This window comes from Macaca nemestrina, chromosome 1 (genome assembly GCF_043159975.1).
Source record: "Macaca nemestrina isolate mMacNem1 chromosome 1, mMacNem.hap1, whole genome shotgun sequence".
Classification (NCBI taxonomy): domain Eukaryota; kingdom Metazoa; phylum Chordata; class Mammalia; order Primates; family Cercopithecidae; genus Macaca; species Macaca nemestrina.
This window is the reverse complement of record NC_092125.1, coordinates 149610669-149754847: the sequence shown is the minus strand read 5'-3', so window position 1 is coordinate 149754847 and position 144179 is coordinate 149610669. Positions and strand designations below refer to the sequence as shown.

The 144179-nt window shown below is 36.6% G+C and overlaps 1 protein-coding gene across 2 annotated transcripts; it reads right to left on the bottom strand.

Annotated features, from left to right (window-relative positions):
• Positions 1 to 40340: 40340 nt before the first annotated feature.
• Positions 40341 to 141892, bottom strand: LOC105482740 (tubulin tyrosine ligase like 7). Of its 2 annotated transcripts, none has more exons than XM_011743002.3 (21): positions 141831 to 141853; positions 126891 to 127091; positions 126546 to 126677; positions 124570 to 124691; positions 123352 to 123419; positions 121829 to 121987; positions 117304 to 117520; positions 112649 to 112813; positions 108333 to 108491; positions 103769 to 103863; positions 89151 to 89298; positions 88991 to 89064; positions 87608 to 87743; positions 85535 to 85621; positions 80617 to 80815; positions 76918 to 77123; positions 75796 to 75930; positions 73549 to 73629; positions 60146 to 60306; positions 53067 to 53240; positions 40341 to 42724 (listed from the first exon to the last, which is right to left on the bottom strand). In XM_011743002.3, exons 2-21 carry the CDS (start codon positions 126913 to 126915, stop codon positions 42604 to 42606), a joined length of 2664 nt encoding a protein of 887 aa, XP_011741304.1. In that variant the 5' UTR covers positions 126916 to 127091; positions 141831 to 141853; the 3' UTR covers positions 40341 to 42603. The 2 variants fall into 2 exon arrangements, with proteins under 2 accessions (XP_011741304.1, XP_070946606.1); XM_071090505.1 differs by lacking the exon at positions 40341 to 42724 and adding an exon at positions 42755 to 44210 and having other exon boundaries at positions 141831 to 141892.
• Positions 141893 to 144179: the final 2287 nt, after the last annotated feature.

The window sequence follows — 144179 nt, the reverse complement described above, 5'->3', positions numbered from 1 at the left end:
AGGTCTTACTTGCAAGAAGACTCAAGGATTCAAAAAAGCTTTCGAACTGCTGAAACTGACATCTGACTGCCAGGGCTAAGATCCCTAAAATGTCCAGGAAGGAGGCCTCCCACAGGTTCCAAGCACAGTGCTTGGGTGGACACTGTACAAGATGGAGATGATGCTGATGGTCTGATGAGGGAAATAGGCCATCCTAAGAAGATGAGGTCAAACACTTAACCCAGGGACACAGTTGGTGGGGGAGGGGGGCAATTACAGGAGACAATGACTTTGAGTACCTCTCAGTTGGGTGATACTCAGATTACCTTCAAAGGAAAATGCCTATAAAAAATATTAAGTCACAGGGAAGAGTCAAGCTACTAGAGATGAGAAAGGAAGAAAGCAAGAGACAAAAGAGAGTATTTTCCCACTTTCATGTGGAGACCACTGGAACAAGACTGAAGAACAACTAGAACGAAGCCACTTGGAAGTAGCAACAGATAATACCACAGATACCTGGGAGCAGCATGGTTTTGCTGAAAGTGACAGAGCAGAAATGCAAGGTGAGATATGTGGAAAGCTGCTAAACCGAAGGCCTTGATGAGAGATCACAGGATAAGTCTTTACTTGATAGCAAGCGTTTTGGGGTATTAGGAATCCATTGATTTCGCTAAGCCAAAGATTATTGCTTTTCACCAATGTCATGATCCTGTCGTGGCTGCAGATAAGAATCCCAAAAGAAAGCAAGTGTAATGAAATACTAAATAATCTAAGCACTACAAGGTTTGGTCCCGGCTGCATACCTTCTTGTCAAGGGAGGTGCCCTCTGACCTGATTTCTCCCACCCTTCTCTTTATCTGCCCCTGACAAGAATCCCCACAGCCTCCCTGCTGTTGATGTCCCTTCATACAGCACTGGGGCACCATCCTGGCCAGATGGTTCAAGCCTAGTTGGCTCCCACAGCAGCCTAGAGATCCAAAAGAAACTCAGAACCCTGCTAGACCAAACAGTGCTATGACCACTGGCAATATTTCCATCCCTGCTCTTCCTTCCATTTCATGCCAATTCCTGTTTCCCTTACTCAAATTAGCAAGTCAGCTTCATATGCAGATGTCTACCTGTACAGAAGAAGCCAGTCTTTCTTTTTATTAGCCACCCTTACACACTTAAAAGGCTGTCTTAGCTCTCTCTCACTTGATCTGGTGTGTGGGGATAGGTAGGCGTCGCAAGAATGTACTGTCCACTAAGCCAACAACTTCCCTAAATTCCCCTTGACTTCCTCATGTAAATGGAGAGGATAATAGCAGGGATAGTTCTCCCACCTCTTAAGTAGGTCCTGCAAGGATTTTTGGAGGTTCTGTTCAGAAGAGAAGGATTACTCTCTTCATTTTGAAAGATTTATTTGCAAATCTGAGACAAAGAAACAGTTCAATTCAATATCCTGTTACATCCAGTAAGCACCTTACTAGAAGGGATGTTAAATGGGGCAGCAAAAATGCTTGCTAATCAAAGAAGCAGTGTCAGAATCTTTCTTAAGACATTATCACTGCCATTCTATTGGTATAAAATATAATAGCAATATTATTTTTATTCTCATTCTATAGGCAACAAAAATGAGGCTACAAAAGGTTAAGAAGCCTGCCCAAGATCACACAACTAATAAGGGATGACAACAAAATTCTAACCCAGTTTCTCTTGAACATACTGTAATAACATTACATGGTGGTCAAAGGTGTTGTGATAGTTGTGATTTGACAGACTGTCACAAGTATCTCCTATTGTTTTCCCTTAAAGTGAATATTTTATCTAATTAAATCAATATCCATGTGTTGACCCGCCTGAATATTTTATGTCCCTAAAAACTAAACTTTAGAGTTGTAGCATCTCAAATAGATATTAAATGGACATTGACCTAAACATATGGCTAAACCCTCTATATCTACAAGATCAATTATTTGTAAGTTGACTCTTCATATTCTAATTCTCTAATAGATTTTGTAAAATTGAGAATCCATTCTCTGTTGTGTGAGGACAGCAGAGTCTGTAAGTATGATAGTCTTATATCAATATCTACTACTTGAGACTGTCTCATATTGTACATCCTCTAATAAACAGCAGGCCAATTACAGGCCAATTAGGTAATGTGGAAAAGTCATTAGTGAAACTAAATCTAGCATATCTGGATTTTCAAGCAAGCACCATGCAAGGGAAACAAAAAAATCAATCTGATCCAGCTTCACTCTAAAGATATTACAATTCCAGTTATGCATTGCATCATGTCCAGTACAACACATCATTCTAAATACTAGTGAATTTTAACGTTCTGTCTAGGAATATCCCTGAATAATGACACATAGATTTGATAAACCTTTATAGGGCAGCCAACTTTTAATTTTGTCCTAAGTATATTCCAATTAAAAGTCAAATGCCAACTGGATGCACCCAGAGAAAATCCTGTGTTCAACAACAAAAGCTTCAGCTGTGAGCTAAGGCAGTGAAGATTATATGGTTTTCAAAGGTGCTGAGTTAGTTGCTATTTCATGCCAAAATGAAGACAAAATCCCTGCGCTTAGGTGACCTAGGAAGTTCGGGTACAGGTGGGGAAATACAAAGAAGAATAAAGGACACTTTGGGAGTACTCAGGATGGAATAAATTTACCCTTCTCAAAGCAGAGGAATGAATACATAGTTTACTTAAATGAATAGGATTTGAGGCTTGTATGGATTGTCAGTAACTTGACTGAAAGAATTAATTAGCACATCTAAATTGGATCAATCATTTCAAAGCAAAGAAAGAGAAGAGTCACAGAAGGAATGCACAGGTGGTGCTCATCAAACATTGTTGGAAGACAGGATACCCTGCCAGGCCAACATGCATATACTAATTTTGACAGGTTATATAGTAAGGAGAACACAGCAACTGTAAGGTCCTACAATTAAACATCTGAATCATATATAAATTTCCTTGTTCTGATTTTATTCTTATCAATAAATATTCTAATATTTAGCTTCTTATGGAATTTTTCTATAGGAAGAAACTTCACTTGTCCAGTACTTGTTCAGTATTTTTGTAAATTAATAAATTAAATTTTCAGGTTTTATGAATAAGTTTTATATCACTTAGGGCTTTCTGGAAGAAAGTGATTAAAATTACCTTTGACTAATGTAATCAAAGGAGAACTTATTAGAAAGACAAATAGTTGGAAGACTAGAGAGTCCAGTCCTAGAAACAGGCAGGAACCAAAGGAGCTCCAGAGACCAGAAGCTGGAAATACTAAAGTTGTCTTAGAGCTGGAGCAACCTGGACAGGGAACAGCTTCTAGGCTGCTTGACTTCCATACCTCTCACCTGTCATTATGCCATATGTACAAAATCTAAATCCCAGAAGAGAATATCTGCTCGGCCAAGCTTACTCACATAACTGCTCCTGGCCATAGCAGAGTAATGAAAGTATATGGAAGGAGGAGCCTCTTCATCTGCAGTAGAAGAACAGGTACCAGAATTCACTGTGCCACCAAGACAACACAAAAGAAGAAATAACCTCCTCTCAAAAAAATCAGTGCTGGTGGGAAGGAAGAAAAGATGTTTGATGGCCAGAACCCAAATGGCTACCACACATTCCCATGAGTTTTTTAATGGGACTCAAGAGTCCCAAGTCTGGTTACATTTGGGGCAAAGACAAATTTAAATTCTTAAGGCTCCAAGGGTGAGGGCCAGAGTCTGAACCAAGGCAAATTCACAAAAACAAATGTCACTTTATGAGTTTTGGGGTGAAGAGCTTTTATAGAATATACAGTCTTACTCCATCTCAACCTCCCCTTCAATTACTGGTATTCTATTACACATTGTGTCTGAAAAAGATTGCTTGACCCGACAGTTTCCAAATTTATTTCATATCAGAATCACCTAAGAAGGTCAAACAATACAACTCCCAGATTTCCAGTGCTGCAAGGAGTTCTGGGGTGGGTTTTAGGGATCTATACATTTATACAACCCCCCCCCCCCACCAAGTCACTCTGATACAGCCCACTCTACCTTATGACTATTCTGAATACTAGAAATTTCTTCCTTCTATTGACCCCAAAAGATACAAAACCATAGATTAATACAGATTAGCACATATTTTAATTATTGGGACTAAAATGAATAATGACTCTTCCTTATTCTCCCAGCAGCTTTCAGAAATTTGAAAGCGACTATTCTGTCCCATTACACACTTCCTCATTTTCAAGACACCTCCAGGCCAGTCATTCCAAGCTTTTCCTATCTCTCCCATCATGACAAGATTTTAAGTCTTTTTACCTACCAGGTTACCCTTCTCTAATGCTCAATTTCACTCTATTACTCTTAGATATTTCAAGTGATCTGTGATCAGTTCACATATTATAATTTCTCTTTTGTAAACTAAGATCACACTAGCTTGTGGGTGGCTATATCTCACATGGCCCATTGACAATGATCTCTATTATTTTTGGTAAACAAGCATTATGACCAAGCTAGTCCCCTGCCCCAGTCCCCTTTCTCTAATTCTGTATTGTTACAGCTTGTTCAATTTTAATTTGGACTCACACACATGACCTTACAGTCAACTCAAAAAACTCATTTACTTAGGTTCTGCTTATCCTTCCTGTTTGTCAGTCTTTATCTATACTACTAATTTTGTCCTCTAAATCAAAGTGACTGCAGAATTTCTACCCATGAGGGTCTATGACAGTGGGCAGGAATCTAGCTGGAGACAGGTTCTTAAAGAAGCATTTGCCAAACATATTAACAAGACTGAGAAAATTTCTCATGGAGGCTATTGAAATGCGGGGCATAGTTCTGCCAGTTCATCTCTTGATGTCACCACGCATCAAATATTTGATATTCATCCCAGTCTCATCAGCAAATTTGAAAATCACACCTTTCATATTTTCAAGCAAACTATTGACAGAATGTTACACAGAACATTTTGAAGATAGAAATATGTTTATATTCTGATATGCAACCAGATTAATACTGATTAATTCATCAGAAATGCTTGGTTATTGTTGTTCAACTTATTATTACACTACCAAATTTTACCTCCATACAGCCTTTGTATTTCTTCAATTCAAGGTTATCACGACACAGCTGGTTAAAGTAAAAATAAAAATAATACAGTTCTAAGATCTTCCTGTAAAATAGCTTTGGCAAAGAAAAAAAAAGATTAATATGTCTTGTTTTCAGTAAATCCATCCAGTCATTCAATGGCTATCCTACAATTTTGCCTGGAATTGACATCAATTTCCAGAGTTTACCTTTGAGTTTAGTATATTGAAAACTCCATGACAGCAGGGAACCATAATTGTCTTGTGTCCTGAGAGTCCTGCAACAGTGCCTGGCACCCTGAGGGCACTCAATAAATGTTACAATGAGTGAATCTTTGGTTCAATAAACCGACTTGTTTCCATTTTTGAAAAATCAAAGTGGCATTTATCTCAGTGTTTTGATTCCTCTACTATTTCTCAAGAAGTTCTCTGCCTAAGATGTGGCAAAATGGTATCCAGTTATGGGAAGGATCAGCCTTGAATAGACCCTGGGGCAATAATAGTCGAGTCCTATCCCTCCCAACCAGTGAGTTCATAGCTCCCATATCATGTGATCTGGAACAAATTTTGTGTCCTGAATATCTAAAGGAGTTCTTACCTTTAGACCCTTATTCTAACACTGACCATATATGTCAGAATATGCACTAGTATACACCTGACTACCCTTGTATCTAATTTCTTTTAACCTGAGTGATGAATAATCTAGGCATATAATTTTTCACTGGAACTAAGCCCTGGCACGAATCCCTGCTGCTAATGGTAGTGAACTCTTTTTTTAATTGCCAGCCAGAGATGAAATCTTGCTTCTAATATTTCTGTTACTAACTTTATGCAGCAATATGACCTATCAGTTACACGCTGTTGCCATGCCCTGCTCTACCAATTCACAGGGCCCCTTGGTACCACCAGAGTCTGAATGGAATTAGAATTTGCTATCTCCTTTGTACTGGGGGGCCTTCAATGTCCATCTGATTTCTCCACATGTGGGAGTAGATCTCTGGTAAGCTCTAATGTATTGTGCTTAGTTTCCTTAGCTCCCATTTTGCCAGTCTCTCTCTGGATTCCTAGCATGTCTCCTGTTCATGGGAAGAGTGGCCTCCAGAGTGTAAGCCATCTGTGCTAGGAGACTCAACATCATTTCAACCGTCTAGGTCTTCTCAGAATCTCTGTCATCCTGGGCTCTATTTTCCTTGTATAATTTCAGTTCTAGTCTATGTGGTTTGAAGATTAGTTTCCTTGACAGTTAACAGAAGCAAAAACAATTGAGGAATTCTGGTTCTTTTTCTTTTCTATTGATATACAACACCAGTTCTTAACATGTAAAATACACTTCCATATTTTGTGTTTTAATCTGGTTGTTGGCATTATTTTTATAGGCATTATTATTATGTCACTCTTTTAATCACCCATGATTAAATGTCCTTCTTTTGATGTTTTGTACACATTATTTTCATTCACTTATTCCAAAAATATTTCTAGGTGTCTGCTCTTCACCAGATCCTATTCTAAGTGCTGGTGATACAACCATGAACAAAACAAAGGTCTGTTCTTAGGAGCCTACATCCTAGTCTGAGAAGAAGGAAAATCAGCAAACAAGTGTAAATACAATGTCAGGTGGTAAAAAGTGCTATAATGAAAAGTAAGGCAGTATAAAAGGGATAGTACATAAAAGTGAAAAAGGAAGGTGTGTGAAGGTCATATTTGATCAGACAGCAGGTAAGGGAGTGGTTAAAAGAATATCTGGGGGAAGAATACAGGAGGCAGAAAGGAGACAAAGGCAAAGACTTGAGGTGGGAATGTGTTTGGCTCGTTCATGACAGTGGATGAAGTAGAACGAGCAAGCAGGGGTGGCGAGTGAAATAAAATGGAATACTAAAAAATAGAAAAAGAGTAAGGAAGAAATAGAAGAAAAGTAAACAGATGGGACAAACTGAAAACAAATAGCAAGATGGTAGCTGTAAACCAACCATATCAATAAATACAATAAATACATATGATATAAACCAATTAAAAGTCACAGATTGTCAACTGGGTTAAGGAAGCAAGATTTCTATGAGAAACATACTTTAAATATAAGGATTCAGAGAGGCTTAAAGTAATAGAATGGTAAAAGATGTATCACATAATCACTAATCATAAGAAACTATATAATGGTATGGCTATATAATGCTAACAAAAGTGAGTTCAAGACAAGAAGTATTACCAGGCATAAAGAGGGATATTTTATAATAGTAAAATGGTAAATTCTTCAGAAAGATACGATACTCTTTTATTTTTACTGTGGAAAAATATACATAATGTAAAAATTACTGTTTTAACCACTTCTAGGTATACAGTTCTGTGGCATCAAGTACATTTACAGCACTGTGTAACGGTCACAACTATCCATCTCTAGAACTTTTTCATCTTCCCAAACTAAAACTCTACACCCACTAAACAATAACTTCCTATTCCCCTGTGTCCCCCCATCCACTGATGACCACCATTCTGTTTTTTTCCCTATGAAGATGACTACTCTATATAACTCATATAAGTGTAATCACAAAATATCTGTCCTTTGGTCTGGCTTATTACATTCAGCATATATTTTCAAGGTTTATCCATGTTGTAACACACTTCAGAATTTCATTCTTTTCAAAGAGTGAATACTATGTCACTGTATGTACATGCCACATTTTGTTTATACATTCATCTGTCAGTGGACATTTGGTTGTTTCCACCTTTTGGCTATTGTGAATAATGCTGCTTATACGGTTAGGCTTTGTGTCTCCACCCAAATCTCATCTTGAATTGTAATCCCCATAATCCCCACATGTCAAGGGAGAGAACAGGTGGAGGTAACTGGATTATGGGGCCGGTTTCCCCCATGCTGTTCTCATGATAGTGACTGAGTTCTCACAAGATCTGACGGTTTTATAAGGGGCTCTTCCCCCTTTGCTCGGCACTTCTTCCTGCCTCCTTGTGAAGAATATGCCTTGATTCCCTTTCACCTTCTGCTATGATTGTAAGTTTCCTGAGGCTTCCCCAGTCATGCTGAACTGTGAGCCAATTAAACTTCTTTCCTTTATAAATTACCCAGTCTTGGGCAGTTCTTTATAGCAGTATGAAAACAGACTAATACAGCTGCTATGAATATGGGTGTACAAATATCTGTTCGATTCCCTGCTTTCAATTCTTTGGAGTGAAATTGTTGGATTATATGGTAATCCTCTGTTTAATCGTTTTGCAGAACAGCTGTACTATTCGCACAGGGGCTTCATAATTTTACAGTCCTGCCAGCAATGCACAAGGGTTCCAATTTCTCTGCATCTTCACTAATACTTCTTAGTTCCTGCTTTTCTGCTGATAGTCTAATGGATGTAAAGTCGAATCTCCTTGTGGCCAATAACTAGTGCTGTTAAACATCTTTTCATGTGCTTATTGGCCATCTGCAGATCTTCTTTGCTGAAGCTTTTATTCCTTTGCCTATTTTTATATTGGGTTGTTTTTTGTTGTTCAGTTGTAAGAGTTCTTTATACATTCCTGATATTAATTTCTTACCTAATATATGATTTGCAAATATTTTCTCCCATCCAGTTGGTTGTCTTTTCATTCTGTTGATCATGTCCTTATATGTATATATAACACTCTTAATGAACTCCGAAAAATATGATGCAAAACCTGACAAAACCAAAAAGATAAATGGACAAATTCACAATCACAACTAGTTCTTTTAACATCCTCTCTCACAATTGGTTCTAGTTGATGGAACAACTAAAAAAGACACCTGTAAGAATAATGAAGACTTGAGTAAGCAACTTGAAGTAATTGACATTTATAAAATCATATAGTTAATAACTACAAAAGTAATTAGAAAATAATAACAGAAAGAGATCTAAAAATGTCAAAATATTTTTAAATGTAACACAGTTTTAAGTAACCCAAGAATAAATCATAAAGGAAAATGAAACAGATTTTAACTAAATATTTAATTGGCAATATAAATACAACATATCAAAATTTGTGTTATTCAACTAAAGCAGTGCTAGAGGGAAATTTATAGCTTTAAATGCATATACAAGGGAAAAATTATAAAAGTAGTGATTTTTCTACCTTAAACTAGAAATAGAAACACAAATGAAAGCCAAGGTAAGTAAATGGAAGGAAATAATAGATACCAGAACATAAATTAATGAAATGACAGACAAACAGCAGAGGAAATGAACAAACACAAAAGATGATTGTTTGAAAAGAATTTAAAAACTGATAAACTTACAAAAGACTGATCAAGAAATCAACACAGAAAACACAAATTAGTAAAAGGAGATATCACTCCAGATCCTACAGACATTAAAACTATGTTAAGGGCTATTCCACTTCTGGAATGGTCCTTACAGAAAGATGCAAGAGACCATCACTCTTTATTTATTTATTTATTTATTTTGAGACGGAGTCTAGCTCTGTTGCCCAGACTGGAGTGCAGTGGCATGATCTCAGCTCACCGCAAGCTCTGCTTCCCAGGTTCACGCCATTCTCCTGCCTCAGCCTCCCAAGTAGTTGGGACTACAGGCGCCCGCCACCACACCCAGCTAATTTTTTGTATTTTTAGTAGAGACGGGGTTTCATCGTGTTAGCCAGGGTGGTCTCGATCTCCTGACCTCATGATCCGCCTGCCTCGGCCTCCCAAAGTGCTGGGATTACAGGCATGAGCCACCGCGCCTGGCTGAGACCATCACTCTTATCCTAACAACTAAAACAAGGCAGATCAGATAAACTAAAAAATCATAATATTTTAAAAGGAATCAAAATACTAAAGATCTCAAATGAACTAAACATCAGAAATTGAGAAGCCATAATATGTAAGTAAGGGAAGCCTTCCCGGTGCTCTCATCTCAGGCAGAAATGTGGAGGATGATGAATCTACCACAAGTGGAATTCGTATACAAGGTAATAAAAGCAATTATACTTTTATCTCCGAGCAGTGAACAACTGGAAAATAAAACAAGTTTTCTATTTAAAAAGCACAAAAGAATATACAATACTTAGGAATACATTTAACAAAAGAAGTGCAAGACCTGTCAAACCATTTCTGAGAAATATTAAAGTAGTCCTAAATAAATAGAGATAAAAATATTCACAGATTAGAAGAGTTCACAATGTTAACGTGTTAATTTTATCCAAATGGTTGTGAAAATTCAATGCAACCCCAATCAAAACCCATAATTTTGTAAAGATTGACATGTGTATTCTAAAATTTATATAATAATATCCTAAAACAGTCCAAAACAGCCATACACATACACGTGAAGAAGCAAAACAGAGCTGCATAGATAATACTACAGGTACTTTGCTTCAAGTCTTTAACATAAAGCCACAGTAATTAAGTTGTATGCATGTGTTATTAGTCTAAAGATAAGCCAAAAAAATCTATGAAACAAAACACATGAGGGTGTATATATTAGGATTTTTTTTTTTTTTTTGCCAAAGTGGTAAGACAATTTAATGAGGAAAGGAAAATTTTTTCAAGAAATGGTTCTGAAACAAGACATTCTTGTGGAAAAATAAATGAACTTCAGCTCTCATTTCACTCACACGAAAGCTAATTTGAGAAGGATAACAGACCTAAATGTAAGAGCTAAACTTATAAAACTTGGAGAAGAAAATACGAGTATCTTCATCACCTTGTGGTATGCAAAGTTTTCTTAAAGAGGATACAAAGCACTAACTATGAAAGTACATACTGATAATATAGACACTACCAATATTAATGACTTCTTAACAAAATGCACATTGAAACAAATGAAAAAGCAGCAACACACTGCAAGAACTATTGCATATACATACATCTAACAAAGGATTTGTGTTCAGAATCCAAAAAGAACTACTAAAATCAATAATAAAAAGACAACCCCATTTATTTAAACGGGTAAAAGACTTGAACAGACAATTTATACAAAAAGATAAACAAATGGACAACAAATGCATGAAAAGTGCTCATCATGGAAATGCATATTCAAGCTAGACTGTGGTACCATGTCACACACACACTGGAATGACTCAAACTAAAATACTGCCACCATATGTTGGTGAAAATGTGCGGCAGCTAGAACTCATACACTGCTGGCAGGAGTATAATAATGGTACAACCACTTTTGAAAACTGGCGGTTTCTTACAAACATGTGTCTATCCTGTTACCTAGAAATTCGTCTTCTAAATAGTTACCCAAAATAAATAAAATCATATGCCAACAAGAACGTTCGTAGTAGCCGTACTCATAATAGCCAAAACAGGGAAAAAATGGAATGTCTATCAGCAGGAGAATAGATTAAAAACAATAAAACAACTGTGGAATAATCATACAATAGATTGTTATTTAGCAATAACATAAAGAATGAATTATTGATATAAGCAACAACTGGATAAATCTTAAAAACATGTTGAGCAAAAATCCCCATATAGTTTATTATTCCATTCATATAAAGTCCAGAAAAAGGCAGAACAAATCTAGGTGTTAAAAATCAGAACAGTAATCGCCATGGGGTTGGAGATCGCCTGCAAAGGGGCACAAGGGAACTCTCTAAACCTGGAGTGAGTTGTGTTACATGGGTGTTCCCATTGTCCACATTCATTGAATTGCACACTGGCAATTTATGAATGAATGGTGGCTGCGAATTACAAAACAATAAACTGAGTTGAATAAAGATTCCAGGAGAATCCATGGTCAGTGTTTAGCACCTGTCAAAATATTTAGATATTTTGCATATATTTATACATGCATACAAACCCCAGTGACCAAGATGGGGCAGAGGAGAGAGGGAGACAGAGAATAGGAAAAGGGGAAGCAGAAAGTGGAGTGCTGTGGCTTGAATATGTCCCCTCCAGAATTCAGGTAGAAACCTAATCCCCATTGTGATGGTATTAAAATGTGTTACTTTTGCGAGATGGTTAAGTCATGAGGGCTTTCCGTTCGTCATGAATGGATTAGTGCCTTATAAAAGGGCTAGGGGCAACCAGCCTAGGCCTCTTTTTGTTTTTTTCCTCTCCATCTCCTCCCAAGGATGCAGCAACAAGGTGCCATCTTGGAAGCAGAGAGCAGCCGTCATGAGACACCAAACTTGCTGGTGTGTTGATTTTAGGCCTCCGCTTCCAGATCTGTCAAAAATAGTTCTTTACAATTTACCCAGTATATGGTATTTTGTTTTAGCAGCACGAACAAGCTAAAACATGAAACTGGAAAGTAGGGATAACTCTTTGGGGAAGTTCTGCTATAAAGAGATTCCAAAAAATGGAGCATGAAGGAAATGCAGACGCAAAATTGGCTCAAGTTTTTATAAAGTCATGAGATATTTAAGCATTTTTGTACCATGAGGATTATTCAGAAAAGAAGGAATGTATGAAGATGCAGGAAAAAGAGGGCACACATGTGGAAGTGATGGCTTTGAGAAGGTGAGAAGGGGAGAATCCAGTGTACAAAAAAGGGCTCTTCTGAGCCCTTGTTTCTTTAAAACACTGTTTAAAGAAGTGTTTAAATCACTCTGTTTCTTTAAAACACCCCAAATTCAAAGAGATGGTGTGCTTAAAATATTTATTGCGGTATATATTCAGTTAAGAAACTAATTATTATTGGCAGCTGCTCTTCCTTTCTCTTTCCCTTGATTACACAAATTACATGCCATGGGTGATTGCACAACAACTTACACTGCTTCATGCATGCACAGAAAGCAAACTTTGTACTAGGGAAGGATGATGAATGTGCATTAAGGGATTGTCACAAAAGGTTTTAGAAACTGATAACTTTAATAGTTATTCTCAAAAGAAAAGCACAGCAAAAAGTGGAAACGTAAAAAAACTTCTTGGTCCAATCCAGGTTTAAGGGCTGAGTAAAAGTTACAGTAGAATAACTGTTCATCATCCTTTCCTCATTTTGAACTGATTGAAAGCTCCAACTCTTACATAAGTGCTACAAATATCCTAAACTGCCTGTGATTTTCCTAAGCCTCACTGGTTTAGAATTAATATCACTAAAGCTCCATTCTTACCACATACAGGACTATCTCACAAAAAAAAATCCTGTGCTCACCATCGACAAATACCCACAGCTTGAGATTAATAGTCAGGATTTAGGAGGGCAGGAACCTTCTACAAAAACCACATGTGAAGGCCAAAGTGGATTTTTAATATTGGGGACAACAAGCATTAACTAATTTTTCCTACTGGAGTGCACTGTCCTTTAGTCTCTATTTTTGCTCCTAATTGTTCCTGCAGGTAGTAGGTTAACATGTAATGTACTTAGAGAAGGAAGCAATTGAACATGGCATAGATACTGAAAGAAAGGGCTCAATAAAAGAGCAGCATGTGCTCTAATCTGGCCTTTTACAACATCCACTATCAAAGAGCTTTGGGGGTTTAAGGGGATTAGATACCATAACCCATCTGTCAGGTCATTATGGAAGGAAACACTCCTGTTGTTTTCAAGGGAAGATGCCCTACTGTATATTATTATCATTAAGCATTTACAGAGTACTGTAGGCTTGCAAAGCACTTTGAAAGCATTTTTATTTGTTGTTCCTCATAAAATGCTGTCAACTCTAAGAATTATCTACAGATGAAGAAACTGAGGTTCAGGAAGATGGTGACAAATGTTTCAGTCACCCAGGGAGTGGCAGGAGCTATGAGGAGACTTGGAGCCTTCAGAAGAGGGAATACCTTCTATCTCCTCCTACCTAAAAACATGCCAAAGGTGTGTGTGTGTGTGTGTGTGTGTGTGTGTGTGTGTAAGGCCCAAACCAATTCTCTTGGGTTTTCCTGCAATCTTATACATTATTCCATAACGAGTACTTATGAGTTATTTTCTGTAGATACAGGATGTATCTTAACAGCAGTTGTACGTCATGATTGACACTGTTCCATATGGGAGGAGAAGCAGGATGCATTCAAGCATGAACATGTGTAAAGATGGACTGATATATCGCAGCTATCATTTACAAAACTGGAGATCCCAAATCTAAAGCATAATGAGGCAAAAATGAAACACTACATGCGCATTCATCCGTGTTGCTTGTAATTTGCTAGAAATAATTTAGCATTCCAGTAAATTCTAAGCAAGTGACTTAGTATACAGGGCAAAAGATAAAGACATCTACTGGAAAACAGCAAAGCTATCTAATACATGCTCCCAGGAGAGGAGCTCTGACACTCACAATAACATGGGTGCAGTTACCTGATATCATTTCTTTTGCTGAGATTCACCCTTCTATTTAGAACAGAATTATGGGACTTATTTTTGTGAGTCTTACAATGAGGGGATTATCATTTTCCTTTGAAAGGGAATTAATCTCCATTAAAATAAGGAACAAATAGCACTGATATATTTAGACATTAAAGGGAGAAATTGCCTCAATTGTTTAAATATACTGATCAAACTGGATTACTTAATTAATGGCTATGTTTTGTGTCTTTTAAAGTTGTTGTGTCTTGAAGAAAATGGAGAAAAACCATTTTTCATACTATTTTTTAATCATGAGTTGGTAAAAATGATTACTGATATTCACTTATTTATTCTATACTGAGCATCATCTATATGCTAGACACGATCTCTTTCCCAAGGAGTTCACAGCCTGATAAAAGAGATAAGGTATATTCACATATAACTACATTACAATGTATGGGGTGATGGTTCCACAGCAAATTATAGGTAAATTACCCTGGAGCTTGAGGGAAGGGCCAGGGCTTGAGAGGATTATCATCTCATTCATGGAAGCAGGGGTCAGATTAGAAAGGAGGGGGAATATGGGAAGGCTTTACAGGACAGATTTCAACCAAGGTGCTTCTCCAAGGTTGTATAGGGATTGGGCAAACAGAAAAGGGAGAAAATGAGATATTCCAGGTAAAGGCACAGGGGCAAAGAAGGAGCTGGTAGGGGAGCTCTAACAGTAGCTGGTAGTAGTTCACAGTTACTACATGCTTAAGCTAAGTCATACATAAGTAGATGTAAAAGGAAGGAGGGGAGAAGGCGAAAGCAGACCAATTCGTGCCATGGTTCCCAAATCTGGCTAATCCAAGAGATCCTGAATCCTGGAGATTCTGGTTTTGGCTTCATAGATTCAAAGCCCTTCTACCCTAGCCTTTGAATCTATGTAGCTATAATTATCCAGCTACTTGCAATCCTCTCTCATTCATTTATCCCTTCATTTCATACCCAGTGCCCTACCTCTGGTCCTTCTTATCTCTCACCTGGATTATTGTAGTAGCTTCCTGCCTTGCTTTCTCATTACTGCTAGAATCATGTTTCTATAATAAAATGTATGTACTTCCTCACTGCCCTACTTCAAAGCCATTAATGGCTCCATACTGCGTAACAAAGGACATGGTATACTAGTTTAGTCAAAATCTAGGCAAAACCTACCATTTCCCCAGGACAAAAGCACACTTACAAACACACTCTCTAAACATTCCCTAAAACCCATTCAGCCTCTGTCAGAATGCTTTGTGCTCCTCCTGTCTTCCAGCAGAAATATTAATAACATTTAGCATTTCATTCCTGGGAATCCATCCTAAAGAAATAATCTAAAATGTTAAAATATCTCTCTTTAGCCTCATCTCTTGTGATTTCCCACCTCACTCTAGCTGCAGCTGTAAGAAAGTACTGGGAGTTCTCATTGCCTCTGGGTCCCTTTGCAAAGGGTGTTCCCTCTGTCTGATGGTTTCCTGCTGGTAGATTTTTTCCTTCTTGCTTTTTATTTTTCTGTATTTCAGCCTTAAAGGATCAGTTAAAACGTCCATACTCTGTTGCATCTTCTCCATTCTGCTAAGCATTTAGCTATTCCCTTCACCAGTTTTCCACAGCACCTTGAACACATCTCCACTATCACGCTAATCACATTGAAATATAATGGCTTAGAGGTCCATCCCTCTATAAACCACAAGAGCCAAGAGAGCAAGAAGCATTTCTTGTCGATCTGCATGCTTTATCACAACATTTGTGAACAGTTCAAATGAAAATTATGAAAGCTTCACCCAGGAGTGTTTGGAAGTCTATAGCAGAGGTAGAATTTATAGGGATTGTTAAATGTGTGTGGAATAACTAACAGAGGTGTCAAAGGCAAGGTCAAGCCCAGGTGATGGTGAGGATGATCTTGACAAAAGAAATCAGACAACGCAGGATGAGAAAGTGGTTTAAAAAAGAACATTGACAAATTCAGCCTTGAAAAAACAAGGCAGAAAAGACCTCTGAGTTCTAGGTATGGAAGAACCATGGTCTGTTCATTCACTCTCTCTATATCTCCTTTATCGTCTCCCTCTGGCTTTCCTAGAGTCAGAGGAGTGGGAAAGGAGTGTCTAGAGAAAGAGATGAAATATTTTCACACAGACAGTGCTCCTTATAGCTATTGACTATTCCTGGCCTCTTACACGCCATCTGTAGGTCCAAATGTTAACTTTTGTGCAGGATCTATTTGTGGGTATTTCACTGCCCCCTCAGCTCCCAAGAGATGTATGGATCGGCTCATTCATCCCTCCTATAGGCTAGGAAGTCTGGATATTTCCAGCTCTACCTATGATTCTTCTTCCTTTAGCTCTTATGCTATTGAGATGCAGTGTGGGTAGCTGTTAGTCACTTGTATGACTACATAAGAATCAATAGAAGTGTAGCCAGTTTATTGAAAGGGCTGAACGTAATGAGTACAAACAGGAAGCAGCTGTATTTCCCTCCTACCACTGCCTTTCAATATGTCAGATTCCCCTTGCCTATAACTTAATGACATTTCAGGCAGCTCCCATAGCTTTCCAATCATTTTAAACAACAACAACAACAACAAAAAGCAGTCTCATTTCAGTAACTATGAGTCACTTCTAGGTAGTAAAAGGCTCTGGTAAATTTTAAGATTCTAATTGCTTATCTCATTCAAAGCTTCTCCCCTCTCCCTAAGACAAACTCAGTCCCCACCTGATTCCAAGCTCCTGCAGTGGAGAAGCTGGGCATGGTCTGTTCTTTCACTCTCTCTCTGTCTCCTTTACCATCTCCCTCTGGCTTTCCTAGTCAGACCAGAAGGGAAGAAGATTCTAGAGAAAGAGACAAAATATTTTCACTTAGACAGTGCTCCTTATATTTCTCTATTGACTATTTTTGGCCTCTTACACGGCATCTGTAAATCCAAATGTTAACTTTTTGCAGGGATTTGTGGGTACTTCACAGCCCCCTAACTCCCTGATGTGGGCACTCTCTGGCTAACCTCTTGTGATCCGCATATTCTCTCTCTCTCTCACTTTTACATGCGCGCACGTGCACACACACACACACACACACACACACACACACACACACAGAGTCCCATCAAGGCAGCTGGAGCCTGGTTACTTCCAACACTTGCTCCGTGGAAACTGTACATCTGTGTGACACTACATGATGGGAGGATGGGCTTGTCTAACTGCTGCCCCTTCTCCCAGCACAGGTGGCTCCATAAGCCCCACAAAAAAAATCTTCATGAGTTTCCCAACGCTCAATAATGAACGGCCTTTTCTGTGTCTCGGAAGATCAGCCTTGTTAAAATAGAATGAAAAGAAAGAAAAAAGAAACAGTCAGTGCTCAGTTCTGAGTTTTAAAGTAGATTTATGAAAACTGATAGCAGAGACAAAAGTGTGAAAGCAAAAGCTTTTACTTGCAAGAACTAGGTTATTTTGCAATAAAGAATTGTTTTGTTGTTGTTGTTGTTTTAATTTTAAAAGTGTGGTTTGGAGAATTAAGCAAGGAATAAAAAGGCAGAGCACTGAAGGAGCTCAGGGCATAAGGTTTATGCCATAAACACTAATGAGAAAGCCCAAAAGAGAGCCAGGCTACTGCACTCCAGCAGAGATAAAGATTAAGAGGACTGGAAGAGGGAAAAGACAGTAATGAAGGAGAATGTGATGAGGGTAGAAGTCAGTGAGGCCCTTGCTGGGGACCCACGCCTGGGAGAGAAACATGGTATACCCAGAAACTGCCCAGCCTTTGCCAGAGCAAAAGCCATATGTCACCATCAAGCACCAGAGAGGCTCAGGGAATTATCTCATCGTCCAAAGTCCATTCTGAGAGCAGCCAATGAACCACTGCATATGACTTGTGCTGAGAAATTACATCAGCTGTACTTTTCATCACCATCCAGGGAGAACTTACTATCTACTGAAGTCTACTTACCACTTGGCATAAGCTCCAATTGAATCACCATTTGTGAACAATCCACCCTTTCTCCCTGACCCTTTAGTGGCTCAGAACATGTGAAAGTTCTCAACACAGTGCCCTGGGATCTTAGCATGGTGGTATTACTGTGGGAAGAGAAGTCCCCAGCCCCGAGCTCCTACACATGTGTTGCACTACATAGATTGCTCTCACCCAATACCTTTAGCAGCCCCCATGCCAGAACACTGCCGTTATATACTGGTTTTCTTAGGATAAGGTCTAAACACACCATAAAACAACCCAAGACTTACCTAGAAGACAAGCATGACAACAACAATAGAAATAAAACCTGGCAATTTGAAAAGTGCAGAATAAGGCAAGGCAAGTTTCCATTCTACTTACAAGTAGATACAAGTTAATCATACCAGTCACCTAACCCTTTCTTCAACTTGAATATGTGGGAAAATGGACTTTCCAGGGTAGCTGGGCATCAAACCAATTTCTTCCTTAGTGTCATATATTAAAAGCAGTATAACAATAATACTTTGTTCTCTTCCAGAAACTAAATTATGTAAAATAGGTTCCTTGCCTTATCAAAAGAAAACCTAGGAGAATATGTGGAAGAGATATGGCTATGAGGAATACCAAAGTCAAATAAACACAAGTATTTAGAGATCTTATATATCGAATCTGGTAGCACTGAATTTTCAAAATTAAATACCTAAAATTTACCAGGTCACAGAAAACATCCATAGTGCATTTTCCATTTCTCTAGATATTCACAGGCAAGCATTTCAGTCAGCCTTAGAGAAATTTTCCAGAAAGTCCTAAAATGTGTTTGTGTTGACCATTTCAGAACCTTTCAGTGCTGACCTCAACAATTCCAAGTCGCAACTCCTCCCTCCTATTGCTTTCCATATCAAGAGGCAGCATGGCTAGAAAACCTTCAATGTTCAGTTAATTTATTACAGTCCTTGGAGGAGTGACTACAAATAGTTTATATACTCTATTCACACCTGTAGTCACAAAGTACCTTTGTCGGCTACAAGGTATTACTCAATAAAGCACTGTTTTCTCTGATTTTCAACATTTTAATAAATATTTACTCAAAATCTACTTTGGTGTGCTAGGAGTTGAAGATACAAAGATGAGAAACAATCCTTGCCTTTAGGGAGTTCATAATCTCTTTTATTTAGTGTGTTTATATGGTGGCTTATTCTTTTTCTTCTATTCAATTTATCTAGATAAATGGGGCGTGTATGTTGAACTTTGTATTCATACTCTATGTCGCTGTGTTGCTGTGTTTGAGGGCAAATCCCATTCTCTCTTCCTCTCTTTGTAGCTCTCCATATGAATGCCCGAAGTCTTTCTTTTTCTGATTATCTCCCTCCCTTTACTTCAAGCTTCCTCCCTTCATTCTCTCTTCTTTAAAGAGTTAAGTGGGAATATATTTTATTTGTTAGAGTTGTTAGATTTTTGTGTTCTGATCTTAAATTTTTGCACTTTAAATTTTTCCATATTATTTACTTAACTAGCCCTTATGTAATTTTTTTCCATGTACATGTCAGTAGAACTTGACAGAAAAACCAAGTTCTCAATCTCCTGAACTAACTGGTCCCAGGTAAGATATATAAGATACATATACATAAACTCATACATAATGGAAGGATAATTATATTCATCACTCATTTTTACTCATTGATATCAAAAGTCTCATTATGATTTTCATTAGGATTTGGCTTGATTTCTTTTATGCTCATAGTATGTGGGCCAGGAAAATACAATTTAAGAGCAATAAGAAACAGATAAATACGAATGCTGGGCACAGTGGCTCATGTCTGTAATCCCAGCACTTCGAGAGGCCAAGGAGGGCAAATCATGAGGTCAGGAGATTGAGACCATCCTGGCTAACACGGTGAAACCCCATCTCTACTAAAAATACAAAAAAAATTAGCCAGGTGTGGTGGCACGCACCTATAATCCTAGCTACTCTGGAGGCTGAAGTAGCAGAATTGCTTAAACCCAGGAGGCAGAGGTTGCAGTGAGCTGAAATCGTGCCACTGCACTCCAACCTGGGCAACATAGCGAGACTCTGTCTCAAAAACAAAACAAACAAACAAACAAAAAAAAACAAAAGAAGGAAGGAAGGAAGGAAGACAGAAATAGGAAATACCCCTAAAAGAAATCATGAAATGGACAGATTATAAGCAAGAAGAAAAATTCTGTGATACCTAGAATATCATGTCAACAAACGTGGCTCAATCACCATTTAACTTTATTTCATACTCCCATATAATTAACTCCCCAGTATAAAATAAAAATCAAGTTTTACAAATATATTAATCACAATCTATTTTCTAAAGCACTACTATTCTAAAATCAGTCGGATTATTTACTTTATTCATTCTTATTTTGGGGCTTATTATTATTATTATTATTTTTTTTTAATTTATTTATTATTATTATACTTTAAGTTGTAGGGTACATGTGCATAACGTGCAGGTTTGTTACATATGTATACTTGTGCCATGGTGGTGTGCTGCACCCATCAACTCGTCATTTACATCAGGTATAACTCCCAATGCAATCCCTCCCCCCTCCCCCCTCCCCATGATAGGCCCCTGTGTGTGATGTTCCCCTTCCTGAGTCCAAGTGATCTCATTGTTCAGTTCCCACCTATGAGTGAGAACATGCGGTGTTTGGTTTTCTGTTCTTGTGATAGTTTGCTAAGAATGATGGTTTCCAGCTGCATCCATGTCCCTACAAAGGACACAAACTCATCCTTTTTGATGGCTGCATAGTATTCCATGGTGTATATGTGCCACATTTTCTTAATCCAATCTGTCACTGATGGACATTTGGGTTGATTCCAAGTCTTTGCTATTGTGAATAGTGCTGCAATAAACATACGTGTGCATGTGTCTTTAGAGCAGCATAATTTATAATCCTTTGGGTATATACCCAGTAATGGGATGGCTGGGTCATATGGTACATCTAGTTCTAGATCCTTGAGGAATCGCCATACTGTTTTCCATAATGGTTGAACTAGTTTACAATCCCACCAACAGTGTAAAAGTGTTCCTATTTCTCCACATCCTCTCCAGCACCTGTTGTTTCCTGACTTTTTAATGATCGCCATTCTAACTGGTGTGAGATGGTATCTCATTGTGGTTTTGATTTGCATTTCTCTGATGGCCAGTGATGATGAGCATTTTTTCATGTGTCTGTTGTCTGTATGAATGTCTTCTTTTGAGAAATGTCTGTTCATATCCTTTGCCCACTTTTTGATGGGGTTGTTTCTTTTTTTCTTGTAAATTTGTTTGAGTTCTTTGTAGGTTCTGGATATTAGCCCTTTGTCAGATGAGTAGATTGCAAAAATTTTCTCCCATTCTGTAGGTTGCCTGTTCACTCTGATGGTAGTTTCTTTTGCTGTGCAGAAGCTCTTTAGTTTAATGAGATCCCATTTGTCAATTTTGGCTTTTGCTGCCGTTGCTTTTGGTGTTTTAGACATGAAGTCTTTGCCCATGCCTATGTCCTGAATGGTACTACCTAGGTTTTCCTCTAGGATTTTTATGGTATTAGGTCTAACGTTTAAGTCTCTAATCCATCTTGAATTAATTTTCGTATAAGGAGTAAGGAAGGGATCCAGTTTCAGCTTTCTACTTATGGCTAGCCAATTTTCCCAGCACCATTTATTAAATAGGGAATCCTTTCCCCATTTCTTGTTTCTCTCAGGTTTGTCAAAGATCAGATGGCTGTAGATGTGTGGTATTATTTCTGAGGACTCTGTTCTGTTCCATTGGTCTATATCTCTGTTTTGGTACCAGTACCATGCTGTTTTGGTTACTGTAGCCTTGTAGTATAGTTTGAAGTCAGGTAGCGTGATGCCTCCAGCTTTGTTCTTTTGACTTAGGATTGTCTTGGAGATGCGGGCTCTTTTTTGGTTCCATATGAACTTTAAAGCAGTTTTTTCCAATTCTGTGAAGAAACTTGATGGAGACGGCATTGAATCTATAAATTACCTTGGGCAGTATGGCCATTTTCACGATATTGATTCTTCCTATCCATGAGCATGGTATGTTCTTCCATTTGTTTGTGTCCTCTTTGATTTCACTGAGCAGTGGTTTGTAGTTCTCCTTGAAGAGGTCCTTTACATCCCTTGTAAGTTGGATTCCTAGGTATTTGATTCTCTTTGAAGCAATTGTGAATGGAAGTTCATTCCTGATTTGGCTCTCTGTTTGTCTGTTACTGGTGTATAAGAATGCTTGTGATTTTTGCACATTAATTTTGTATCCTGAGACTTTGCTGAAGTTGCTTATCAGCTTAAGGAGATTTTGGGCTGAGACAATGGGGTTTTCTAAATATACAATCATGTCATCTGCAAACAGGGACAATTTGACTTCTTCTTTTCCTAACTGAATACCCTTGATTTCTTTCTCTTGCCTAATTGCCCTAGCCAGAACTTCCAACACTATGTTGAATAGGAGTGGTGAGAGAGGGCATCCCTGTCTTGTGCCAGTTTTCAAAGGGAATTTTTCCAGTTTTTGCCCATTCAGTATGATATTGGCTGTGGGTTTGTCATAAATAGCTCTTATTATTTTGAGGTACGTTCCATCAATACCGAATTTATTGAGCGTTTTTAGCATGAAGGGCTGTTGAATTTTGTCAAAAGCCTTTTCTGCATCTATTGAGATAATCATGTGGTTCTTGTCTTTGGTTCTGTTTATATGCTGGATTATGTTTATTGATTTGCGAATGTTGAACCAGCCTTGCATCCCAGGGATGAAGCCCACTTGATCATGGTGGATAAGCTTTTTGATGTGTTGCTGAATCCGGTTTGCCAGTATTTTATTGAGGATTTTTGCATTGATGTTCATCAGGGATATTGGTCTAAAATTCTCTTTTTTTGTTGTGTCTCTGCCAGGCTTTGGTATCAGGATGATGTTGGCCTCATAAAATGAGTTAGGGAGGATTCCCTCTTTTTCTATTGATTGGAATAGTTTCAGAAGGAATGGTACCAACTCCTCCTTGTACCTCTGGTAGAATTCAGCTGTGAATCCATCTGGTCCTGGACTTTTTTTCGTTGGTAGGCTATTAATTATTGCCTCAATTTCAGAGCCTGCTATTGGTCTATTCAGGGATTCAACTTCTTCCTGGTTTAGTCTTGGAAGAGTGTAAGTGTCCAGGAAATTATCCATTTCTTCTAGATTTTCCAGTTTATTTGCGTAGAGGTGTTTATAGTATTCTCTGATGGTAGTTTGTATTTCTGTGGGGTTGGTGGTGATATCCCCTTTATCATTTTTAATTGCGTCGATTTGATTCCTCTCTCTTTTCTTCTTTATTAGTCTTGCTAGTGGTCTGTCAATTTTGTTGATCTTTTCAAAAAACCAACTCCTGGATTCATTGATTTTTTGGAGAGTTTTTTGTGTCTCTATCTCCTTCAGTTCTGCTCTGATCTTAGTTATTTCTTGCCTTCTGCTAGCTTTCGAATGTGTTTGCTCTTGCTTCTCTAGTTCTTTTAATTGCGATGTTAGAGTGTCAATTTTAGATCTTTCCTGCTTTCTCTTGTGGGCATTTAGTGCTATAAATTTCCCTCTACACACTGCTTTAAATGTGTCCCAGAGATTCTGGTATGTTGTATCTTTGTTCTCATTGGTTTCAAAGAACATCTTTATTTCTGCCTTCATTTTGTTATGTACCCAGTAGTCATTCAGGAGCAGGTTGTTCAGTTTCCATGTAGTTGAGCGGTTTTGATTGAGTTTCTTAGTCCTGAGTTCTAGTTTGATTGCACTGTGGTCTGAGAGACAGTTTGTTATAATTTCTGTTCTTGTACATTTGCTGAGGAGTGCTTTACTTCCAATTACGTGGTCGATCTTGGAGTAAGTACGATGTGGTGCTGAGAAGAATGTATATTCTGTTGATTTGGGGTGGAGAGTTCTATAGATGTCTATTAGGTCTGCTTGCTGCAGAGATGAGTTCAATTCCTGGATATCCTTGTTAACTTTCTGTCTCGTTGATCTGTCTAATGTTGACAGTGGAGTGTTGAAGTCTCCCATTATTATTGTATGGGAGTCTAAGTCTCTTTGTAAGTCTCTAAGGACTTGCTTTATGAATCTGGGTGCTTCTGTATTGGGTGCATATATATTTAGGATAGTTAGCTCTTCCTGTTGAATTGATCCCTTTACCATTATGTAATGGCCTTCTTTGTCTCTTTTGATCTTTGATGGTTTAAAGTCTGTTTTATCAGAGACTAGTATTGCAACCCCCGCTTTTTTTTGTTCTCCATTTGCTTGGTAAATCTTCCTCCATCCCTTTATTTTGAGCCTATGTATGTCTCTGCGTGTGAGATGGGTCTCCTGAATACAGCAGACTGATGGGTCTTGACTCTTTATCCAGTTTGCCAGTCTGTGTCTTTTAATTGGAGCATTTAGTCCATTTACATTTAAGGTTAAGATTGTTATGTGTGAACTTGATCCTGCCATTGTGATATTAGCTGGTTATTTTGCTCGTTAGTTGATGCAGTTTCTTCCTAGCCTCGATGGTCTTTACATTTTGGCATGTTTTTGCAATGGCTGGTACCAGTTGTTCCTTTCCATGTTTAGTGCTTCCTTCAGGGTCTCTTGTAAGGCAGGCCTAGTGGTGACAAAATCTCTAAGCATTTGCTTATCTGTAAAGGATTTTATTTCTCCTTCACTTATGAAACTTAGTTTGGCTGGATATGAAATTCTGGGTTTAAAATTCTTTTCTTTAAGAATGTTGAATATTGGTCCCCACTCTCTTCTGGCTTGGAGAGTTTCTGCCGAGAGATCTGCTGTTAGTCTGATGGGCTTCCCTTTGTGGGTAACCCGACCTTTCTCTCTGGCTGCCCTTAAGATTTTTTCCTTCATTTCAACTTTGGTGAATCTGGCAATTATGTGTCTTGGAGTTGCTCTTCTCGAGGAGTATCTTTGTGGCGTTCTCTGTATTTCCTGGATTTGAATGTTGGCCTGCCCTACGAGGTTGGGGAAGTTCTCCTGGATGATATCCTGAAGAGTGTTTTCCAACTTGGTTCCATTTTCCCCCTCACTTTCAGGCACCCCAATCAGACGTAGATTTGGTCTTTTTACATAATCCCATACTTCTTGCAGGCTTTGTTCATTTCTTTTTCTTCTTTTTTCTTTTGGTTTCTCTTCTCGCTTCATTTCATTCATTTGATCCTCAATCGCAGATACTCTTTCTTCCAGTTGATCGAGTCGGTTACTGAAGCTTGTGCATTTGTCACGTATTTCTCGTGTCATGGTTTTCATCTCTTTCATTTCGTTTATGACCTTCTCTGCATTAATTACTCTAGCCATCAATTCTTCCACTTTTTTTTCAAGATTTTTAGTTTCTTTGCGCTGGGTACATAATTCCTCCTTTAGCTCTGAGAAATTTGATGGACTGAAGCCTTCTTCTCTCATCTCGTCAAAGTCATTCTCCATCCAGCTTTGATCCGTTGCTGGCGATGAGCTGCGCTCCTTTGCCGGGGGAGATGCGCTCTTATTTTTTGAATTTCCAGCTTTTCTGCCCTGCTTTTTCCCCATCTTTGTGGTTTTATCTGCCTCTGGTCTTTGATGATGGTGATGTACTGATGGGGTTTTGGTGTAGGTGTCCTTCCTGTTTGATAGTTTTCCTTCTAACAGTCAGGACCCTCAGCTGTAGGTCTGTTGGAGATTGCTTGAGGTCCATTTGGGGCTTATTATTAAGCCTTAGCCTTTGTCAAACTTAGCTCAGAGTACTGAGTGATGAACATTATCAACTGATTTTTCAGTTGATTTTCCTTCCAATCTACTTCATGAAGTTTATGAATCCACGGCTATAGATTGCTGCAGCTCCCTGTCTCTAACCTGCACAACATGTCTGAGTTCTCTCTTTGGGGACCTATGATCCTTTGTTCTGATGGCTGCCTTCTCTCTATGTTATGTGATCGGAGAAAGTTTTGAAGATCTTTTGGTCGCGTTTCTGCATTTGGAGCTTAAACTGAAAGCAACTGCACCACTTTCACTGCTACCCAGAGCATCTGTGTAGCTCAAACATCCCCTGCCCTCTGCTAATCCCCACAATAGTCCTTACTGACTTCAGGCTCAACTCTCACAGTGGGCCATGAGTAATTTAGTTCAGTTGAAACTTAGGCAATATATACTCTTTGCTAGACAATCTGATAGGTGTCTGGAGACACAAAATGGAAAGACAGGAACCTTGTTATGATTAATTAGTGCACAATTTCATAAGAGGGAAAAACGTGAATAATCACAAGAAAGTTTTAATGCAACATTAGAAATCAGGATTATATAGCCTCAACATAAAAGACTGAGACACTTTTTAATGGGGACGGTAGTGGCAGGTGGGGACTTTTGACAGATTTCAGGTCAGAGGAGTAGTATTTCACAAAAGGAAAAGCAAGGAGATAAACAGTAGAGCTTCTTCTGAGAGTTTGCTTGGGGTATATGGAGTACACGTTATGGATAAGTAAAGAGCGGCTCAAAGAGGTTACGTAAAAGGCTGAAGATGGCAGCACTAGTGTTCAAAGCAGAATTAATACACAGGTCTATCTGACTCCGAATTCATGTTCTCTACATTACTGCCTCAGAACAGATGTCATTTACTGTCTGTGTTATACACATAGAGCAGCGTGCGATGCTTGCTTAATTCCTTGTTTGGTACCTGTGCTTCCCACAGTATGTTCAATCTAATTTAAACTGGCTTCCTTCTCCCCATTGAAACTGCCTTTATGAAGGTGACATACAGCCTCATGTTGACTCATCCACCTCTCTTATCTTACCCAACTTCTACACAGCTTTCAACTCCTTGAAACAATTTCTCCCTTCATCCCTATGACTCCACAAACCCCTGGTTTTCCTCTGACCTCAGTGGCTGTTCTTTTTCAGTCTCCCTACTACCTTCTCACCTCCTTCACCACCTCTAGCGCAGAAATACCTAGTCATGGCTGGGCGTCTTTCTTCTCTCTACCCTTTTTTCCCCAAAAATTAGCTCATTTCGACACCATGGTCTTAAATGTCCCTAACCTTGAACACCCAAATGGCAGAGGAGTGGCTAAAAATGTAAACTCTGGATCCAGGCTTCCTGGATTCTAATCTGCGATCCACTGACTATAAACGCTTAAGTTAGGCGCTTAACCTCTCTGTGCCTCAGTTCTCTTACCTAAAAATGGAGAAGACAATGGTAGCTATCTTTATACACAGCTACCTTCCCTACAACTTCACTTAGATATCAAATTTAATGCGTCCCAACTGAATTCTGTATTCTCCTCCCCTCATAAGCCTGTTCCTCCCCATGTAAATAAATATCATCATAAACTCAGATACTCAAGTCAAAACATTTAAGTACATCTTCTAGTCTTTCCCTTTATTGACTCCCGACAGCAGCAAGTCTCAACTGCTGATATGTATGTACCCTCCAAAATATGTTTTAAACTTCTCCAGTTTTCTTCATCTCCTCTTTCCCACTCTAACCCTAATACCATCATCTCTTACTTAGACAACTTTAGTGGCCAGCAAACTGACCTTATATTCACACTTGCCACCCTACAATCTATTTTCCATACAGAAGTAAGAATTATTTTCTTCAAAGGGTGTAGCAGATCACATCTTTCCTCTGCTGAAAACCTTCCAGTGGCTTCCCACTGAACTTAACATCCAGACTCTACACCATGGCCTAAAACGCCCCATGTAAATAGCTCCTTCTTTTCCAGCCTCTCTGTACCACCCTCCCTGACTCCTCACGCAGCTGTCATAATGGCCAATTTCTGTTCCTTAAATATGCCATCTTGTGTCACTCCAGGACCCTTGAGGTTCCATGGAATGTTCTTCCACTGGCAAAGATCTATTTGCCACTAAACTGCTAGTACTTACAGAAGTGCCTGGCACGTAGTATGTGCTCAGTATGTACCTGTTTAACAAATTTATGGATTTATAGTTCTTTAAAGTTAAGATTTCATTCATTTAATTTCTATTTTAAATTACTAGGAGTGCTCTCTGTGTAAGGGAAACCTGAAGTGAAATATTTTTAAATGTGTAGAATCATTCTTAGGTTACAATTATAAAAATAGGATTTTTGTCATTTTTATATAGGCAATTACAATTGACTTCTTATATAGGAGAGATAGATAGATGATAGATAGATAAGATAGAGACAGAAAGGTATCTATTATACATATATACAAATGATCTAAGAACATGCTTTTTTATGAAAAAAAAGGTGGCTCACTGAATACATAAAACCTGTTATAGTCTGAGATAACAATGTTAAATATAAAATTGGACCAAGGATCTAGAAGTAATTACTACATTTTCAAGCCTAGGTACAAAAAGATAAGAGTAGTACCACACCACAAGGGTTCACAAGGCAAATGCCTTCTTTTGGCATTGACATTCCTAACACATGCCTGTCAACATTCTGAACAGCAAGCTATAGAAATCATACAGATATTTATACAGAATTTGTTAAATCCACATGCTCTTGCCTATAAAGACTTCTAAAAATAAATATTTTAACACTAAATCATTTATGTGCATTTTGTTTTTTTCTGAATTTTTCTTAATTTGCAATCACATAAAAATAACTTTCCTGAAAGCACAGAACTGTTGCATTTATTTGTAGCCATTACCTTTTTTTTTTTTCTTTTTCTTCACCTACCCTGGTAAATGCTTCCCACTCCCGAGGCTGAAAAGTATCTGAAGATCTGTAAATCATGAGTTTAATAAGTATAATAAGTCATTTGTTACAGTTATTTTTAAGACTTGACCTTATCGAGTTTTAACTGATATGTTTTGCAGGTACTCCTGCTGTTATATGGAAGCAATATAAGTTTAATATTTAGTTACCGCAACCTAAGGACACTTTGTTTTACTGAAGTATGAAAACTGTGAGTGGAAACGGTGTCCCTAAAATAATTAAGCCAGGACTTTAAACCACAAAATACAGCAAAGTTTCTAATTAAGGTTAATCTTTGAAAGTTCACAATTTAGTGATGAAATCTTCAGGCTTCCATTTTATGGGCAAATGTCAGTTGTTTATATTCAAACAACTGCCATTACATGTAACAGTAGTAAAATATTAAAGAAAACTTCTAGACATACCAGTTCTCTTAAAGTTGGATATATACTGTCTTAAAACAAAATTTAAAATCCACCATTTACACATTTAAAACTATTGCAATTTTTCCTAACCTTATTAGTGCAGATGCAGAAAAGGTATCCTGTTGAAAGCCATTTCTGACAGGAAAAGCAATGTCAATTTTTAGACATTCATAAATGTGAATCATAAGTGAAATCATAATGAAGTAACATATTGTGCATAGAAAATATCTAAAGACAAAAAGATGATCTCTATAGAATGCATCATCAACTGCCGTAACCCTAACTAATCACTGTGCTTCATCCATCAAGTTCAGAAGCAGGTGAAGTAACAGATTCCTAAGTAACACATGTACATGACCCTACTGCTTACAATGTAAAATGGCCACTTCAACATATTTTGTTACGTGTGCTTATGTTGCTCTCTCTTGGTGGAAAAGCAGTACTGTTCAAATTGTTTACCACTGATTTTTTAAAACTTTTTAAAAGGCTTTCAGGTTAAGAGAACCAGTTTGTTTTGATACAGTATTTTCAATGCCATTTGCACAATTTAAAGTGCTAATTGCTAACCTTAGAACAGCTAGAACTACTTTAAATAATTCTGAGTTTCTAAATTGATGTGAATTAAAAGCCGGTTGGAGCACACACTGAAATGTTTTCATTTATGGACTCCCAGGAGATTTCATCTTATAATAAACAAAGTGCCAAACAAAATGAGAGCAAGAGGGTACTAACTCTGTAAGAATTCAGCTTTGAAAACCTGATTCACTGAAAGAAGATGAAAATATTGGTAGAGTCTCCTGAGTGCTCCATCCATTTATATATTTGCAGAAATAAACTATGATTCAGTTTTTTTAAAGTTACTGGATAAACATAAGTGGTGGTAGAAGTCCACACATGTAACAGAAAAAAATTTTTTTGTGATAACGGATTTTAAGATGAGAACCAGTGGCATGCTGGAGCCGGCTGTTACCAGTTTGTGAGAGCTGACTGTGCACATATGTTCCCAACTCCATGTTCAGTGGCATAATTTTGACAGTTGAAATCTATCATGGTGGGAGTTTTTACAAACTAGAGAAATTTTCAGTCATTGTAAGTAAAGGTTTTGTCTTTCTTTTTGTACTTGTTTCATTTTTTTATTTTTTGGAAGACTGCTTGTTATTTACCAGCATACCACTAGAAATGCCAAAGAACATGCCAAAAAGAAAATCTTTCTCCCTTTGCCTAATGACAATTTAAAATGTTTCTTAATTGCAATGGATATAAATGCCAAATAAAGGACTTCTCAGAGGAAGTCCCTCCTTTTAATATACTTATAAGTCAAACAATATATAGCATTTTATGATCAGAATAGAAATTGTTCACAATGACTACTTCCCCTCTTCCAAATCAAGAGTCTTTTCAGAGAGTGGCACAGCAGTTGTATTTCTAACCAGTTCTCTACAGTAGCCAAAAACAGCTGAGTAACCTTTGGGAAATTGTTCACTTATCAAAATACTACATTCAACCAAGTGAAAAAATGTTTTGTATGCTGATGTATTTTAAATATGAGACTGGTAACATACATGTTCAATAGCATGAATGAAGATGTCAAAGTTGGAAGCAAAAATTTGCAAAGACTTGAAAATGATGCTTCATAAGCCAAGCCCCTCGTGTGCTCACTGGGTTACCCTTACCTTTAGAAGAAGGCAAGACGTGGGAACGTTTTAGGGTCTTCCTTTCACTTGGGAGATTTACCCATAAGTTCAGAGAGACAACTTCAGAAAACAACTGTTATGGCATTTAAAATCTTAGAGAAGGACCTCCTATCTAGAAAACATGAGAGTTTAACTTCTGAAGCATCACAGACTTCTGCAGCTCACATATGTCAATAGCATGGAAATGAACTCATAATGCACGGTCTGGTAGCTTGCGTTTGCATTAGGTACAGCGCACTGTGTGGGGAGGATTATCAAGGGAAGGTTTGATTGATTATTACTCCAGTTCTGCCTATGCCCCCAGGACCCACTTGAAGACATTATACTTCAAGGTGACTATTCTGTTGAAGAGAATATAATATTAATTAATTAATGGTTACATATAAATAATGGAAAGAGACTAATTGAGCGATAGTTCAGCTAAATAGCCCCAACAATGTCACCAGCAGTGACAGTACCGCTGAGCAACTGATAAACAGTACCAGCCATGGAGGGCAGAAACAGAGCCTTTTAAATTCATCTTTTCATGTATTTCCTTATAATGAAAGCCAATAACAAAAGCATGTTTTAGGCGAAAAGATGTTAAAGAAAATATAATCATTGAACAGCAAGAGTTATTTGTTTACACAAACACTAAAGCCTCAGAATAAAAAGATAGCTCATGATATAAGATTGTTTCCAATTATTGGCAGAAGGACAGAAAGATCATCATATCAGTAACATAGAAAGAACAATCATGCTGCAAAGAACAATCAATGGAAATGCAATTTTCAATGTTACAAATCATTAAGCTGAAGATATATGAGAATCAGTTTTAAATATAACATGCAATCAGAATCTGCTGTAAAACCAGATAAAAAATAACTTTGAAAAAAACTGTACTAAATCAATGAGGTATTTATTTAATAAAATAAAAATTCGACCTCTGGATACAGTCATCCTGAAGGCTCTATCATAGGGAATGAAAATGAGACTTCATCTCTTAACTTTAGAAATGCAAAAATCTTCATAACAATCTTATGGGGACTATAGTTATCATCCCCATTTCACATATAAGCAAAATGAGAAACAAAGTATTAAGCAACTTACACAAAGTCAACCCATTAGTAAGTGGTGCAGCTGGGATGTAAACTCTGGCAGTTTAGCTCCTGAGTCCAGCCTCTTAGCAACTACATTACACACCTCTCATCTGGATAAAACATAAAACTGTAGAAAATCCAGGAGCCCTTTCTAAAGAGAGAGGTTTTAGTTGGGTTTTCGAGGTAGATTGTCTTTATTTTTTCTTTTTGCCTCTTTCTACTATATGCCCTTATTTATAACCTAAAATATTAGATATGCAATTCTGCCTTCTGTTAAGCAAGTGACCCATTATACCTGATGTCCATAAGGGCCATTCCATCTGGAAACCAGAGGTAGTCTCTTAATTGTTCCATGCTGATAGTTAATAGAACATTTGATAGAATTCCTTACATATACCTTTGTTATTTAGCCTTATGACATTTCATTAGAATTATTTAGATGACTTTTTCCTGTACTAGAATTTGAACTCATGGAAAGTGAGGATGTTATTAATAATTTGTTTCTCTGTTATCTAGCATAGCAATTGACACACAGCTGGCACTCAACATATATTTGTTAAATAGAAATTACTTGCCACAGCGAAAGAAAGCCTGAAAGAAACAACCTTAGCCTGCATATTAAACGCACAGGTAACTGCCTGTTTTACACTAAATGAACTTTTTAACAACAATGAAAAAAATTTTTAGACAAGTTTCCTGACCTCTATCCTTTATTCCTCATGTAAAATAGGTCACAAAGTCTGAACGATCCTTTCTCAGACACGTCTCCTGAATCTGGATCATCACCATGCCACCCGGGGTAGGCTCTGGTCCTAACAGGCCTGGACTCTGAGCAACGGTGTCCTGACTGCTCTCCTGACACCTGCCACTCCTAGGCCCGGCCACTCGCTGTCTCATCGCCCCCTCGCGGCCCTTCTCTACCCACCTCGGGACCTCTCAGGCCTCCTGGCTCCGCCGCAGACCCTCCCTGTCCTAGATCCCGCCAGGGCCCACTTGGGTTCCAGCCGCTGCCTGGGACAGCCAAAGGCTGGCCCGGGCAGTTCTTCCCCAGGTCCTCCGGGGCGTCCCGGGCCGCGCCGGCCTGGCCCAAGGGCACCGAGGAAGGCGCTGACCCAAGGACCACTGTCCGAGAGACTTCCCCCGGCCCCCCCTGGTGCCGCGTCCCCACCAGCCCAGGGTGGCAGGTTCTACTCGGGAAGCCTGTTTTATGTCATCTTTCACGCCGATTTCACACCGACAGGGGTGAAGCTGTGGAACTTATACCTCGGCTGGGCCCCGCCGCCAACTCCCCTGGCATGGGAACTGCGCACTGGCCGGGGTTCCCCGAGGGGCGGAGCTTCCCGCTCTGCCCTCGGGCTGATGAGCCGAAGCCTGGCACGTGGGCCTGGATGACCTGACAGCCCTGGCCCCCGCCGCCTCTGTATCAGGGAGAGCGCCTGGGAGGCGCTGCTGCCTCTCTCTCCCCACGTGCCCACCTGCCTCTAGGAACTGGTGAGTTACTTCAGTTGTATATGACTCTCCAGTGCCACAATTCAGTGTGTATACCAAACGGTGTTATTGAATAGATGAAGATGATTACCACCTGGTAATGAGTTTCCTTAGTCCCATTCTTACAGAACCTGAAACTCAACGCTAACCTCCCCCAGACTTAGAATCACAAAGTAGATAGAATCTTTCTGACAATCGGGTGAGTTGGTTTTGTTTTTTAATATGCAATGAGAAAATTACACTTTACTCCAAAGACTAGTGCTTGTTATTTTCCTCACAACAAAACTCTCAGATAGACAAAGTTGGCAACCCTATTTCTCTCAGCTAGTCGATAGAAGAACCAGGATGGAACTAAGATGGGAACCCACATCTTCAGCTTCCTGTTGCAGTGTATGTTCTATTACAGATGAAAAAGAGACAATAAAGTAGAGGATAGGTAGGAAGCTAAAGAAGCGAGGAAAGGAGAATCCAGGGTTTGTAAAGAGCTTCGTTTTATTTTCCCAAAGCTTGGAGATTACTTGGCAAAGTGTGATGGTGCTACACAGCCCTTAAGAAATTTGTAATCACCCATCTAACAAGTACCTAGGTTGGATCTGCAAACTGCGTGGAAATTTCTAGCACGGGTAGGAAGAAGCAAGATCAATGTTTCTTAGAACATTTCAGGTCCTGAAGTGGCCCTCTTGCAGTTTACCAGAACATATAATTCTCAAGAGATTCTCAGTAGCCACAGAACTTACAGAAGTTGTCATTATTTACCTACTGCTCAGAAAAACAGGACACTGACTGTGGGCCAATTTTCTAAGAAAAAAAATTATTCCAAGAATGTAAATAATAATGTAGAAGTGCAATCTGCCTTTGCTCTTTCTTACAAATATAAGAAAATGTTTTCATTAAAACAACCAAAAAATAGACAAGATTTACCCAGTACCTTTAGAATGAGAGTAACGTGGCAGTGCTTCACTGGGAAAAGGTGAAGCTGAATGAGATGAAATTTAGAAACTGAGAAATGGTCAGGAAAAAACAAGAATTCAAAAAGCAAATAGAAGTATTATTTGACTGAAAAACCCGAGGCTAAAATATGAAATCAAGCTAATTTCCGAGGTATCTACTTATTCTTTGTTTCAAGACAAGTCTGACTTCAGTTTGGGAAGAGTCAAACACGATGGAATTAGCTAAATTTGCTTATTTTTCAAAGTCCCCTCAATTTCTTCCCCAAATTTGAGTTTCCCTTTGTACTTCTCACATTATGATGTAGAACATTTACTGAGCAAACACCAATTTGGACTAAAATGATATTAGGTTTTGATGATCTACCTATTTTTAGCCTAAGGACTAAGTGGTTTTCTGAATTCACATTTTCATCGTTTTAATGAAAATGAAGCAATATTCTGAAATGGTATTTTCTTAGATTGTATTAAGGTTTATATACCTAGATTTTTCACATACACTATGTCATATACTTTTCCTCTAAATCCAATATATTATGAACACACGGGTAGTTTTTACTGCTAAAAGCATGCTGTAGGTTTAAAAAAATGTTCCTTGACCTTTTACAAGTTATTCTAACACTAACAGCAGCATAGTTGTAACAGGATGGAACTTGACTAGATTTATTAATACAGACTTTTATTATCCTTGATCATTTTTGTCACTGCAGTGCCTAGTTAATACTTAAAGGGTTTTTGTATGTTTGCACCCATTCTTAGAGAGGACAAGAGTTTGAATTTGCATATTCTCATTGTATGTTTCTTTACAATATCAAAGATTGAAGACTGCCTTAATAAAACATTTCAAAAACAATGAGAATCCATTGCTGTGCAAATAGTCAAAACACTACTAAGTCTAAAAAATCTTAGTATTTTTGATAACTGTATAAAATAGTGCAATTTAGGTCACTAAGTGCCATCAGCATATACTCCCTAAATACACCAAATAGTGGTATATTTATTGTATTTTTAAAGAAGGAGATTAATTTAGCAGTATTTCACATGGAACCACACAGAATAGAGTATAAAATTTCTTAAGGCCTAACATGTTACTTAAAGAAAACTTAGAAAAAATATCTGACTTGATAAATGCTGTCTCTCACAAATATGACAAACTCTGAATAAATTCCAGCTTTGAAGGAAGTAAGTCTGCCATAAACAGGCCTTTTTGTTTTGTGTCAGAAGATACTTTCAGATGGCCAGCAAGTGTTTCTAGATATATCCTGTTATTATGCAAAGTTTTCATCTGCTGATGGATGACTTTAGACTCTTATTAAAGATGAACTTTCATCATATATGACCCAATAAATGATTAATATCTATTCATAAAGGTTTGGATGACATTCTGACCACATTCTCAAGCATTTTGCATTACTTCGCATATCGTGATTATGTCGCAAATATCTAATATAACGCATGTTTATCATTAGGGTTATTTACCTCTGGCCATCCTTCCTAGCCTCAAGGCATCCCTCTTGAACCCTGGTTCAAATATTCCCCTGGAAATGACCAAATTCTCAAGTGACAAGTGCAAATAAATTTCTTGCACCAGATTTGTCAGGGTTCATATTTATACCACCAGTCTATATTTGATAAATACATGATTAAATGCTTTGATTACTTTATTAGTGAATGAATTTGTGTATTTTGGTGTTTTCCAAAGTGTGCTCAATAGAAGTCTAGTCCTGGGAGATGCACTGCAATAAAAGATACCATGGTGAAATTAGTTTGGGAACTGATGCAGGTTCCTGTCCCTTTCTGGAAAATCTCAACGCATCTGAGGATATTAAAGACTCTTGAAAGTACTGAAAGTAGAGAAACACCTTCCAATTTTTATACTGTTTCCAAATTTGCCTGACCATGGTGATGGGCATCGTTGTCACTATACTGTATACATACCTGATGAATAACCATTAAAAGATAACTCTCTCCAAGTTAAGGATTATGTTATTCTCTACAAAAGAACCAAATGCTTATTTTGTTTTTAAGGTACTCTATAGTTTTCTAACACTTGAAATTATTCCAAGATTATTTTGTAATTTAAAAAAGTTTTTCATTCAATTAAAGATGAAATTATATATATAATTAAAATTATTTGATAAAACAGGGAGATAGCAAACTACCCACATTGGCCTCATCTTTAGCAGTCATTGAAAGAAATAAATTCAACTTTCAAAGCCTTTATAGAATATTTTAACTTTATAAAAATAACGAATTTTTAAAAATACATGTTTAAGAGTCAACCATTATACCATTTGGTTGTCAGTTCCAAAAAGCAAGGCATACATGCATTAACATTCTGATTTCCTAAATTTTTATCCAAAGTGCATCTTTTTTTAAAGGAAAACTATTCTAGATACGTTATACATAATTATCCTAAAGAACAATGGCATAAATGGCAATATGATATGCTTATTTTTGAGGCTTAGTATTCTAAGTTTTGACAGTAACAAGATTATAAATTACTGAAAAAAATGAACTTCATAGCTGAGATGCTGACATAATTCTAATCAGATTAGTAATACTTTTGCTATAATCCGTGATGCTAGATACAAAAATGTCATTTCTAAGTTTTAGAACAGTTGGCCTTCTAGTTAACTATGAGAGGAGTTGACACAAATTATGTTGACTTGACCTGACTTTAATAGCAGGCAGTTATCCCCATAGTGCGATTGCTGTCTGTAAACAGTAAAAATTACTGTAAAAATATATCTCATCAGTCTGAAACCTTAATTGGGAGCCAATCTCTTCTATTACACAAAGCCATTTGTGTGTGTGTGTGTGTGTGTGTGTAAAACAGAAATAAGCATTTGATGACATATTGTAGCTTTCTTAGGTTAAACTTTTTTTATTGTAGTAACATATCAGAGTAATTGAAATAACTTCACCATACAGATATCACATGCTGGAGCATGACAATGCAACGCTAATTGCACACTGTATTGACATTTCAAGCATATTTTCTGTAACATTTGCATTCATATACAGGTAGTAAAGCACATGGGGATAATTTGAGTCATGATTCATGTTAGCAAATGTATGGCTTTCAAGCTAATCCTCATACCCAGAATCTGCGGCAAAACCATTAATATTCAGATGTTGTAGCATGTACATTAGTTATTGTATGAAATGATTAGCTCAGGACCCAAGAATTGCTGTTAGCCTTTGAAACAGAAATATCAGTGTTATCTCATTACTTTTGTAAGGTAAGCCTTATTACTAATTTAGGAACTATTGGTCCATTGATTATAGCTGTAGATAATACAGCACAGTTAATGTAGAATGTGTAACTTGAGTAATTTTCCCTCAATATACAATACATCCCTTTATGATGAGGCCCCAAAAGCACCAAAAAATGGCAGCAATCTCCAAGTGTGCAGTAAATTTTAATATACCAATTTTGGTTGCAAGACTTATTTGTAGCCATGTAACTTGCTTTATATGGATCCAGACAATAAATGTTTTTTTAGGCATAGAGACTTCAACCTGGTTCTTAAAAATAATCTCAGCAGACAAACTGAACTTGATGCAACAACATATTTTATGTTTTATTATTGCTGAGGCAAAACCACACCACCATAAAATGCAATGAAAACCAATGTTTAAAAGGCAGGATTTCTCTTTTCTTCAGGCTTTGTTAATACAAAGATCAAAATTTCACCTTTGAACTAAAAAAGAAATAAAGAAAGAATAGGCAGTGTAAGTAACAAAATTGTCATCATGAATATATTTCTAAATTTTTATTTATTTGTAAGTCAACATTAGACCAAAATATTTAGATAACTAATATGGCCCTTGAAAACTTAAATTTCTTGAGAGAAAAGCAAATTTTCAAAAAATCATCAGGTCATAAGAACACAATTAATTGTACAGGTATACATTTTATTATTTAACCCCTATGACCATGTAAACTAAGACTCAAAGTTTAAATTAGCATTACAGAAAAGGAAAGTCTTCTGTCACTCTTGAGGTATTTACTATTTTTTAAAGAATATACATTTAAGAATGAATCAATGTTTTATAGAAAATCAAATAATGGCATTTCTGCAGCTATCAATTTTTTGATACTTTTGAAAAAGTCAAGTAATGTATATGTTTAGATCTAAATAAATTTTTTAAACTATTAGTACTTTGGCATGCTAAAGAAGAAAGTATTTGATTATTAAAACATCTGAAATTTCAAGTTAGATACAAAATTCCATACTCATATATTTTACAAATTAAAAAGACAGTTAAAACGAAATCTTTTTATTGATGCCTAGAAGCTACTATTATCTAGTTGGGTGTAACTATTAGATGAAAAGAAGTTTAGGTTTCTTCATTTGGGTTTGCTTTAGTTTTAGTTTTAGGGAGGAAGAAATAGTTGAAACTGTGTATTTAGACATCATTTTGACATATGATAAAATTTGTATAGATCTTTGCAACTTACAGATAACCAAGGACATTCAACCATGTTCTAGGCAGAGTTACCATTGCCATTTCCATATTTGATCCTGTTACAACTTCATTTTTATATATTTAAGGTAAATGCAATGCTACTAAAATAAAAATTTGTTGCTAGTAAAATTAATCAAAATATGAATAACAGTAGTTCCTTCAATAGACTATATAGAGCAAATGGTAACTAATCTACAATGCTGAATTATTCAAGTGAAAACTAATTTGCAGTCTCAGACTACGTTTGTAGGTGATTATTTAAAATAAAAAAGGTTGTTTCTTAGACAATTCTAGAAATTATTCAAATATTGCACAGTTCTAGAAAGCATTCCAATCTTAGATTTACTGAATGAGCAGGGATATGGTTTTCTATAGCAGAATGAAAATATGCTTTCATTGTAAGTAAACCCAGTTCCCCTATTAAAAACCTCTGATAAGATTAAAGTTTTTGGAGTTTTCAGATAAAGCTATTTTCTCTCCTAGAAAAGGGAGTCACACCTGTACTATCACTTATGCTGATATGTTTTAACCTATGAATAAAAATTTATAATAAAAACTGGGGAATATTTTACACCTCTAAATCATTTCCATGGCCTCTCGAGACTTCCATGGTTTATTGTTGTGTCTTCTCTTCTTAGTTGCTCATTAGGGAATAGCACTAGAGCAGACACAGTACATAGCATACCAGGTAGTATATATAAATAATGAACACAAGGCTTTTATTCACAACTTCATCACATCAAAATACATCAGTCTAAATAGGCAAATGAAGGCAATAAAATTGTAATGCTCAAAATAAGTCCAGACATAAGTAGCTAGAGAAATGAAATTTATTTGTTGAAATCAATTTGTGGGGTACTTCCACACATTTAAATTTACTCAGTTTTAAAATTGTGTGTGTATGTGTGTGTGTGTTTTCTGGGAAGAGTATTTCTCCTAGTGATGGGCACTCTTATTTTTTGTTTTAAATAAAAATTTTGCTCTGGTACAAAAGTTGCAAAGCACACACTCCAGCAAATTAAGTAATTATTTGTGATTTAAGATAATGCAAATGAGTGGCCAACAAACTGGGCTGTTATCATATATCAGACACTTAAAGTTATATATATATTTTTTGTGGCCATATGAATTTAAAAGAAAAATGAACTCCATGAAAAGACTTATTACTTGTTGATCATTCTTATGGATCATTCGGTAATATCCCAATTTTTGCATTATTTTTTCTAAAAAAATCCATAACATATTTAATAATTCACAACATGGAGTCATAAACAGTGTAGTCACTGTAATTTCCTTCATTCTGATACCCTTATCCTCTTCTTCCACAATAGCAAATTCTTCTTTGGGACGCATGCAGAGAGGAAAAGTATCTACCAAATGTGGATGTTAGGTAGTCATAAAGAATCAAGTAGCTAGCAGTAATTTAGGAAACAAACAAATTATTTCAGCCTAAAAAAGACTCAGAAGATGGCTTGGAAAGAAAAATACATCTAACTTATAACTTTAGGTTGCCAATTATTCAGGCTATGAATTAAACCAGGCCAATTTGCCCCTCTCAGTTCTCCTGCTTTGGGGCCACTTCCTGAAATAACTTTTAGAATAGTAAAAGGAGGTAAAACATTCATGAATTTCGAAAATAATTAGCAGCTGGGAGAAAATAAAACTGTTGGGGGAAGAAGTTTAAATACATTCTAAGAAGTGACGGCTGCACTGATTATTTCATTGTCTAAGTAGTACGGCTTATATTTTTATGGAAATCTGAAAGCTCATTCTTGGTTTTAAAAACTGTATTCAAGAAAAGGAAGTAAACTGCTATGAAATTTATGCATAACAACTTTGGACAAGAACACTTCATTCTCTGCTTTGATTTTTTTAAAACCCTAAAGGGTACACTGATGACTTGTAATATGTGGTCATTGAAATCCTCTATTCACAGTCCTTTAACTGTTTTCTGTGGTGCAATGAGAAACTACTGTATTAGACTTTGCAATATAAATTGGTTTCAACCTTGAGAGATTTATAAAAATAAGTTTGTCTCATTATCCTATAACACTAAAATGAGTGAAACGTGTCAGCTCTTCTACTTCTGCGAAACAGGAGAAATTGTATTTAACCATGTTAAACCCACCAAAGTTATACTTTCCAAACAAAAATGAGTGGTGTAAGACATAAAAGCCATATAGAAAGATTTTGTTACCATCATTTTCTGTTCCTTTATGTGATTCTCTATGAAAAGTAAAAATGAGCCGGGCGCGGTGGCTCAAGCCTGTAATCCCAGCACTTTGGGAGGCCGAGACGGGCGGATCACAAGGTCAGGAGATCGAGACCATCCTGGCTAACACGGTGAAACCCCGTCTCTACTAAAAACACAAAAAATTAGCCAGGCGAGGTGGCGGCGCCTGCGGTCCCAGCTACTCGGGAGGCTGAGGCAGGAGAATGGCGTGAACCCGGGAGGCGGAGCTTGCAGTGAGCTGAGATCTGGCCACTGCACTCCAGCCTGGGCGACAGAGCGAGACTCCGTCTCAAAAAAAAAAAAAAAAAAGAAAGAAAAGTAAAAATGAAAGCTAGTTTACATTTTATTTTTAACCCATTGGATTGTCTTCCATTTTATTTGTATCTTTTTATTTATTTATTTATTTATTTATTTACGTTTTTGAGACGGAGTTTCACTCTTGTCGCCCAGGCTGGAGTGCAATGGCACGATCTCAGCTCACTGCAACCTCTGCCTCCTGGGTTCAGGTGATTCTCCTGTCTCAGCCTCCCATGTAGGTAGGATCACAGGCGCTTACCACCACACCCAGCTAATTTTTGTATTTTTAGTAGAGATGGGGTTTCGCCATGTTGGCCAGGCTAGTCTCAAACTCCTGACCTCAGGTGATCCACCCACCTCAGCCTCCCAAAGTGCTGGGATTACAGGCATAAGCCACCCTGCCCGGCCTATCTTCCATTTTAGACCATAATATGATCTCACCAGATCCTTACTGAAAATGTACATTATTACAAGTAGCTAAATTTCCACATAGAGGAATAAAAAGGTTAGAGAATCAGGTTATGATTTTTCTAGTACTTTAGTGTGCTATGTTAATGATAAACCCGTTTTAAATTTCTTAATCTTATCATCAAGCAACACCAGGCTTCTAAATCTTTTTGTTTCATTTAAAATGGCTACTATATATGAGAATTTTTAAGGTATTATACTAAACCCTTTTTCAGGTCAAAAGGCATGTTATCTAGAAAATAATTTAACACTGTAATTGGATCCTCAAGATCAATTTGTTTTATATACTCTGCAGCAAAAATAACATTTCTAGTAGGAAGGAATTAATTATAAACCTAGCAAGTTCTAGACATTCACGTATTTGTGTAAACAATTTTAACATGGTTTATTACATTTCCAGAAAGGTTAAGTCTTATATTCCATTTTCTGCTAATTCTTATTTCATATATTATTTAATATAATAAATATATGTTATTTGGGTGCATATGTGCATATATTTTCACACATATATATGTCTTATATACATAAAACAGCACTTAATGGTCATGTTCTTTGCATGTTCAACTTCAGAGGAAAAAATGAATTGCTGTTATGTATAACCAATGGCGATCTTCCTTTCTGTTTCACAAATGGCCATATCTGGATGTAAACAAAACATTGGAGCGAGTCATTCCAGGTGAATTGTACTTCAAGTTGTAGGTTGGTGTTCTCAAGAAGAATTGGGTACTCCCTGGTAGTAAATACCTAAAAACGATAGTTAACAAATTAGATTTTTACAAGCAAATTATAACTAACTCACTAAAGGGTTATGTGGTTAGCAATTTACATATTCTATATGAGAAATGTTACTGTAACAAAAATGCAATTCATATAAAAAGATTTCCTCCCCCAGACTGTAGGAAAGAAGGAGAGAAGAGCTAAATATAGATGCAATATATGACGTTAGCATCCCAAGACATCCCATAAAGAGCCATTGTACTCAAATACTGTGAAACTGTTTATGTGGCTAATGTTAATTTAGAATTCATCATCAGTCCTTGTAATATGTGGAGCCAAATATTTTTTTAAAACATGTGATTTGAGAATTTGACTAGCCACATTAACAATAATTGTTTGTTTTGAGGGAGGCAGAACCACTGATTGTAATTTAATAATAGATCATTGATGTATTATTACTATAGGTAACCTAATAGAAAACGTTAAAGATTAACATTCCTAATTAGAATATAAATTTTATATTCTTTGACCATAGAGTGCTCATGATTACAGAATATCAAAAACAATCAGCTGGACGCAGTGGCTCACACCTGTAATCCCAGCACTTTGGGAGGCTGAGACAGGCGGATCATCTGGGGTTGGGAGTTCAAGACCAGCCTGACCAACATAGAGAAACCCCATCTCTACTAAAAATACAAAATTAGCCAGGCATGGTGGCAGATGCCTGTAATCCCAGCTACTTGGGAGGCTGAGGCCAGGGAATCGCTTTAACCTGGGGCCCGAGGTTGCGGTGAGCTGAGATCATGCCATTGCACTCCAGCCTGGGGGACAAGAGTGAGACTTCGTCTCCAAAAAAAAAAAAAAAATCATGATTACAGGTTGCATGTAACCCTTGCAGCCGAATGTATTTCAAAATATGTGATTTTTTTCAGATTTTAGAAAGATAATATGGTGATTTATATATACTATTTATATTACTATATAACACCTCCATCAGAGCCTTGGAGCAGCATCTTGTAAACAAACCATTACATTTCTGTAGTAAAATGTATTAATATTCACAATAAATCAGATAAAGACTACAAATAACTTCATGTCAATTCAGGTCAGATTTGGCAGCAGAGGGGTTACATTTTTTTTTTTTTTTTTTTTTGAGATGCAGTCTGGTTCTGTCACCCAGGCTGGAGTGCAATGGCGTGATCTCGGCTCACTGCAACTTCTGCCTCCGAGTTCACGCGATTCTCCTGCCTCGGCCTCCCAAGTAGCTGGGATTACAGGCATGTGCCACCATACCTAATTTTTTTCTTTGTATTTTTAATAGAGATGGGTTTCACCGTGTTAGCCAGGATGGTCTCAAATGAGTTATGTTTTGTTTTCGAGTTTTCAAAGTTTTGGAAATTAAATATTGCAAGTAAGAGATTGTGCACCTGTAGAATCTGTTTTCCTGTGAAAAATGTTGACTAGCATTAGGCCAGTCCAATCTATATGTCCAGAGAGAAATGGCCAAGGAAATCTATATAAACAAATGCAAACAACGCTATTCAAAATATAAGTCCTAGTAATGATGATAAGGAAATGCTATAAAATCAAGATAAAGATACTTATGAGGAATGTCTAAGAGCAGAAGCAGCAATATACAGAGATTTGTAATTAGTCGTGGGAAATAAACAGTGGGACGGATTCAAATCATTTATTTTCTTCACTTGACATTAGAATTCTCCAGGGATAGTATCATACTCCCACAGATACATGATAAACAGAGGACTGAGGGCACAATTAGCTGTCTATTCTATGTTAAATAATATTGATAACTATGATAATTCTATGTCAATGGAAAATTGTATTTATAGTTGTGTTAAATGAATTATGTAGAAAGAAATGTATTATAATCAAACTATATGCAGCATTCAGATTAAAATAGCAGAACTTTCTATAATATCCATAAATATCATTTTATCATGAATTATCTAATAATATCTTCTAAACCTATTACCTAATATCACAAACTATAAATAATTACTCAAATCATTAAGTTAATAGAGCAGTAAAATAACATAAAACAAACCAAATTAAATCAAAATTGGATAACAGGTGATGAATAATAAAACAAATGATTTCTCACATCACAGATTATATAAATTACTTTCTTACGATCACTTGGGTAATTTATATGGATTAATTACTATGTCAACAATTGGTGAGGTCATGATGACTGATTCAGTATCTTCTGCCATGAAAAGGCTATCCTTCCTATCTAGGGCAAAGTTGCAAAAGAAAACAAGGTGTTTGATCAAAATCCACTATTTCATAGTAGTTGAGAGTTACTCTACCTTCTACTGAAGATACATTCTGATTATACTGATAATTACACGGTAAACAGTAATGTCTACCAACTTTCTTTCAAAGAATTTCCAAGTAACAGTTACTATTGACATTTCAGTAACATTTACATATTCTTTTGAGATAAAGATCACTATTTTGCACATGAAAAAATAAAAGCACAAAGTCCAGGATCACAACTAACTTACACTCTTTTACTGAACAAATATTTAAATAGTGTTTTCTATGTGCCCAGCACTATTCTAATTGCTTTACAGATATCAACTCATTTAGTTCTCATAACAATTCTATATGGTAGATATTACTGTTAGCTCCATTTTACAGATAAATAAACTTCATGACGCATACAGGGGTCAAATGCCTTGCTCAGGGTCTCCTACCTAGAAAGTGGCAGGGCCAGGATTCAAATCCATACAGGCTAGCTCCAGCAGCAGAGCTCCTAGCAACCATACTATATTGTCATGACAATTCTACATAATTATCATTGTATACTAATTTCAGTTTTAAAACTAATGGGTACAATTATTATACTCATTTTTCCAGAAATGTGAAGTATAAAATAATCTAGAAAATAGAAAGATAATTATATATGCCGCAAACCTAAACTTTTTCATAGAAGAAGAAAAAGATGAAACTTTTTATTCAGACTTGAAAAGAAGTTCGGCATGAACTAAAAAAAGCATATAAAGTTACATTGGAAGAAACACTTTTCTTCCCTAATACAAGTGCTGTGGGATATTTTAAAGTGTTGCAGGGAAATACAATGGATTATTTGCCTTAATATCTCCATTAATATGTCTTGGGAAATCCAACACTAGCTGAACATCGAAGATTGTTTTTGAAATGTTCCTTGCAATGAAGATAAATAATTTGATTTTTTTAAAGCAGAAGACTATCTCAAGGAAGTGGGTTTACGGATTAAAGAATTTGTGTAGGCACTAAAAAATGGGAAAAGTTTAGAGCTTACCTATTTTTCTAGCTTATTATTTACATATGAAAATGGCTAACTCATTGCTAATTCATGCCAAGGAGAAATACCTCAAACTACCCTATTTGTTTCATAGCCTCACTCCTCATCCTCCTCATCCCTAAGGCAGGTGTGCACATCTTTACATAACCATTATATTAAATGCAAACATAGAGCCCGCATTTATGTAATTCCTGATTGATGTAGAATTAGTTTGTCTTTTATATACCAATTTATTGCTGACCGGGAGGATCTCTGGAACATGAAGCATATCAAGACTGGTAGAAATTAACCTTGAAAACATAAGCTACACCCACCTCCTTTTCCTCTTCCTGGAGTTAAGACCAGGACCCCTGATTTCCCCAGAATAATTTTAGGACCTGGTTTGGAAAACCAGGGGTAAATAAAGTCCATCAGAATATTTGTCCTGTCTTTTAAAAATATTTATATTATAGTGAAATATAAAACATGAAATATACTATTAAACAGTGTTTTTCTTACCATTTTTAATTGTATGATTTAGTGCATTAAGTACATTCACAATGTGTGTAACCATCACCATTAATTTCAGAACTTTTCATCACCTCAAACAGAAACTCCTTACCCTTGAAGTACTAACGCCCCATTTTCCCTCCCTTCCTACCCCTAGTAACATCTATTCTATATTCTGTCTCTATGAGGTTGCGTATTATACATGCCTCATATAAATGGAATCACAAGATTTGTCCATTTGTGTCTGGCTGTGTAACTTAGCATGTTTTCAAAGGTCATCTACATTGTAACCTGTATCAGAATTTCAGTCCATACTGTGGCTGAATAATATTCTATTACATGTGTATACCATATTTTATCTCTTCAACTGTTCATGGGCACGGGTTGTTTTCATCTCTTGGCTATTGTCTTATAAATAATGCTTCTGTGAACATTAGTATACAGGTATCTATTTCTTTGTTTTTCATTCTTTTGAGTAAATACCTCAGAGTAGAATTGCTGGGTCATATGGTAATTCTATATTTATTTTTTTTAGAAACTCTCAAACTGCTTTCTACAACTGCCACACAGTTTTACATTTTTACCAGCAATGCATGAGAAATCGAAGTTCTCCACATCCACATCCTTGCCAACACTTATTACTTGGTACTTTTTTGATAATAGCAATTCTAGTGGATGTGCATTGTCCTGTGGTTTTAACTTCAAGATTTTTGGGGAAAAGCCCCAGTTTCAAATTCTACTTTTGCCACATTTAAATCCAATATGGATTTAGATAAACCTCACTTTTCTCAGCTGTACAAAATTCCAATAGTTTCTGCCATATATGGCTCACAGAGTATGGAGCCACTGAAATAGTGTACATGAATGAAATATTATTTATAATTTATATATTATGAACACTGGCCTCAAAAACAAGAATATCTGTTCTTAGATAGAGATATCCAACTATCTTAACCTAAGGGCATAAATAATACCATATATTTAACTCGTCTTTTTTTAAACTTTTAAATTATAAAATATAAGGTATTTTAAAAAGTACATAAAACATAAATGTTCAGTTTAATGAGTATTATAAAGTGATTACTTGTCATTACCACCCATGTTAAGTAACTGAACATTCCTAGCATCCCAGAGCCCTGTATTATAGTACCCTCACTCCTCATAAACTTAACCACTATTCTGACCTTTATGGTAATTACTTCCTTGTTTACTACCCAATTATACATTCCTTAAACACTATCATATAATTTTGCCTGTTTTTGATTTTTCAATAAATGGACACAATATATATTCCTTTGTATCTGGTTTATTTTGCTTAATTTTATGTTTGAAACTAACCCTATATGTGTAGGTGCAGTTTGTTCATTTTCAATGTTGTATACTATTCCATCGTATGAGTATTAGAAAAAAATGTGCCCATTCTTTCATGGACATTTGGGTTGTTTCCAATTTTTAGCTATTATGAGTAAATGCTACTATAATCATTCTCGTAAGGGTCTTGTGCACATGTGCACACATCTCTGATAAGAATTTACAGGGAGAGTAGCTGTAAAAAGGGTAGGCTTTAGATGTAATGAGAAACTGCTTGTAAAAGGTACCAACTTTCACTTTACAAGCAGGGTAAGAGAGTTCCTATTACTATATGTTCTCATCAACACTTGTGATGGATACGCAGTGATTTTGAGATTTGGCATTTCCCTGATTATTAATTAGCTTAAACACTTTTTCAAATGTTTATTGGTCCTTGTTTTTCAGTTATCTTCCCCATTTTTCTATTGTGTGGTCTGCTTTTTTCTTATAAATTTGTAGGAGTTTCTATATAATCGTGTAATAATTTTTTATAGATTATATTGGTTGCAAACACTTACTTCCATCCTGTGGCTTGCTTTTCCACCTCTTAATGGGGCCTTCTGATGAACATATGTTTTTAATTTTAATATAATCTTTTCACTTATCATGAAATTTTTTGGTTCTATTAATCTTTGCATACCTCAAGGTCATGAAAATATTCCCCTGTATTATCTTCTGAAATCTTTATGCAGTTTTACCTTTCACATCTACAAACTAATTTCATCTGGAAATGGTTTTCGTTTATGGTGTAGGTAAAGTTAAGTTTCTTTTTTATTATTTGGAAATACAATTGTCCTAGAACCGTTGTTTAAACAAACTTCCCCTTCCTCTGTCATAAATCAGGTGTGCACCACTTTTGTCATAAATCAAGTCTCCAGGTAGGCCTGGGTTGGTAAATGGTTTTTCTGAATGGTTCCAATGGTCTATTTGTCCATCCTTTTGCCAATATTATACTATCTTAAATTACTTTAGCTTTATTGTAAGTCTTGAAACACTGTAGTTACTAAATCCTATGATGTTATACTGCTCTATTTCAAGATTGTCTTATTTATTCTTGGTCTTTTGCTTTTCTGTATAGTGACAGAACAAACTTTGGTCAAATTCTTCTCCCCACCAAAAATAAAAAATAAAAATTGGTTGAGATTTATAGTAGAATTACATTGAATTTACAGATGTATGAAATTATTCGAGAAAAACTGACATATCGATAATATTGAATGCAATGATGACTAAGACATACTTTTCCATTTTTCACATTTTCCTGCATAAAGGTCACACACATTTCTTGCTAGATTTATTCCTAAGTATTAGATATTCTTTCATACTTTTGAAAAAATATTTAAAATTTTATATCTCAGATATTTGTTGTTGATAAAGAAAAGTGCAATTGATTTTCTTATATTGACTTTGATTTATATGATTTCATCAAAATTGTTAAATTCACTTTATAATTTATCATAGATTTATTTACATTTGTATAAATACAATCATATCCATTTACTGAGTTTAGTTCTTTCTTTCAAACCTAATGCCTTTTCTTTTTCCTAATATATCCATTTAAATCTATAAATATCCCTATATTACTGATTTAGCCATATTCTACAAGTTTTATTTCTAATATTTTTGTTATCGCTCAGTTCAAAATATTTTTTTATGTCCATTATAATCTCTTATTTGATTCGTGGGTTATTTAAAAGTCAATTTTTTCGGCTGGGTGCGGTGGCTCATGCCTGTAATCCCAGCACTTTGGGAGGCGGAGATGGGTGGATCATGAGGTCAGGAGATCGAGACCATCCTGGCTAACACGGTGAAACCCCGTCTCTACTAAAAATACAAAAAAATTAGCCGGGCATTGTGATGGGCACCTGCAGTCCCAGCTACTCGGGAGGCCGAGGCAGGAGAATGGCGTGAACCTGGGAGGCGGAGCTTGTAGTGAGCCAAGATCGCACCACTGCACTGCAGCCTGGGCGACAGAGTAAGACTCTGTCTCAAAAAAAAAAAAAAAAAAAGTATATTTTTTGACTTTCCAAAGCATAGATTTGCTGTTTATATTTTTCTGTTGTTTTCCAGCTTAAAGGCATTTGGTCGGAAAAAGTCCTCTGTATAATTTCAATCATCTGAAATTCTGTGAATTTTTTTTTTTTTTAATTCCACTATATGGTTTATTTGGCAAAATTTCCCATTGTGCCTGGTGTACTGAATTCTGAAGTTAATACATTTACTTCTATATATGACAGTTAAGTCTGTTAATTTTATTGTTAAAATTTTTATATCTTTACTGAGTTTTTTTCTGAGAAATGATTATTAAATCTTCCTCTATGGTTGTAAATTTATTTCCTTTTTGTTTCTGTCAACGTTTGCTTTGCAAACCTTCTCATGCATTGTTACTCCTAGGAATCTAGAGTGTTGACAACAGCCACCACCTTTGGCAGGCCCTGAACTCCTATTTTATCCCTTAGGCCCACACAACTGTCAAAAGCACTGCTCAGCACTAACAAATACTCACTAACAGGTACTGGGTTAGCAAGTACTTTCAAGCAAATGTGATATTTTGTACAGCGTTTCTAGTTATCATCAGAGGCAGGATTTATCCAAATATTTAATGTTGTATTACCAAAAGCAGAAGTGCTAACTTGGTGGTTTTAAAAAATTTTTTTTTAGCTATGGAACCCTTTGTGAAATAAGCTTATAAGAAAGCTCAGTACATGAAAGGTAGAAACCCAGAAATGTCTCTTGGGTATGCACACTATTATTTTTTTCTGAGATTGCAAAGTTGAAGGCCACTCTCTTCCATGTAATAGATGCCACATACTCTTTAAATCCTCTTAAGAAATATCCTGTAGATCTTTGGTAAAGATAAACGTGGTCCCTAAACCTGTCTGCTGTTAGCTCTATTTCCTATCTGTTTTAATTTTATAAATAAATTAACCAAAGATGAATCTTCTCATAAATTATTTAGGTATACTTCATAAGTTATTTATATTAGGTACATTTACATTTATTTATAAACATTATAAACATAAATTCATGTTTATATTACCAAGTACACTTCATAAATAAAATGTGTCAATCTATTAATAGATATTAAATGACTTCTACATTTAAGTAAAATGCTAAAGAGTCTGTTTCTTACCTATGAGGAAAATAAATATGGCCACTTTTTACATGTTGTTAAATTAATGTGACACTGACTTCGGTTTTAATAGCTAGACATTAGGGAGAAATGTTTACTTCTCTTCACTCCTTGTGTTCCAATGTAGAAGAATTTCCACTACTGTGAACTTCCTGGTCTCTTACCAGAACCAAATTATCTGATTTGTGGATTTAAAAGAAGGAAACAGGAATGCTTGGCTCAGCCTCTTTGTCTTTCTGGCTCTGCCTTTCTGCAGAAAGGATGCGTCTTTTCTTGCTCTCCTGCCAATGCTAAAAGAACTAGACTTTATGGGCTAGTGACAGTGGAAGGTTTGTGTTGATTCTGCTCTGCCTTTGACTGGGTGGATAAGTTGAATTCCAAAATTCAGTATTAGAAAACTCACTTGGCTCACATCTACACCATGTGCCCTAATGTAACTTTTATTAGCAATAGTGCTATAGAGTAACAAAGCAACAGATGATGACCGTATGTCTGACTCTGGTATTTTTCTATCATATGGTTCTGAGCTTGGATAGGAATGAAAATGTATTTACTGACATCTCAAAATGAATATAATCACAATAGTGGGTCATTCTGACCATTTATCAGAAGTCCAGAAGTTAAGATTCCATGGTCAGAAATAATCTCTTTTGACCACCAGCAGGAGAAGAAAATAAAAAAGTCTGAAGCACCTGTAAAGCATACCTTTTTCCTCCAATGTAACCAAGAAGACTCATCCTACTTTGTGTACCCACAAAAGCTACAAGGTCCATCAACAGAAATTAGTTTATGAAATCTAGGATTGTGGGAATTACATTAAAGAGTCTCAGTGAATTCCTTCTTAGACTGAAATTTAAGATTTTCCTGACCATGCTCCCAGAGTATCACCCCTTAACAAGAAGGCTCTTCATTTATATGGTATGATGTCCAAAAAATGGTTATCATTCTTTTAAATCATATAAAAGTATTAATGAAAGTATTAAAAGTTTTATTTCAATAGCTTGCTTCAGTCAAACCATTAAAACTGTAGAATATAACTTTGATATTTAAATTTTTTAAATATTAATGGTTACCTTTACCACTGCTATTATTGTGATCAACCAGCTTCTATTTATAGAAGAGTTAAAAGAGGTTAAATGTCCTGCAACACTACAATGACAGAATCCAAGACAAACAAAAATGTAAAATATTTCTCTTAATACTTTCTATTAAAAATATTCTGAGCCACTCTGCTGATACAGGAAACATTTGTAATAAAGTTATTTTTATTATATTCCCTGAGATTTTTTAAATAGATCAATTTCTAGGTGTTTTCAAGAAAAGAAAATCCAAGCTATAGGGGTTCCATTTTCCTCATTGTTTATTCAACTATTCACTGACTTTTTGACTATCACTTAGTTTTTCAAAGTCATGGCTTAATTTCTTCTATCCTGCATAGTACTACAACTTACAAATACTAAAACTAAAGTTATATATTCATCTTTATTTCTAATGAGAACTACAGTTGTCTTGAGAAATGCTAAAAGGTACTTTCTTTACTCTGTGTGTTTTTACAGCTTAAAAACAATACTGCTTTTCATGCTTTTTGGACAACTATTTTAACTGAATGTTTATGAAACTCATTTTTCAAATAGAACTTGACAAAACTTTACCTGCTACATATTTGGTAATGAAGGGAACAGCAGAGGCAAATTGAACAATAAAAATGAAACCAAAGGTATCTTCCCAACTGTAGTAGGCTCAAGGATAAATGTTGAAATCTCTCTATTAGAGAACAAAAGTTAAACATATTACCACATTTTTGGATGCTCTTGCTCTGGACTTTTGAAAGTGAAGGTATATAAGTCAAATAACTTCATTTCCAAGTATGTTTTATCACCTTTAGGTTCGTGATTGCTGTCCTTGTTCAGTCCCTTAAAGGTAAATACTGTACTAATTAAAAATATTTTGCAGATAATAGCATGTATGAACTTCAGTCTTTAGCTTTTTCTCTAGTCACGTAAAGAAAAAAACACTGTTAATTTCAAACTCTGATTTAGCATTACTTTATATAAAACTCTCAAGGGTTAGAGAATGTGAACAAATACCTGGAATTACCCCAGTCAGGACCAATGCCTGAAAGCGATCCTCTTTTGTCAGCTGCATATTTGTAAACCACTAGCAGGCACTGTTTACAAAGCTCCACCAGGCGCTGGCAACACTGGAGCTGCAAAGGAGTCACCACCTCTGGGCTTTTATTGAAAATACTCTCCCAAGAGGATCTGTTGGCATGGAAACAGACATGATCTCATGTTGGCTGTTAAAAATGACAACCAGCTATATCACTTCCCTAGCAACAAGCCAATAAGGGCAATAGAAATGGCCTCATACATTTGCAATAACTATGAATGGTTTAAAGATATATAATAAAAACAAATTAGGAAATTTATCTTTGTATTAAAGAAACACAACATCAAATACATATACTATTTGTATGTGTGTGTTTGTACGTGTGGGGGTGTGTGTGTGACAGTGTGTCTCACTATGTTGCCCAGACCGGAGTACAGTAGTTATTCACAGGCACAATCATGATGCACTACAGCCTTGAACTCCTGGCCTCCAGTGATCCTCCTCATTTTAGCCTTGAAGTAGCTGGGACTACAGGCATGTGCCACCATGCCCAGCACTATTTGTCCTTAAAGCTTTTAAAGCTGCCAACTCTGGACGGCTAATAGGATAGTTTTCCAACACCTCTTAAAAAATGGAGTTACTCTATATTAAGGTATTTGTAAAATACTGAGCTAATTTCTCAAAAATTAAGTATTCTTGGAATTTAGGCTTTCTTGGAATCTGTATTTACCTTAACATTAAGAATGATCCCTTGAAATGATTAAAAAGTTGCTAAAACAATTGTTAACCTCTCTTCACTAAGAGAATTTAGGTTAATACTTGATTGTGACCATCCCTTTCAAAACACTTTTAGACATAACTATATCCATATTCCTAGAGCACAGGTTCTGTGTGCTAGAAGTAATGCTATCTTAACAAGTACTGCCCTACTGCCATCCCAGAAGCAGCATGCCTTCTCCTTCACTGAACTCAGCTTATTCCAAAGCAGGTAATGGTGCGTACTTTCTTGGTAAACTTCAGTTTTGTGTGGGGTGGGGGGGGGGGGGGGGGTGTGTGTGTGTTAACAATTCCGAAGTTTACCATCATGGTATCATGGTTTATATCAGGAAATACCTCACTACTCCACCACTACGGAGAGAGAGACAGACGAGAGAGAGAGAGACAGACAGAGAGAGAGAGAGAGAGAGAGAGAGAGAGAAATTTATTCCACAGACTTATTCCTTGAAACTCTTCAAGCCTCCAGGGGAAATTTTGGTTTGAGACTTGGTAATGATTCATATCTCATTTTACATAAACCAATTCACATAACCCTCAGAGAGAGAAGCACAGACTTTCAGAAAGGAAAAAGTATTCAGGACAATATTTTCCTGAAGTAAACTTCCCAATGGGAAACACAAAGACTCCACTTTCAACCTTCTGTGGATATTTGATATATCTGGAATTTTTTAAAAAATGCCTTAGAAACAGAAATGTATTTTTTACTAGAAAAGCTACTGTTTATTTTTTCAGAGAAATGTGGCCCCAAATAGCATGTCATCAATGAATGAAAGGTTTTCTTAAAGGGAGTAATACTGAAATGAATTAATTGAAAGAAACAAATTTTCTTCAGTGTTCTGAAATGTTCAGGGCTAAATATAATAGGCTTTTAAAATACTGGGGTTTTTTAATTGGCAAAGGAATGAAAGTTATTTTTATTTAAGAAATAGTAATTTGATGGTTAAATTAACTGTAAAAACAAAATTTAAATTATTGCTAGATGGAAGAAAAACTAGATATGACACATATGTGTTTATCAAGATTTATATATGTAGATAGAGACATAAAATCTACTTACCTAATTTGATTAAAAAATGCTGGAAAAATAAATTAATTAGGGAATATGTTTATAATCAGTATACTTTGATTTAGCAGACCCTATAAAATTTCATATAAATGTGAATACATACAAAAAAATCCTATGTTTTTAATGTCTGCCTAGCACTTTTCTTTCTGCTGGGATTTTGGGTATGTCTATAAAAGTCTACCTCCATCACCACCCTCTACTCTCAACTTGGATATATTTATTTATTGATACTGTGGAGCTATTTGATCAGATCAACTATCAGGTCACTCATGGTAATTTTTCTTTAGAGGTAGGGAAAGAACAAATTAAATGGAAGAAAGCTGAAAGGGCTTCTTCTGTAACACTCTAATCTGATGTTAACTTCTTGAATAATACGTAAATTATAATATGACCAGCTTTGGCTTCTCATTCTCTCATTCTCCCTTAAATATTTAAAATAAATATATGAATCAAGGTCCTATACATATTGATTTCCAGTGTATATATTTACCACTACTAGCCAAGACTACATTCTACTCTATGTATTAATCCATATTTAGGTGTCAGCATACCAAAATACTCAAGAAAATGAAAGCAACCTGCTTCATTTGGCCCTAGGGCAGTGGTGCCCCCTCTACACAAAGGAAACCTGAGTATAGAACTGTATCCCCTATTCTTACCTGCCACCTGGCATAGCTGAGTAGATGTGAAATGTCTCTATACTACTACAGTATTTCAGCTTTCAACACTAGCAACACAGTTTTTTAAAAAGGTGAAAGGAGGTAAAAATAGTTAAAATACCAGTACTTTAATCAAAGAACCCCAGGTCTCTTCTACCTGCTTTTTGAATCTAAATTCCAAGGAAACAGGGTCATCAAAATCCATGAATTCAAAAAGAAAAATTAAACGATTAAAAAGTTCTTTCTGGCTCTCCCTAATCCTCACAGCAATATAAAAGGAAATCACTTTAAATGACTTTTTTAGTAATATAACAGTAAGATATAGAATACTGAATATTTCTGGCAACAAAGGAAAGTTATTCATGCAATCCAGAGACTTAGAAATCCTCACATTATTCAGTAATCCAATAATTTTCACCCACTTTCTCATCAAAACATTTCATAAAGCAGTTATCTAAAGAGTGAAACTGATTCATTCCTTTCTCCACTGGTACAAGCCCTGACTGAGTAGCCCAAAGTTAAGTGGCAGAAAGGAGAAAGGAAAAGTTGTGGTGGGTGTCCCTAGAATTGGCCCAGGGGTTTTACTGATGCACCAAACAGAAAACACCCTTGTCCCTCTCTTTTCCTCTTCCAGGCTGCTGAAGTTTATACATACCAATACAGTAATCACCAACAGAAAGATTAATAACCTAAACAGTATAACAACAACACATCCAGTTGCACATGATACAAGAACAGGGAGATTCACATCTTTTTAAGTAGTCTATATATTATGCATAACTTTTCGAGTAGGCATAATCCAGCCTAGAAATAGACTACTGCCTTAGAATATTCCCTAAAGTTTCTTCTTGCCCTAAGATTCTAAAAGAAAGGCTTTTACATGGCAAACCCCCACAGGAAAATACTTTTGACTAGGGAATCCAAGCCAGATTCTCTTCTTTGGGGTTTACATATTAGGATTTTGAGTGGAGATGGGGCTTTCCCAAACCATGCATTCCTTCTCCCATATTACCCTGGCTCCTCTCTTGGCTTTTCCCCCACAGACTCCTACTCTTCCTGTAACTCTCACTTGAAATGCCACTTCCCATAGCCACCATTCCCCAGCTCTCAGGCCTAAGTTTGAGTCCCATGGAACCTCAGACTTCCTCTATCCCAGTAAAACATGTTAGATAATTTTATTTATGGAAATTCCAAGAGCTATTTCCCTAAAGTAAACATATTCCAAAGTGGGCATCATAACACTCCCAGGAGGCTGCATGTGATCAAAGGGTTACTGGGCATGGGCATCAGCAGCCTGGTAGAGGAAGAGAGGAAGAAGGGTGTTTTCTGTTTGATACATCAGTAAAACCCCTTGGCCAACTCTAGGGAAACCTACCACAAAGATCTACATTACTCTGGTGTTTCTGGAGGTAGACAGGGATGGTTTACTTACTTTGTTTTATTGTTGGGGATGTTGATAGGCAAAGGCAACAATCAAGGCCTTGGATTCTTGGACATAATCAAAGACTTGGATTATATTTTTCTAAGATTTTACACCTAACTGCGAAAGAAAGTTGAACTTTATATTAAAATCATTCCTTAAAAACTGAGAAGAGTAGATTTTCACCATGACTGTTAGGCCTTCAGACCAAAGGTTAAAGGAGTATACACTGAGAAGGCATGATTCAAAGGATAAAGAAGAACTACTCTGGGTCCAAACTGAGAATCAAACACACACAGTACTATGTGACTTCACTAAATTGAGGAAGCCTAAAAAACTCATTAATGCAAAATAAAATCCGATATTAAACTCACCTCTTTAAACTACTAAATTGAAAGAAGTAGATGAGAGTGGAATCAAATTGGTCTCAAAACTACTCCTGCCTCACCTGCACAGGCATAGTAGGCTAGGGATTTCGCTAATGCTATGGACTTGCAGTAAAACAAGCTTGGCAACCATTGGCAAATCTGCTTTGGGGAATGTCAATGAAGCATAGAGTTAAGAGCTTGGGCTTTTGACTCAAGACTACCTGGATTTAAATACAGGTTCATACAGTTGCTATGTTTATACTTCAATTCCTCATCTGTAAATGACGGTAATAGTTTACTCAAAATACTTTTTGTGGAGATTATACAAATATTTAATATGTAAAACAATGTCAGATATTTAGTAAGCCGTCAATAAATACTACTTACTATCCCTATGATTACTACTACTAATAGACACCACCAGAGAAACTGGAAGGCAGTACTGTGCCAAGGATAGGAGAAAAGGATTCTGAATCAAGTTAAAGTATGTTAGCAAAATAGTTCAGGAAAGAGGAGCCCTAGAAGCAAAGAAGCACCATTTCATGAGTATCTTTAGAGTCTGGTGTTGGAGATTATCTATGGACTCAGAGCCACAGCACTGATTTCACTAACAGATTTTCTCATTGCTCTCCATGGTAGAGAGTAGCTGGGATTCATACATGGCATCAAGCCAATGGATCAACCAACAGAAAAAAAACATTTCCATTTTAAGTTCAGATTGGGAGAACTTTTACAGAGAGCCATCAACTAAGGGGCTGTGGAGTTCAAATGTTTCACTTAAGTCTCTGTAGAAATAATAGCCCGGATTATTCTCAGATTTCATCACACCCAGAGTGCCTTATTAATTCTCCCTGTTGGTGAATGGTAGCTAAGAAAAAAAATGGTAGAAAGACTGAGTCTCCAAATGATATGAATGATTCTGTATCACATGACTAGAATATTTAAATGGAGAATATTCTGAGATCATTTCAGAATAGAACAGTCTGTTAAGGTTTTACAGAAGAGGCAGGTATAGAATGGGGCTTTACATTCGATTCAAATAACACAGAAGGTACCAGAAGGTTGGGGTTATAGAAAGCCATCCAATCAGATATTAAATGACATCAACAGTTCAGAGGAAGAAAAAGACAAATTTTTAAGAAATCTGAAAAAAATGAATTTGTTTTTTCTGGAGCAGAATTCAAGTAGGAGAGTAATGAGAAGGAAGACTGGGGAAATAAGAGAAAACAGCATATTAGATAGCCTTGTATCTGTAGATAAGAAGTTTAAACTTAAATTATAAAGGAGGAAAATCACTACAGATTTTAGGATATGATTCTGACAGTAAGATGGATATGAGAAACAAAAAACTGGAAACAAAAATGCCTAGAAATCTATTCATTTCACTTAGCTGTCTTACCAAAAACAGGCTCACTTTGTCTAAAATCCTGTCATACTTTATCAGTATCTCTTTTATAATGATGATTTAGTCCATTCTCACACTGCTAAAAAAGACATACCCAAGACTCAGTAATTTACAAAGGAAAGAGGTTTAATTGACTCATAGTTCAGCATGGCTGGGGAAGCCTCAAGAAACTTACAATCATGGCAGAAGGGGAAGCAAACATGTCCTTCTTCACATGGTGGCAACAAGGAGAAGTGCCAAGTAAAAGGGGGAAAAGCCCCTTATAAAATCATCAGATCCATGAGAATTCACTCACTATCAAGAGAACAACAGCATGGGGGTAACCACCCCATGATTCAGTTACCTCCCACCAGGTCCCTCCCATGACACGTGGGGATTATGGGAACTACACTTCAAGCTGAGATTTGGGTGGGGACGCAGACAAACAATATCAAATGATTTGCTTTGTATGTATCATACTTTATCTGCTAGAGATATCAGAGTTTATAGGTTAAGAGCATGAACTCTGGGGTCAAGGCTAAATGAGTTCAAATCCCAGTTCCACTAGGTCCTTAGCACCTATCTGTGCCTCAGTTTCCTTATCTATAAAACAGAGATAATATAAAACCTGACTCAAATTGATGTTATGAGGATTAAATCACTTAACACATGTAAAGTGATCAGAACAATGCATCTCACACAATAAGTAGTATGGTTAGTTATTATCTGTGTCAGATTCAACACTGTATCTCCAAAAATATTAGCACAAAAGTAAGTACTTGATGATTGTTGAAAGAATGAATGGAAACAAGCTAGTTTAGCCATGTGGGAATGTGACAGAAAAACAATAGGATTTAGCAAATGATTAAATAAAGACAGTGAGGGAAAAGGAAGATGCAGGTGCCCCTGTGATATCCAAATTGTATGACTGAGAGAATAACAACAGGATTAAGGGAAGCCAAGAAAGGAAGCCATTTCGGAATAAAAGGACGTGGAATGTTTGGTTTTAGATATCTTGAGGCTAAAATGACAATGAGTCACAGCAGCTTTAGCAGCACTGGGATTCTGGGGAGGAGGAGAAGTCTGGCCATAATTTTAGAAGGTGACTGCAGAAGAACTTCAAGGATATTGCTTTGTATTTTCTTTAATTAGGACTACCTTCTCTCCACTGAATTCAAATTAATTAGGTGGTGTTGTGTTCATATTCATCATCTTATCTAAATCACCTTAATTGATATAAATTATAGTTGAGTACTAAACATTACATGCAGTAAAAAGAAATCCATATTTTAAAAGATCATTCAAGCATTTTATTAGGCTACCTCTATAACTAAATAGTAAAATATTAAAAATGATGATAATAAAAGATGACTGAGAACTTACCCTGAATCACAGAAACAGTTCCACAGCCCTTGGCCATGACTCCAGAGTAAGCGATTAAAAACCCGGTTGAAAATCCGATATAAATTTACTTCTTCGACATCAGGCACCTTCCAGATGCGTGGAAGAACCGTACGAATGCTTGTTTTCACTATGTCCAAAACCTAGTGGAAAAACCAAAGTACTTATGATCTAGGAATGTATATCTGTGTCTAAAATTCAAAGATGTAGCTTGAGCCCAGGAGTTCCAGACCAGCCTGGGCAATATAGTGAGAACCTGTCTCTACAAAACTTTTTTAAAAATTAGTCTGGCATTATGACCCACATCTGCAGTCCCAGCTACCTGGGGGGGCTAAGATGGGAAGACTGCTTGAGCTCAAGTGGTCAAGGATGCAGTAAGCCATGATGAAAATAAAATAAATAAAAATAAAATTCAAAGAGGAACACACACACACACACACTGAACAATAGTATAGAACAAAAAGTCTAGAAATAGGCCCATGCATTTATGAAATTTCAGTATATGACAGAGGCAATAACTCAGATCAGTGGATAGAGATTTTGAAATTATAATCTTTATGGATTAGATGAAGAAAAGATAAAGCTGAATCCCTCATTAAAAAGAATCAACTCTAGAGGGGCTAAGGTCTTACATGTTAATAAAAATAAACTATTCTATATCTCAGTGGAAAGTATAGGAGAGTATTTATTGAACCATGGGCTAGAAAAATACTACTTAAGTCACAAAAAGATATGGACCATAAAAGATTAATAGATTTTGATTATATAAAAATTAAGAACTTCTGGTCATTAAATACACCTTAAAGAAAATAAAAGACAAACTTACAAACTGCAAAAATATATTCAAATAATATATGTCCAAAAAAAGATTAGTATCAGGAATATATAAAGAATGTTTACCAAAATTTTTAATAGAAAAAAAAGGACAAAACATTACAAACAGGCATTTCAGAAAAGAGGAAATAAATATGCCCAATAAACATAAAGAACAAAAATTAAAGTTATAATAAGATAATCCACGTAGTTGACAAAAATTAAAAGTCTGATGATATCAAGTGCTAGAGAGGATATGGAATCTGCCGGGTCTCTTAGACATTGCTAGTGTGAGTACAGATTGGTGCACAAATTGGAAAACAGTCTGGCATTATCTCCTAAAGTTGAAAATTAATATCCCTATGGCTCAGCAGTTTTACTTCTGAAATAATCTCTCACAGGTAAAAATAGGAGGTGGCATGTACAAGAACGTTCATAGCAGCTGTTAACAATTGTAAACACCTAGAAACAATCAAACTCTTCAACAATAAGAGAGTGAATAAATGAACAGTGGATACTCACCCCCTCTGGACTATTACACAGTATTAATACAGTAGTCGAAATGAATCAAATATGACACACAAGACAGAACACCTTCATAATAAATGGTAAGGTAAAAAATGTACTAGAGGCCGGGCGCAGTGGCTCAAGCCTGTAATTCCAGCACTTTGGGAGGCCGAGACGGGTGGATCACGAGGTCTGGAGATCGAGACCATCCTGGCTAACACGGTGAAACCCCGTCTCTACTAAAAAAAATACAAAAAACTAGCCGGGCGAGGTGGCGGGTGCCTGTAGTCCCAGCTACTCGGGAGGCTGAGGCAGGAGAATGGCGAGAACCCGGGAGGCGGAGCTTGCAGTGAGCCGAGATCCGGCCACTGCACTCCAGCCTGGGTGACAGAGCGAGACTCCGTCTCAAAAAAAAAAAAAAATGTACTAGAGACTAAATATATAGCATGATACCACCCCCTTTTTTTGAGGCAAGGTCTTGCTCTGTCACCCAGGTTGGATTTCAGGGGCACAATCTCAGCTCACTGTAGCCTCAACCTCTTAGGATCAAGCTATCCTCCCATCTCAGCCTCCTGAGAAGGTGGGACAACAGGCACACACCACCATGCCCGGCTAATTTTTGTAATTTTGTAGAGAAAGGGTTTCACCACATTGCCCAGGTTGGTCTTGAACTTCTGAGCTCAAGTGATCTGCCCACCAAGGTTGCCCAAAGTGCTGGGATTAAAGGTATGCACCATCACCCCTGGCCATGATACCCTTGTAATAGAAGTAAAAACAATTAAGTTTTAAAAACACATGGGGAATACACATAAACATTTTTTATATATATGGTATATATACCATATATATATATGGTATAAGGTATATATATATGAAAGAAAGAAAGAAAGCCAGAGAGAGCAAGAGAGAAAGAAGAGGAGCGGAGGGGAGGGGAAGGGAGGGGAGGGGAAGGGAGGGGAGGGGAGGGGAGGGGAGGGGAGGGAAGGGAAGGGAAGGGAAGGGAAGGGAAGGGAAGGGAAGAGAGTGAACACTGAGTTCAAGAATATAGCTACCGGGGAAATGGGGAGCCACGGGGATGGAAGGGAATCATTTGGTTATATACGTTATTTCCAAGAATCTAGCTTTTGATTTGGGTGTTGGGTTCACAGGTGGTATAGTAAACTTCAAAACACTAAATAACACTAAATAAAAGCAGGTCATGCACAAACCAAGCATGAAAGAGTATCGTGAAATAAGGACTATGATTAATCTGGACCACTGAAATCCTAGAGGTCCTAAAAAATTTGTAAACCCCAAAAAACTCTTTTGTCTAATTCACATATACTTGATACTTATGCAATGTAGGTATTTCCAATAAAATTCTTTTGTAAAAAAAACAAAACAAAACAAAGAAAAATATCAAATACTAATATTCTGATCTCCATTCATCAAAGTGGATTTTTCACTTTTTATCTAGCTATAATTATGGCAACTGCCTATAAAAATGAAAGTGAAAGATGAAAAGGGAAAAAGACTTTCAAACATAAAGACTAAATAAAGACATTTCTCTCAACAGACACAAACATGAAGAATTGGAAGCAGATGAAAGAATGATTTGTTTCTCTTTAAAACAGCAATATTTAAAGAAATGATGTTAGTTATCTCTGATCAAGGCAAATTTAGAATAAACATTTGTTTAAAAATAAATTTAGTAAAAAGTTTTCAAGGTGATATTTATAGAAGACTAGGAACTACAGCTTCTCACAGGGAAATGCGTGAGCAGCAGCATTCCTTCCTTTCCTGTTCCAGCTTCCTGCACTGTGATGGGGGCAGTAATACAAATCCTACTGTAGGTTAGGGTGTGTCCTAGGGGAAGGGGCAGAGGATGAGGAGGGAAAATGCAATCTGTAATAAAGTTGTGTGTGAAAAACTCATGGAAAGGCTCATTATTACAGGTAACAAATGCTTCATTATAAAGAGGAATATCTTAAAACCTTTCACAATAATACTGAAATGTGAGTATCAAGGCATTAATTCCTGCCTTTTAGTTTTTACAATTTTAATTTAAGCTATTAGTTTAACTCTTTATATTTTTTAGTGTAGAAAGCAGTGCGCTCATGACTATGTGATATAAGAATCAACACTAGCTGTAAATGAGAAATTTAAATCATCTTTCTTCTCAATTTTCCTTTCTACTTTCTGTCAATATATTAGTAAGTAATAATAGGCCAAAAGTCATAATGCAGAAAGGAAAGAATAAGAAAGTAGCCAAGATAACCCATATATTAGTCTCAAGGATAAATATGAGTTATATAAAATAACCAAAATTGAAAAGTGTTATTGATACTGACAATTTTAACATTACCTTAAGTTCATCAGTATTCACATTATATTATAAAATGATTATTCAACTTTAAAATGATAAAGGATTTGAGATCATGGAGTATTCATTCATTTCTTTTTAAATACACTTCAAGGGCAACTAACATGTATCATCTGCCTGCTCTATGCCAAACACTGTGCTAGGTACATTACTTAGATTATTTTGACCACTACTCTGCATATATTTTCTTCTTAATTTAGAGGGAATTTTAATAGCATGACAGTACCATATTCTAGCCCATACATGACTAAAAGCAGCAACTTCAGAATGGAACCAGGGAGTTAGGGATGGGGAATGCTTCTGCTCCATTCCTAATGTTTTCTTCAATATGGAGGTGGAAAAATCTGCAGGCATCATGGTACTCCATCAGGCACCCCTATCTAAGAAGCAATTTTCCAGATTGGTGAGACTGGCATGGTCTGGGCAAACTAGGCACATTCTCCTTCCTGTCCAGAGCAAACTACTGGGAATACACATTCCTCTTTGCTTCTCTTTGCTTTCAGTTTTCAAGGAGCCTCTCCAAGAAGGCAAGCTTTGGTCCTGGGAGACCCACCCCTAATTGGAGGACACTGAACAACACAAACTGAGGGAACAGGAACCCAAATCCTTCAACTCTCCTCTGAGTCTTCACATAAGCTCTTTCCTCTGCCTGAAACAGTCTTCTCCTATCTCTTCATGTGATAAACTTCCATGTTTCACTTCAAATGCCACTTCTAAGGGAAACTTTACCTGTCACTGAACTATTGTTTGATATCTTAATGCCCAGTTCTTCCTTTATTAGCAATCATCCTATTTTATTTTAATTTCCTGTTTAATTAATGGAGAGTGTTATACATATAAAGGGAGGAAATTGTGCCCATCTTGGTAATAAAGTTACCAGATCCCCAAGGCTTAAGACAACGTCTATCATTTAGTAGGTTCCTGTCTTAGTGAGTCATTCCTTGCAAGAAAGTAACACCTATGTAGACAAGGTAAAAATCATTGAGGGAACTTACCATGTGCCAAGCACTGTTCCAAGCACTTTAACATATATTAACTCATTTAATCCTCAAAACAAAAACATGAGGTAGATACTATTGGTCCACAGTCCCTTTCCAAAAATCTCAAGCCTAGATTCCATAATCATACATATTATTATTTCTGCAGGAAAAAAATGTAAATATTCAAACCAAGAGATAGACAAAATAAATACATAACTTCTTGTCAGGTCATTGTCACCAAATGAATTCAGGTGGGTTAGATTTTGCTGCTTAGCGGTTATGAAAATTTTTTTGGTTGTGAAAACATTTTGGATCCCCATTTTATGGATGAGAAAACTTAGGCACAAAGCAGATAAGCAACTTGCCCAACATTACCCAACTCATTGTATCCAGACCTACCCTCTTAACCACATCCAGCACTGCCTCACAATTTAGTTTTTCCAGATGCCAGTAGCAAAAGCCTAGAAGAGAACCCCATTATCTCTTCTTAGATTCAGATTCATCTCTAGTCCAATGGTATTTTGAAGGAGGGTGGGATCACTGTGTAAAAACAAGGTTGCCTAGGCACCCCCTCCTTTATGGCTATGGAGTATGGAATAGTTTGTTTAGAAGGCTATACAGATGGGGAAGCAATGACTGTACTTTTAGCAAAACTCTCACTTAATAATTTTAAGAAAGCACAGATCAGATAGGCAAGAAATCAGACTGGAATGAGATAAATTAGTGCCAGTTCTACTTGTGATGCTTTTTTGGATTTCTGGTGCTTTGGGGATTGAAGAAATTGGGTGGAAGATGAATAATTTGTGAAACACAAAAATAAATGATCAGCAAGATGCCCTTGTGTTTATCTGTGGGCTTAAGTGAGGCTAACTTATAGAATATAGGTATCCATTTCCTTACATTATGACTTTTAAAAGCATCCCAATCCAACATTAAGCTCTCCAAGGGAAAAAATAAATAGGAGATTCAGTCAATGACAACATTAATAAAATGAAAAGATTTGTCTTTTCCATATGAAATATAGCACATTTGAAGGCATAAAGCACACAGACAAATTCATATTTTGCAAGAGCATACAGATGTTGAATGACAAACTGCTCCATATGGCTGAACAGTTGGTCCTAAATTAAAATAATGGCACAAGGTGAAGGCGGTTTAGAAATAAGATTAAAATCACTACATGCTGTACTAATGATGCATGCAGCAGCGATGGCTATAGGGTAAAGGCATCTTTGCTGATACAAAACGAACAGCTCCGAACAGCATCTATGTCAGCCTGAATAAAACAGAGATGGAAAATAGTATCATCAAAATGCATGCAGAAGCAGCCACAGTAGGTATTAAAAATAAATTGCTATTTAGAGAAGTAATACTTGATGAACAAGGATCTCTTAGCACCCTAAAATAAATGCAAACCTTACTATCATTAGTGATTTCTCTTCATCCTCCAGTCTTAGTTTATGTCTAGGTATCACATCAGATAGTAAGCTTTTCAGCAAATCTGGCATTCTTCGCAGCCCACCAACACGGCTATATTTTCATACTTCAGATATATTCCTCACAAACTATATAAAGCAACTGCATTCTTGGCAGAAAGCTAAATTATGCAAGTATGGAGTTACCACAACATGACATTAAATAAGATTAACTACTTCTATTTTCACCTGGTGAGGGTTCTTTTCAGGATTTAATTCCCATACCCTTGATATTTACATTTTACATCCATTAAGGAAAATATGAAGGCAAATAATTTTTTTTTATTTCCAAGAACAGAAAAAAGGAAAGCATGTGGAAGACTCTGTGTGTATGTCATTTTAATCTTGGAGCTTTACAACAGGCTAATAAACAACCACGAATGCCTCAATCCTGGAACAGGAAAAGTGAGATACATATTTCAAGAATTAAGATACTTAAATAAGAGTCTTGTGCCACCATACCTTGAATAGTGCCTGGGGCATGGCAGTCCCTCAATAAATATCTGTTGAATGCATGATTAAGTGAGCAAATAAATGAATGAGTAAACAACTCTCAAAATCCCTAACAGTGTCTAGCATATTATTTGTATAAAATTGGCAACCAATAAATGTTTGTTAAATTAAAATGTATCACGCACAGCCTTTATGGCAGCCATGGAGATGTGCCACTTAAATTAACATGTTTCAAAGAACTCAGTTAGCTGAAGGCTTCCCCACTGGGTATCCACTGCAATATTCAAACCATGCTTACACTCTCCCAAGATAGTTCCCAGGCAAGGATTAAGCATGGCTGGGATACGAGTGAAGAGCTATTTCTGCTCACTCTGATCCCTCCAACGCCAGTCTTTGTTCTGGGCTCCCCACCAGCCTGACCATGACTTTCTCAGAGATCCATTAAAGTCTGAGGTTCTTCCTACCCAGTCCTCCTCCCTTGCATTTACTGGAGTCAGACCTGCATTGTAGTCCTAAGGCTCTTCCTGCCTACTACTTGAGCTCTCTCTCCCCATTATCCTCCTTGGGTGTTTTCCATTAAAAAAAAAATAAAACCTTTCACTGTTAATTCCATCTTAGTGTCTACCTCCCAGAAGATTAAGCTGGTAAAGCTTTTCAATGATTATTGACTGACATTACAGCCAAAAGAAGGATGGACCTGATTAACATTCATCCAATGTAAATTAGTTAAGTCATTAGCTTTCTAAACAGATACATTTTTATAATGTCTAATTCTGCATTCCACAGCTGACCTACATTTCCAGGTTTCTTTTAGTTTCTTAGATGCAGTTTCTAGCTTTATAAGACAATAGCACAAGTTTCTGATAGCCAAATAAATGATCAACATGTTATAGGCCAACAGACAATTTTTATACACCATTTCTATATATTCTATACAAAAGAATACCCCATATGAAGAATTCTTAGTAAAATAAAATACATCAGAGAAACAGTCTGACATGGGGAATCTTAGTAGAAAAGAAAACATTTCAGCCTGCATTTTACCCCTTCTAAGTCTAGAGTACATTCCCTTATGATGTCTCGCTTTATCACAAGGACCCTTCAATACTTAACGTTGTAAACCTCAGAGAAGTTCTGAGAAGTCACCTGTCCAAGTTAAAGGCCATAGGCAATACTGAACTCAAGTCCATACTGCCTCATGAGATGTCCACTACAATTTCATGTAATGAAAAGACATCTAGTAACTCTTTCTATTACATGCTTTTGCCTCTCTAATTTCACCATATAAAGTATTTTTTCAATGCACTTTGACTCATTATTATATTAGCTCTTATATTGTCAGGCAAAAAAAATGTTTCAGTCAGTTGCTGTCTGGTCACTTTACCTCTGATTTTATCTGAAATAAACTTCAGGTAGGGAAGAGGTAGAGAAAAAAATTATATATTAAATATATGTATATAAATAAATCAGCTAAACACATTTAAATTTGTTCCAATGATCATTTCCAAAATTACCTCTATATTTTACTCTTATTCCTGTCTGGGGTAAATTTTAAGTATTTCACGTAATTAATTCTAATGCTACTTATTAAGTAGACAAACCTTTTTAAAAAAAAATCCCAATGAGAATCTGTTTACACGAGAGTTCAATACCTCTGTTGCTGGCTGGTTTGCACTGCTGGCTGGCTTGATGATTTGTATTCATGATATGTATATTTGTTAGGCTTCTTTTTGTGAATATAAATAAAAGAACCTATAAATTTTGGCAGGGTTAACTTTATAAAAATGGAAAGTTTTACAAAACATTATAGTAAAGTTTTAATATAAAGCTCCTTATATTAAAATAGTTACTCATGGGTAAGGGGTCTTAAATTACCTGAATAAGGGGAAGAATGTCATCACAGAATGAAAGCTGCTGAAAGTTGTCCTCTGCTTATTTTCCCAGATGTGCCTCACCTTTCACTACATATCTGAGAAATTTGAGCCTGTTTTGGGAAAGCCTCTTAAAGAATAAAATTGTTGAAGGAAGAAAAGGAGCCCCAATAATCATGAGAATAGCAAGAAAAATTGCTACAAACAAGTTGCACCTGTTTAAATCCTAGGCTTCCACTTGTTTTCACAGCCTGGGAGTAGCATTCCTCAGCGACTTTCAGGGCTCCGTAAAATTGGGCATCTTTGCAAGATAAACTTGCTCTGTTAAGATCAGCCCTTTCTGTTCTTTTAAGGGCCAAATTTCAAGATACGAATTTTTCTGCCAAAAATATAATTGTCTATTAAATTATCTATGTAGAAGAATGACAGTAAACGTTTGGGTAGTGCAAACTGTGGGACTTTAACAAGCTTTTACTGAAGACAGAATACATCGTTACCTTCTGCAAGCACAAGGGAAACCCAATACCTTTGATTTTTACCAAAGGAAGAAGCCGCAAAGAAGCTAAAAAAAAAAGACTAGCAGGGTACAAAAATGGTAATAAAGCTCCTCCCCTCACATTAGTGCTTCCACTCCCTCCACATAACAGTGTATGATTAATACTTAAAGGTGGTTGTACCTCTGAGAACTGGAAGAAAAGATCACATAAAAATAGTTCACTCCTACATTCTTAGAGTAAATCAGTATCAAAGAAGTAGATACACTGGTATATGTACTCAGTAGTAAATTTATAAACAAGCATTTATTTTTCCTCTAAATGTAGAAAGTCAATTGAGCATAACAACCCTATTGAAATTGTTTCTTCCAATTCACAAATATTATTATTCACATATATCATTTAATCATCCCATCAATGTTTATCAGGCCTTCTCACATCACATGTATCAAACAGAATAGCACTGTCTTCTTAATTCCTGTTCAAATAAACATATCACTAACTAGTAAGGAAAGATGGCCACGGAAAGAAGCAGCTACCTTGGTATTGAGTCTAGAATTAAAAGTCTAGAATGGAATCAACTTAACAAAAATTGACAGAAAGCCCCCTGAAGGTAACTATTAAATGAGACCCATCCTCTGGCTTTTTAGAGTTATGGAAAAATTATCCATAAATTTCTCAAGGGAGATTATAAGTTAACTGAATACAAAGTGCCATGAAGATTGAAGTAGGGAAAGATACCTGGTTGTAGGGGACTCCAGATGCTTTGTGAAGGAGATGGAGCTGGATCTTCAAAATATGTGGTGTGTGAGATTGTAAAGAAGGGATTCTACTTAGTAAGGACAGCCGAAGCAAGGTCCTGGGGTCAGGGAGAGACACTCTCTGCCTCTTTCCCTTATTCCTACCTCAACACAAAACAAACGCACAACACTGTTACTTCACAAGCCCTTTCCATGGAGATGCCTTATCACTGTGATGAATGCTCATGTACAAAAAAAATATTTTATACATTCAGGCAATTATTCTGTAGGATGGAATGCTGGAAGTGGTTTTGCTGACTTATAAAGATTATGAACATGTCATTTTAATAGATATTACAAATTATTTTTCTAAAGACTTGTACCAATGTACTCTCTTTCTCTCTAATAGTATAGCAAAGGCCCTTTTACTCATACTATTTCCATCACCGGATATTATGTGTCTTATTAATTTTCGCCCATATGATGTTTTTTACTTGCTTTTTCTTCTTCATTAGTAAGGTCAAGGATCTATTTACGTGTTAAATGGCTATGTGAAATCCATACGTTGTCTTTTAATGGTCTTTTTATATGCTTTGCCATTTTATCTGTCAATACTTATAGGCAAGTTTCTTTTGCTGATTGATTTGCAGAAGGTATTGGTTCACTAGTGTTACTTTTCATTTTATGTGCTACACTTATCTGTCCTCCTCAAACTCCTCCTCTATCCCCCACCCAATTGCCCTCACAACTTCTGCCTTTTAAGATATTTTTTACCTTTCATAAGATTTTATGTAATCAAATCTGTTGATCTTTGAATTTAAGCCTTCTAGGTTTTAGGTATTTTCTTAAGATGTTTTCCCACTCTAAGATTATAAACTTATCCTTCTGTATTTTTTTCCAAATCTTTAATATTTTCTTTTTTACATAGAAAACTGCAATTATATGAAGTTTGTTTTTATATGGTGAGAATTAAGGCTCCAACTTAATTTTCTTACAAATAGATAATTGCTTCTGTACCACTGAGTGGAAAAGCCATCTTTTCTCTATTGGTTTGAAATGCCACATTTATCCTGTATTATTAATATCGTACTATTTTTTTAAATTAGCAACTTACCCACACTTCTCTCTCTTCTAGATTACAAAAATTTTACGGACTTAAGGAAATTCAGGGTTCCAATTCGAATAAAAAGTCCGTATCTCCACTAATGGAAACCAAAGTCAGCGACCTGAAAACATATTCAGGGCTTCCCATGTGTTTTGCAATCTGCTTCTGTCACCAGCTTTACTATACCCTCCTCAACAGTGTACTCTACGTGGCATATGGCAGGACACTAAGCAAGTATTTGTTGAATGAGATAATGTGCAACAGTGAGTTCAGCTTACTCAGATAAAAGTATATAATTTAAGAGTCATCATGTAATCAGCATCAAGTTTCAGCTTATTCATGATAATTCTGAGAAAGGGCAAATGATAGTTTGTATTATTGAAGGAATTCAACAACTTCACTCTGCTACTAAAATAGCCTATCTCCCAGAAAACAGTATTACAGTGCAGTTGATGGGCCCTTCACCGTGCTGGCCACTCCACTCTTCCACTCTCCAAGACAGCTATTATGTACCTTATACTCTCTCCCCAAATCTCCAGAAGCCCTCCCCACCAGAAGAAAACTTTCCTGTCTTCCCACCACATTCCCATGCACCTGCCTTCCCTCCTGTTAGAATAAATGCTCTTGATTAGGAAAATCCTCCCCCTCTCACAGCTTACTTACTCAAGAACTTTTTATCACCTCTCTTTCCTGTGCCATTCCTCTCTTCTAAATCATTCTCATCATCATACAAACTAAAAATACCTTCATCTTAAAAAAAAAAAAACAAAAAAAAATCCTTGTTGGCCCACATTCCTCTCCATCTACCACCACCACATTTCCCATTCCCCTCTATAGCAAAATTCCTTGAAAAAGTGCCTGTAGTAACTGTGGTGTTTTGCTCTCCACTTTTCTTCTTCTTGTACATATTCCAAGTTTTACTCCCCACCACCCCGCTAAATTTATGATTAGGGTCATCACTAACATCCACATTGCCAAAAATTACAGTCAGTTCTCAATGCTCAGCTTACAACCTCTGTCAGCAACACGTGACACAATTGATTACTCTGTCCTTAAAATAATTTCTTTACTTGACTTCAAGGACACCCAGTTCTCATGGTTTCTTCACATCTTACTGGCTGTTCCTTCTCAGTCCTCTTTGGTAGATTCTCCCCATCTCTCTGATTTCTACATGTAGGAGTGGCCCAGGCCTTAGTCCTTGAAACTCGAGGTAGTTTCATCTAGCTGACACCTTAAATATCTTAGAGACTCCTAAATTTTTGTTCACCATACACAATCTTAGCCCTAAACTCAAAACTCTTATACAACTATACACTCAACATTTTTACTTGGATGTCCAATCAATATATCAACATCAACATGGTCAAAATAAAATGAAACAACAGAAACAGCAAAACCCTCCCCCTCTTTCTCCAGCATCCATCCATTCAGTTACCACCCTAGCTAAGCACCCATTAGCTCTTGCCTCAGTTACCCTAACAACCTTCTAGCTGGTCCCTACTTCTATTCTGCCAAATTCCCGCTCCTCCAGTTCTATTCTCCACAAGTAGTTCTCGTGATTCTCTTAAATTCAAACAGGCTATGTAACTTCTCTACTCAAATTTTCCAGTGGTTCCTCATCAACTGGAATAAAACCCAGTATCTTTCTATAGCCTATAAAGTTGTGACCTAGGCCCTCCCTATCTGTCCAACCTTATCTCTTACCAAGACCCCATCACTAACTCTTTTCCAGTTAAAACAGACTATCTTATGAATATATAAATAAAATGGTGCCTTGCTCTGCTTCATATACCCATCAAACTAATTTCTACCTCAGCATCTCTATATTTGTTCTTCCCTCTGCCTGAAACATTGTCTCTGCAGAGATCTGTATAGCATGATTCTCACTTAAGTCTCTGCTCAAATACTACCTTCTATTTTTTATGTCAATTTATTTTTCTTCATAGTACTTAGTACAGTCATCCCTCTGCACCTGTGAGGATTGGCTTCAGGACCCCCCACCCCCAGACAGCAAAATACATGGATGCTCAAGTACATGATATAAAATGGTGGAATATTTGCATATAACCTATGCACATTCTCCTGTATATTTTAAATCATCTCTAGATTACTTATAATTACTTATAATATCTAATACAATGTAAATGTTATGTAAATAGTTGTTACACTGTTGTATTGTTTAGGAATAATGACAAAAGAAAAAAGGTCTGTACATGTTCAGTACAGACACAGCCATCCTTTTTTTTTCCAAACATGTTCAATCCCTGGTTGGTTGCATCCACGGATGTGAAAGCCACAGACATAGAAGGCTGACTGTACTACCTTACATTCTATTACATATTTATTTATTATTAGACATCTTAACTAGAATGTAAGTTCTATGAAAGCATGGATTTTTTACAATTCACTTTTGTATCCTCAGAACCTAGAAGAGTGCCTGACCCATAATAGATACTTAATAAGTATCTGTTGAAGAAATGAGTAAACAAATGAGCAAATATAAAGTCTGTCTATGAATTTGGCTTAATGATCCTAGCTTAATACATAATCCAAGAGAAAAAAAACTGTTTTTGAGCATTACTCACTTTTCGTTGTTTTACAGAGTCCAATTTTATGAGCCAATATGAAGCTACTTTGGTTTTATGATACTTCCAGTTATCGATGATCTGTTTGGAAGGATGAACATTAAGAAATTTACAGGTTGAAACCCATTTTTTAAATTAATTTGTGTAATGAAAGCACTACAATATTACTTGCAACAAATAATGCCAACTTTCGTAAAAAGACATGTGCAAAGATTTCTAACACAAATTAAGCCATCTACGTCCAAAGCTTTCTATTCTAGTTGCATTAAGAATACAATCTCTGTGGCTCACACCTGTAATCCCAGCACTTTGGGAGGCCGAGACAGGCAGATCACTTGAGGCCAGGAGGTCAAGACCAGCCTGGCCAATATGGCAAAACCCCATCTCTACTAAAGTATAAAAATTAGCTGAGCATGGTGGTGCATGCCTGTAATCCCAGCTATTTGAGTGGCTGAGGCACAAGAATCACTTGAATCCAGGAGGTGGAGGTTGCAGTGAACTGACATTATACTACTGCACTCCAGCCTGGGCAACAGAGTGAGACTCTGTCTCAAAAACAAAAAACAATCTCCAATGAATGAAAGTCAAATACCTTCAGAAACATAAGATTTGGCAAGAAATCCAAGACACAGATTTTTCATTTGTATGTTAGAGGCTGATTTATGACATCATTCATAGTAATAAAATATTGAATAATGCATTAGAAGGCAGCCTATATAAAATGAGAATTCTACTACTTTGTTTTGTTTTTTGTGCAAGTCTGCAAAACTTCTGAATATATAGTCTTGTAATATATACTGTAATAAACAGATTAAAATGTTCACACATAGTGAACATATAGTAAACAATTTGATGTCTGATATAATTATTAATTATATTTTATTAATTATATAAGCCTATATACATTCTTTATAGAACAATCACGATAGTCACAAATATTAGTTTTACTCTCTGTTTAATTTTCTTCTACCTGATTAAAAAAGATCGGATATAACTAATATCTCTAAGAAATACATAAAATAAAGTGCTACAAAGTCATTGACTATATGTAGAAAATAACTTTATCAAATAAGATGACATAGGTAAATAAAAGCACACCTAGCATAATCCTTAACATCCAATGCTTTCCTTCATTTCCTTTGATGTAACTAAGTAGCACCTAGCTTGCAAACAAGTTACCATTTTCACTTTTTAAAAATATATATCAACAAAATATTAATTAGGGGTTTTGCTTATGACTGTGTCATCAGTACATAATATAAATTGCAATTATGGGTATTTTTCAGCAAGAAAGTCTCTTTTACTGTTGTTTGTTTGCTTTTTGTTTCTATACACTTGTTTTAGACGGGTCTAAAGTAAATGCTAAAAAACGAAAAGTCCAAGTGCATGGCTGTAGTTTTTATCCTATAACTGGCCACTAGATGGTGCCTTCTCCTCTGGGAAAAAAATACATACATTTTATGTATATAATTTATAAAATTATATTTATAAAAAAGGTCCAAAATATATTTTTAATATATTTATAAAATATATGTGCCCCCACCAAAAAAACAAGGTTCTACTACTAAATAATTATCCAAGAATGAAAAGGATGTTTGAATGAAAAAATGTAACCTTGCGTGAAGAAATGCTCTTTCACCAAAATTATCTGAAATAACGTGGACCCTCTTTCTAAATTAGGAGTAAGTCACTGATTTTAATGTGAATTTTAGGGCCCTCTGGCATTTTAGAATGTTCCACTGGGTGGTGCACATGTGTGTGTAACAAGAAAAACACACAGCTCCGCATAAGTCATTTCAAAATTCTGACTCCAAAAATGTGACATTCGAGGTGTCACATTCAAATATTCTTGACATTTTATGCCACAGCCCCACATTTTTCATCATACCCCATTCCATATTAGTTCTTTCTAAATCTTTATAGAGGCAAGTTTAACATGATATTTGCTTAATCATTAAGAACAATAATTATTTAACACTAATTATTCTCACTTGATGAAGACTTATTAAAATAGCACTATATACTAAAAGATATTTTGCACTGCTGATTATAATCTGATCTCACTGTTCATGAATTGTAACAATTAAAATAAACCCCTGTATTTTCTAAAGCTAGTAGAGGTTGAAAAGACATCAATTAAATTTACTATGTCATTGAGCATAATGCCTTCAGGAAATAAATTTTAATATTTTTTAAAAAATAAAAAGGTACCAGCTCCTTGGCATTTTAGACACATCAGATACTCACATCTTCTATCAGAAGTTCTGATTCTGCATCTGACTTTCCTGGAAACCGGATCTTCATGTCCTTGAGAACAAATAAGGTCTGACTTGTTAGATCATCTTCTTGTTCTTTTGTTTTCAGTTGCCGCAAAGACTCACTCTTAAATTTGAAAGAATACAGATATTTGGAGGGGGTCTTATTTCATTGTGCCAGTATAATCTGAAAGATATTTCTAGGTAAAAATGATGCACTTTTAACTGAAAACAATAACAATGAAAAAGGAAGAAAATTTTCTTTTACACTTGTGAATTCTTTGGATTAAATGGATACGAATCCCAAGAGTGTCTTTCATACTTCCACAAGGTTATACTTATTTAGCTAAAAGTACTAAAATAAAAATATAAATACTTAAAAAGGACTTCCTGGTCAGTTTCATTTGCTACATATACCTTAGGCAATTTTTCTTGATTAGAAAAAAAAATTCATTGTCACCAAGTGAAATTCATTCACTTGTATTTCCTGACTTCCCTTTGGAAACATGATCCATATTAAATAAACAAATTAAATAAATCCTTAGTCTACATGAAGGTAGTTGGAGCTATCTGAGCATCTAAAAGTAGCCTTCTTACAAACTAAATTCACTATTTTCTCAATACCAAATCTCTGGGATTCGTGCTAACAAGGGAATACTCAATGTTAATTTAACATACAGAACACATTATAAATAACATTGTACTTAAGTGCTCCAAGGATAATTTATCATTTTTTAACCTATGAATCAACTGTCCCATTAAGTAAAATTTTCCAAACTTCCTCAAATTTAAAGAGAGACTGCATAATACACTGCAAAACCATGCATTTACTCAGGTAATTTTCAGTAATATTATCCTACTACATTAGCAAACAGAAAATAAAATAATGCTATTCTCAGTGTTCATCTTTGAGTTCTGTGATAGAGTGAAGTCTGCACCTTTTAAGAGTCATACTAAATTGTAGGCTAAGGTAGGTGAATAATCCAAATTTCAAGAGGTCATGAGTTGAATTATGGAAAGGATCTAAGGTTCAGTCTGTCCTCCTCTCATCTGATCCCCTTTGCCTGAGTACAGAGCTCCCTATAAACTTGAAAGAGCAAAACAGATGACCTACCACTTGAGAGTTTGTAGAGCAGGCATCATTACTGTGAGGCAGATGCCTCATGTAGGAGGAGGCACGGTTTAAGGAATGTGACCGAGACGCAGAAGTTGGCCGTGACACAGATATCACTTGCTGAGCAGAAAATGGGCGGGTGTCCCCACTGGAAGGCGACTGAGCAGAGATGGACCGAGGGCAGCTGACTGAACGCCTTATGGAGCCTATCAGTGATGGAGAAGAGGGATACTACAGTAGCAGTATTAATACAAGTTTTTTACTATATTAAGTCTATATAAACTAAAGATTATAGCAGCTAGTAGTGAAGTGGCAATAAATGTCAAAGCATAGGCATCATCATGGGAATATGAGTTTGGAATACATTTTTCAACAACAGTGAACTTGTTGCAGAAGAACCCCTCTGATGTATAAAAAATGGCTCTTTTGGGAATAATACTATCAACAATCCTTCAACATTATATCCTCAAAACATGAGATAAAAGAACCAGAAGAAAGGAAAATTAACATTTATGGAGCACCTTCTATAAGCCAGGCATTGTGCTAAGTGCTACACTTTTATCTTAGTCCTCATGGAAACCCTCTGAAGTAGGGCTCTCCATTGCTCAGAGGCTTAGAGAAAGAACTTTTTCAAGGTTATACAGCAATAAAGTGGTCAAGATCGGGTTTCAATCCTGACCCTATGTAATTCCAGTGTCTTCCCTGTTTCTGTAATTCCATGATGCTATCCACTATCCCTTGGGTTTTGACTGGCCACTTATAAGAATCTGTGTATATGTTAGAGACAGAATATTTTACAGCAAGATTCATAGGGAGGGCTGGAAAGGAGTATAGAAAGTGGACAGGCTAAATAGGTTAAGTTACAGAATTTAGAACCCATGACGGAAAAAAACAGTAATAAAACAAAATTCAGATTATCCTAATGGAATTTAAATATAGAATTGGTTATTATAAAGAGTAGTACTGAACAGAGAGCATTCTAATTTACAAGAGTAAATAATTTTTTAAAGTAGGTTAAATTCCAATAGAAAAAGACTTAAGTGAAGAAAAAAATATATGGATCTATAGGTTTGTTATCAGAAAAAATATCTAAGAGAAACCATAAAATATCTTCCCCAATGCATATTAGGAACATCTAATAAAGAAAACCAACTGTTCCAGATAAATTTTGACTCCTGACACAGGGCAATAGATCATCACTCAATACTATCAATATTTTCATTATTTTTCAGTTCCTATGGTCTATATATCCTCTGTTCTGTATTCTTTCTCTGCTTGGGGAATATATCTTCATTAATTAAATAATTTAGTAAAATTCACATGAAACCAGGTTGAATACCCAAATATTTCTCTTCATTAGCTGTTGAAAAAAAAACTAAACCTTTATAAAAGGAATCGACATAAGCCTTATATTTAGGGATATACTTCTAAATTAAATTTTGGAGAAGTATACTTATTAAAGCTATAAAAGATTTTTTTTTAATTCTCTTTGTTCCAAAGATTAACTTCCTTCTGAACCTGAAAACTGTCACCACTTTTCAAAATGACACTGCCTCTATATTTCTAGAGAAGGGCAGAAGGGCTATGTGAGGAACATACCACCAGTCAACCTTTTTTTTTTTTTTTAAACAAAGAACTGCACATATTTAATGTGCACCAAGAGTAAACTTATACTAAGAAAATACCCAAGGCATGTGCTAGTAACTGTACTGTAGTCCTGCTCCCTTTGAGGGGTTATGGTAATGGTTTGGTTGTATACAACCTGATCACTGGGCAGAAAGAAAATATCCTTTGTCTTGAATCATCACAGATTCCTTTTTTTTTTTCTTTTGCCTACACATGCTAGAAATTCAGACAGAATAACTAAGTAGCTAGACATGCCAATGATGTTTGGGTAGATTCACAAAAAAATCATTGTAACTTGCATATCCCTTTGAAGCTGAAATAAGTTAGAATTTTTCAAACTATATATAAGAGAAAGTGTTACATATAATCTGGATTGTGTCCTTGATCATCAGCATCACTCTGAAGACAAAACTCAAGTAGGATTTGTGGCTGAAATGTTCCTTGGTGTAAGATTAAAGAGAGAAGATAACACAAAGTAAAAGGCTTGTTACAATTCCTCATGAATATAGAAATAAAACATAACTAATAAAAAAGACATGTAACTAAATTAGGCTAGATTTCAAATGAAAGTTCACACTTAAAAACATTTTTAAAATCTGTATATTTTAGTGCACTATTGTCTGATTTCAATTTGTTAACCTATTGGTCTGAGAACAAAGAACAATCTCAGAGCTATAAGAATGTTAGCAAGTTTTTCTCCAACCTGTCCTCATCTCCCATCAGTTCATGCCATTAGGGAGGCACACGTCAGCTAACAGGAAAGGGAATTAAAAACTGGCCAAATTTAGGCATAAAAACGTGAGCTTCTGAAACCAACACAGAGCCATAGTTACACAAAGACACACTGAAAGTATTTAAGGAATCCTTAAGAAAAAAGGAAGCAAATATTAATAGCTTACAAACTGTATAACAGGTGCTCAATAAACATTTCTTAAATGAATGAGTAAATAAATAAATGAAATGGAACACAATACATTAATTCCCCTCCAAAGACATAAACCCTGAAAGATATGAAGTAGTAGCATGTTTCTTTAGAGAATAACATATAAACAAAGACCATTCCTGTAAAAGCTTCATCTATTGGTTCTGTATTCCTCATGCATTTTGCCATAAGTGTTTAAGGCCAGTTTTAAAATATCCACATTATCAGGGAAGTTAACATATTAAATACATTGCTGAGGGTAAAAAGGGCTCAGAATTGTGTTCACTGCATTATTGAGCTGGTTCCTTCAGCGGAACCCTAGGACAGTGGAGCACAAGGCAAACAGAGATATGACAGACAAGGGTTCAGAAAAGTCCTGGACTAGAGGCAGCATCAGGAAGGGGTTTTCCAACTGAATCTAGGCAAACAGCAATCCCACACTGGACATTTGGGGATGCAAGAAAAATCACAGACACAATATTGCACATTTGGAATTGAAGAATAAATGAAAGACGAGACAAAGGAAGAGAAAGAGAATGTAAAAAGAAATACAGATAGAGAGAAAAGGAAGCAGAAAAGGAAGGAGATGGAGCAGTGGTTGGCTGCTCTCCTAAGTAGTTCCTATGCATCATAAGCCCTGACTTAAGTACTCACCGGTGATGAAAACGGGAGGGAACAAAACTTCAACTATTTCACAATTATGTAACTTACAGATACATTCAAGTCAAATGCCTAAGGAGATACATACTTTTAAAAATATATATAATAAGTGATAGCATAAAACAAAGTGGGTGAAAGGAGTAGAGGGGCAGAAATTGAATGAGAAGAGAATATATTGGCTTAAGAGACACGTAATCATCAGATCAGCCATGAGGCACATTTTACAAAACCCAAGCAAAAATCTGGCACCTAAAAAAAAATGATGAAATACAGAAGAACAGATCCTTAATCCAGCCCTTTCATTTTCTATTTGCAGATCTTGAAAGGGATTAAGGGATGTGCCCGAGTCTGGTTAGGGAAGGAAGGGGGATGGAATCCAGGTCTTCTCACACACAACAGGGTTCATTTGGCCCAAGGACCTTTTATTGAGTTTAATAATTTCAGTTCCATAATTCTTTATACAACATCTAAATTAGAAGAAATTAACTTACTGGGTTGTTGAATAAATTTGTAGTGGTTGGAGGGTTTAAGATTATATGTAACTTGCTTTTCTCTTTTCTTATTTTGGTACTCTTCTTTTTCATTTTCATCAGATTCTGAAGAGCTGCTGCTACTATCATAACTGCTGTCACTGCTGTAGTACTTCGGTCTTTTCATTATCTCAGTACTCTCAGGCATAGAACACAGAGGCTAAAAAGACGGAAATGTGTTATTTTGTTAGAATTCTTAAAAAAGGTTTACTGATATGATTAGTTACTATTTTAAATTTCCCCCTATGCTTGCTGCTTTTTACTGAAGGTTGAGAATCCCCCCAAATACTATTGCTGCCATGCTGCTTAGCCTACAGTGCTATGTATTGATTATTGTTTCTGCAAAATATTCTTTCTTAAATGATATAATCATGATGAGGAATATGTTATTCCCACATGACTGGATTAAAGGGCCAGAGTATCTATAAACAAAGAATAACAAAATAAAGGGAAAATATTTGAGATAAAAATATAAAAATCAGAAATAAAATCAGCTTTTCTTCATTCCATAAGAGATTACTCATCAAGACTTAGAGATATACCTTTGTCATATCATTAACATTCAGAGTTACTCTATAAATGTGTATGCATGTGCACACACAAGTGCATCTGTGTATGTGTGTGGTGTGTGTCTATGTGTGTGTGAGGGGGTGGGAGGAGAAAGAGGGGCAAGAAGGATAAAGAGAATAAGAATACTAAACCATTTTCTGTGAGCCTATACACTCAGATAATGTGCAGCAAGAAGTTAGGTATCCCTCACATAACTGACTGGCTGTGGATATTTATAAAAATAGAATTTTTAGTTAACTGTCCACCTTCCAAACTGCTCAAGAACAACTGATGTCTTTTCTCAGAGTATTCCTAACTCTGGCACATAGCTTCTGGCCATAATAGAGTGACATAATTTTTCATTGCCCATGCTACATTTTAAAAATTAATAATATAATATGAAGATCAGTAGGGGTAAACTTCCACGGGGGAAGGATAAATTCCTCTAATATAGAAGGGAAAATCTGTAAAGACTGAAAATGCCATGCTATTATGTGTCACTATCCCTATTAGAATCACTCGTTTCTAGTCCTCCCAATCAATGTGTTTCCAATGATGCCAGCTGCAGGAATGGAAGGAAAGGCACATGGGACAGTTTCACATCAGAAAGAATGTGCATAACCAAGAACAAGACAGTTTCATAACTCAGTCATTCTAAGAGACTATTTATTACACACACCATATGCCTCCTATTCCTGATGGGAGAGGGTCCTTCAGCTGTATACTAGTTGCTTGCTCTCTGTTAAATCAAACAAAAATGTTTTGATGTTAGCATACACTATAATGAAATCCTTGGATAGCATGGGATTTCACTGAAAGAAGGTATACCCTCTAGTGTAACAGTGTAGAATAAAAATAGAGAAACAGCATTTCATGAAGTGCCTGGAATACAGAGTGAGCCAAAATGCATGATCTTCTTAAATTTACAGCCTTTGCAAAGGATGAAAAATAACCAAAGCAGGAAAGTAGTTTAATTCACTAAGGTACCAACTTGTGTTTAAAAGTATGTGCTCTTTCTGATGGTCTAATATTTACTAAGTACTGACAATGTTCAAAGAGATATGCATAAAAACATTTAACAGTAACACAATCATCAAACATTTTGACAATCTTGGGGAATATGAATTCTAGAGGAAGGTTGTTTCCTCAGAAGTTTAGCATACCCAGAAGAAACAGTGGCACAATCAGGCTTGCTAGTGGTGCCTTCCTTCATGTAGCAAACAGCTTTAAGTGTTCTTAAAGAGCTTGACTACATAATGAGTTATTCGACCCTATAAAGAATCACAAGGGGAAACGTACAGCTGAGCCTTTGTGTCTTATATGCACTTGGGACTTTTTGACCAATACACTGTTCAAGCAATAATTAACTAGCAGTCACAGCAACATAAACTCTAAATAGTGTCTTAACTACAAAATGGAATTTGTAAACTGGCATTGAGTTACGGCACAACCATAGTACTTATTTTTTATGTCCAATTTTATTATGAAGTAGGCCATCTATAAAAAATATAAAAATGTATAAAGAATAAACACCCACATGCCTATCACCCAGCTTAATAAAAAGAACATTGCTAATATTCTACTGCAATTACTTTTGCACCAACCTAACACTTTATGTGATATTATTCATGTAGCTAATGTTTCTTAGATTCTCAAGTAAGTGAAAAGCTATTATTTTTCCTACTACAAGTACCAGTTTTATTTAACTTTGATTATCTCCAATTATACTTCTACCAGTAAAGACACCGGAAATCAATGTTTTGTGTGTTATATCATCCCTCTAAAAAGGAACAGCTGCTTTGAAGTTTGGCTCACTTTGGACCCTTGGTAAACAACATAAAATTAAAAGTTATAAAAATGCTTCTACTTCAGACTGATTATCCAGACTTCAACAACTTTGAAATATAGCTGGCTTTAACAACTACAGGAAATATCTAGTTCATTTCAACAAATACATTGTTAGTTCCCACTACTTGCCTAGAATGAAAGGGACTGAACAAATCAGACAAAGTGAATTCTTCCTCCCAAGAGGTTATATTTTTGTTTGGATGACAAGCCTTATATAAATGAAAAACAGGAAAATATAAGACAATATAAAGCTGTCTCAAGGCTTCTGCATTTGCCATTCTGCCAGAAACATTGTGCCTCCAGGATATCTCATGTCTGGTTTGCTGAATAGCAATAATTAATATACAAAGCTTAGAAATTTCCCAGTGTTTCCCAAAGTAATGCCATGACTCATGCAAGTATTTACTTTTACAGATACTCTAAAATATACTTCTTCCAAAAGGGGTATCAATGACATATTCTACAATGCCTCAATATGGAGCACATAATTCGGAACAGTCTCTGACATCCAAGATCTCCACCAGCTAATCTCTTATCTCTTAAACAGGCTCACCCATATCATTTCACTATCCAAGAACCTTCCACTTGAGTCATACCAAACTTTTCATGTTTCTACAACATCCTATACAGTATCATAACTCCATAGCTTTGCCTTTAATGTCCTATATACCCTAAATGTTCTGCCACCTCTTTTTGTGTGTGTGAGACAGAGTCTCGCTCTGTCGCCAGGCCACAGGGCAGTGGCACGATCTCGGCTCACTGCAACCTCCACCTCCTGGGTTCAAGCGATTCTCCCGCACACGCCACCACGCCCAGCTGATTTTTGTATTTTTAGCAGAGATGGGGTTTCACCATGTTGGCCAGGATTGTCTCAATCTCTTGACCTCGTGATCCGCCCACCTTGGCCTCCCAAAGTACTGGGATTACAGGCATGAGCCACCGTGACCTGCCTCTTCCACCTCTCTTAATGCTTAGAGTACTACTAATTTTTCAAGATCCAGTTCTAACAGCACTACCTTTCTGAAGCCATCCACATGCTACCAATCCCTTTCTTCTCTATGCTGCTGTAGTACTTTACACTCCCTTTATTATAGTACTTCCCACATTACTCCCTGATTTTTTAATTACCTGTCTGCTCTTCTACTAGCCAATGAGGTTCTTATGGATATATTTAACAAACTGAACTAATGGATTTTGAGAACCTACTGTGTGTCGGACACTGGCTAGGTTCTAGAGATGCAAAGATATGAAAATCTACTTGCTGCCCTCAAGGAACGTGCAGCCTCGTACTGAGGCAAACATGCAAATAATTACTTGTCACAACTGCTCCACAAAAGTGTTATTTATGGAACAGCAGGAGAAAGAGAGAAGGTAAGGTCTAAGCTTAACTGGGGAAATGAGGGAAGGTTTCACACAAGCAACAGTGGTTCAGCTGAAATAGGAAGGAGACTCTAATCAAACAACAAGTCAATGACTTTTTTTTTTTAGTAGGAAGACATTTCAGAAGCATGGAAAATCATGAAAATATGACAGAAGACGAAGCGTCTAAGGACAAAGAGATAGCACAGTAATTCTGAAATATAAATGGAATGGAATGAAAAAAAATCCAAGATTTTTCTAATTCAACTCTTTCCTACTCTACTAACAAGAACTTTGACATATATCAGAAGAACAGCACTGGACGCAGTGGCTCATGCCTATAACCCCAGCACTTTGGTAGGCCAAGGCAGGAGGACTGCCTGAAACCAGGGGTTCAAGACCCGCCTTGGCAACACAGCGAGACACCATCTCCTTAAAAAAAAAAAAGAAGAAGAAGAAGAAGAAAAAGAAATTTTTTTAAATTAGCCAGGCATGGTAGCATGTGCCTGTTGTCCCAGCTACTCAGGAAGCTGAGGCAAGAGGATCACTTGAGCCCAGGAGTGTGAGGCTATAGTGAGGTATGAACACACCACTGGACTTTAACCTGGGTGAGAGTGAGATTCTGTATCAAAAAAAAAGGGAGAACATGTAGATGTCATCTACATGACAGTTTTCTACTTATTTCTAGGAATTACACCTATTTTAACTAAAACAAAATCAGTGTTGCTAGGTCAGCAAAAGATGGGGCTCCTAATTAGGGTCTCTAGATTTCATGATTTGCCTTATTTATAATGCTACCCATTTATCTGATAATTATCTGTCTAGAGGTATGAGGCAAACTTAATATTTAGTTTAGAATAAGAGTACGAGCTCTGGGTCCCTTTTGGCCCTGACTCATGGTATTTTCACTGACATCAGGAAAATAACCAAAATGACAAATGAAACTAATAAAACAAAACAAAACTCCTGAGTGTAAGATACCATCATCTTCCAAACTCTACCTGCACTGGGCACACAGTCCTTATGGTTCCTTTAAAGCAGCACGGGTCATTCTTATAGTGAGAAGCATCAAGGGCTAGTAGCATCTACTTTGATAACTAAGGAAGGTAGAGATATACTGCACCTTTGGTCCTCGAGTCTTGGTAGTTTTTCCCATCAACTTTTCATCATCAATTTCACATTGTTCCAGAAGATCCAAAATATCTTCCTCCTTCAAAAAATATTCTAATTAAAATTACAATCACTAATGGACTCTAGAATTTTTCCAAGTTGATTAATCTCCACAAAATAATGCAGAGCAAGGATTCCCAAAATTATTTAGTGAAGACTGCTCAGAACAAAGGAGAAATATTAAAGGGTCATGGCAAATTCTCTTGAAACTTTCACTAAAATCTGGCATTATAATTAATATATAGCCAAAATCTATTCTGTATTAATTATCATAAACAAATGTACCTTTAGAGTACAGTACAGTATTAAAATCTTAGAGTATAATAATTCAATAAACTAGTTCATTGGACACTAAAATTTCTGGAAAGTTCAAGCTAATTTCCAGATTTCAAGTTTATGAATCATTTCTATACAGATTAGTGTAAAATAATACTAAACCTCCAGACAGAAAACTGATAATTGGACTAACAGTTTCACTTAGAAACATTCTAACGTGAGTATCTGCTGACTGGGCACTATTTAATGAAAACCTTTCAAAATTTCAATGATTGCACAAACGTATTTTTAGAACTTTATAAAGGTTTTCATTTTAAAGTCATCAAAGGTGGCAAAAAGTCACAAGTGCCCTAACACCTTTCTTGTGTTCTTCTAGAGTCATATTCTGAATCAAAAGGAGATTTTATAAAAGCATATACCCCGGTGGATATTAGGCAAGTCAGAACAATACAACTATAATAGGTACACTGAAAGAGGTATAATCAACTGTATCATTGAGTTATTTAAGAAAGGATGCTAGAAAAGGTTTTTGAAGAAACTAGAAATCTCACTGTACAGTAGAAATGTGTAAAATAAGTTACTCTTTGCCCCAATCTAAGGAAATTTAGCTATTGAAATCCCAAAATACTCTTCTTATACATTTTTTATTAAATAATAATCTTACAATGAATTCCATGGATAGCAGTACAATATAGCCAAAAAGAAACTCAAGGAGTTCTGCTTCTGTTTAGGAGAAATATAACAGATGATACATTCATCATAACAGCCAGAAAAGGCCAGATAAACTAAACAATCATATTTTCTAAAACACCAGAAAGCTGTAGGTAAAAAGTAATGCAAAGAAACTAAATTCCAAAGAGAGACAAGCTCTTCCTAGGTGAGCAGAGATGAGTGGCCATTTTCTTCTTTGGGGTCATCTGTCATGTCTGGACATATGTAGGCAGAGATCAGGTCTAAACTAGAGAGCTTCTACTAGGATAAAAAGAATCTTCTTGAAATGCTCCCTTTTAGAATCCTGAGCTACTATATTGAGAGGTCTGACTACCCTGCTGAGAGACTGTGTAGGGAGGAAGAGATACCAGCCAGCTCCCAGATGTTCCAGCTATCTTATCTGACACACCAGGCATGTGAGTGAAGCTACCCTGGATTTCTAGCCCCAGTTGGGCATTCAGATATATGCTACTATATGATTCACCCAAGGAAAGACAATCAGAAGAACCACTCAACTGTGCCCAGCCAAGATTGCAGAGTAATGAGCAAATAAATGAAGTGGTCTGTCGTGCTACAATAGAAAACTGATGGACCTTTTACTAAGGTGTACAGATTAGTGTGTGTGTGTGTTTCATTTACTTCCTCTCATATGCCAGATCTATGTAGTATCAAGAAAAAGTACTATATAATGTTTGTTATAATCCAAAAAATAAGAATGCTACAAACCACTAGGTTAATTCCATGGGTTTCTTTATCCAGTTACAGATACACATCTATGTAATAAGATATGTTTTTATAATATATTGATATTACTACATAATATCACAATTCTCTACTCTACAATTTGTCTTGGTAGATATCTTATTTATGAAGTAAGTTGGTTCATCATGAAATGTTACCAACTGTTAAAATAAAAAGCTTGGGGAAAGCATATCTTAAAAGTAAGATATTTTTATATGTTGGACCAAGGTGGCTTGTCTGTAAAGACATATTGTTTAGCTTTATTCTTTTTTCTCTATATAAACATTCATTCTCTTACCTTCATCCTTTTCAAAGGATTATTCAACTCTCGCTGGAATGAAGCTGCTCTTCCTGAAAGGAAGGTCTGAAAGGCAACAGCTAACAAATTTTCATACTTTTCAAGTAGTGCTTTATCTTCAGGAGGATAAATTCGTCTACAACAAAATCAGATAAACCAAATTTTTAAAAAGAAGCTGTCACAGCTCAATAGTTAACATCAACTCCACAGATAATCCTTGACCACCTATTCTATACTAGTCATATTGCCAGGTATAAGCATTTCTATACTGATTAGTACAAAATAATATTAAATATTAAACCTCCAGAGAGAAAACTGATAATTGGCCTAATAGATTCACTCAGTAACTTTCTAATGTAACTATTTGCTCACTGGGCACTAATTAACGAAATTCTTTCAAAACTTTAATGATTGCACAAGAGTATTTTTACAACTTTATGAAGGTTTTCAGTCTATAGTGATTGATAGTGGCACAAATCCACAAATAAAGTTTATCTAGAGAATTAGCATTAAACAATGCAGTTCCAGAAGGCACAGTATAAGGGTTTAGTTAGGGCAAAATGGTTGGAGAAGAATGGTGATTGGGCAAATTGCAGAAATATTGAACTTTGTAGGAGAGTGTTCAGTTAATAAGGGATACTACAGGAGTTTTTTACTTAGTGTGGTTACCGAAGTATACAAAAATGTAGGCAGTGGTTTTGATGATCTCTTTTGTAGTGATGGAATTTGCCTCTCTAGTGAAGTGGGTAGAGGTGGAGTGGGAGGAATGTGTTCTCATCACTACTGTTGATGGTGTTAAGGCCATGAAAGAACATCTTACCATGAGTGCAATAATGCCCTTACACATTCCTTTATCCTGCTCAGGCAATGTCAAAAGTTGGAAAGTGGGCAGTCTTTCCAAGAACACAATGAGCTGGGTGGGGTGGGGAGGTTTGCTTCTGTCAAGGGTGATATTGTGGAACGGTTCCAGTTTAACACAGCCCACATCTCTCTCCACTGTCCCATACCTAACTCCTTCAAACATTTTCATTATTTGCTTGGTTCCTGAAAAAGTACAGTAACCACTATAGATTGGCAGGAAGAATACCAAGAGACCTGAATTCTGACATTTTTTAAACACCACATTATAACTAAATACAGTCACAGGATAACGGCGGGTTAAAAGGACCTCCTACAACCACCCAGAGGCTGGCTAGCAGGAGCATTGTCAAGGCTGAACCATCTCCTTGCTGACTACCTTTCTTTCTTGAAAGACAGTAAGCAAAAGTACTTGCTTGGAATCAAAGAAAAATGCTTAAAATAAGCACACAAGATTAAAACATGAAGGATCATTGCTTTGATACTTCATTTTTTCAATCTATACAAAAATACCAGCACAGTTACCTATAATTTCCCATATGTCGATTTTCATGTTCTTCTCGTGAGATCTGCTTTCGTACTTGAGCGAGTCTCTCTTTCTGGAAATGAGAAAAATTTTACAAATAAAACCTGACGAGTGAATTATGCAATTTAAATTGTGGGTTCTTTCTTAAAACTTTCATACCAACTCTTCTTTCCGCCTCTCCAACTGGTGTCTCTGCTGTTCCCAGTCTGAGGAGCCTGGTAAGAGCCTTTTAATTGAATTTTGACCATAGAGCCTCCTTTGAGCCTCAGCTTTTTGTTTGGCCAAGTTTCTTCTTTTGTCACTGGTCCTAAAATATAAAACATAAGACCAAATTCTAGAATTCGAACAAGTTCTGATCTTATCCCGGTGAGGAGAATGTGCAGAACAGGAGACATAGTGAAGCTCAGAATCAACGTTTATTAAACTTATATATTCACTTACATTATATTCATCTAACCATACCTCAAATATGGCACTCTGGCAATAGATATGGTAAATAGAAATTCTGAAGACACAGAGACAAAATGGAAACAGTGTATGTTTTAGAGGATCCGAGAGACCTAGTTTCACATTGTGTCCCAACAATTTACCACTATACAATCTTGGGCTGGTCAATTAACTGCCTACTTTGGAGATAGTTTCCCCATCTAAAATGTCAGCAATACTGTTTCCTCCTTGAGTTCTTATAAGATTAATTTGTGGTATCATTAATAGGTACTTAATAAGAAATGGTTCTCTTCTCCTTCTTCAACCCAATTCCATTTATACTGACCATTCTTTAATATATTTTCATTTCTGACCAAAATCCCAGCCTAACAATCATCATTTATTTGAAAACATCTGCATAGTCCTTCCCATTCTTTACTCAATTATGAAAATTCACTTCTAACTCTCTGATTTTCAAGGAAAAGTCCTGTTTTGGGATTATTTTCCTCTAAACCACTTTCTCTCTCTTCCCTGCCACGTAGCTGGTAAAATAACACAAACCTGAGGATTTTTTTCTCCAACCCCTCCAACTTAAACTCTACCATACCATCATTGAAAGACCTAGCAGAAACAGGGTTACTCCAAGAAAAAAGGAAAAGCAAGGCCAATTCGGCCCTCGCCTTTGGGGGAAACAAAAAAACAAACAGAAACAAAAAACAAAAATAAAACAGAGTTCTATCCTTAAGGTTACATTTCCATGCTTCTATTGTCATTAGGCTGGTAGGGCCCAGATAAGAGTGAAAACCAAAGGAAAGGGAACAAGAAGGCCATTTGGCTAGCTTCTAGTGCAGAGGTAAGAGAAGTGCTTACATTTACATATTGCCTCATTTAATTCATCAGGAGATTGCATTAAGAATACGGGTCCAGGTCAGGCGCGGTGGCTCACACCTGTAATCCCAGCACTTTGGGAGGCCGAGGCAGGCAGATCACGAGGTCAGGAGATCAAGACCATCCTGGCTAACACGGTGAAACCCCACCTCTACTAAAAATACAAAAAAATTAGCCGGGCGTGGTGGCAGGCGCCTGTAGTCCCAGCTACTCAGGAGGCCGAGGCAGGAGAATGGCATGAACCCAGGAAGCGGAGCCTGCAGTGAGCCCAGATCGCGCCATTGCACTCCGGCCTGGATGACAAAGTAAGACTCTGTCTCAAAAAAAAAAAAAAAAAAGAATATGGGTCCAAGGCCCAAATAATAAAGAGTGTTCTTTTGCCTCAAGTATGTACCATCACAACTTGACCTTGCAGGAATGTTAGGAAACTGATCTATTCTCTTTCATGACTGAGGGAAGAGAGAGATCCTCTCATATTGTTTTATACTCAGAAAAGGAAAGAGAAGTGAAACTAAAGGCGGGTAGCCTGGCACGTAGGAACCAGACCTGAAACCAAGGAATCAGACCCGAAACCAGACCTGGGCCTGCCTGACCTAAGTCTGGTAGTTAAAATTCAACCCCTGACCTAGCAACTGATGTTATCTATAGATTCCAGACATTGTATGGAAAGACACTGTGAAACCTCCTGTTCTGTTTCACTCTGACCATCAGTGCTCACAGCCCCGTCACGTACCTCCTGGCTTGCTCAACTGATCACGACCCTCTCACGCGGACCCCCTTAGAGTTGTGAGCCCTTAAAAGGGACAGAAGTTGAGCACCTGATGAGCTTGGATTTTAACACGTTAGCCTGCAGATGCTCCCAGCTGATTAAAGCCACTCCCTTCACTATCTCGGTGTTTAAGAGGTTTTGTCCACGGCTCCTCCTGCTACAGTTCTTGGTTCCTGACCGGGAAAGCGAGGTGATTAATGGATGGCCGAGGCAGCTCCTTAGGTGGCTTTAGCATGCCATGTGGAACATCCCTGCGGGGGACTCCAACCAGCTGGAGTGACAAGCATCCTGAGAGCGCTCCCAATTAGGCATTTGCCCCGTGGGACGCCTCGCCAGAGCAGTGTGTGGCAGGCCCCCGTGAAGGATCAATGCAGTGGCTGAACACCAGGAACCGGCACTTGGAGTCTAGTCATCTAGAACTTGGTAAGATTAGTCTTTGGAACTTGCCCACTCCACTTGAGTGGAAGCGTGGCCTGATCACCCACGGTGTGCCTTTATCGGCGCTTTGGTTTTGGTTTTGACTTGGTTTGAATTGCTTGACGGGACTGGTCTTGGGAACTTGCCTACTCCATTTGAGTGGAAGTGTGGCCTGATCTCCCATGGTGTGCCTGTACCGGCACTTTTTTTTTTGTTTTTGACTTGACTTGGATTGCTTGATACTTTGGTTTTGGTTTTGAACTGGCTTGGATTTCTGGATACTCTGATATTGGTTTTGATTTTGGTTTGGTGTAAACTGCAAAAGTGTGTGTGTGCCCCCTTTACCTGTTCTTTGTTTTGTGGGGTGCGTGTGGTGTGAGTGTGGTGTTTTGTCTCGAAGAAGCATAGGTCAGGCACAAAGTAAGCCCATCCCACTAGGAACTATGTTGAAAATTTCAAGAAAGGATTTAAGGGAGATTACATTGTTACTATGACACCAAGAAAACTTAGAACTTTGTGTGAAATAGATTGGCCAGCATTAGAGGTGGGTTGGCCATCAGAAGGAAGCCTAGACAGGTCCGTTGTTTCAAAGGTATGGCACAAGGTAACCTGTAAGCCAAGGCACCCAGACCAGTTTCCATACATAGACAGTTACAGCTGGTTTTAGACCCCCTCCCCACCTACAGTAGTTAAGAGAACAGCAGCATAAGTGGCTGGCAGAGGGAAGGAAAGACCAGCAGAGAGAAAGAGAGGAAAGAGACAGAGAGAAAAACAGGCAAAGAGAGAGAGGAAGAGACAGAGAGGAAGAGACAGAGAGACAAAGGAGTCAAGAAACGAGAGAGAGACAGAGAAAGAGAGAGGCAGAAAGAGAGGAAGAGACAGAGGCAGAAGGAAAGTCAAAGAGAGAGAGACAGCAAGTCAAAGAGAGAAAGAGAGAAATATACAAGTAGTTAAGAAAAAAAAAACAGTATACCATATTCCTTTAAAAGTCAAGGTAAATTTAAAATGTATAATTAATAATTAAAGGTATTCTCAGTAACCCTGTAACACTCTAATACCACTTTGTTGTCAGTGTAAACAAGGGTGTATCCCTAAAGCACTGAGTCCTTCCTATCAAAAATCCTTAACCCAGTAACCTGCGGATGGCCCAGATGCATTCAATCTGTAGCGCAGCTGTTTTGCTAACAGAAGAAAAAAAAAGGCCATCTATACCAATTCTAAATTAATTGAGACTAAACAAGGTCTTATTAATAGCAAAGGATAATTGAAATCCCAAACTTACAAGGTTTTCAACAAAAGTAAAGTTTGCTAAAAGTTAGCAGTGTAACATGTATTATAGTAATTTCTAATCTTGTGGCCTTAGACAGTCTAGTCCCCAGACATAAAGGAAGTTCACTTTGGAAAAGAATGGTTATCCTAAAAAAAAAAAATGGAAAAAAGAGGGGGAGACAGAATTTAGGTAAAAAGGGTGTTATATGGTAAATTCTTGTCCTGAAATAAATTAACTGGTTGCTTAAAGAAATGTTTGTAATAAGTCAGAAAGTGGAGACATGTCGAAGAATTGTCTACGAAAGTCATGAAAGAAAAAAATGTTATGCAAAAAATGTTGTATAATTTAAAAGTAATAAGGCCTCCTGAGTTTATGTGCAAGGTGTATAAGGAAAGAAAAATATACCTTTGGTAAAAGGATTATAAGGAGGCATAAGAATGTGGATTTTTGCCTACATTAAAAGGTTAAAAAAACTATTGTTTTGAAAGTTTAAGCAAGTTTTAAAACGTTGATTGTAAAGAAAATTATGTGCGTAAACATATTAGCTAAAGTTAAAAAGGTATCATCCAGTTTTTCTGTGAACTGGACATTAAAGCAAAAATGCAACAGGTTTTTCTTAAAGCACCAACCTGCTCTTTAACAAAAATTATGAAAGGTTAAAAAGAGTCTATAAAATCTTACGTTATGCTCAAACATTAAAAATTTGATAAATACGTCTACAAGGTTTTATTAAAATTAAGTTTAACATTAATAACACACTAATATAAAGGTAAAATTTAGCTTATCTGGTATAAAAGTCATACAAGAAGCATTATTAAATATAAAATGGTGCTTAGTTCTCTTTGGTCTAAAAACTAATAAAAATAGGTGCTAAAGGAAACATTCATTTTACTAGAAGATCACAGAAGTTAAAGACTTAAAACAAACTTTGGCAATTAAGACAGCATACCAAGATGCAAATGCCTGGTTGGAATGGATCAAATATTCCATCTGCACATTAAACAGAAGCAATTATTATGCTTGTGCACATGGCAGGCCAGAGGCCCAGATTGTCCCCTTTCCACTAAGGTGGTCCTCCAGTCCACCAAGAATGGGCTCTATGGTAGCTCTTTTCCAGGATTCTACAGCCTGGAGTAATAAGTTGTGCCAAGCTCTCTCTGCTATATCCCAAAGTCCAGCACCCTGCAGGTCAGCCTCTGAGGGCCATGCAGCCTCCGTCTCCGAACACTAAGTTCATTTCATGTCTCTCGTGACAGGGAGGAAACTTAGCATTACTTGGAGACCTGAAGGGATGCAGTGAGCTTAAGAATTTTCAAGAGCTTCTTAATTAGTCAGCCCTTGTTGATCCCCGAGTGGATGTGTGGTGGTATTGTGGTGGACCTTTACTGGGCACTCTGCCGAATAACTAGAGTGGCACTTGTGCTTTAGTCCATTTGGCTATCCCTTTCACCCTGGCATTTCATCAACCAGAGGAAGAAAAAAAGAATAAGACATCATAAAACCAGAGAAACCCCTTAAAGGTCTTTCAACTCTCACATCTATTTAAATGCAATTGGAGCCCCACAAGGAATACCAGATCAATTTAAAGTCTGAAATCAAATAGTTACAGGATTTAAGTCAATATTTTGGTAGACAATAGTCAATAAAAATATAAATTAGATAAACTACATCTATTTCAACCAACAGCAACAAGGTTTTCATAAGTTCAAAGAAAAACTCAGGTTGGCCCCAGTCCTGAGGCTACCTGACCTGACAAAACTATTTACACATTATGTGTCCAAAAAAAAAAAAAAGGTAGTTGGAGTTTTACCCCAGACTATAGGGCCTTGACCAAGGCCAGTGGCCTATCTCTCAAAACAACTAGACGAGGTTTCCAAAGGCTGGCCCCCATGTCTAAGGGCACTGGCAGCAACAGCCCTGTTAGCACAAGAAGGAGATAAGCTAACTCTTAGGCAAAACCTAAAGTACCCCCATGCTGTGGTGACTTTAATAAGTACCAAAGGACACCATTAGCTAATGAATGCTAGACTAACTAGATACCAAAGCTTGCTCTGTGAAAATCCCCACATAACCATTGAAGTTTGCAACACCCTAAAACCTGCCACCTTACTCCTGGTATCAGAGAGCCCAGTTAAACATAACTGTGTAGAGGTATTAGACTCAGTTTATTCTAGCTGGCCCAACCTCCGAGACCATCCTTTAAACATCAGTAGAGTGGAAGCTGTACGTGGATGGGAGCAGCTTCACCAATCCCTGCAAAGTGACTATGAAAAAGATGACAAATGCTGCTCCAGTCAAACCTGGAAGCTGACTGGTCCACGCATGGCCAAAGCATGAGAAAACTCATCACGGGACTCATTTTCCTTAAAATTTGGACTTTTACGGTATGAACTTCAACTGACCTTCTTCAGACTGAGGACTGTTCCCAGTATATACATTAAGTCACCGAGGTAGGACAAAAGATTGCTACAGTCCTATTATTTTATGGTTATTATAAGTGTACCAGGACTCTAAAAGAAACTTGTTTGTATAATGCTATTCTATCCAAGGTATGTAGCCCAGTCTCTAAAAGTTATGTTTGTAGAGAAACTGTAACAGGAGATCAATGGCCATAAGAAGACCAAGAATTAGTACCTACAGACCCAGTTCCTGATAAATTCCTGGCTCAGAAAATATCACCCTGATAACTTCTAAGACCTAAAAGCCTCAATCATTAAACAATACTGTATAGCAAGAGTGGGGAAGGACTTCACCCTTCCTATAGAAAGACTCAGCTGCCTCAGGCAAAAACCGTATAATAGAACTACAAAACCAGCCACCTAGTGGAGTTCAAACCATACTAAAAAAAATCCATTTAGTAAATTCCCAAAGTTGCAAACCATTTAGGCTCACCCAGAATCCCTCTAGGACTGGACAGCCCCCACTAGGTTATACTAGATATGTGGACATAGAGTCTATCCTAAGCTACCTGACCGGTGGACAGGCAGTTGTGTTATTGGCACTATTAAACCATCTTTCTTCCTACTGCCCATAAAAACAGACGAACTCCTGGGTTTCCCTGTCTATGCTTACCATGAAAAGTGAAATGTAGCCACAGATTATTAAAAAGATAATGAAATGGCCTCCTAAAAACATTATACAATACTATAGGCCTGCCACTTAGACACAAGATGACGCATGGGGATACCAGACCCCCATTTACATGCTCAAGCAAATCATATGGTTGCAAGCTGTTTTAGAAATCATCACTAATAAAACCGGTCAAGCCTTGATTGTTCTAGCCCGGCAAGAAACTCAGATGAGGAATGCTATCTATCAAAATAGACTAGCTCTCGACTACTTGCTAGCAGCTAAAGAAAGGTTTGTGAAAAATTTAACCTTACTAATTGCTTTCTACACATAGATGATCAGGGGCAAGTAGTTGAAGACATAGTTAAAGATACAACAAAACTAGCACATGTGCCCGTGCAAGTGTGGCATGGATTTGATCATAAGGCCATGATTAGAAATTGGTTCCCAGCACTAGGAAAATTTAAAACTCTTATAATAAGAGTTATAATAGTAATAGGAACTTGCTTATTGCTCCCTTGTTTGCTACCTGTACTTCTTCAAATGATAAAAAGTCTCATCACTACCTTAGTTCACCAGAATGCTTCAGCACAAGTGTACGATATGAATCACTATCAATCTATTGCACAAGAAGACATAAGTAGCGAAAATAAGAGAACTCCCATTAATAAAAAGTAAGAGTCTCAAAGGGGGGGAAATGAGGGAAGAGAGAGACCCTCTCATATTGTTTTATATTGTTTTATACTCATAAAAGGAAAGAGAAGTGAAACTAAAGGCAGGTAGCCTGGCGCCTAGAACCAGATCCGAAACCAAGGAATCAGACCCGAAACCAGGCCTGGGCCTGCCTGACCTAAGCCTGGTAGCTAAAATTTGACCCCTGACCTAGCAACTGATGTTATTTATAGATTCCAGACACTGTATGGAAACACATTGTGAAACCTCCCATTCTGTTCTGTTTCACTCTGACCACTGGTGCTCGCAGCCCCTGTCATGTACCCCCTGGCTTGCTCAATCAATCACGACCCTCTCATGTGGACTCCCTTAGAATTGTGAGCCCTTAAAGGGACAGAAGTTGAGCACCTGACAAGCTCGGATTTTAACACGCTAGCCTGCTGATGCTCCCAGCTGATTAAAGCCACTCCCTTCACTATCTCAGTGTCTGAGGGGTTTTTTCCGCAGCTCGTCCTGCTACAATGACAACATTCAGGCTTGAGTGGCAAGAGGTCCACAGGTGGTCAGGTAAAAGTAATAATTTGAGAAAATAAACAAACATATCCAGAAAACTGCAAGTCATTCAGGATTACTGGAGCTCTGGGTGAATGCAAGAAACTCAGCTTCTCACATGGGCTTGAATACTAGGTTATTGAGCCTCAAATTTAACTTTACACAATGGAGGACATACATTTTTTAAAAGATGGCATAATTATATTTGTATGTGTTAAAGATTATGCCCTTGGCAGTATATACAGTGGCTTAGAAGTAGATGAGAAAAGAAGCAGGAAGTTAAGATGAGATGTTATTTCATTAACAAATATAAAGTATGAGGGCTTGGAACAGGGGAGCAAAGAAGGGATTAGAGAAAAAGGGTAAGTTTAGAATAATATTTTGGAGGAAGAATGGATATGCTCTGGTGACTAATTCAGTATCAAGAATAAGAAAGAGAGATGAACTTTTGATGACACCAAGACTTCTTGGTGAGTCCACTGGCATTTTCAATGACGAACACAAATTTGGCTCTGAGATTCCCTAATTAAGGGTAAAGGAAATGCCATGGTTTAGATAACTCTTTAATTTTTTATCTTTTTTCATTTTATTATATCTAGAACAATCATTTTATCATTCTATCATATATCAATGAATATATTATCATATATCCATTTAAAATGGATAAACTTTGTCCACTTTATCTAGAATGATCATTCCTATATAGCATTCAGTTTAAAAGAAAAAGAAGAGAGGAAAAGGAAATAGAAATGAAAAGAGGAATAGAGAGGAACAAAGACTAAACAATCCATAGAAAAAAATAGAGGAAGCAAAAAAAGGGAATGAATAAGAGGAAGGGAAAATAAAGAAAGATGAGATGATATGATGAGTACTCTATGAAAGAAAGAAACATAGATCTATATGCATATCGACAGTAAACAAAACACTCATAGACAAGGACAAGGCAGCCTATTCAAAGGAGTATAAACTTTATCTGACAATGTGGAAACAATCTGATCAGAATATCAGAGCTTATAAATCTCTCTTCTGATACTGGCATCTCTCAGTATCAGTATCACACAAACAGTTTGAACACACACAAAGAATAACAAAAATAAGGACACAGAAGCTCCTTCAGACACATTAAGAAACAAAGAAAATCCAGCTACCCTGAGACATTTTTTTGCATAAAGGAATGTTCGCACTTTCTGGCCTTTAGGAATATTGTCATTCTAAAAACTATTTTCATTTCTATGAATATTCACAGGCATAAATCAGCACTAATGACTCTCAGTACTTACATCACAGGCCAGAATAAAAATTTAACCAAAGACCAAAAAGATTACCATTCACTTAGCATTTTAATTAGCGTTTTCCGTTCAACTGTATCCATATACTGACCTAAGCAGTTTAGTTTACCACTTTCTTGAGTCTTTTCCACTACTTATTACCCTATAATTCCATCCAAGGCATTTCTCTGATCACTTGCTTCACATGCTGTATACTCTAGGAATGTGGAACCACTAGAAGTTCTACCAACTTGTTTTGCTTTGTCTCACTTCCTCATCTTTCTACAAGTAGTTGAATGAAATGCCCTCCCCATACCATTGTCTTCCAACCCAAATTTTATTTAGTACTCACTATTTGTTAATTCCAGATATGGCCCTGGGGATACAAAGAGAACCAGACAGGGCCATTACCCTCAAGCAGCTGACCAAATAAAGAAAGTGGGAGCAATGGCATATAAACAAAAACACAGAGTATGATGAGTACTATTTTGAAAAGTAGGGGGAAGCATGATGATAGCACAAAGGAGTAAGTAAACCATTTTGCCTCAGCAAAGGCTTCAAATAGAATGTCAGGCTTGAGCTAGGTTTTATGAATGTGCTGACAGAAAATGCGGTATTCATACACATACAATAGAATGTTATTCAGCCTTAAAAAGGAGGAAATTCTGACACATGATACAACATCGAAGAACTTGAAAACATTATGCCAGTTACTTTAAGCCAGTAACAAAGGGACAAGTACATATGATTCCACTCTTATGAGATACCGAGAGTAGGACACTCAAATTCACAGAGACACAAGACATAGTGATGGTTTCCAGGGACTGGGGAGAGGGAAGAATGGGGAGTTAGTGTTTAATGGGTACAGAGTTTCACTTTTGCAAGATTAAAAGAGTTCTGGAGATGGATGGTGGTGATAGTTGCACAACAATGTGAAGTACTTAATGTCACTTATACACTTAAAAATGGTTAAAATGGTAAATTTTATGTTAAGTGTATTTTACTACAATTTAAAAATATCAGTTGGCATTCACCAAAAATACAAAGGTGAACAAATACTAAATGAGAACAAGTGCAAAGGTACAGAAATTTGAAACTGTACCACAAAAGAGTTCTTAGAAAAGTCATTTCCAAGGCAAAGCAAAGGAACAAGAAATGATCAGGTTGGAAAGAGATGCTAAGGGCCAGCTCAAAAAGTGCTTTGCATATAATATAAAGATCAAAAAGTGCCTTGTACATAATTCAAAGGAGTATAAACTTTATCTGACAATGTGGAAACAATCTGATCAGAATATCAGAGCTTATAAATCTCTCTTCTGATACTGGCATCTCTCAGGGTTCTGTCCCTGCCCTTCTCAAAACATACAGTCCTACTGTGTGATCTCATCCATTAGATTCAAGGGCAATCTATACATGAATATCAATCCAATAGATATCTCTATCTCCTGGGGCCCTGTATATCAAATTTTCCATTTAACATTGTCTCAAAGCATCCCAAAATTAGCATGTTTAAAACTGAATCATCTTTCTTTTCCTTTCTACCTTCCCTCGTTACTTTTCTAAGCCTCTTTCTCGCCTATAATCTTCATCTCAATGAACGGCACATCATCAGACAAGTCATCCAAGCCAGAAGCCTAGGAATCATAGGAGGCACTGGATTCCCAGTACCTATTGCAGTGGTAGTGGACTTGGAATAAATGGTTGTTGAATGATTTGCAGAACAACAGAAAGGAAGCTGCAAAATGGGATGGAGGTTAGTGCTGGAAGCAGGAAGGAAGCCAATAAAATAGCCCAGGAGAAAGATAAGAAGTTTTCAACCTTGGAGAGGAGATGGAGAAATAAAGCGATAGTCAGAAATTTGACAGGATTCATTCAATTCATAATAATGTTAAGTATAACTCCCAGCTTTCTATACTGCACTTTCATGTGAATCATTTTGCCATTAACTTTAGCAAAGCAAACTGGATAATTACTATTGTACTGTACTTATCTATGAGCATATATATTTCCCTTTTAACAATTAAGCTACTTAAGGTGGGGAAATTTTATTCATTTCTGTATCTCTAGCTTCTAGCAAGTTATAGGCTATTTAAAAATGTCTAGTAGGCCAGGCACAGTGGCTTAGACCTGTAATCCCAGCACTTTGGGAGGCTGAGGCAAGTGAATCACCTGAGGTCAGGAGTTCAAAACCAGCCTGGTCAACATAGCGAAACTCCATCTCTACTAAAAATACAAAAATTAGCCGGGAGTGCTGGCAGGCCCCTATAATCCCAGCTACTCGGGAAGCTGAGACAGGAGAATCGCTTGAACCTGGGAGGCAGAGGTTGCGGTGAACCGAGAGCACACCACTGTACTCCAGCCTAGGTGACAGAGACTCTGTCTCAAATAAAAAAAAAAAAAAAGTCCAGTAAATACGTATGAGTGATTTGCTTTAACTTTTGTTTGTTGGAGGTATTTGATATTGTTAGCAGACAAAAAAAATAAATAAATAAACCCAGCAAGAGGAACATGATCGAAGGAGAAAATAATTCAACTTTGGCAATATTGAATTTAAGTGTTATCAGAACACTATCCATTCATTCATTTGTTTACTTGCTCACTCACTCACTCACTACATGTTTATTGAGTATCTATTGGACCAGGGCATCCAGGGTACATGGTCAGCAGAGAGCTGTAAATGCTGGACTAGAGCTCCAGAGTGGGTCAAAGCTAGTAAGAGGCACCCCGATCCATATTGCTACATATATGTCAGACTCAAAAATGATGCCACAAAAGGGAGTAAGACTGACACAGGAGAAAAGAGGGCTGAAGCAAGGACAGACACTGTGAGAAAATGACAGGCAGGGAGCAGAAAGTAAGAGAAATCGTAAGAGAAGACTAAGGAATGCTCAAAGTTAGGTAAACTCAGAGACTAGTGTCAGAGAAGTCCACTGAGACTAAATGTTCAATGATAGGGTAGCATTAAATGCTGCAAGCCTGTAACCCATGAATTAGTTGTAAACAAGGGACAGACAAGAAATTTAACTTAATTTAATTTAATCTAATTAACAAGTATTTCAGACCCAAGGACTCATGGGTTTGTGACTGTCTTTTCTAGGTTCTATTTTAATGATTGTAATAGAATATTCATGGAGGAAAAAGATTCTTCTTATTAACCCAGTAACACCATCACAGAATGACTGGATTTTCCTTTTATTATAGAAAAAAGAACTTTTACTTGTTCTACATATAACCCTTTTCGTATTTTCTTGTCTCTGAAGACCCCAAGCCTAATGTTTAAAAAAATTATTTGAAGCTGAACTCAAATTGCATTCTGTCATCCAAGTTAAAAAAAGGATCAGTTCTGATCCCCTCCATGTGAGGTTCTGTTTTCACAGCAGTTGTGATGGAATATCCCGAACAATTTATATTCTTCTGAATTTCCTTGAGACTAAAAGCATATGTTCACAAAATGAACCTGAAGGTCATACCATAAGCAAAGCGCTGTACTAAGCATTGTGAAGCAAGTAAAAGTATGTACTCTTCAACTTCAAGGAGCTTAAATCTAATTGAAAAGAAAAACCAGCTGCGCCCAGGTAAAACCCCACAGAGGATAAGAGAGTAAACAAAGTGATAAGCCATATACTATGCAGACAAAAATTCCTTCTAGAGCTCCAAGAAAGGAAAGATTCATTTTGGCCAAAAGGAAGACTTCATAATAAAAGATGGGATTTGAGTCACAGGCAATAAGGAAAGGCATTCAGACTACAGAATAGAATAAATAATCAGTGAGAATGGGCAAGCTATGTGGGAAAAATAATGCGGCAATCAGCCTAACTAAAACAGTGTGGGTTGGAGAGAAACAGGAAATAAGATAGAACAGCTAAGGTTAAGTTATATTAGAAGCTTAGGCTACACGGTGGTAAATGGAACTCTATTTAGGTTCTTGAGCAGAAAGATAACATAATGAAAGGAAGATCATTCCCAATAGTCTGATTAAAATTAATGTAAATAGGGGACTTCTGGATTCACAGAACAATTTGTTCTATCCAAAATTAAAACACTCCATATGAAAATTAATTCTATTTAATAAATAGACAAGAATTTTCCTAGTGTTCTTAGCTCCTGCTTAAGTTACTGTGACATGCCCAGTGAAACTCAAGTCTAACACATGCACCCATGGAGCTCTCCACCCAGCTGGAGGAAGAAGGCACTTCTGAAACATAAGCCTCATTAGCATATGCTCTAAATGTTAAGAACTGTGCTAAATTATCTGTGGAACAACACCAAGAAAGATAAAGAAATGAATTTCTACTTTCCCTTAGTTTTAGGTCTAGAAATTTCTGATTGCTTAAACTATACATACCTCACTTTTAAAAACACCAAAAACACCCACAGATAATGTCCTGAATTGATACCATAAATGGCAAAGTCAAAAGACATGCACGCACAACAAAAAAACTAAACACAAGGCTTATTTAAATAATAGTAGTAAACTTTCATGCAAAAAAACATGTATAGGCATATTGCTTGGAAACATCTTAAATTTGAAAATTGCTTGGAAGCATACCATAACTCTGCTAGAATTCTTGAATGACAATTAGAATAAATTAAAATCATAAAATTACTGAGCTTAAATCACCTCAGAGGCCCTTTAATCCAATACTCTAAGCTCTGTTGGAACACTTCTAATGACAGGTAACTACTATTTCATGAAGTGTTTCAGTCAAACATCTAAAAAATTCATTTTGTAATGAGGCAAAAGGTTTTCCCACATAATAGCATTTCAAATATTTGAATCCCATGATCATGTACACTGCAACCAGCCCTACATCCACACCAGCCAAGTGTTCTCTCAAATTTTACTTACCTCTCTAAATGGAAAAGTTAACTCTCACTGAACAACTGCCTCTCTTTTTTGTTTACATAGGGAGCATGATATAATGGGAAGACCTCTGGGGAGAAAGTTAGGAAATCCATGTTTGAGATTTCTTTTTTAATTTCCTGAATGAACTCTTTGTGCTTTAGTTTCTTCTTATAAGATGAGGAATATAATCTAGATGGTCTCTTAAAGTATTTAACAATTTAATCTTGTACACTATATTAAATAATCATACCTACATTGAAATTTAACCTCATTTACTGCAGGCACAAACTGTTGCCTGGGAAGCAGGTAAAGCAGTATACAGGAGTAGGGAGGAAAGTTTTTTTTTAACTATATGAGTTTAAAGAATAGATGGAATCAAGAAATGAAAAATACAAAATGGATGGAACCAAGAAATAAAAATTACAAAATGGATGGAATCAAGAAATAAAAAATCCAGAATGGATGGAATCAAGAAATGAAAATTACAAAATATAAAAATAAAAAATACTATTCTGAAAAGCCAATTTTATGTACAAATGATTAATCTATGTCAAACGTGGAGATAAATGCCCAAAAGATAGAGAAAATATTTTACCTTACCTTATGTTTAGTAGCTTCAATGCATTTAGCAGCACTCCCCTTTTTACATCATAGTCTATTTTCTGATCAGTTCCAAAGCTTGGGGCTCGGTTAATCTGAAATTTACAAAGAAAACAATATTGGAAGGTAAATAAATATTCAATACATATTTGTTAATTTAATGTGGGATCTCTAGCCAGTAGAACAACCCTACAATAAACCTCAAAGCTTTACATGGTAGATGGCCCAGCTATTATTGCCACATCTCCATTCCGCATCACCCTAGGGCAACAAATTGCAAGGGACTGACTACTGGCACCATCTCCTTCTCACTGCTGCCTTAGTTCAGGAGCTTTACTGTCAGTATAAGCTGACCTCTCCCTCCATTCCACTCTCTCCATTACCCCATGCAATTTAGGTTTCTTAAGTTTAGAAAAGTTAAAAGTGATTTAGCCTAACAAAAAGGTAATAGTGATATTCATGTTACCAACACAGTAATAATTATACCAACACAGTAATAATTATATATATCTATATATTTAAAATATAGAAACTATCAGTGCTCCCTTTTCACTGCTTCAGATCTTCAGGAATTCATTAAGATGAAAAATAAAAGAGCTGGAGTGTTTGTTTTTGTGTTTGTTGAGTCTTGTTACTGTTGTCATTGTTATAAAAATATAACTGGAATAGCCGACGTTTAAGAAAATTTCTTAATCAGTTAAATCAGTTGGTTAGAACGCTGCTGAGTTCAACACAACAGTTTAGCTTCTTGACCACCAACTAATCCCTTAGGCCATCTCAAATATATGTGTGTGTGTGTGTGTGTATATATACTAGTCACAGTTATACATATCTGTCACCACAAGAGACAAAACAATTGAAAGCATGCATTCTACAACTTGCACCTGAAGAAATATCACAGTTACTAGTCACAGTTATACACATCTGTCACCACAAGAGACAAAACAATTGAAAGCATGCATTCTACAACTTGAATCTGAAGAAATATCACATTATAATCAAGAAACTACCCAGGAATATAACATCTTTAATTAGAAATGTATCACAGGTTCACTGCAGAAAAATAAGTAAAAAGAAGGAAAACAAGTAACAAAAGATTACCTGTAATCCCACTACTTAACACTTGGTGTCTTGTTAACCACGTGGTAGATAGTATTCCAGATATTTTCTATGTATACATATTTAAAATATTCATTTTACCTTCCAAATGCATATCTATACGAACCATACTTTATTTTACATTCCAAGCTTTTCTCTTAATAATGTATCATGAAAATCTTTCATCATGCCATCATTTTGATGGATGCATGGTACTCCTTTTATACAGATATGCCATGTTGTATTTTGATTCCTTTGTTGATTTCTGATTTAGAAGGTGACAGACACGTTCCTGTATTTGTGATATAGTCTCAAGGAGAAGGAAATAGCTTGAAAATGGCAATAACATCCATTTATTCCAGGTCAATTTGAGAAAGGGAGTTTATTAATCTATTACGAAAGCTCTAAGCATTTCCCTTTACAAGTGCAGAGAAAGGGTAAAGTAATATATCTTATAGGAAAAAAGTTTCAACCATACTGATTCAAATATCTGGAGTTTATAATACAATTAATGATGGTGTTGCCACTATATGTTACATGGTTACAAAATAAACCAGACATTAAAGAACTGATGAGTAAGTGGTACATTGGAATGTTATCTGTCTTTGTAGAATTCCTCAGAGACTCCATTCCAAATTTCAGTGTGGAACTGTGTCAGGCATATCCCTCCTCCAGGATGGTACTGAGGTCTCAGTATAAAGCCATCTCAGATCTCAATCTCTCTCTCTCTCTCTCCTTACCTATTTCAAATTTTTCCCTCTACTATAAGATAAATTGGTCTGTGAAGAGGTATACCCACACAAGATAAACTGTTAATAATATGTGGAAAGGCAGGAAAACTTTTTCAATTTAAGTTTTCATTCAGGGTTGTTCTTTTTTTTTTAAGTTTTATGAGAAAGGTAAAGAAAAAAAAATAGAAGAACCACAAATGGCTGACAGAAGAAACTAAAAATTAGTGTTCCACCCAGCCAAAATTCTCCTCTATAGTGAGATGATTTATTTGGTTCTCATTTCCTACCCCAATTCTAAAACAGACAAAACATAGTAGATGTTAAAATCTCAAAATTCAACAGCTTGTAAATGCATTAAAAATGAAAATTATTATAAAATGTATTAAATTAGTAAACACTATTTTCAACGGTCCTAAAAATAGTTTTATCAAAACAAATAACAATCACTTTTTCCACAAATTAAAGTATCCATAATAGCTTCTGTGCTCCTAAGTTAGTGCTGTTCCCTCTGCACCACAGCCTTTCCCCACCCCTACTTTATCTCTCTCAGCCCCTAGCCCCTATCCCACCCTTCTGCAGCCCTACAAACTTTGCTCAGGTGTTTCTTCTGTAAAGCTTTTTTTTTTTTAACTCTCCAATACACACAGTTACGCAGAGATATTAATCACACTATCGTTTTTGTTATTTCCCTTTTACCTACTAGTACTCATAACTATTACCATAAAATGCACATCTGAATAATGGCTACACCAGGGCAAGTACTCTGTCTTCTTGTATCCCCACCACCTAAGACAATGACTATAACTTAGTAGGTTTCTGTTTAATTTAAGAGTACTTAAACTATTGGTGGTATATTCATACTCCACCCAATTTCCATGTTTTTCCTAAAAAATGTTTTCTACTTAATGAAAATTTGTGCAATTCTGCCACTAGCAATCAGTCCCTGAAATTACTGTTTAAAAGTTATCACATACCCAGAAGCACCTTCTACCTTATTCCACTTGATGGCGCCAAAAGGTTTTTAACAATGTATATTAGACCCACTAAAATTTCAGCAGGGAGCAAAACACAAGGCAAGACTGAAGATTCTTTTAACCGTTTTAATATAATAAATGTTCATTATCCACAGCTCTTGGTTATTGTGGAGTGTTTTAATGGTTCTGATTGATCTAGAAACAATGAAGGAAAGAGTAAAGAATGAAGAAACATTCATGCAAACAATGGTTATTTTGATTCTTGTAAAATCCAGAATTCAACCATTCAGTCAATTCTGATTTAGCAAGCTAATGGAAAGCTCTAGTGAAGCAAATGGTTTTTTTTCTAAAAAGGAAACTAAGAGATCTATAAAGTCATTATTTCCTAATATCCTCCTTATGCACATGCCTCACTTTTCCCCCACTCCATCAATGACAAAAGAAAAGTACAGGGGCAGAAGACAATATAGCTAAGAACAGTAAAGGACTGCTGCAGAAAAAGCAAGAAATCTAAAGCAAATGTCAGGCCTTAGCAAGATGAAGGGTCCATAGTGCATAGTCAAGTGTTTTCATATCCAAGGAAAGGAGGAAGCAGAGAATAAGTAAAACTCCTCACATTTATCTTATCTCTAAGACCCAGGCTGGAGCAAAGTCTGAATATCCAACAGAGAGAACTGTATTTCCTTGGAGACACAATACGTGTTCTTGTTTCACGCGTGCGCACGCACACACACACACAATCTTTGGCTCTCAAATTAGAAAAGTATAATTTCTTGGAAATGTATTTTTAGTATGCTCATCTCACCTACCACTCATTCAATTTGCTTATGCAATCCGTGATATTACATACACAACTTCTAACTTACAAATCACTAACAAAAAGAGAGACAATTGATTTAAAATGAAAGGTAGTGGCTGATGATATCTTCTATAGCAATATGTTCCTGATTAAGTTTCCCAAACATGATATTTAAGTGGCCACAAGAAGGTGTGTAACCCCAGATCAAGGAGCTTAAAAGGAACTGCTGGATGGGATCTTCTGGACTACATGACTTCTAAGGTTTCTTCTGGGTAATATAAATGTAACTAGCAGGAAAAAATATAAAAATTGTCAACAGAGATAATTTTTACTTTCTCCCTTTTACTATTTCGTATGTGTTACATGACCTTTTATCATCAAAGAAAAATAATGATAACTCTCACTCTACCAGGGACTGGCAGCAAACCTGAAGGCATACAGTTGACAGTCTCCCTGAGGGAAGCCCCAGGTATATAACATGGCCTTAAAGGAGACATTTACCACCTGGGGTATCGGATACTGAATACTGATTAATGAACCAATTGGAGCCTCTCGGAGAGTTTGAAGGGGAGACACACTGAAGGCAAGATTCTGAAGCCCAGGCACCCACAGAGAGGAGAGACGCTATCCAGACCTCATGACGTGGTAGAAGCCAGGAGGCTGAGAAAATAGTAGAGCAAGTAAGCAACAAATCAGTAAAAGCACCTTCACACTTCAATCCCAAATACCTGGCCTAGAAATTCACTTGACACTAATTTGGGAAAAGTAATATCAAACACTTTGATTCATTCTTAGAACTATTGTAGTCCCTGAATTTTTATCTTCTTCTTCCCACTTGCTCTATTCAGGCTTCATTCTAGACAGTTAATGGGACAACTGTGTTAAGTACAGATTTTTAAAGCATTTATTTTAATACATAAGGACAGTGATAACTCCTCTTTTTTTCTTAAAGAATGCCTTACCTCCAGAAGCCATGGCTTTAGTTTTCTATCCAATAAAATATCAAATCCCAGGACTTCAAAGCAGACACTTTCGCTTCCTGGAGGTTGACCAGGTCTACACATTCGATACGCATGCAGGACATGAGGTTCTGCTACAATCAGGGTTTTTACCACCAATTCCTATAAGATTGTGATAAAAGAGGTGAAAATGCCTTTGTGTCTCATTTCATATATGTAAATATAAGCAGGGCCCACAAACTGGCAGCCTAGCCAAGTTTACAAAGCTCTGTGGCATCTAGCCCCTGCCACAGATCTAACTTCATTCTTCACTCTTATCCCTGCCCACTGCGCTCCTCATGCTTGCTTTGGGTTCCTCAAGTAAGTGACACTTCTTCCTATCTTAAGTCCTTTGCATTAGCTGTCCCCTCTTGTGGAATACTCTTTCCCCTATATTTGCAACTCTGGCTCTTAAGACATTCAGAAAGGCTTTCCCAACCCCCAAGTTAAAAGTAGCCACCCTTCATTTCTTACCGCACCACTACACACAGCATATAACCAGTTGATATTTTTCTTTTTACATTAGAGCAGGGACCTTGTCTGACTTATTTATAACACCATTCCCAGTGCCTACAATAGTAGCTGGCATTCAGTAGATATCCAAGTAAATCCAATTAACTTGTTTACTTTGTAAACAAGTTATTCATACTTGTTTATATGTTAAAACAAGTAAGGCAGTTGTTAAAACAAGTTAAAAACAAGTAAGGTAGGAGCATAGGCTAGCCCCATCCAGAAGAGATGAAGGTGATAGGGAGGAAAAATTCCAAGGAGAGTAAATTATTTCACAAACACCAGTATAGAAACTCTACTTAGATAAAGGCTGAAAGGGCTGGAAGACAAAATCTATGAGAGTTGAGTTTCTTTATTTAGTGACGATTTTGTAGTGTATAAGTTTTATCTGAGAAGAGTGTTACCAATTAAAAGATTGGCTCTCAATATTTTCTGAGAGAAATCACATAATACTACTGGGATGAGTTATTAACCCTAATTTTTAAAAAGCTGTTTTACTGAAGTTTCAGAACAAGCTGTAGGAGAAAAGCTGTCTCACTTATTTTTGCTCAGAAGACATTGTCATTTTAACTCCCTCTCTACAGGTATAGGCAATAGGAAAAGACAGTTAAGAACCTGGCTCTAAAATCAGGATTCTTGTGTTTCTTCCTGGGTTTGTAACTTGCTAGCTGTGCAACCTCAGTCCTGTTGCTTAAACTTTGTGAGTCTCATTTTTCCTAAATATAATCTGCAAAAGGTTAATGTCAGAACAAAATGAGATGCCATGTAAAACTCTTAGCATAGTGCCCAGAGTACTATTATTGTTACTGTTATTCTATCATTCCTCTAGAATTCCACCTCATATGTCAGGTTAGACTCAAATACTCTACTACCTGGTAGAACAATATTTATTATATGAGTGATAAAAGAGAAGACAGACGTTAACCTCACTGTTACCCAGAACCACAATGCAGTTCATATTTGAGAATAACTATCAGAGGTCCCATGAGAGGCTGTTTTCAAAACATTTTGTTCAAGGTAACAAATTCATGACAGCACCATAGTATATAAAATAAATGATAAAAAGTCACTTTATATAAATCTTCGCCAATATTACTGAAACCACTTGAGAGCAGGAAAAAGTTAAAACTTTGACTGATAAGTGTCTGTATGGAACAGTATAGGCTGAGGGAGAGGGTGGGGACTGCTTATTAATCAACAGACCCTGAATTACAAATATGTTTTTGCTATGTAGAAAATAACCTGCTTTTAGATTGTAAAGGCAAGTTTTCAGCAGAAGTGAAAATCAGGAGTCATATAAACAAACACAAACGAAATTCCACTACTGTTTTTGAGAATTTACAACATAACATCACTGCTTTGAAATGTGATTTGTAGATTTATACCTTAGGTATATAAAAAGCAGTAAGGATATTTTTTTTAATGATTATGCTCATTTTTAATCTCCATGGCTTGATTTTCTACTGATTTTTATTACTGACCAGAACAAAAGTACACGGCTCTGTTCTTCACACAGGGTATTGATGAATGCTACTTTTTATATATTGATAGTTACTTTTTGGAGAAATTGCCCCCCAAAAAGAGGTTATTAAAAATAAGTTATAAATTAAATTCAGGGAATTTGTGAACTAAGACATCAAGATAAAAATTTACTGCATAATTGCTTTCTCCACCTCCTCCTGTCATTCTCTTTTTATATTATCCCATTGATTTATCTTAAACAGTTATCTATATAAAGTATACCAATTCTTAATAAAGACAGCCAATTTTCATATAATTACATAAATACAGACAGGTGTTTGACAAGATAATTATAATAAAAGTACTTGAAAAAGGTAGGTTTGTTAACTGATTGTTTATAGATGATTAATATGCATTCTTACTAACATAGCCAAGAAAGATGCAAAATTTATTCACCTATAGACAAGACCATGAAATGTGTCAGAGCTTAATAGGCCCACATTGGCTATGTTTGGGTCATATCTAAAAGTTATACTTCAGGTCCTAACAGAAAGTTAATTTCCATATCCTCTCATTAGTATTAGTCTTGCTTGTATACCTTCTCTTAATTCAATTGTGAGGAAAAAACGTCACTTAAAACCAATATATGTAAAGCTAACGACCCTCATTATTCTCCCTGATTCTCTCCATACATGCCTCACCAAAGCAGCCCAACAGGTTCTACCTTTTCACAAACACGTCCCCAAAGAGCCAAATCCATATGAGGGTTACAAATGTGTACATTTGTAAAAAAAAAAAAAAAAAAAAAAAAAAGAATGCCAGAGGGTATATAAAACTTTCTTGGTCCCACTGAGCAATACACCAATTCATTGAATTACCATCAGATGGAAGATGGTATGATCTTCCATCAATGAACTATGGTCCAAAATCACTGAATTTCACCATTGTGATGCTTCTGACTCACTATGATAGTAAACTGTCATTAGAATGGTTTTTGGAATTTCCATGAAATTGGCCTTGAGAACATAATTACATAAACAAATAAATGCAGCATTGTTATGATTCAATTTCTCATTTACATGCATTTCATCTCTCAGGAAGTTATAAATGAAAGTTAACAAATTGGTGGGTATCTGACCAAATCCAGATGACATTTTTGTTTGTTAAGTCTCAACATCTTTAAAATTTTTGAGTCCATTGCCAACATTTAAAATCATTTATGCCATTTCTGCCATTTACACATAATTTATCAACAAATTAGAAGAATAAGCCTCACTGGGCCTAAAATATCACTGGCACCAATAAGCTGGTGCTGAGTGGTGGCTACCTCCTTCAGACCTCTCCTGACTTTCAAATTATCACAGTTCCCAGAACACCCTAGTTTCTTCTATCTAGAGACCACTTCACTCCTTCTTACTTGTCTGACACCTAAGGACCTTTGGATTTATGGCCGGTGATATAGAAAGTAAGGTAAAAATGTCAACAAACAAAATAAACAAGGGTGAATAGACTCATATGCCACATAACAGCATTTTGGTGTACAATGCATAGCATATTCAACAGGGATCACATAAGATTATAATACTGTATTTTAGGGTACCTTTTCCATGTTTAGGTATACAATCTTTACCATTGTATTACAATTGCTTACACTATTCAGTACAGTAAATTTTTTTTTTTTTTTTTGGCGACCAAATCTTGCTCTGTTGCCCAGGCTGGAGTGCAGTGGCACAATCTTGGCTCACTGCAATCTACACCTCCCGCGTTCAAGCAATTCTCCTGCCTCAGCCTCCTGAGTAGCTGGGATTACAGGAGCGCGCCACCACATCCAGCTAATTTTTTATATTTTTGGTAGAGACAGGGTTTCACCATGTTTGCCAGGCTGGTCTCGAACTCCTGACCTGATCTGCCTGCCTAGCCTCCCAAAGTGGTGGGATTACAGGTGTGAGCCACTGTGCCCAGCCTAGTACAGTAATGTTTTGTACAGGTTTGTAGACTAGGAGCCACAGACTATACCATATACAGGCTATATGATAGCCTAGGTATGTAGTGGGCTATTCCTATTCTAGGTTTGTGTAAGTACAAACTGTGATATCTGCACAATGATAAAATCACCCAAGGATGCATTTCTCAGAATGCATCCCTGTTGTTAAGCAATAGGCTGTGTAACGGCCTGTTTTTTTCTCTCTGGTCCTCTCAATTATAGGGAACCAAGTTCAATCAACTCTTAATGAACTTTCATGGCCTGACGGTGCTTCAAATTATTGCTGAGGACAGACCGTTATAACTGTGGAATGGCATAATCTTACTGAAATATCACTCCAAAACTTAGCAACATCATGTTGATTTGCTTGAAGGAATTCTGTAAACCATTTGATGGAACGTTTGCTGCCTTTGTTCTCAGTTTCATCCCGTTCGAAACGTTCATTATGCTTGTTCACCGAGTAGTTTGTCAGATGCATGTATAACTGGGTCTGTAACAAGTAAGAACCAAAGTGGTTACCACCTATGACATCCTAGAACTGCAACGTTTCAGAGGAAAAATAGACACTCAAAGACTAAAAAAAGTTTTAAAGTTTAAACTATATAGATGAACAATTTCATGATTATTTAGATAATATCCCAATTAAATGGAATGGCACATTTCCCTTAAAAGGGTTGAGAATGTAATCATCTACAGAGTTACTTTACATATTATTCAAAATATGTCTACCATTAAAAAGTATCAAATTAATAAGAATATAGAGTAATTAAAATGTGAAACTACATATTGCTAAGCAAGAAAAATGATCTGAGTTTGTTCTTGTTAATTTGTTTTTAATGTTTTTGGCTCTGAGAGTTTTCACTCAAATCTGTTTTGGGAAAGGAATTTTCTGAGAGAGTATTCTATGTCTTTTTCAAGAAAAATAAAAAATGAAAACTCAAGTAAGTCACATAGAGAGGCAGGACTACCAAACACAACCTCTGCACACCCATACTGACTAGGAGGCCCCTTTAGCTCGGTACCAGAGTGCACTTATACTCAGCAGACAGAAGGTACCACATAATACTGTGCGGATGTCCAGTACAGTATCGTGCTCCATACTGGAGCTCTACGTTTTTGTCTCGTTATAATCTTACATTTGTTGATACTATTTTCCTTAAATTGAAGAAGAATTCAAAATTTAAAACTCCTCATAATTGTCAATATATATCTAATGCCTTTTTATCAAGCTAACACAAGCATTCATAAAAATCTATCTTTAATTCCTACCCTCCTCATGATCCTAAAGATTACTTTAGATAGCAAAGTTACATCACAATTAAAATATACTTCATTCACATGATTATTATTTTGATTTGTTAATAGCCAACTATATTCATGTCATATTTTATTTTTGCTGCAGTTCCTTAGGCCTATGGCATTGAAATCTTTGAAGCAAGAAGGCAGAAATGATAATTTGAGTACATATTGTTTATTAATCCATGTGCCTACCACTAATTAAGAATTTATTTTTTTCATTCATTAAACAATATTTAAGGAACACCTACTATCTGCAGCAGTCTCTGCTGGGCACTGTGGATACAAAGACAACAAAATAAACAACAGTCTCTATCCTTAGAAACAGGAAAAGCTTTAAATTAAATGATACTTAAAAGAAAAAGCATAAATCTTATGCTTACCTAATTTTAAGTGCTTAATTTAAAGAAAAAGGAAATTAATCAAGCTGGGACACTTCCTAGTTTCCAAAATACAAATTTTCTTAACTTCTAAAAAGAGATTTGGAAAACAATCTTGTAAGGAAGTCTGTATTTGGCAAGAATTTCTTAAAATTAATAATACTAACACCACCACTAGCTATTCTAGTGAAAAATTAAGTAAGGAAACTTTGTATTTTTCTTAAACAGTATCTTTGTAAATGGACTGGAAATTCCACAACTTCACATTTACCTTGACAAAAATAGGCATCTAAGCAGTTCACTGCCAGTTAGTCATTTGCAAGAAATAGAACCAAAAGTAGCTATGAACCATACAGCAATCTGCAAGGACTGGCCAACCACTACATTGGTAGCAAAAACGGAATGTTTATTATATTTCAATGTTTGAAATTCTGTCTTATAATCTGCTTATATGTAGTTGACGAACATTTAATTCTTATAGAAATAATACATATATAAAATACATGCTCACTATTTTAAAAATTTGAAATAGGAAGAAGGAAAAAATACGTAGTAAGCTGCCATCCAGAAACAACCAATGAGAGCACTTTGGTTTAATTTTTCTAGTGTTTTTTTCTAAACTTACCTTTTACATAACCATGGTCTCACTTTACAGACACTTTTGTATTTCACTTTTTAATATTTTCATATCTCAACCTAGATATTCAATCATGAAATTCTAGAGATCTATGAGTGATATAGACATTTATGTAAGAGAACATCTTTTTTCTATATATGTAAAAACCAAAGCCAGGAGCTTATGTGATTCAAAAGCACATACAAAATGAGACCTAGAGGCCACACTTCCTTTCTCTCAATCTCTCATTGAGATTAATCCCACTGAATTTAAGCTAATTATATACACATAGGACATTAGAATAAAGCACTTTATCACCCAAAAGAGCTTCCAAGTCTTATTCTTTCCAATACTATCAAAAGATCACTCCCACCTTACACATATATAATCCACTCCTACCCATGCCAATTATTTAAAGTATAATCCATGTATTGACAAGTCTCAAATTATGTTTGTAGTTCAGAAATGTCTTCTGAACTTCAAACTTACACTGTATAATCAAATGCCTACAGAACAGATCCACTTGGAGGTCACACAGGCCTTTAAACTGAATACATCCACTTTCCACAAAACCTTTAATAGTTCCTGTATTCCCTTATCACCATTCCCTAATACACCATCCATCAGATGTCAGAAACCTGAGTTTTATTCTTGATTTCACTTTCCCTTTCTCTCATTCCACAAATCCAACCTGTGACCATATTATATCAACGTTATCCATGTTATCTCAAATATATCTCAAATCCATGCTCTTATTCTTGGTCCGGACCCACTGCTACTATTTCAATTTAAGTCCTTTTTCCTTCCATATGTGGTCAGACTAGAATACTTTACATGTTATTCAAAATATATGTAACTTCTTGTCTCTCTGACTCTTAATCATTTCCATCCATCTCCACCTCCATCTCACATTCCAGACCAGGGGACATTCCTTCTTTTGTTTGTGTAAAACCCTTCAATCCTTCCTTTTATCTTAAGTTAAATTCTAAAATCCTAGACAAGGCCTACAAAGCCTTAAAGGATCTAGCTTCTAGGACTCACCATCCTCATCTCTGAACAGTCACTCCTTCTTATTCTATACTTCAGCCAAACTGACCTTGTCTGCTTTCTCCAGACATGCCACACTCTGTCTTACCTCTGAGCCATTCTTTTGCCTGGAGCTCCATCCAACCCTACCCTGCACCCGAATCTGGCTAACTCCTCATTATTCAGATTTCAATTTATAAAACACTCCCTCTCTAACCTTTATCTCCAACTGGGTTATGTGCCCCTGCTATGCACTGCCATAGCACCTTCAGTTTCTTAGACCATCACACTTACCATCAGATATTATAATTGCTTATTTTATTTTCTGCCTCCCCACTAAACTGTTGCTTCTGTGAGGTCAAGCACTGTATCTGTCTGGTCACTGTTTTTTAAAAAACTAGCACAATGCCCAAAATGTGGTAGAGTTCAAACATCACTTGGTGATTGGCTATATCTAGACCTTATAACCTTTAATAATGTTTCTTTCTTTTAACTTCTTTTCCTATGAAAGGTTTGACAGTCTCCTTATTCTTCCTTTGCCGGGTTTACAACATTTTTCATTTTACTGAAAATAGTACCATTTATGATCAGCCATTATTTAATGTTGAAAAAATGACCACATTTAATGGAGTTAATCGTGTGCATAATATTAGGGGAGAACAGTAACCAGGTCTTTGACAAGTTGGAAAACAATTAATTGTAATTTTAACTATAGTTAGTTACATCCAAAAATAGGTTTAGAGGTTAACTAAAGTTTAAGTATGCATAATAAATTATAATTTAACTTTTATAAGCTACAAATTACAGTTATTATTTTCATGATAAATTTAGCTATAACTTTTATAAATATGTTATGGCTGCACAAAAAAGTCTTTATTGAAAAATATCTACACAAAGCTCCATTTAACAGGCTTTAAAATGCACACTGAAACTGCTCATTTGTCTCAACCTCACATTGGTCAATGTAAGTTGACAGCCTTACTTCTCTTTCATTGCAACAGAAATTAATAACTACTTTCTGATAACTTTTGCTTTTCGGTTTCATATACTTTCTCCCACATTCAACATGTTCACACCCTACGTGTTATACAAAGCCTGCTCAAATGTCACCTCCTCCATGAGAAGCTGAACACAAACTGCCCCAACACAGCTCCAAAACACTTAATCTGTACTTCTCCATTGCATGCTAGTATCATTATTATACTGAATCAAGAATCATTGCATATTAGTATCATTTATAATATAGTCATTTCTATACAGGGCCACTGCACACAGATGTTTGCTTTGAAATCCAGCCTTGTGCTCACAGCACAGAGAGGGTACTTTTTCCCAGTCAGCCTTCAATTAGCAGATACCTTTATTTTCTAATGTCCACAAAGCTGCTTGTAAGTTAAAAGCAATCTTACATATGCACACAATTCTTCTAGACCACAAAACCCGAGAGCAGGAACTTTCATTCATACAATCTATATGCCTAATGGAAGCTTTAAAAGGTATATGTTGAACATCCATTTATTCTAGGTCAATTTGAGAAAGGGAGTTTATTAATCTATTACGAAAGCTCTAAGCATTTCCCTTTACAAGTGCAGAGAAAGGGTAAAGTAATATATTTTATAGGAAAAAAGTTGAATGAAAACGTAAGTTCTGTCTGGTATCACTTACCAAATTGGACTCATTAGGTGGAATGTACTTCTCTGTACCCATTCGCACAAGTCCATCATGATAGAGAAATATTTTTAGTGGATCACACGATGTAACCAGAATATAAATTCGTAAGTCAAACTTGTAACCTTCCATTAGGAAAGGCTTTTCAATGTATTCTTGAACAATCAAATGATCCTGAGATGGAAGTTTGTCACCATTTCTTATCAAAGAAATCCTATGTTTAAAGAAAAAAATTAAAAGAATGATTTGACATAGAGCAAGATGTTTAAAAAGTTACAGATATACTCAAGTGGAAAATAGTGGAGTAAGGGACTCCAAAAGTCTGTCCCTCCACAAAAGCAATGAAGAGCAAAAGAAATCATAGAAATCAACTTTGTAACCCCACAAACTAAGCAAAGGCTTGCAGCAAATGGAATACTTAACTAAGAAAAAAACAGCTGGATCTGTGCCAAAGAGCTTTGTAACACTTTAACTTAATCTAGTCCCATCATCCACTCACAGCTCAGCGGCAGCCTTGAACAGCCTCATTTTTAATACCAGTACTGGTCCTGGACTGGGTAGAATGGGCTATTCTTATGGTTGGTTGTTTTGACCTGTCTGGTGGCTTCCTGGAGGACCTCAAAGGGCTTGCTTTCATCTTGTCTAACTTGGAACTTTACCAGTACTGAGGCAACTACTTTCAGAGACAATTGTTGGAAACATTTACTGTCTAGGTTGTCGAGGGCAACAGGTGGGCAGACAATAGACCAATTAAAAAGACTGGGAGGAAGGGCTGAGCAATGAGAATCTTTGAAACTTTGAAAAGCTCTGACATATTCCCGGGAATCTAGATGACCAGTTACATGCCCAAGGTTAGCAGCATGCTCAAGAAAGACCCGAGAAGGCCCTAAGCTGTCCCTTCTGGCTAACCATCAGACTCTGTACAAGCAGGAAATTAAGGCTAAGGCAGAGTTGTAAATTATTTGTTTGCATGCTGAAGGCATGTCCCAGCAATCACACACACAGTCATCTATTGAGAGCTTTTTTGTTGTTTGTTTTGCTCTGTTTAAGGAAATCTCTGTCCAATTATTAGCTGACCACTGAGCTAACAGAACAGGAACTTCAGTGGCCATACACAGCAAAGAACACAGACTACAACTACTACAATGAGCTGCAACAACAAATTACATAGAGGGGGAGAGTCTGATTTCTAGAATTGCTATAGTATAATACTCAAAATGTTCAGTTTTCAACAAAATATTATGAGGCATGCAAAGGAAAAAGAAAGTATGGCCCATATACAGGGAAACTATCAATTAATCGAAACTGTCACGAGGAAGCCCAGACATTGGGCTTACTGGATAATCAACTATTTAAAATTTATTCAAAGAGCTAACAGAAACCATGTACGAAGAACTGAAATAAACTATGAGAACAGTGTCTCATTAAATAGGGAATATTAGTAGTGATAAAAAATTAAGGAAAAATAAAGGAACCAAACAGAAATTTTAGAGTTGAGAAGTACAATAACTGAGATAAAGAAATTCACTAAAGGAGATAAACAGTATACTTCACAAGGCATAAAGAGAATCAGAAAACTTGAGGATAAGCCAACTGACATTATCTAGTCTGAGGAACAGAAAGAAAAAAGAAGAAAAATGAAGAGAGCCTACAAAATCTGTGAAATACCATCAAGCACAGCAACACACACATAATAGGAGTCTCAGAAGGAGAGAAGACAAAGAAAAAAATTCAAAGAATATTTGAAGAAATACTGGCAAAAAACTTCCCAATTTGATAAAAACATTAATCTACACATCCAAAAAGCTCAACTACCTCCAAGTAGGATAAACTCAAAGAGATCCATAACAAGATATACTATAATCAAATTGTCAAAGAACACCAGAAAGGTGACTACTCAGGTAAATATAAAAGTTCTGGCTGGGCACGGTGGCTCACACCTGTAATCGCAGCACTTTGGGAGGCTGACGCACGTAGATCACCTGAGGTCAGGAGTTCGAGACCAGCCTGGTCAACATGGAGAAACCCCATCTCTACTAAAAATACAAAAATTTGCCAGCCATGGTGGCATACGTTTGTAATCCCAGCTGCTCAAGAGGCTGGGGAAGGAGAATCACTTGAACCTGGGAGGCAGAGGTTGCAGTGAGCCAAGATCACACCACTGCACTCCAGCCTGGGTGACTGAGTGACAGAGTGAGACTCCATATCAAAAAACAAAAAAGTCTTTCTTATTGTAGTTTTGGTTTTTAACTCCTCATTTTTCCTAATGAATTAAAAGACAACTGCTTAAAACAATAGTTATAAATCTATGCCAATGGACACAGAAGGTGCAGAGATCTAATTTGTGACAATAACAACATAAAGGGAGTAAATCTATACAGGAACAAAGTTTTTATACACTACTGAAACTAAGTTGGTATTAATATAGACTGGATTGTTATAAATTAAGATGATAATGGTAATTCCAGGGTAATCATTTTTTAAAACTCAACAATACATAGTAAAAGAAATGACAAGGGAATTAAAATGGTACAGAAGAAAATATCTATTTAACACAAAACAGGACAATACAGAGAAATTGAGGAACAAAAACTGCAAGATACATAAATCAAGTGGCAAAATGGCCTAAGTAAATATTTCTTTTTCAGTAATTACATTAAATGTAAATAGATTAACTCTCCAATAAAAGGCAGAGCTTGGCAGAATGAATTTTTAAAAAACATGGTCCACCAATATGCTGTCTACAAGAGACACCCTTTAAAGTCCAAGACTCAAATAGATTGAAAGTGAAAGGATGGAAAAGATATTGCAATAAAACAGTAACCTGGAGTGGCAAAATTGTTATAAGAGACAAAGAATCACATTATATACTGATTTTTTAAAAGTCAATTCCTCAAGAATATGTAACAATTAGAAACATTTATGTGCCTAATAACAGAGCTCCAAAATACATGAAGCAAACACTGGTAGAACTGAAGGGAGAAATATTTCACCAATATCAGCTGGATTCTTCAATACTCTACTTTCAATAATGGACAAAATAACTAGACAGAAGATTAGCAAGGAAACAGATACAATTCAATAGATGAGAGGGGTGTTCTTTACCTAGGTACTACTGCATTACATGAGATAAACCCTGGGAACACATAATGCCCTTTCAGTTATCTGCTTTTCCAGTTATTTGTTTATATTGCCATCAAAATAAATTAAAAGATTATTTATGTTTTAATATCAAATAAGTATATAAATATAGATATTTTAATATTAAATTTTTAACATTAAAATTGAGAAAAATGTGAAAAATCAATTCCTTACCACCAGAAACATTCCTTTAATGCTAACACAGAGACAGCCAACTCAGCATTAAGCAATTGGTATAAAATTCCCATTAATACTATTAGTTAAAAATTACCAAAGCACATTTGCAAGTAATTTATGATTGGATTATTAAGTTATGATTAAAAGTTAAAAGAAAAATTTTGAACAATAATTTACCTGGTAGCTATATTTCCAAATATCTTTTTTCCTACAGCATTTTAAATTAAAATGACTCAAGTGTATTTTTTTTTTTTTTTTTTTTTTTTTTTTTTTTTTTTTGACAGAATCTAGCACTGTGGCCCAGGCTGGAGTGCAGTAACCTGGAGCGCGATCTTGGCTCACTGCAAGCTCTCCCTCCCAGGTTCACACCATTCTCCTGCCTCGGACTCCTGAGTAGCTAGGACTACAGGCACCCACCACCACACCTGGCTAATTTTTTGTATTTTTAGTAGAGACGGGATTTCACCATGTTAGCCAGGATGATCTGTCTCCTGACCTCATGATCCGCCTGCCTCGGCCTCCCAAAGTACTGGGATTACAGGCGTAAACCACCGTGCCCGGCCAAGTGTATTTTATTAAAAGCAGCCTCAGCCACATTTTCTTCGAAAAAGTACATTGCAGAAAAGTAACATAAGCAAAAGGAAACAAGAATATTACTTGCACATTCTATTCTCAGTTAACATGTCTAGTTCTTGGAACTTCAGTTTAAAATGTGTTCCACTCATTTTTAATCCAATTACCATGGCTACATAAAGAAAAAATTTATTTAAAGGCAAAGAAGATACATATTTTCCTTCAAGATTTCTAGCTATGAAAAGAATAACTCCCTTTTCATTTCTTTCTCCAAGTCAGTTGTAGCCCTACTGTAGCAACTGATTTTACTCTCCAAGTCTATTGAAATTATTAAATGTGAGTTTTATGTTTTAGAAAAAAACACAAAATAGCTTTTTCTCCTTATATTTTGTTATCTCCTATTAAAGCCTCACAACCTGTTGATTAAATTTTTTAACTGAATTACAGAAGCCTGTGGGAGAGTTTAAAAGAACAGAGATCATTAAATATTTGGTTCCAAAAATGCAATAGTTAGAAACTTATTTCATTATTTTTTCATGTTGGTACTCAACCATGAGTAATTATGCACATTTATTCTCCCTACTCCCAAATTTTTTTTATTTTTATATATTCCAAATAAAAGCAAACCTACCCATGACCCATTGCACCATTAGCTGGTTTCACTATAAAAGTTTTCTGCTTCCGTTTTTTCTTCAATTCTTTCACATAATTTTGGAATTGAGTATATTCAGCAGGGAAGATCCATGTTCGAGGAACGAAGGTATAATCCAGAGGCCGAGACTTGATCATTCTGTAAATCAGAGATAATAGGAAAAATAATTTCTATTCAAACTTGTATATATTTTCTTTCTCTGGGCTACTGATATTTGCCACAAAGATTTAAATTTTTTCCACTCCTTCACTTACTTATTCATTGATTCATTCATTCAACAAATGTCTATTGAGCACCTATTAAGTGTTAGACACTATTCTGGACCATGGATACATCAGTGGGAAAAAAAAAAAAAAACTTGCCCTAATATGTACTAATTTACATATTAGTATATCAAACTTTTTTTTAGAGTACACACTATTTGCTAGGTACTGGGGATAGTAAGATAAATGAGTATCATCTCTGCTCCCAAGGAATATATAGATAGGCTATTAATATTAAACAGTGTGATAGGTACACTAAAGGCATATAAGGCAAGGTAACATGTAGGAGTCAGTAACTGTGCCTCAGGGATGGGAGTAGGGAGTAGGGAATTGTTCAGACAAATACTATTTATATTGCTTCTTTACAAATAATTTTGAGTCTCTGGGTCACCATAGGGAACAGTTTTTGATTACCTTTTATACTACCATTTTTTAGAGTCAGAAAGTTTACTAAATCTCTGTGAATAATCTTTTAAAAAAAATTCTCAGTTTATCACTCAACTTTCTTAAACTTTAAAAAAAGGCAAAAAACCTAGCCAACAGGAATATAAACTGCATAAAAATTTTTCAGTTTATTAAGTAAAAGACTGGGGTACTTATTATCAGCTTTTCCATGAAAGTAGATTGCTCCTCTAAATATTGGTTGCAGAGATAAATATCTGTGCATGTATATCCCTGGGTGAGCATATATACATGTGTCTTTGAGTAAGTGTGTGCATACATGTACCTAGTACAATCCCTGACACATAGTAAATGCTCAATCACCAATATGAAAACACACAGAAACACACACACACACACACACACACACACACACACACACACGCGGCATATAAGGCAACGAATTAGTTCCTGCAAAATTTAACTGAAAATAAACAAGTATCTCTTAGATGACATATACAGATAACTCTTACATTTAAACGAAAAACTCTGTTACTAAAGAGGCAGCAAGTTGAAGTAAAGAGGCCTGAGATTCTGGAGACTGATTCTTACCCACCTCTGCTATTAACAATTTGCTTGAGTTTGTGCAAGATATTCATTTATCTGACCCTCATTTACCTCCTCTGCAAAGTGGAAGACTAGAACCAGAGACATTCTAAGACCTTTCTAGCTCTAAAATTCTATCACTCTCATCTAAATATCATTTCAAATCAATGTAACCTTGTGAAAGATACCACTACAGTATTCATATTATAAATTTTGAACAGGTCTTCTCCATTACAAGAAAATAAAGATTACTTGGTCATATTTCTTGCTAAGAAATCCTTTCTACAGATCTCCCCCATTCCTGGAAAATGGTTGATCCTCTGGAAAATAAAAAGGTAAATATTAATATTATCAGCAAATTAATTATATTCACGTATATGACAATGCAATATCCATCCTTTGAGTTTTGTTTTAATAAACTGCCAATTATTAATCTAAAAGATTTAATGACCTATAGTGAATTTGTAGAATTAAAGAGTATGGTAATCAGAGAATAAAACTACAAAATTTTAAAGAAATCACAAAAGAATATTTACATAGATAGTAAAGTTATAATTTTCTAGGTTGAATAGTGATAATATCCAAATTACTTTTGTTATTCTAGATGCACTATATTCACAGACATCAGCACTGGTAAAAATGACTTATTTGCTCACTACAGTCAATTTTATATTACATTCTAAACTAATAAATGAAGAAGGTCTATACAAACTGTCAATTCTCTAGAATTCCTTATATTCAGCTTTTTAGTTTGAGGTCTATTTTCTTCTGAATATAAGTTTGTATTATGTTCTAAAAATAAAAGAATGAAACCAGATTACATATAGCTGACCTCACAAGGTATTTCTGCATCCTGGTCTCCCTATGCAATCTATTCTACAACTTTAAGTGCAATGTAAAGTACCATCTTAGGAAAAGGGTATTTTTTTGGTTGTTATTGCTTGTTTTTTGAGATGGAGTCTTGCTCTGTTCACCAGGCTGTAGTGCAGTGGCCCGATCTCAGCTCACTGCAGCCTCCACCTCCTGGGTTTGAGCGATTCTCCCACTTCAGCCTCCCGAGTAGCTGGGACTACAGGTGGCGCCACCACGCCCAGCTAATTTTTCTATTTTTAGTAGAGACGGGGTTTCACTATGTTGGCCAGGAAGGTCTCGATCTCCTGACCTCGTGATCCACCCGCCTTGGCCTCCCAAAGTGCTAGGATTACAGGCGTCAGCCACCGCGCCCGGCCAGAAGAGGTTTTCTCTATTGATTCTTCCCTAAAGATAGAAAGAGGTTAAAACTTAAGTCTGCAAAAGGTGCAGGCTTCATGCAAAGTGTCAATACAACTGGATAGAAACAAAACAGGCTATTCAGGTGAGTTAGAATTGAAATTTAATAAGGTAACAGATTAAGAACCTATCTAAAAAAAATTATGGTGGAATCCATATAACTTTCCTCATACGACTAACTGGTCATGATTAATTTCCTACCTGATAATTTTGCAGCTCTGATATTTTCTCCTGCTGAACAGCAGAATCACACCATATAAGATTACTTGTTTCATCCTCATCTGGAGTTTTCATAAATCCCATTTCATCTATTACTAAACGAACTGCAAGTAAACAGTTAAGTTAAACCAAAATTAAAATACTTCTGAAATATATTCATTGCAGAAACATTTTTCTATATAAATTTTAGTTCACAGTATTTCATTTGAAAAATATTAGTTACAGCATAACCTTATTTTTAGTTACAACAGTTTTATCTAGGGCCAAATTATACTCAGTAGCAACTGAGAACTGTTTTTCGGTTGCACCCAAAATCCTTCCTTTTGATCTTCTCAGGTTTAACAGGTACACAAAACTGCCAAAGGGTTTAGTGATTATTTATGGCACAAGGAAAACACACACAGCTGAGACAATACCTCTACTCAGGAAAATGTACTTTTTATAGCTTTTTTTACAACCTTAGGTTAAGTACAAAAGAGCAAAGGTAAAAATATCCCCTGATTATCAAACCTATGCCATACTTTCCACCTCCCTAGTTCAAATTATTTTTAGAGCTTAAAATCAACTCATCTGTGTTTACTTAGGACATGAAATAATAAAGCAATATTCACAGGAGAGATTTGGATTTGGTTCTCCACTGCTCCCAACCCTCTAATCCTACTGAAAACGTTTATGCTCAGAGGAACATTTCCTTTTTAGTACAAACTATTCATGTGTTCCTCTCCAATCTAGATTTTACAATTAACATATTGGCATTTTTCTTCCATTGAATTTCAAGTATGGAATAAAGGTAAGTAGAAGACTTCAGGTAATTTGTGGTTTCCAACAGAATCCTGAGTCTTAACAGAATGGTGTAGTCCCAGGTGACAGTGTACAATCACAAGAGTTGGGGAAAGGAACATTCCTCTCTGTCACAGACCACCATGCAGCTTTGGCATCCTGAGGACTCAGCAGCTGCTGTGCCACCTACAGTTCATGTACAGAGCAAGGGCAATAGCAACACAGACTAGGAGACTTCCTTACCTGGCTCACAAGCAAAAACAATAACAAATTCAGAAGAGCATGTCAGGAGCACACCTGTTCCTGAGTATATGAGAGACACTGCCTGCACCATCTCAAAGATACCTGGGAAGACCTTGGTGAGATAAACGGAACTTCTGGCAGTTAGGTTTAGAAGGAACGTAGGCTGGGCGCAGTGGCTCATGCCTGTAATCCCAGGACTTTGGGAGGCCCAGGAGGGCAGATCACAAGGTCAAGAGATCGAGACCATCCTGGCTAACATGGTGAAACCCCGTCTCCACTAAAAATATTAAAAAATTAGCCAAGCGTGGTGGCGGGCGCCTGTAGTCCCAGCTACTGGGGAGGCTGAGGCAGGAGAATGGCATAAACCCGGGAGACTGAGCTTGCAGAGAGGCGAGATCGCGCCACTGCACTCCAGCCTGGGCTACAGAGACTCCGTCTCAAAAAAAAAAAGAAGAAAGAATGCAATGTGTTACTTAAATTTGGGTATTTACATATACACAAACCCATGAGGCTGGGAACATTCAGGTTACATACGAATATTGGAAAGATCCATTTTTTCTTTACATTCATAAATTCAAATTTGTCAGGTCAGTCATATATAAACCTATTTTATTATGAAATTCAAAGCTTGGAGAGCTGACAAAATTAAACTTCAAAGAAAAATACAATGCCAAGTCCCTTTTTTCAGCTAAGCTGTCTAATCATACTAGTGTTTGAACTGAAATTTTAGAAATCAATTGGGATCTTTTTAAGGATATCATCCTCTACCGCACAGAAAAAGAATCCTTCTAACATGTTAGAAATTTTATAGAAGGCGTTTAAAAATCCATTATATAAAAGATAGTTATCTCTCTGGATTTCTACATTGTTTTTAACACCATATCAGTTTTTCCAGCAATTATGAGAATCCCATGATTGATTTTAAGCAAACCTACCAATTTCAAACTTTGTCCCGGCAACATTTGCTGTAATGGTTCCCTTCTTTTTCTTCTTTCTGACTTTCCTTTTCATTGTGCTTTGATAAGGTAATTCTGTATTCAAATCCAGGGGACAGGGTCCCTGAATAACTTTAAAAAAATGTAAAATAATCACATAACACTGAAATAACAAAAATCTATACCAGACAACACAAATACCACCCCCGCCCCACATCAAGCGAAAATGATAAATTCTGGTACTTTAAAAAGTTCCCAATTAATTTTTAATACTTTAAAAAAAAATAACAGTAGTGATGTAAAACACCTCCATACTTCATAACATAGTTAAGTCAATTCCCCTACCTCCTTCTTGAGGCAGAGATGGCATTATTGCCTGTGCTGATTAGCAAGCAGTGCGTGCTGCTGTACCAAGCTCTCAGGAAATCTGGAAATTCCACATTAGTCTAAGTAGGATATGGCCCCAAATCACTGAAAGTTCTTATCATATTATCTTGGTAGAATCCTCAGATTTCAGGATACCAAAGTTATGGGATAACAAGGTACCTGGAGTGATTTTAAAACAAGGTCATTTAGAAAACAACTTTTTTGAAATTTTTTTCATATATGCCAAGACTATTCTTTTTAAAAGTCAAGTAAGGTGAAAGTTAATGTGTTCAATCAACAAATAATTGTGAATCAGTTTATTAAACCTTATGCAAAATGCCAAGTGATGGTTTCCTATCCTCAAAGAATGCATAGTCTAGGGGAAGTTTTATTAAGTCACGTATCACATGTATATTCAATAAATAATATACTACACACAAACAATAACAGCAATAACAATATTCACTACTATTTATTGAACACTTACTATCTTAGGCATTTATATTATACCATTTAATCTTTCAAAAAACCTGTTAGGTAGAAGCTTTTAAGTTGAGCTTTGAAAGGACAAATTATTTTGTGTATCTTTACAAAGAAAATTTCAACACAGAGATTAAAATGAAGATCCTTCTAATGTCAAGGTCAGAGTTTCTTATTTAGAAACCCAAACAACCTTCAACCCAATGCCTGAAGCACTGCTTTTAATATGAGACAGTGAAAAGTGACAGGCAGGGTAGAGGTCACATGTTGACAGAATGCAGAGAAGTGATTCCTTTACAAGGGAGTATGGGGGATAACTTAATAAAGTAAACCACATCTTGAATTGTGCCTTAAAAAATGAGAACAGTTTTGAAGGACAGAAAATGGGCGGGGTCATTATTGTGATGATTTTATTCAGGCACACAGAGGAATGCAATAATGAATGAACTAATTTGATCTGGCTACATCTCAACATGGCCGACAGTACACTTTGCTTGTATTTTCATTGTAAACATATGAATGTAGGCATTTATGCCCTAACAACACTATATTGCTTAGTCTGTACTATCAACTTTCCAATTTCTCCTTCCTATTGTAAGAATCCTTCAGTTCTTGTAAAATATCAATAAACACAATGAAAAATGACAAAACTAATTATGATAAGCAAAGGTATAATATCAACACCTTTATTAGATGTTCAGGTTTATCGGAAATTCAGAAACATCCAACATTCAGCTACATAAAATGTGACTCCTATATCACCCCAAATATTCATTATTATTAATGTTTCCATATTAAAGAAAATTTAGGGTTTTATTTGTTCTCAGGTATCATTTTTACTAAAATGATTCTCTAGTATAATTCAATATCAAAACTGGGGAACTTTTATATATTACAGACCAACTGTAGGTAGACACTCTATTAAGCCTTTTAAATATTTTATCTCATTAACAAACTTTAGGTATCATTTCTCCCTATTTTCCAGATATAGAAACTAAGGCTAGATAAGTTAAATAAATCAAGGTAACACAGCTTAGAAATAGAAAACTTAGACTATAAATCCAATTCTAATTATTCTATTCAGTAAGCTCCCCTATTTTCAGACCCCATGCTAACATAATATATAGACATATGAGAAGTTTGCAACCCTACTGCAGTACATGCCACAAGATACGGCTATATTCTGGGAATTTGCAATACTTCAAACAGTGAATTCACAGTAAAACATCTCTAAACTGATATCAGCTCCCAATATCAAGCTGGAAACAGACTAGATCACTTCTCAGAATAAAAGAAAGGAGTAGTGTAGCTTAGTTCCGTTTCTTTCTGGAGGCTCTTTGAAACCTCAGGGAAGTAACTATTTGAGTTTACAAGTTTTTTGTCCAACATCTTGTTACTGGAGTAAACAAAGATCCCCTTTACAGTAACAGAATACTTATTACATTGAAAGTAGGTGACAAAGTCAACAAGACTTTGAAAACAATGTTTGCCTAACTATACTAGATTCTAAAAACAAATTTGTTAATTTTTGACTTAAATAATAAGCCAAATGACTGACTTGTACAGAGTTCAAAACAAGAACTTTTATCCCTTCCCCAAGGCATACAGGAATCTAAAGTTCTTAAAATTATACTATCCATGTATGTGCTTTACTTAATTCCATTTACGCTTTAGTCAAAGTGCTTTAACAAACTCAAGGACTTCATTCAACCATGGCAATTCTAATCAGCTTTATTCTAAGCAAGACATGTGAGATGACAAATTTATCCAACCACTCAGTTGAAACCATAGTTACCTACTTTCCAAAAGCAGAAAACGTGTTTCAGTTACTTCTGAAATGCTTTAAGCCAATGGCTTCTCAACCTTGGCTGCAAAGCAGAAATGCCTGAGTGAGGAGCTTTTGAAAATCCTGCTGCGCAGGCCACACCCCAGAACCCAGTGGGGCCCACCCATCAGCATTTTTAAAGCTCTACACGTGATTCCAGTGCAGCCAAGGCTGAGAACCTCTACTGCAAGCACGCGATGACAAGGAAACAAATAATAGCTAATTATAACAACACAAGAAATTATAAGAACAAAAGTAAAAGAAAACTCATAACTTTTTTTAAAAGACCAAATAGGTAAAAATTACCTAGAAAAATCCTGTTTTCCTAGCTAGTTCAAAAAAACAAACTGAGAAAAAAAATCGAAGGCGAGCACAAAATGATTTTTAATTTAAAGAAACAATTTATTTACAAAAGGAATCAATTTTCCAAAATTTCAAGCAAATGTTAACACTGAACATAGAACTGCCAAGCACCAACAGATAGACAAAAGTGAAACAAAACCAAAATAACTCCAGTACATTTGTGCTAGAGTATCATTTCTTCCCTATTCTTCCGTTAAGCTTCTACCACACTTAAACTCCACATAAAATACCACTTTTTCCTGAAAGCTTTCTCTGATTATATCTGAAGAAACTCATTTCTCCCTCCTCTGGGCTATCAGAGACCTTATTTTTACCCCTATCACAATCACCTGCCAAAAAGATGGTTTTCTTCCATCTTGTTCACTCCTCCGTTCCCATGTCCTAGAATAGTGACTCATAGTGTTCAATAAGCACTTGTTAATGCATGCTATGGTTTGAATATTTGTGTCCCCCAAAATTCATGTTGAAACATAGTCCCCAATGAAACAGTGTGATGAAGTAGGACCTTTAGAAGGTGATTGGGTCCTGAGGGCTACTTCCTCATGAATGGGATGGACTTTATAATCAAGGCTTCACACAGCATCAAACTTTTCCATCCCTTCTACCATGAGAACACAGCATCCATCTCCTTCAGAAGGTGCAGCAACAAAGTACCATCTTGGAAGCAGAAACAGCAGCCCACACTGTCAATGAACCTGCCACCACCTTGATCTGGACTTTCCAGCATTCAGAAATTTGAGAAATAAATTTCTATTGTTTATAAGTTATCCAATTTGTGGCGTTTTGTCATAGCAGCACACACGGGCTAAGACAGTGAGTTAATAAATTAGTTAATTAGCCAGGCACCATGGCTCATGCCTATAAATAATCCCAATACTTTGGGAGGCCGAGGCAGGAGGATCACTTGAGACCAGGAGTTTGAGACCAGCCTGAGCAACATCTCTACAAAAATTTAAAAATTAGTCAGGCGTGGTGGTGCCTGCCTGTAGTCCCAGATACCTGGGTGGCTAAGAAGGAACGATAGCTTGAGCTATAGGGAGATCAAGGCTGCAGGGAGTTGTGTTCTTGCCACTGCACTACAGCCTGGGCAGCAGAGCAAGACTCTGTCTTAAAAAAAAATCAATCAATCAATTCATGAGAGCTGAGAGAAAAAAGAAATAGTCATGGAGCTCTGAGAAGCAAATACATATAATTTACAATATATTACTTTTCACTTTTAAAAAATGTTATTTATGTATTTTGTTTTATTCATTTATAGTTTTTCAGAGACAATCATAGCTCATTGTAATCTTGAACTCTTGGGCTCCACAATCCTCCTGCTTCAACCTCCCAAGTAGCTGGGACTACAGGTGTACACCACCACAACTGGCTTTTATTATTATTATTATTATTATTTATTATTATTATTATTTTAGAGATGGGGTCTCACTATGTTGACCAGGCTGGTCTCAAACTCCTAGCCTCACGTTATTCTTTCACCTCAGCCTCCCAAAGTGCTGAGATTACAGGCATGAGCCACCGCGTCTAGTTCACTTTTTTTTTTTTTTGACACGAAGTTTCACTTTTATTGCCCAGGCTGGAGTGTAATGGCGCAGTCTCGGCTCACTGCAACCTCCGCCTCCCAGGTTCAAGTGATTTTCCTGCCTCAACCTCCCAAGTAGCTGGGATTACAGGCATACACCACCACGTCTGGCTAATTGTTTTGTATTTTTAGTAGAGACGGGGTTTCTCCATGTTGATCAGGCTGGTCTCGAACTCCTGACCTCAGGTGATCCACCCGCCTCGGCCTCCCAAAGTGCTGGGATTACAGGCATGAGCCACTGTGCCCGGCCCTAACCCACATTTATAAGCGGAAAAAGCAAAGTATGTAAAAGTTGACATATTACACTGCCACTTGAGCAAACCAACAGAGGAATATATGGAACACATCCACTGAGCAGTTGTGGCCTGCTATGGCTAGGGGTGGGGCTAAGGGAGACTTACTTGTATATACACCTTTAGTACTCTGTGTATGTATTACCTGTTAAAAAAGTAAAATATATTTGATAAAATTCTGTATCAACATTATCATGTTGATAACCAAAATCATCAAACTGCGTTTTCCATTTAGGTGAAAATACTTCTATTTCATTTAAATGAAAGTATAATATGGTAGAAAGAGCACTGAACAAGGAGTCAAATCAAAGTCCTATCCTTTAATTTGCCACTTAGCAGATACAAATTCTTAGGCTGCAAAAGTAGATTTATTCTTTCCACCCCTAAAGTCTAAAATGGCAACCAATGAAGATAACATTGCTGATATATTTTATGGCAAAAGATGAAGACAAAACTTCCTTTATGTAAAAGAAGGAAACACAAAAGAAACTCAGACCTTCTCCAGCAACCCCACAATCCATACCCCAGTAAATATAATATATGAGTTCTTTGTACATTAATTTTTAGCTCACCCAAAGATGACTAAAACAAACAAAAAGTCAAGAGGATCCAAAATTAGGGTTAAGTTTAAAATACATAAAATAATATTAAATAAAAACATAATAAGAGAAGTTTTGTGGTGACAAGAGGAAGGAGAAAAGAACCAGTACAAATCAGTATCTACTTTCACATAACTTTATTTAGTCCACCCAACTAATACCCAGTACCTTTTATTCCCATTTTATATATGGGAAAATGTAGGCTCCAAGGTTAAGAAACTTGCACAAAGTCACACATCTAATAGGCTGAAGTGGTTTGTGTCTTCTACCTATCAGAAGAAGTATGGGAAGAAAACCCATATTCCTTCCCATTTTTTGTGCTACCTTCAAAATTCAGCCTTTAAATATAAGATATTGAAGATTTCGCAAAGATGCTTGATTTTGTTTGATTGGATCTACATTAAAAGCTGGAGCCCAAAGACATAGTGAGAAGGCAGTCCTCTGAAATCCAGGAAGATAGCCCTCACCAGGAACCTAATTGTCTTGAACCTTTTTTATCTTAGACTTCCTAGCTCCAGAACTGCGAGAAGTAAATACCTCTTGTTTAAGCCACCTAGTCTATTATACTTTATTACAGCAGCCTGAGCAGACAAGACATTGAGTCCAGTCTACCCCTGGCTTCACACAGCAGATAATTAAACTCTATCCTGAGCTTGCTATGGATTGTAACAATGATAATGAGGCAGAGGAAGAAGACGACAAAGAGGAAGAAACGGATGGGGTTGATATCATCATTTATGTAAAACATCCTATGTGCCAGGTACTTTTTGAGATTTTTACATATAAAACTCTGACCGGGGGGCGGAGCCAGATGGCCGAATAGGAACAGCTCCAGTCTCCAACTCCCAGCGCGAGTGACACAGAAGACCAGTGATTTCTGCATTTTCAACTGAGGTACTGGGTTCATCTCACTGGGGAGTGCCGGACGATCGGTGCTGGTCAGCTGCTGCAGCCCGACCAGCGAGAGCTGAAGCAGGGCGAGGCATTGCCTCACCTGGGAAGCGCAAGGGGGAAGGGAATCCCTTTTCCTAGCCAGGGGAACTGAGACACACAACACCTGGAAAATCGGGTAACTCCCACCCCAATACTGCGCTTTAAGCAAACAGGCACACCAGGAGATCATATCCCACACCTGGCCGGGAGGGTCCCACACCCACGGAGCCTCCCTCATTGCTAGCACAGCAGTCTGTGATCTACCGGCAAGGCAGCAGTGAGGCTGGGGGAGGGGCGCCCGCCATTGCTGAGGCTTAAGTAGGTAAACAAAGCTGCTGGGAAGCTCGAACTGGGTGGAGCTCACAGCAGCTCAAGGAAACCTGCCTGTCTCTGTAGACTCCACCTCTGGGGACAGGGCAATAACAAACACAGCCGAAACCTCTGCAGACGCAAACGACTCTGTCTGACAGCTTTGAAGAGAGCAGTGGATCTCCCAACACGGAGGTTGAGATCTGAGAAGGGACAGACTCCCTGCTCAAGTGGGTCCCTGACCCCTGAGTAGCCTAACTGGGAGACATCCCCCACTAGGGGCAGTCTGACATCCCACACCTCACAGGGTGGAGTACACCCCTGAGAGGAAGCTTCCAAAGCAAGAATCAGACAGGTACACTCGCTGTTCAGAAATATTCTATCTTCTGCAGCCTCTGCTGCTGATACCCAGGCAAACAGGATCTGGAGTGGACCTCAAGCAATCTCCAACAGACCTACAGCTGAGGGTCCTGACTGTTAGAAGGAAAACTATCAAACAGGAAGGACACCTACACCAAAACCCCATCAGTACATCACCATCATCAAAGACCAGAGGCAGATAAAACCACAAAGATGGGGAAAAAGCAGGGCAGAAAAGCTGGAAATTCAAAAAATAAGAGCGCATCTCCCCCGGCAAAGGAGCGCAGCTCATCGCCAGCAACGGATCAAAGCTGGACGGAGAATGACTTTGACGAGATGAGAGAAGAAGGCTTCAGTCCATCAAATTTCTCACAGCTCAAGGAGGAATTATGTACGCAGCGCAAAGAAACTAAAAATCTTGAAAAAAAAGTGGAAGAATTGATGGCTAGAGTAATTAATGCAGAGAAGGTCATAAACGAAATGAAAGAGATGAAAACCATGACACAAGAAATACGTGACAAATGCACAAGCTTCAGTAACCGACTCGATCAACTGGAAGAAAGAGTATCTGCGATTGAGGATCAAATGAATGAAATGAAGCGAGAAGAGAAACCAAAAGAAAAAAGAAGAAAAAGAAATGAACAAAGCCTGCAAGAAGTATGGGATTATGTAAAAAGACCAAATCTACGTCTGATTGGGGTGCCTGAAAGTGAGGGGGAAAATGGAACCAAGTTAGAAAACACTCTTCAGGATATCATACAGGAGAACTTCCCCAACCTAGTAGGGCAGGCCAACATTCAAATCCAGGAAATACAGAGAACGCCACAAAGATACTCCTCGAGAAGAGCAACTCCAAGACACATATTGCCAGAATCACCAAAGTTGAAATGAAGGAAAAAATCTTAAGGGCAGCCAGAGAGAAAGGTCGGGTTACCCATAAAGGGAAGCCCATCAGACTAACAGCAGATCTCTCGGCAGAAACTCTCCAAGCCAGAAGAGAGTGGGGGCCAATATTCAACATTCTTAAAGAAAAGAATTTTAAACCCAGAATTTCATATCCAGCCAAACTAAGTTTCATAAGTGAAGGAGAAATAAAATCCTTTACAGATAAGCAAATGCTTAGAGATTTTGTCACCACTAGGCCTGCCTTACAAGAGACCCTGAAGGAAGCACTAAACATGGAAAGGAACAACCGGTACCAGCCATTGCAAAAACATGCCAAAATGTAAAGACCATCGAGGCTAGGAAGAAACTGCATCAACTAACGAGCAAAATAACCAGCTAATATCACAATGGCAGGATCAAGTTCACACATAACAATCTTAACCTTAAATGTAAATGGACTAAATGCTCCAATTAAAAGACACAGACTGGCAAACCGGATAAAGAGTCAAGACCCATCAGTCTGCTGTATTCAGGAGACCCATCTCACACGCAGAGACATACATAGGCTCAAAATAAAGGGATGGAGGAAGATTTACCAAGCAAATGGAGAACAAAAAAAAGCGGGGGTTGCAATACTAGTCTCTGATAAAACAGACTTTAAACCATCAAAGATCAAAAGAGACAAAGAAGGCCATTACATAATGGTAAAGGGATCAATTCAACAAGAAGAGCTAACTATCCTAAATATATATGCACCCAATACAGGAGCACCCAGATTCATAAAGCAAGTCCTTAGAGACTTACAAAGAGACTTAGACTCCCATACAATAATAATGGGAGACTTCAACACTCCACTGTCAACATTAGACAGATCAACGAGACAGAAAGTTAACAAGGATATCCAGGAATTGAACTCATCTCTGCAGCAAGCAGACCTAATAGACATCTATAGAACTCTCCACCCCAAATCAACAGAATATACATTCTTCTCAGCACCACATCGTACTTACTCCAAGATCGCCCACGTAATTGGAAGTAAAGCACTCCTCAGCAAATGTACAAGAACAGAAATTATAACAAACTGTCTCTCAGACCACAGTGCAATCAAACTAGAACTCAGGACTAAGAAACTCAATCAAAACCGCTCAACTACATGGAAACTGAACAACCTGCTCCTGAATGACTACTGGGTACATAACGAAATGAAGGCAGAAATAAAGATGTTCTTTGAAACCAATGAGAACAAAGATACAACATACCAGAATCTCTGGGACACATTTAAAGCAGTGTGTAGAGGGAAATTTATAGCACTAAATGCCCACAAGAGAAAGCAGGAAAGATCTAAAATTGACACTCTAACATCGCAATTAAAAGAACTAGAGAAGCAAGAGCAAACACATTCGAAAGCTAGCAGAAGGCTAGAAATAACTAAGATCAGAGCAGAACTGAAGGAGATAGAGACACAAAAAACTCTCCAAAAAATCAATGAATCCAGGAGTTGGTTTTTTGAAAAGATCAACAAAATTGACAGACCACTAGCAAGACTAATAAAGAAGAAAAGAGAGAAGAATCAAATCGACGCAATTAAAAATGATAAAGGGGATATCACCACCGACCCCACAGAAATACAAACTACCATCAGAGAATACTATAAACACCTCTACTCAAATAATCTGGAAAATCTAGAAGAAATGGATAATTTCCTGGATACTTACACTCTTCCAAGACTAAACCAGGAAGAAGTTGAATCCCTGAATAGACCAATAGCAGGCTCTGAAATTGAGGCAATAATTAATAGCCTACCAACGAAAAAAAGTCCAGGACCAGATGGATTCACAGCTGAATTCTACCAGAGGTACAAGGAGGAGTTGGTACCATTCCTTCTGAAACTATTCCAATCAATAGAAAAAGAGGGAATCCTCCCTAACTCATTTTATGAGGCCAACATCATCCTGATACCAAAGCCTGGCAGAGACACAACAAAAAAAGAGAATTTTAGACCAATATCCCTGATGAACATCGATGCAAAAATCCTCAATAAAATACTGGCAAACCGGATTCAGCAACACATCAAAAAGCTTATCCACCATGATCAAGTGGGCTTCATCCCTGGGATGCAAGGCTGGTTCAACATTCGCAAATCAATAAACATAATCCAGCATATAAACAGAACCAAAGACAAGAACCACATGATTATCTCAATAGATGCAGAAAAGGCTTTTGACAAAATTCAACAGCCCTTCATGCTAAAAACGCTCAATAAATTCGGTATTGATGGAACGTACCTCAAAATAATAAGAGCTATTTATGACAAACCCACAGCCAATATCATACTGAATGGGCAAAAACTGGAAAAATTCCCTTTGAAAACTGGCACAAGACAGGGATGCCCTCTCTCACCACTCCTATTCAACATAGTGTTGGAAGTTCTGGCTAGGGCAATTAGGCAAGAGAAAGAAATCAAGGGTATTCAGTTAGGAAAAGAAGAAGTCAAACTGTCCCTGTTTGCAGATGACATGATTGTATATTTAGAAAACCCCATTGTCTCAGCCCAAAATCTCCTTAAGCTGATAAGCAACTTCAGCAAAGTCTCAGGATACAAAATTAATGTGCAAAAATCACAAGCATTCTTATACACCAGTAACAGACAAACAGAGAGCCAAATCAGGAATGAACTTCCATTCACAATTGCTTCAAAGAGAATCAAATACCTAGGAATCCAACTTACAAGGGATGTAAAGGACCTCTTCAAGGAGAACTACAAACCACTGCTCAGTGAAATAAAAGAGGACACAAACAAATGGAAGAACATACCATGCTCATGGATAGGAAGAATCAATATCGTGAAAATGGCCATACTGCCCAAGGTAATTTATAGATTCAATGCCATCCCCATCAAGCTACCAATGAGTTTCTTCACAGAATTGGAAAAAACTGCTTTAAAGTTCATATGGAACCAAAAAAGAGCCCGCATCTCCAAGACAATCCTAAGTCAAAAGAACAAAGCTGGAGGCATCACGCTACCTGACTTCAAACTATACTACAAGGCTACAGTAACCAAAACAGCATGGTACTGGTACCAAAACAGAGATATAGACCAATGGAACAGAACAGAGTCCTCAGAAATAATACCACACATCTACAGCCATCTGATCTTTGACAAACCTGAGAGAAACAAGAAATGGGGAAAGGATTCCCTATTTAATAAATGGTGCTGGGAAAATTGGCTAGCCATAAGTAGAAAGCTGAAACTGGATCCCTTCCTTACTCCTTATACGAAAATTAATTCAAGATGGATTAGAGACTTAAACGTTAGACCTAATACCATAAAAATCCTAGAGGAAAACCTAGGTAGTACCATTCAGGACATAGGCATGGGCAAAGACTTCATGTCTAAAACACCAAAAGCAACGGCAGCAAAAGCCAAAATTGACAAATGGGATCTCATTAAACTAAAGAGCTTCTGCACAGCAAAAGAAACTACCATCAGAGTGAACAGGCAACCTACAGAATGGGAGAAAATTTTTGCAATCTACTCATCTGACAAAAGGCTAATATCCAGAACCTACAAAGAACTCAAACAAATTTACAAGAAAAAAACAAACAACCCCATCAAAAAGTGGGCAAAGGATATGAACAGACATTTCTCAAAAGAAGACATTCATACAGCCAACAGACACATGAAAAAATGCTCATCATCACTGGCCATCAGAGAAATGCAAATCAAAACCACAATGAGATACCATCTCACACCAGTTAGAATGGCGATCATTAAAAAGTCAGGAAACAACAGGTGCTGGAGAGGATGTGGAGAAATAGGAACACTTTTACACTGTTGGTGGGATTGTAAACTAGTTCAACCATTATGGAAAACAGTATGGCGATTCCTCAAGGATCTAGAACTAGATGTACCATATGACCCAGCCATCCCATTACTGGGTATATACCCAAAGGATTATAAATTATGCTGCTATAAAGACACATGCACACGTATGTTTATTGCAGCACTATTCACAATAGCAAAGACTTGGAATCAACCCAAATGTCCATCAGTGACAGATTGGATTAAGAAAATGTGGCACATATACACCATGGAATACTATGCAGCCATCAAAAAGGATGAGTTTGTGTCCTTTGTAGGGACATGGATGCAGCTGGAAACCATCATTCTTAGCAAACTATCACAAGAACAGAAAACCAAACACTGCATGTTCTCACTCATAGGTGGGAAGTGAACAATGAGATCACTTGGACTCAGGAAGGGGAACATCACACACAGGGGCCTATCATGGGGAGGGGGGAGGGGGGAGGGATTGCATTGGGAGTTATACCTGATGTAAATGACGAGTTGATGGGTGCAGCACACCACCATGGCACAAGTATACATATGTAACAAACCTGCACGTTATGCACATGTACCCTACAACTTAAAGTATAATAATAATAAATAAATTTAAAAAAAAAAAAAAAAAAGAAAAGTATCAAGCAGGTACAACACATAAAAAAAAAAACAAAAAAAAAAAAAACAAAAAAAAAAAACTCTGACCTTCAAAACCCTAAAAGATAGATTATTATCCTCCTGGGTAATTGTTTAAAGAAAAGAGGTATAATGAACAATGATATTGAAAAATAAATTATAAGAAAATGTTAAAGTAACAATTTTGCCAATATGTCTCAAGATAATCTTCTCTAGATCCCTAAATTGTAATTATCTGATGAAAGATATTTCTACTATTCAAAAAAATAGAAAAATAACAAATGTAACAAAAAAAAATATATCCAAGTAAGCTTTTACTTTGAGGTAAACACTCTCCACACACATTAACATTATTTGCAGAGAGGTCATTACAATTAACAGTCAGAAATCTATTACTTCCTAAAATTTATAAAAATAAGGCATTTGATTTTTACATGATGCGAAAAATAGTATTTCCAAATATCAGGTCATGAATAAAGTTTTGTCCATTTTTGTATTATCATTAATTTCATTAAATTTCAGCACTTGGCTCCCAAACCAAATTTGATATATTTTTATTGTCAAAAATCATGCTTTTTCTTACATGAAAGAGAATAAAAGTGAATGAAACATGCCACTTTTTAAACATCAAAAATTAAAATGCTTATTTGTTTTGAATATTATTCAGACTGGATTTAATGTCAGGTCTAGATTAGTGCCTCTTAAATTGTAATGTGCACACCTGGGACTACTATTAAAGTTCAGCTTCTGACTTGTTAGGTCTGAGGTAGAGCCTGAAAGTCTGCATTTCCGACAAGCTCCTAGGTATGCTGGTCTACAGACCACACTTTGAGTAGCAAGGCTCTGGATGACCACAATGTTTATCATTATGCAGATACAATTTTTTTAACTTAAAGCCCTTCCTTAAAACATGTAAAAATTAGAAAATTATAACATGATTGAAAAAATCATGTAGGTGATTGTGAAATTATATATTAATGTCTAAAGGGTTCCATGAGTCAAAAAATAAAATAGGTTGGGAAATGCTGAACTTGAGCATCAATATCATCTGCAAACTTCTTAGAAATGTATATTCTCAGGCCCAACCCCAGAACTTCTGAATCAGAAATCTAGAGGTGAGGCCTATCAATTAACAAGCCCTCCAAGTGAATCTGATGCAGGCTAAAGCTCTGAAAATCACTGCACTAGAAGGCCAACAGCTGGTGACCAGGGCAGATCCTAGAAAGTGGGAGAACACCGCAGCTGGAGTCTATTCCCTCCTATTGGTCTTTTGAAGCAGAGCAGTGTGGGTGACTTAGAAATCACCTGACCAAGTAATGACTGGAGGAGAAAGCATTTGTCCAGCAGGACTCTCACTTTTTTTTCATAATCTGCTTTGGAGAGCATCTAGAAAAGAAGAAATCTGCTACAAATGATCTCACTTGCTACTGCCAGCAGCCCTGGTAAGTGAGATGAAGTTTGCTAATCTAGAAAGACAGTTTACACACCTTGTTCGACCCAAACCAGCTACCAATGCTCACTAACCAACACACTCATTTTGTAGAAACGCAACCCACCAAAATAATTAAACTTATGAGGATTAACAACAACCACAAAGATTAATAATACACCCTCTATGGAGAGTCAAAAAATTGTAGAGGGAAGGGAAAGGAGGAATGCAAATCAACATCAACAAGGGAGTGAAGACATTGCAATATACTCATACAATAAAAATACTATACATCAGAGATACATGCTGAATCACAAATGAAGATTTAAAACAGCTGATGAACACATAAGTCTATCATTTACATAAAGTTTAAAATTATACAAAATAATATATATTTCTTATAAATTATGAAATAATTATGAAATAAGCATGTAAAGAAATACATAGGAAGGATAAACACCAAGTCTGATACCTCTTGAGAGGAAGGAGGATGCAATAGGCAGTTCTACGGAGAGTGAGCACCTGTGTTCTTATGCAAAGAATGTAATTCTTAACATAAAGAATAAATACGCAATTATCATGGTTTAAGCGTTTGAAATAAGAGGTAGAAATGAAATAACCACAATACTCTAGCTTGAATCACTGTGTGTCTCTTTTTAAGTATTGTGATATAAATCATACTGCTGAAACTTAGGTCTGATCCTGACTCATAAGCAATGTGAAGTAACTGAAGGACTCTAAGAGGAGTAACATAATCCAGATTTATTTTTGATAGATTACACTGGCAGTTATTGTGGGGGCACTAGTGGAGACCGAGAGTCTTAAGAGGATGTTACAAAAGTCCAAGAGAGAGATGATAAGAGCTTGATCACAGATAAAAGCAACAGACATAAGGAGAAAGAACACTGCTATTGCACTATTAGCAGAATAGCAGCAGGACTTGGTGACTGATAAGGAAAATGTAATCCTGGATGATTTTGCAGATGTAGCTTAAAGAGTTGGGTAGAAGATGGCACAATTCATCAAGAGAAGGTTTGCAGACAGAAGAGCCAATTCGAGGGGTGAGATTATTTCAGCTTTGTATTTGCAATAAGGGTGGATGAAAATAAACAGAAAATAAGACAATAGAATTAGTGGAGATAAGACATAAGGGAATCCTCTACTTTTATAGGTAAAATGGTTTAAATTAAACACAAAAGTCCCTTCCAAAGCATAACTGCTCCTATTTCTGTCCTTTCTGCCAAGAAAGGACAATAGGTTTCAAAATGCACAGCTGCATGACTGGTATACAAATGACATCACCCAAACAACTCCCATAACAATAAAACATTGCCATCACTCATTGTGTGTACAAGTTGAAAGAGTATTTAGAGAAGCTACTTACTCCTTGAACATAGTAACTTTTGTCTCCCTTTCTCTGGCTGGGTCGATTACCCAAAGCTGGATCTGTCATGTTCTAGAACTGAAAGAACCATTTGATCAACCACTTCTAAAAACCTGATAGGAGCCAAATATGATATTTACATAAGAATAAACACAAGAATTATTTATTCATTCTAGTAACAATTAATCTTGACCTTGAGTGACAGTAGCTCCCACTAATGTACTTAATACTTATTTTTCAAATTGGCTGTATTCACAGAGCCTGGAACATAGGAGTTAAACCGCTGAGCTACCATATCAGGGAAATACAGTTCTCTAGAAGATTTTTTGAATTTAAAATAATAAAATTTAAACTGTGCTAATTTCTAACACAGTTAGAAATCAGACAAATTTGTCACAGTTTTCAAATCCCTCTAAATTAAATTTAATACCATAAAAATTAAGCCATGGTCCAAGAATTATGCAAAGTTGGGAAAAGCCATACGGAAAAAGGTAAATGTATAGTATGTGTAATTAGAGCAACCACACAAAATGTCTACTAAACTCTGAGGCCTGTCTCGTCTTTGGAATTTAGCCTATTGTGACATGAAAAAGCAGGGACTGATAAATGGGTAATGATAACACAGCATACCTTCAAGGCATTTTCTCTTATTAATATTTGTATTTCCAGTACCTAGGATAATGAAAAAGCAGAAAAGCTCACTCAATAAATGGTGAAATGAATAAAGTTCAAAGCAAATAACAGCTATAACTCGGTTATTAAAGTAACAGAAGACAAGGTTATTTCATAATGTATTCATCAAGCACTTAAGTAGGGTCAAAAGCCCCTTTGGGTATATTTCTCCTACAACATAATATTTCAGTTTTAAATAGTTCTCCAGTAGCCTTAAAAAAAAGTCTTACTTGCTCCCTATGAATAATATGTGATGTAATCAGTTAACTTTTGCATATCTCATTCACTTTTGTCAATCCATTTACCTCTCCCATTTCCTGACCCTGCAAAGAACTATACCAAACCAAATAGAGTTGAACTTCATATCCTCAAAACACCCAACCTGTGCCTGACTACACAAAGACTTCTCTTGTTCTGAGCTGTGGAGTTGAAACTTAGGGTCCGTTAGACTTGTCTCCTGATATTTCAGTAACTTTGATCACAAGGTTTAAAAGAGAGGGACTAGGGGAAGCAGAGAATTTCTAAAACAGCCAGTTCATTCTTTGCCAAAAAATGCACAATAGATATCAAAATGTGCAGCTGCTTAGTTGGTGAACAACTGACATCACCCGAATGTCATTTGATGCCAGCATTTATAGTTTTTAGTGTCCAAAACTTAACTCTTTAACTTCCCCTGAAAACCTGATATTCCTCTTATGTTCCATATCTTGGTAAAGGGTATCACTACATAGCCAAACATCAAAGAGATAGATACATCAGAATCATCTTTAACTTTTCCTTGGACCTCTTACTTTGATACTTATTCAATGCACAGCTTATTGCTTATTTTATGGTTTGTATTAGTTTACTATTTATATTTCCATCTACTTTTGTGTCTTAAATCTTAAACATATAAAATTCATTGAATTCTTAAATAAACCTCCTATGGCATCCACATTAGTTAATAATTTAACAAGTAATGAACACAACTAGCTCCTTACCTAACAGCCATTCACTAGTTCTTCCTTACTAATAAAACACCTATTCCATTGTTATTATTAGGGGTAGCATTGTGCCTAACTAAAAACTACATTTCACAGACTTCCTTACAAGTATACATGACCTGGCCAATGAAGTGGAAGTGGAAGTTGTTGAGCAGGACTTCCCAGTAAAACACCTCTAAAGGGAAGTAGACAATCAGTGGACATTCATTTGCTTCTCTTCCTTTCAACCTGGAATGCAAATGTGATGGCAGGAGTTGCAGCAATCCAATGTGACATTGGTTATGCTCCATCAGTCCTGGACCACCTATCTCCAGAGAAAGTAAACCTCCATCTTGTTTAAGCCAATGTTATTTGAAATTTCTGTTACCAACAGCTAAATTCATCTCCTAATGGACAACGCTACTCTAATAAAAATTATTATTTTGTTTTCTAAAAAACATACATAGCCTAAACACCAAGTCAATGGCACAGTGACTTTGGACATTTATCATTTTTGTCATAGACTGCTTTTACCTATTTTCTTGTAACCACGATCTGAATTTCCTCTAGTGAATCACTACTTCCTCATTCTCAAAGCATATGCTTTGGGTGGAGCTGATGCCAATCCCAGCCCCAAGGATGCATACATGACCTAGGACTAAACAATCATGGGATCCCATCCTCTTGACCATTGAATTGGTTCAGAGATGAATAC

What these genes read in the sequence shown, in the direction of transcription:
- LOC105482740 (XM_011743002.3), bottom strand. Translation starts at nt 126,915, where the DNA reads ATGCCATCTCTGCCTCAAGAAGGAG. An exon ending in AGTTTTGGAGTGATATTTCA is followed by an intron (nt 108,492 to 112,648) that starts GTAAGATTATGC and finishes ACAATCTTATAG; the next exon opens with GAATTGGTGGTAAAAACCCT. An exon ending in TTGAAGCTACTAAACATAAG is followed by an intron (nt 89,299 to 103,768) that starts GTAAGGTAAAAT and finishes TTTATATTTTAG; the next exon opens with GACCAGTGACAAAAGAAGAA.